The 144179-nt window shown below is 41.2% G+C and overlaps 1 protein-coding gene across 1 annotated transcript; it reads right to left on the reverse strand.

Annotated features, from left to right (window-relative positions):
- Positions 1-6999: 6999 nt before the first annotated feature.
- On the reverse strand, positions 7000-114851 carry ntsr1 (neurotensin receptor 1 (high affinity)). Its single transcript, XM_031751939.2, has 4 exons — positions 114183-114851; positions 76826-77027; positions 43016-43100; positions 7000-7933 (listed from the first exon to the last, which is right to left on the reverse strand). The coding sequence occupies exons 1-4, from the start codon at positions 114849-114851 to the stop codon at positions 7678-7680; spliced, it is 1212 nt and encodes a 403-aa protein (XP_031607799.1). The 3' UTR covers positions 7000-7677.
- Between the last annotated feature and the right edge of the window lie 29328 nt (positions 114852-144179).

Below are 144179 nucleotides of genomic sequence, written 5' to 3' on the forward strand. Positions count from 1 at the left end.
ATGATTTACAACCTGAATAGGTGATAAAGCGATAGATCTTTCAGACCAATTCTACTTTTTCTGCATAATTCATCATACAAAATGTAATCAAATGGAAACGTCTCTTTTTAAAACTTTAAACTTTAAATCTTTTAACTTTATGCATCAAGCAAAAACTTAATTATATGCAACATTCTCTGACTGGAAGAAATTTGTTTAACATTTAAACCTATTTTCTGCACATTCCAGCACATAAAATAAAATATTTTTTTGTGTTTACACTCATTCTTTCAAATAGATGCAAGTAAAACACAGCAGAAAATAAATAAAATCAAAGACTAGCGGTCCTGTTGCTCTATTTTCACCTGTAAAGCAGGACTGGGGAAGGCGGAGGTTTGCCCTGGTGCAGGTGTGCCGCAGCGGTCAGTTGAAGAATCCGCGAGTTTGTCTGTGAATTTCCCATTACGTCGTAGCGCACTCCGTGCTTGCTTGGAAGTTTAGGGGGTTTTTTCGCTGTAAAAAGAAGTTTTCTTCCCACGCACAATGGACACTAATGTTTTTGTCACTTTTCATGGAATCAAACTCAAAATAAGGTCAGTACTTCCACGCTTTAAACGCTGCATGCTCATACTCTTTCCCGCACTGTCCATTGTTGATCTGCACACAGCTGTTGTCACGAACGTCGCACTCACTTAAGTCACTGTCATGAGACATTCTCGCAAAAAATCATGGTTTTAGTAACGCAGTAACGCAGTGTGCTTACGGGAAAGTAACGGTAATCTAATTACCGTTTTTGCAATAGTAATCCCTTACATTACTTGTTACTTGAAAAAAGTATTACGCGTTACTGCCCATCTCTGGTGGTGTATAAGATAAAGGTCTAATCATCTCTTACTTTACTCAGATTGCACAGAGTGTATATTTGTTAATAATTTGAATTATTTTGGATAAGGATAAGTGTAAGATAATGGGTAATTTCAGTTTCTACTTTATAATTTTGTTTAGCGTAATATTTACAGTTAAATTGTATTTTCTTTCCTTATTTAATTTTTACATACTGTTCCTTTAATACATGGCAACTGTGCACGGAGGGAGCGTTCGCGACTGGCAGTGGGGAGTAACGGGGCTTTAACTAGCTGTGGAGTCAAACAGTTTTCTTACCGTGTTTGCAGTGTACGGGAACATTCAAACGGATTACTGTATTTCAAGACAGTGGAAATAAATGTTTGCCTGTTTGTTTTCAACTACAAGCAGACTTTGTGGATTATGTTCAACTGCACAACGACACGCGTATGGCCCGACGACCAGATAGTGCTTCCGCGGTAATATGTGGGTTATCTACATATACATATATTTTGTATATCAAAACTGTAAAATATATATAAAATATATAAAAAAAAAAATAGTGAATAAAATGAAATGAAATAATGAAAATATTTTCATCAAACTCTATAGATAAACTCTTAACAACAATAAATATAAAATTGAAGTTAGAGATAAAATTTAGAGATAAAAAAGAGATGTAGAGATAAAATAGATTTGTTCTAAGGAATCTATGAAATTTGTTAGCATATTTAACTGTTAGATAATAGAAATTTAGCTCCCTTAACTACAACTAAAAATCATACAACTAAATTAGGATTTAAATGTACAACTTCCATCTATTTCAAGAGAAATAGTTTTTTATTCTATGTGAAATCTGTGGGTCAGAAAAAAATAATGTAACTCTTCAATCTTCCTTATATTTTTATATCCTCCTGAGAACAGAGGAAGAATGAATCTTCCCGTTTAACTTTTTTTTGGTGATTTCCTTCCTCTTTGGAGCTAAAAGAGGCCACCCAAATGCATGAGGTATTAATGGAATTCCAGGAGTTATTAGGATAGCTCAAATAAGTCAAAAGAAAAAGACCAAAACACAAATGTCCATTGCAGAAGACATAAATAAACAGGATGGTTCTCAGGAGAATATTACCAGGCTGTACAGTATTTCTTCATCCGTTACTTGTAGATTTCTGCAGCAATAACGGGGTAAAATCTCACTTGTTTCTTGTCAGGCCAGCATTATCTTCATTACCCTCACATTTGCTGGAGAGGATGTGCTCTGTAGTGAGTTTTCAGAACAGCTGAACCTCTGCTAATCATGTATCATGATTAATTAGAGAAATAAAAGCTTAACTTTAAAAAAGGGTAAACGGAGTGTAGTGCTTTACTCGAATGAGGATCCAACTGTAAGACAAAGGATGAGTGTGGTCCAAAGAGCTTTAAGCTGATTAAAATGAAGAAGTCAACTAAGAAGTCAGACTAGGAAAACTGGTGAGTTTAAAAATGATACAGTTTACAAAAGTATGTATTGTAATTACAAGTTTCTTCATGGTGGAACTCTGTATCTTATTTTGTTATGGAAAATCAGTAAAGGTGTTCACTTTAGATAGTGGAGGAGCTGCAGTGTTGAGGTTCTGAAAACTGAATCAAACAGGAGGCTCAGACCAGAGGTTTCTGTAGAGTTTCATTACCTGCTTTACAGAAAAACAGGTGCTAATACCTTATGTTATCCCAGAAAATCCCAGACAGTGTGACATGAATAAGACAGAGGCAGCTGTAATCTGCATCTCTCCATTCTTTATTATTCCTTTTTATATGGAAACAAAAGCACATTCTGAGAGAAATGTTATACACATCTGCAGAACAGAATCATATAGCAAAAAAACGAAATACATTGTTAATTTTAATAGCAAGTTGAAAATGTAAGACATCAAAAAACCAAAAAACAAATAAAAACAACCACAACATATCATATGTATAAACTTAGTAATGTTTATCATTTATATTTATTTATTTAAGTACTATATGCTCACTTTTAATTTGATGGATCTACATGTTTAAAAAAAAAACGAGACTTGGGCAATAAAAGACTGAAAATTTTAACTGTTAAAAATATAAGCGGTGGCTCTCACTAGCTAAATTAGCAACGAGCCAAAACATGGGTGTGAAAAAAAATCCCCCTATTGTAAAGATGGGAAGATCTAATCTGTGACAGAAATAGTTGTAATTGTTTTTCAGTGTAAAATGACAGAGAATAGGTTTAGTCTCTCATTTGCTGTAAGTTATATAATTAAAAGATTAAGGAAATTGTGGGGCTTGGTCATAATTCCAATAATAATTCTCAAAAGTGTTTTAAGCTCTACCATGCACTCTACCAACTAATGAATAGGGAGACCATTTAGCTTTTAAATTTCTATTAGTGCACATAAGTAATTTGCATATATGTTGCATGTGGAAGAATGTCCAATTCAGTTCAGTTCATTTTCATTTATATAGAGCTAATTCATAAAAACTGCTCTCAGGGCATTTCATATTGTAAGATAACAATATTAGAAAGAAATCCCAACAACCACACAACCCCCTATGAGCAAGCACTTGACGACAGTGGGAAGGACAAACTCCCTCTGGCAGAAGAAACCTCCAGCAGAACCAAGCTCACATCTGTCCACCATGACTGGGGGGGTAAGAGGAGAGAGCAAAAAGAGATAGGACAAAAGGCAAACTTTAGGAGAGAGAGAGAAAGAGAGAGAGAGAGAGAGAGAGAGAGAGAGAGAGAGAAGGAATGGCCTTTTTTTATTCAGCAAGACAATGTCAAAATATTCTGTGCATATTTCATCAGCATGGAGCCACAGTAAATAAGTCTAGGTGCTAAACTGACCTGCCTGCTCTCCACACCTGTCACCCACTGGAAGCAGTTGGCACATCAGGAAAGGACAATACAAAAGATGCCATGTTTAGTCTTTTCTGATACATGTAGCTGGAATCAAATTCAAAATGAGCATATGTTTTTTTGTTTTAAATAAAGGAGCCACAGTTTTAACATTTGATATCATATAACAGATCTCACCTCCACTATGTCACAAGATAATTGTCTAGGGCTCTGATTGGCTTTCATTATAGCTACTTGCTAAATAGACACATTCTCATAAGCTGTGTGTTTGCCTAATCTTATTCAAATGTTCACAAAAGGCAAAAAATATTCTACAAAAACATAAGTAATTAAGGTTTATTGATATTGTGTTTTTTAAGAACAAAATTCACAAAGTGTTTTACAATACAGAATAAGATACAACAATTAAAACTGTATAAATAGATCAAACTAAATAAAAGCAAAAAGCCTGAACAGGTGAGTCTTAAGTTTCTTTTTAAGGGTATCAACAGTGTCCACAGATCTTTGGTCTAATGGAAGCGAGATCCACAACTTCCACTGGATATAAGATCTACACAGCTCAAATATCTAAGTCTCTGACACACATTGGCTGCCAATCACTTGTTGGATGGGCATTTCACACATTTCACACAGTGTCCCACTTAATTCACTGTAGCAGAGGCATTACAATTATTTCTGGACTAGAAAAAATAACAATTAGAAAACATCTATGTAAAGGCTCTTACCGTATAGTTTACAAAACAACACGTACATGTGCATTGTATTAATTTGTAAATTTTTTGTGTATTTTTGATTTAGGTTCAATTGATTTTGGGTCAGTTTCTGTTTTAGGGAATCTATTGTCTGGCTGAAGTTCCAATGAGGCACATGCAAAAGACTATACAAACACAAACACGCCATAGGAACACATTTCAAGTCATATTACAACAAAAAGCATATAACTGTCACTGATAATAAAAACAAGGGTCAGTTTTTTATAAGGAACAAACAAGACACAGAGTTTAAACCTTTTTTTAAAACACTTTTGTATGGGTGACCTTTTTCTATTTATGAAGCAACACCATGTAGTTCACAAAGTTGTTGTTATGTGGGGGAAAAAAGGATTAATAACTATGAAATTGATATCCCAGAATATTCTGTGCATATTTGGCATATTTGGGCCCCAAAGTGTAGCCTTGATTTTTTTTTTTTTTTTTTGGAGGGGCGGTAATGTGAGCTGTTTTTGTTTATTTTTTTCCCTCTGGGAAAAACTGCAATCATCTGGGGGTTATCACTTTATTTTTCAATCATAAGGTCAAGGTATTAGTTTGTTCAGTGCTTTGATTTATACCTAAATGTTTGGAAAACCAGTGACACACCCATCAGCCACAGCTGCTGTTTCTATTTAGCCAGTGCTTGCATGCTACAGGTTCCTTTGATGTATGCTGGCAAACATAAAAGCAGGTTGCAAAAGTAAAACTCAAAAGTATGACTTTGGTAGAATAAAAAGTGCAATGAGTGATTCTACTTCTGTGATCTTCACACTTTACCATTACTACACTTTTCTATTATGAATATCATTGATATCTGCAGGTAGGTTACATCAGTGCATAGAAGGATCTGTTATAAATGAATTAAAAGCATGGGCTCTCTTGGTAGCTGCTCAAAATAACATCTTGTGAATCAAATGGGTAACTGCTGCTAATTCACTGACACCACCGTATATATGAAATCACAATAGGTGGTGTTGTATAAATTAGTGCTATAAGTTGTAAATCACTTGCACTACATGCACAGCGTATTAACTAAGAGCCGGTGATTAAAGCATTTCTCTGACTCTACAACATACAACAAACAAGTTTGAAATAGCAGGGCTTTTTCCAGTATAAGCTGGCTTGACAAAACCTAAAACCCCAATTAGAGATGCATAATGCATTATTAATGCGTTATCACAACACTGGTTATCAGCTTTCTTTATTAAACTAGTCTTTGTGCTTTGGGATCTGTGCACGGTATTATACAGAGTGCTCTCTTCCATTTATTTCTTATTAGAGCTAAAACTTTAAACTTGATGTATTCAAACATTAGTGTGTTACCTCAGTACTGCCCCATGGCCCGAAATATAAAGATCAGGAAATCATATTAGGTTTTTTTTGTGTGTGTGTGTGTGTGTGGGGGGGACTGATCAAAGTGTTTTAATGTTACTGGGTTTTTTTTTTTTTTTTTTTTTTTTTTACTGTTCACCTCCTCACTGATAAGTAGCCTATAAATAGATTTTTTTCCCCCTTTTTGTGTCCCTTTTTTGTGTAGATAAAATTCTCATTCAGCAGGTTGCAAGTGTAACACTTATTACATATCAGCAATGAGTCTACATATCACCAGGAAAAGAATGAAAATCGAATCAAGACTCTGAACATAAACTACTCCCTGGTTAACACTGGTGACCAGATGATGGCTAAAGAATCACAGACAACCAGATGTTGATGTTATTCCCACACAGAAAATAGGTGTGATCAGACTGTCTCTTATAAAGTGAAAAATGTCAGTCTAATTATTGCAATGAAGGAATGATCAACATCTTTTTCTTTATTCCCCTTCTTCCTATTTAAAACAACGAGAGCTGATTTGGTTACTGTGGCTGCCACACAACATCTTTTCCAGATTAGGAGACCTGTATGATTGGAGTCTGCTTTTTAAAAAAAAAGAAAATATAAATAATACTTTGCAGGAATGGAACAGCCAGATCAACGAATGTGAAGAGTAAAACTATTTTTAACTGCAGACATGACTATGGATTGCACCAAAAGGAAAGTATGTTATTCATCTCTAAACCATGCTCTGTGAGGTTATCATTAGGCATCCTTTATCAACAGAGGCTAAGAGATTTTTTACCCCACATCCTTGTAGGGTGTTTAGTTACCTGACACAATAACCCCAAGTTAAATCACAAGGTTTGTAATTTCCAACATCATGTTGTTAATCCTTTCTAGCAGCTTGTGTGTTTTAACCATTCAGATTGTTTCTACATCGTTGTGTTGGTCCTGAAGAAAATCTTTGCTCCCCAGATCTCTGTCTGTTTCTGCAGCGCTGTATCGGTTACTACTCTTTTCTCCATGTGAGGATGTTTGCATCCATGCATCCATTGCAGTTTCCTCCAAATGGCCTCTACTGGTTCTTGAAATACTTTAAATAATCAATTACAGCCACTTCTGTTCTGGCCACAGTAATGTCAAAGTTTCTAAAAACTGCCAATAATATTAGTATATTAGTATGTAAAATTGCTAAATGAATATCAGCGTTGAAGCAATGAGGACTCTCTATTATGTGGATTCGCCTCATTTTCACCAAGAATTTAGCTGAAAAGCTTGTTTTGCAAAAGCCAAATCACACAAGAGAAGTAAATTTTAATGATGCAAGAGATTCTTCCTATACAGCTGTCAATACAACTTAGATTTTAGAGAAATACATGTTCCTTGCACTGTTTTTTCTAACATCAAAGCTAGGTTTCTCCTCAGATCAATCCATCCAAAAGGAAGGTTACATCATAGCTGTTGTTGTGGTGAAAGTATTTCTACAAGGCGTTGTTTTCGAGAAAATACTTTTAGGAGTTACACAAGCTAAATGTTTAGAAAAACTGAATCAGTGAGGTACACCACCCATTAAATTCATTTCAGTGATTGGTGTAATAAAAACATATATGTACAAACATACAGTATAAATCATTTACATCAGTATCTTTTGTAAAGTCTGGCCTTCCCCCCCCTTTCTTCCATCGTATTTTCTTTTTTGATTTAACAATCTCATGTTAAAGGTATGAAACACAATAATCCATGTGTCTGAAATTAAATCAAAGCATTTAATGAGTGAGAATTTAACCTCACATGACGATGATGGTGACTACATTCTCCAACTCAATGCCAGAATTTCCTCTGGGAAGATGGAATCAAGATGTGGCAATATATGAATATATGACAAAGTGAAAGAAAATGTGTTTATTTGCAGCTTAATCAGTATGCCGTCTCTTTAATGATGTTAGTGGAAAGGGTGTGGCTACTGGAGATGCTAATGGAGTGGCGATTGAGGGGGTATGGTTGCTTCCTGGGTGTGTGACGGCAGGGCATGCAGAAGTACCGCAACATGGAGAAGAAGATCTGACGGTAGGTGGCTGATACCAGGTTGTAGAGGACAGGGTTTATGGCCGAGCTGACGTAGAACAGGACATTGGTCAGCATGTAGAAATAGTGGTAGAAGTCATATAACTCACTGGAAGAAAACACAAGGGAGAAGTATAAGAAAATAGTTATGTATCCTATGTTTAAGGCTAAACATAAATATATTACTTTTAATGCTTTGTATAAAAAAAGATACAGAGGTGCACTGTGACTTGTACAGGAAAGTTAGTGCATGTGAACAGCCTCTGGAGCAGCGCATGGTGTCGAGACTCATCCAAAACTTAAAAGAAAAAAAGAAAAAAAAAAACTCAACTACATATGGTACTTGTACTGCTGAAAAATAATAAAATTAATTTTTTTAAAAACATGGCTGTTTCAAAATACTAACTTTAATAACTGACATTCAAAATGCAATATCGACATCGAGATAGACTAGTAATGTTGCAGTCTTTATTTTTTATTTTTTTGCCTGTCCCTTTTGGTTCTTTAGCCGTCAGAATTGATGTTTGAAGGCCAGCAAAGATACCCAACGGTATACCAAGTGGATCATCGGGGCCTTGCCGTATTGGTCAATTTGATTGACCTTTGTTGTTATTATTTTATTTTATTTTATTTTATTTTCAGTTGTTACAGATGGGACACACATGGCAAGAGGCACCCCCGCCATCTGGAACCCACCAAGGCCCATCCAGACCAGGGCCCACAGCAGCAGCACCCCCAAGCTCCACAGGAGAGGTAGAGGAAACTGTATCCACCCCATCAATAGACACCCAGGTTAAGTCCATTCTCCACCTCTCCTATGTCTCTCCCCCACCAGCATAGTGAACTCCTGCAAGGATGAAACAACCTCCCTGCCCATTGAAGAGCCCCCCGGTTTGGCTGATGCACCAGAGGCCCCCTGTACCAGGGCTGAGCTCGCGTGCACCCACCCGCCCACAACCTCGGCGACACACCAACAAGGACCAAAGCCCCGTAGGCCCAGCCAGAGCCCCAGCACGGAGGCGGAGCACCCCAAGAACCCCAAGCCCCCACCATGTCCCAGCGCTGGGGTAGGGAAACACCATCTAAGAGCACCATCTAAGAGCCTCCAGAGCCCCTAACCAGATCACGAGCACAACCTCCAGGATAAGCCCACCAGGGTAACATCCCTAGGGACTCTCCAAATGCCCTAAACCCGTCCCTACCTCCACATCAACCACAATAGCGACCAAACTATGAACCCCACCCCAGCTAGGTGATGGAGCCTATCAAAGGAGCCCAGAGGGATTGATCTAATGTGGTTGCAGAGGCTGTATCAACTAATGTGATATATTAGATGGTTTCTATATTGGTTAGAATTAAGATTATTCTTATTTTTCCAGTTCATGAGGACCATTTTCTTGGCAATGCATAGGGCCGTAAAAACCATGTGGACTGTATTTATTTCTTTAGTGACATCATCCAATTTGCCCAACAAGCACACTAAAGGGGAGGTTGGAATTTTACATTTCAGACACTTTGATAAGTCTTCACATATCCTGCGCCAAAACTTCTGAACTGGTGGACAGAACCAAAGAGCGTGGATATAATTGTCCGTGGATGTGTATTGTCTTGACAGTGTTGCAGTCTTAAATACAATCTTTAGAACCTGATAACCCACTGATTTACTGGGGATTTTAAGTTTTTGGTCTCTTACTCATAGTATCTTTAACTTGCAGACTTCAATTCATTAATTGTACTTACAGTGAAATTGTGATTTAACCATATAACATAACAGAAAATGAGTAGTTTTGCAGTAAACAGTGCTAACTACTCTTCCTGAAAATAGACGTAAATAAAAACAGCTGCAGGGTGATTAACATTTATTTTAAACATTATATTACAAAATTAATAGATAATCATGAACATTAATATTTTGTAATGAAATGCTGTATTTTAAAGTTAACTAAGCTTTTTTCAATACAAAAATTACAAAAAATGGTGACATAGTAACCCAGGTTCTTTGACTATATCTCTGTGCTACATATTTTTATATGCATGTGTGGACTGATCTCGAACAGTATAACTCACATGGATCGTGTTTAAGACACACCACCTGCGGTGGCAGTGCAGTAATACACCTTAATAGGAATGTCTTTCTAAGCGACTTGGAACTGGAATACATATTCCATATGTAAGGGGACTTGAAAACTGAGCTGAAGCAGCTGCTCTTGCAGGAGCATAGAATGGCAGTTGAATTTAAAAGACAGATATTTCAGAATCAGAATTAGAATACTTTATTAATCCCTAAGGAAATTATGTGGGTTACAGTTGCTCCAGTACAGTAACAGAAACAGACTAGACTATTTAACAATACAATATGTTACAGATTTACAGATTTAAGAAACAGCACAATATATACAAATCACTCAATAATAAATATCAAGGATTGACAGAGGTGATTATAAATAAATATCAAGAAAACTGACAACAACATTACAGAGTAAGAAAAGATTGTGTGCAAAAAGGATGTAACTATTGCAGTGTTTACAGTGTATTAGATGGAGGAGTTGTACAGGGAGATGACCACGGGCAGGAATGATTTCCTGTGTCATTCAGTGGTGCTTTTTGGTAATCTCAGTGTCTCACTGAACATGCTCCTGTGGCTAGCCAGCACATCATGGAGTGGGTGGGAGGCATTATCCTACATTGTTTTCATCTTGGACAACATCCGCCTCTCCGGGACGGGAGTCCAGCTCCATCCCCACAACATTACTGGCCTTCCAGATCAGTTTATTGAGTCTGTTGGCATCTGTGACCCTCAACCTGCTGCTCCAGCATGCAACAGCATACAGGATAGCACTGGCCACAGCAGACTCATAGAAAATCCTGAGCATTGTCCAGATGTTGAAGGACCTCAGCCGCCTCAGAAAATAGAGACGACTCTGGCCTTTCCTGTAAAGTGCAGTGGTGTTTTTAACCCAGTCCAGTTTACTGTCTATGTATACTCCAAGAAATTTATAGGTATTTATAGTTTGAGAGTTTCACACAGGCTACATTCACTACACATAACTCCAAAACAACAACTGAAGGAATCGAAGAGGTCACACACTCGTACTGCTTATATACCCATGGCAGCAATTAGTGTGTGTGTTTCTGTGTGTGTATAGACACTTTTCCCCCTTAATAAATAATAATTTAAAAGCTACATTTTGTATTTTTCTCTGTGTAACATAAAAAAGGGGCCAAATACTTTTCACAGCACTGTGTTACACTGAACCTATAATGCTGATTTTAATCCTTGTTGGTCCACTACCAGAAACCCTTCCAACGTCATTATCAGATCAACTTTTGAGGAAGTGTTTCCAAATTTGCAATCTAGGCTGCTCGCCAGTCTCCAGATTTATTAATGATGTCAAAGCCCCTGCACGAAAAAGGGAAGAAAAACAATTTCCTACAAACGCTAGAATGAGATGGGCTTTTCAAGTCCAAGTGGTACAAACCTAATCTTCAGTTGGCTGGAAAAAGCACAGTATTTCTGATTTCTGTCTGCATGGATAACAGAGAGAGTGCTACTGCAGGTGGAAATTAATCCTAAATAAAAGGAACATTTACATGAAAAGCTGAATATCACACTCCTTTCACAAATATTGCACTACTGTGGAGCAACAAAAAATACAGAAATTCAGACATAATTACATATTTCAGAAAAAAATTCTTAATTCATAAAAAAAGTTTACAAGAACATTTTTTTCTGAAAAATTTACAAGAAAGAAATGTTTTTAGTGAAGCAGCAAAATCCCTTCAATTCTGATGGAATTTTAACACATAGTGGAGACATTCCTGCGCGTCATCAGAGTAAGTAGGATCTGATGAATCGATGCGTTCTGCTTTTGCAATGGACAAGGGTTGGTGAAGTGTGCAGCAAGTCAATGATGTCTATATCTGTCTGCATACAGGCACACTATTAAAGATGAATGAGAGGAGAGCTGAGAGAGACAACAGGGACAGCATTGAACACGACCTTTTTGTTAAATATGCACTCGGGTAATTCTGTATACTGCGTTTATTTAAGGAAGGTTGACATGGACTATAAGTGAGTCTTTGCTGTGACAGAATTTTGAATCCCTCAGATTTATTTTACACTAGTTTCCTAAGTTTTTAAACAAAAGCAAACATATTTACCAGCTTACTCAAAAAATGCTTCCCTCTGCCTTCACTAACTTCTTCTTGTTGATTTACAGTCATCTACAGACAATCTGATGTTGGCTGTCTTACCTTGAATGGCTTTGATGCATGCTCTTTAATAGTGTAGCCTTTAAGCGTTTGAAAAAAATGTTTAATTTAAGTTAATATTTCAAATACCCAAAATATTTTAGGTTTACGTTTCTACAAAAACCATCCCTGTTTATCATTTTCAAGTGTCTTAACTTTTATTGAATAACGGTATACATATACTGTATATAGTATATGCTTTAAATGCAAACATTATAACAACTTTGTTCATTCTAGAGGAGTTTAACATCATTATATACAAAAGAACACTGCGGTGAAGGACTGTGTAAATATAAGGCAGAATGTTGACCTGTACTTTAAGTCCATAAAATTGTGTATAAAAGCAAATTGTATCAGATTCCATTAACAATGTTGACAAATTAAATAACACAACCCTCTGACAGACACGTTGCAACCAAAGGACAAAAGAAAATGGAAAAGTCTTAATTTCTCCCTTTCCCCTTAATTTCTCCCTTAGAAAACATTATGGAAACAAATATGATGCTCAACCAATACATAAACAATTTTCATTATCATTGTGCAAAAGGTTATTTTGCTAAAAAGCTGTATGCTTTTATGAGTGCCTGTTCAAAGAGGCCATGATGATATTCAAAGCTCGTAACCCAGCGTGTAAGACTGACATCCAGCTGTGTCTTCTGTATATTCTAGTGTTTCAAGTAAACACATTTTGACAGCAGATTGACTAGCTTTTGAAGACGAGCTTCCCCAGTGATAAGCAACTGCAAACAGTTTCTGATACTGTCAAGCTCTTAAATTTCTTTACACAGTCTCTGAAAAATTGATGTTTTGCTTCAAATCTCATTGTCCAAATATGAATGAGTGGTCCAATTTTTAGAATTCACCTAGATTAGTGGACCATGAAATGATGTTTCAGAATAAAGTTTTTTGATGGGTAGAGTTCTTTGAAGAGTCGGTCATGTTGCATAATAATGGGCTTTAAATACTATGTCATTGGTGACTGAGTATGAGAACACAATGTTTATAAAGTTCAAGAGCAACAAAATCAAGCTCCAGAGCAAATCCTCTGGTACAAGTCACCAAATATTAAAGGTATGTTTGTGTTGACATCAGATCTATCCCATGTCCTCAACACATTTTTCTTGTCCAGGTAGCCATAGTTAAAAATATATTCTATTTAAAAAGCTTTCTTTAGAGAAACATTTTTTAAGAAAATACTCAAATAATACTTTGACTTCATGACCAACTGACCAACCCCTTCCAAAATATTCTGTATGATGTTAATGCATGGAAAATTTTAATATTGTAGAACATTATGCTGGTATGTACGCTCCTTTTCTTTATGGTAAGTGAAGAAATTAATGCTGCTTTAATGCTCATCAACCAAAAGAAGCATAATGCTGATCAGTTGAGAACTGGTGATCTTAATGTCAAACATGGGTCATCTCAATTTACTGAACGGAAGATTACAAAATAAAAATTGACAAAAAAAAAATGCTCTAAATGACTCCGAAATGGCTTACGCATTCCCAGGTTGTCATCAGTAATTTGTGCAAGATTCTCATGTGCAGAAACATCAGCCACTCAAAGACTCTCTTGCACATGAAACAATGATACCGAATGAATGTTCGGGTACGGTAGGGTAGAATTCAGGCTGGAGGGAAGATTCATAAAGAAGATGCAAAGGCAGCTGAATTTACACATACCTTTTTTAGAACCTAAGAAATTTGCATGCTCAAATTTGTCATAGTGCAATAAGATTGGGAGGGCAAACTAAGGAAAAACAGTCAAACTGAAAAAAGGATGACTTTTGAAATGGCTTCAACATGGAACTCCTCATATTTGTCACACTGAGTATGTATTTGCATCAAATTTTTTCATCTTTAAAACTGAACTGGAGTTTTCACTATGAGAATATACAGTATATGAATTTGTCACTAAGTGAAATTAACTTATAGGTTCCAGTTTAACTATTTTGCCTGGTATCATACCTTTCTCTTAGACACAGTGCATCTCAGAGTACTATAGCCCACTTTTTCAAAAATATTTTTTCCATTTGCTATCAGACTTCCACTGGCTCAATGAGTTGCCATTACCTTGTGAGTAAATTCAATACTTGGTCCTAAATTTTAGATGACAAATGACCCGCAAACTCATATTCTCAATTGTATAAAGAAGTACAATATTTGGTGCACTACTTGAGAAATTATTTAACCGTATTTTACTATTATTTTTTTTATTCCAGGATATATTCCAAGAATAAATTTATATCTATCCAAGACTATCCATGTAGAAGCTTGAAATCTGCCCTTTTGAAGATATGAAAAGATATGACTTGGGGTTTTCTTTAGTGATAGTTTCCTGCTAGCCGTGCAGTTTGCCATTCAGTGTTAATGAGACAAAGCATGTTTGGTAAACATACTGCTAGAAGTAGAAATGCTGCATAATAACACAAGCTAACAATACACATACAACTAAACTTGACTATATTGCTATCAACTTATCTTTATCAGGCAGCTAACTAGCAAGTTTGACTAGATTGACCACTTTTTAAGTAGACAGAAAAATCCTCACAGTTTAACTTGTTTAGTTAGTAATAGTAGCAAATTTCAAAGTTAGGTGAATCAGCACCTCAGTGAACACCAAATCATACAACATACCATATATGTGTGTGTGCTTCTACATGCAGGACTGGTCACGTTGCTTCCATATTAATGTTACCATGTGCCACAGTGATAAATGATATCAGACAACTATTGTTACTAACTGGTAATAGTTAAATAGCTAGCATTAACGTGTATACTGGCTAGCAATGTTCCCTCTAAGCTGCGCACGTGCGCAATTGCGCACTGCTGGCACGGTCTCTGCGCACAGAAAATCTGTGTTGCGCACAAAAAAAATTAACCTGAATTGAAATTAAAATTAATACTTTAACAATTCTGTTTTGCAGTGTTAGTCAGTGAGTGACTGGCTGCTCCCATATTGTATTAGAACGATGCCACCTTATCCCATAGTCCAGCCAATAATGCAATTTACATTCGTATATACGCAGCCAATCAACGTGGTTGACAGGCTATGACAGCGTCCTTATGTGCCGACACCGGTCTTTTAGCTGGCAAAGCGGCGTAGCTGATGTGGAGTGAAGCCACGTTAATGACAACGTGTACAACCATTGGAGATGTGAGCAGGACAGACGGAACAATTGACGGAAAAAGTGTGGACTTTATACCAGTTTTTAAATTGTGTTGATAGGCCACGTAAAAACAGAGTTGTGATTAAAAAAAAATGCAATGTTTGGTTTTCTTCCTGAATACTGTCATTGTTTATCTTTACTGCAGGAAGAAACAGTAAAAACGGCGTTTTATAAGAAAAAAGGCTCGAAAGCACTCTCCGCCTGTGAGCAAAAACAAACTCCACCCCCCTGTCCCTTTCCTATTCGTCCAAAAAAGTACCATGTCGACCAATCAAAAAATGATATGGCAACGTGGCATCTAGTTGTTAAGAAACGGGGAAGTTTTAGGGAGTGACGGCGGTGCTTTGATATGTGAGAGATTTGCGACGTTTAGCGCAAATCTTGTGTAGTTAGTGTGTAGTGTAGTTTTGTTGTGTGTGTCAGAACAATGAGGCGAGTACTGAATGTTACAGGTGTTACAGGAGTGATACATCTCCTGTTGTCAGGCCTGCAGGTATCAGGCTGTTGTTCTCCTTTATCTCATAGGGGACAAAAATTATTTTTTGGAGTGGCACAAATGATTTGTGTGGCATCAGATTTGATGCAGAACACCTGATTGTTCTGTAAATAGTTTGAAATGTTTATTTAAAAATGCCTTGGCTGCATTTAAAAAAAATAGCTGCAAAAATCTTTGTTGTTTGCCAAACTGAGTTACTTTTTTGAAGAAGTAACTATATAATTAATTGCCCAGCATTGGTCATTATATACTATATTTTGCAGACAGAGAGTTACAGGACTCTCTCCCAGACCACAGACTCATACTCATAATACAAGTCAGAGCTTTTTTTTTAAAAAGAAAGAAAGTTGTGTTTTCAAAATTGGAGTTCAAGTTATTTTTACTTCCAATAGTGTTAACATACTACACAGGTCAATGACTAGATTTTTTTTACATTTTCATTGTAAGTGGGATAAAGCAGTTAATTAAAAGTAGTCTAACATAAATGTAAATGCTGTAATTTGATTATTTTAATAAACCATGTAACTTGGATGGATTAGATGCCGGCGCGACCACAGTGCACACGTCTGATGTCGCTCACAGTGGTCCAAGGGATTGCTCAGGGAGTTTGTGTGTTCACTCAGACACGTGAAAAATTAGAGGGAACATTGCTGGCTAGGTTAACATTTATAACAGTGTAATACTTAAATGTTGTTGAAACAGACGCTTTAGTTAGTTTTTTTAAAGTGCTGTTCTGTGTTTTGAATGTCAGCTACTGCTCATAGGATCAGCTGCTAGTGAGGGGAGGGCCGTGTGTGCAGCTGGATGTTGGTATCAATACTGAGTAATAAATTTTAGTATCGTTTAGTTTTGATTAGTATCTTAGTATCATTTTTTTTCTGACAAACTCACTACTTTAATCACACACAATCCCAGCAAGTCAGTCAGAGTTTCTGCATGTCTGCTGCCTCAGTGGAGTCTCTAAAAAAACTGATAGCCTTAGCATCTCAACAGGTTAGCAGAAATAAAAACAAATAAATCCTTTCCAGCTGACTGCAACCAAGCACCCCTATTTTACTTCTGCTTTTTCACCCTACAAAACAAACATCTCTTAAAAATAATACCCTTTTACATTTGATATTGAAGATGGCTGTCATTTTATACAGTAGAGAACGGGAGCATTGACTCATGCCATTTATATGACAGCCCTGCTGATGCTATACCCTGCAGTTACTGGGGTGCCTGTGGCAAAAAACCTACTGAGAGAATAATAATGATGCTTGCCTCTCAATAATACCTCCCCTGGAGGCATAGAGCAGGCACACCAAACCATCACACCACTCTAGTGTTGACACTTATTTTAACCTTCATTTTGTGTTCATTTCATGTTAAACAATTTTGTGTTCTCGGTCAAAAATGGTCATTACATTAAGACTCATGATAGAAACTATAAATATATATTATCATTAGTTGTTGTGTTAGATTTTTTTTCTTCAACCTAAAGTATTGTTCTTCTTCTACTTGTTATTTATGGCCTGTAAGTTTCATTGATCTGAGGTTATATGCCTTGAATTCGAATTCTAAAAAACATCATATCTGGATTATTTTGTCTCTAAGAAATAATCAGATGAAACATAATAAAAAGTTACCAAGAATATTTGATTTTAATCCATTTAAAAATATTTATACAGTCAAATAAAGTAACACCTGTTGTGTTCCCCGTCAAAAGTGACTGGGAATATTTTATTAATGAACAAAAGAAATTATCCCAAAATTACACTTGCGTCAGAGACAGCTCACGTTATCGTATGCTTGGCTCTTTTCAGGAACACCAGCTGCAGGTTTGTCAGTATAAACCTGCGTGTTCCAGGGATAAAAATCTGGCATCAGTGGTTGCCCATATTTTTATGTCATATCTAAACTGTTGCTTGGAATATACTATTTGAAAGGAGAGTGTTCCCTAAAAACAGCGAGATGGTCATCCACTGTGACGTTTTGACTTTGGATATATATGAGTGGCTTGCTTTCCACGCACTTGTCCCAGACTTCTCTGATCGCTGCCATTTGTCTTATTGACGGCGACCTGGTCATGTATCATGATTGTCAAAGCGAATCACCCGTAACAACATGCTAAACTTCTTGAATGACATGGTGGCCTGAAAAATTGTCTGACCATACTCTGCATCCCATAAACTGCTGGTAGAATCCATTCTGGATCTGTGCACACCACTCACAATCAAAAGACTCATGTATGCTTTCACATCTTTCTGGGTTATTTGCTTTCAAATGTCTTTGTAAGTTTGTTTTTTCCCTTCCAGGTTGGTCACGTTTACCACTATGGTTTTGATGGACTGTCATAAATAACTCAAAGCAGGATTTGTCATAAGTCCAGGATACAGCATATTTTCTAGGTCCTGAGACATTTTCAGCTGAAAGCCTAACTTGATTCTCAGGTGGGGATCAGTTCCAATTCTTTGATTTAATTGTGACAATTATCACTGAATTCCTCCTCATCAGTCGTTTCTTGGTCTATGCCGTCTTCAGTTCCTGACACTTCGTCCTCTAATCCATCCTCACTGTCAGTTTCCTGGTCTCTGTCTTCCTCATCAGTGTGGCAATCAAATATGTAATCAAGAGCCTCACTTAGGGTATATCGACATGCCACGATGCCATCACACAGTCAACTGTGAGCAAGCCATCAAAAAAGCATTAAACACTACAGCTAGAAGAAATGTTCAAAGCTACTGAAACAATGTAGCCACTAAATCGGCCAAATTTATGAATAACATAACAACTGCCTTGGGTGTTACCACAGACATACAGAGCAGAGTGATATATAGATGAGCTCTAATATAGTACACACACACAATCACACACACACACAAACACACACACGCACACACACACACACACACACACACACACACACACACACACACACACACACACACACACACACACACACACACAATGATTAGAGTTAATTTCACTTTTGTAAACATGCATTACATGACTTACCGTTTGATTTAATTTCTTACAAAAAAATATACAGTGAATTCAACATTGATATATTTTGTTTTAGATGTCATGACCACAAAGACAACTGAATATGATTGGAAACCTGGAAATGAAACAGAAAGGCAAGACATACGTTTTGACTGCATGTTGGGGGGAGGGCATGAATGTGGCCAGGGGGCTTTTCCCCACAATATTCTGAGCAGACAGACACTTCATTTCCTGCAGTCTGGTGATTATTTTATACACCAGTTAACATTCACTTCTTGTCATAGTTTTCTTTATTTATGCAAAGGAAAATACAAAATTAAGCAATAATGCAATTATCTTAAATTATTTAAGCAATAATCGTAAAGCTCTTAGGCAATATGTGTTGTTTTCAGACGTTCAGTGTCCCTTAGAGCTTCCTGCTGAATCAACACATAAGCATGATTTACTATACTCTTCTCTTTTTTTTCTTTTTGTTGCCTCACAGCATGAAGGATCTAGGTTTCCTTGTGGAACTTGTATGCGCTCCCTGTCCAGTGATTAGTGATTCAAAATTGTCTACAGATGTATGTCTATAGGCAGATGGATTCAGATGTAGTTGCTTTTTAGCTTAAAGTGGACCGTGAGTGTTAAAAAGAAAAACTGCCAATTTTCATGAAATGTGCATGTGGCAAGATTTTAAAACTTCGGATTTCAATAGTTCAAATTTATTTCAATAAGACTTCACATTTGCTTTAAAATAAAAGCTTATTATATCTGCTTTAGTCTATAACAACCTGAAAAAAAAAAATAGCTGTTGTTGGCAGCCTTCAGTTGGTCAGGTTTTGAGATGACTAAACTTGCATACTTGATAGAAAAGAAGAATCTATTTTCCTGTTCTGAAAATTAAGCCAACATAGAAGTGCTTTAAACCTGCATTTTTTTAACAGTCACCTGGGGCAACCCTCTGCCCTGACCTCTGTAAACACTCTCCTGAGACTCAATCACTCTTTTGGAGTTATACTGAATAAAACTTTTTTGTAAATTCCCAGTCCATTTTGTAAATGTTTTTTCTGAGTGTTAGAAAGAAAGATTATATCCCTCACTTGTCATACCCAGTTTTAAAATACCAAGATGATGATAGCAAAAACACTTGGGTATCATCAGTGGCTTTTATATTGTACGATTTCAGACATTAATAAAAGGAAACCCAGGTACTACCCTGCACTAGTGCTGTCACAATATCATAATTTCACTTTACCTGTGATCTATATATAATTGTGGTCAAAATTATTCACCACTGCGCAATTTGTATTTAAAATATAATTAAGCTGAAATAGGGCACCAAACTGCATGGCAGTAACACTTGTGAGTAAAGGAGCTAGGTGAAGTAGAGCAGTCTCACCAACAAAATGACAATAAAGAGTAATTAAATTAGGTATTAATTACTCATTAGTCAGCTCAACCTAACAAAGTTACAGCAGCTTACCTGCTAACTGTGCAAGTGACTCAGTCTGACTTAGCAGGTTTAATGTGAAAAGTAAGTGAAGTGATCGAAATTTCAAGAGTCTTCCTCTCCTCTATAAACTGCAATATGAGTAATGAGTATATATAACTGTGCTGTCACTAAACTGATTATGATTTTATTTTAGGGGATAAAGTAGACTGGAAGGATGTGGAACAGCATTTCGCTGAGTTAATGCCCTTCTGATCCAGCTCTTCTCGTGTAATGACCTCTCTTGTGGCACCTCATCAGCATTAATGAGACTCATCTTGGGGGAGACAGCAAACTTGTTTGCGACAGCACATATGGATCTGCCGGATGTGAAAGAGCTGTAGGGACCATCACATGCTAGTGACAAAGCCATTAGCAAAACCCAAAAATGGAGAAAAAAATCAGTTAAGAGGAAAAATCTGTGGCCACAGCCTGAGAAATATTATTCAAATTCATGTAAATAAATTGTTATTTAGCATATAATTACTCTACTGTTATGTTCAGTGCCACGTGATATCACAGTCCAGAGCAACTACTTAAACTTTATTCCTAGTGTCAAATCTTCACTGCCTGTGACACTGACTCCTCTGCAAAAGAAAGACCCAAATCAGAAGTTCTTATGTCCCTGGTATAACTGACATGCACCCTAAAGCAGATAATCTGTAAGCTGGACACGAAATGGTGTCTCACTAATTTCGAGGATCTTCATTTTGCCTGGAAAAAGACAAAAAGATGTTACTCTGTAAAAAACCCCCAATACAAAACAAAAAAGACAAAAAAGCCCTACATAAATTCATCACAGTACCGAAACAACACTGGTGAAAGTTACAAATGATCTTCTTTCTGACAGTGAACTTCTCTTCATGTTTCTCCTGCTAGACCTCAGTGCAGCTTTTGATACTGTTGACACAGTATTTACACCATTACAGAGATAAGAACATGCTGTTGATATTAAATGTACTGCATGCAGTGGTCTGAATCATAGTTGGTTAATAGACTCCAATTTGTTTACATAAATGGAGAGTACTCTTCACACACTAAGGTTAATTATGGATTATGGATGGCTAAGAAGAATTCTGTTTACATTATACATACAGTACTTCCCCTAGGCAGAATCATTAGAAGGCATAGCATATATTTTGACTGCTAGGCAGATGATACTGAGCTTTATCTGTTAATGAAGCTAGATAACATACACCAATTAGTTAAACTGCAGGAATGTCTTAAAGACATAAAGACCTGGACGACCTTTAACTTCCTGCCTCTAAATTTACATAAAACTGAGGTTGTTGTACTCAGCCCTTAAAAATCTTAGAAACTGTCAATTCAATTCTGTTTTATTTATATAGTGCTAAATCACAACAGCAGTCACCTCAAGGTGCTTTATACTGTAAGGAAGAGACCCTACAATAATTCAAACATGGTGTTTAATCAGATACTCTGGATGGCGTTAAGAGAGTAACACTTATAGTACTGCTTTCTTGTATTTGTGCAATATCTCTAAAATCAGACAGATTGGGTCTCAGAGTGATGTTGAAAAAATAATTCAAGCATTTTTTACTTTTAGTAAGTCAATAAGAGGGGAAACTCAAGTTCAGTTATATATACATTCAATTTTGTGTATACTGGGTTATTTTTAATTAGAGATACTTGTACTTATTAGAACAGTTTTGTGTCTTTGTAATATATTGTTATATATTTAATTTAATTTAGTTAATTGCTATTTTTACTGTCTTAGAGCTACTGTGACCACATCATTTTCTCTTGGATTAATAAAGTATTCCAAATGTGATAAGGTAGACTATTGTATGTCATTATTTATCAGGTCATTCTAAAAACTCCCTGAAAAGCCTTCAGTTGATCCAAAATCCAGCAGCGAGAGTACTGACAGGCACTAGAAAGAGAGCGCATATTTCTCCAATGTTAGCTTTTCTTCATTGGCTACCTGTTAAATCCATAATTGAATTTTATTCTTCTCATTACACACAAGGCCTTGAATAACCAGGCCTCATCATATCTTGAAGAGTTCATATTAGCATACCACACGAATAGAGCACTTCGCTCTCTCACTGCAGGCTTACTTGTGGCTCCTAGAGCCCCTCTTTTATGTAATCAGCTCCCAGTCTGGATTAGGGAACAAACACCATCTTGACTTTAAATATTAGTCTTAAAACTTTCCTTTTTGATAATTTAAAGTAAGGGCTTGATCAAGTGACCCTGAACCCTAACTTACTTATCATGTAAGAGGCCTAGCCTTCTGGGTGCTTCCCATGATATATGGAGCTCCGTTACTCACCTCTTTTCTCTCTCTCTGTGTTTATATGATATTTTGCATTTAATCATTAGTTATTATTAATAACTAATGATTATGATAAAGAGCCTGGGACGGTGGTATAATGCTGATCTCAATAATACCTGGCAACTTGAACAACTAAGGCAGAACATGGCTAATGACCTCAGGCGGATTAACAACACTGCACTCCCAGGGAAACTGAAGCTCTGGTGCTTCCAGTTTGAGTTGTTACCCAGACTACTGTGGCCGTTGACAAAGGTCTCACTCAGTCATGCCAATCGATTGGAGAGGCTAGTGAGCTCCTACGTTAAGAAGTGGCTTGGACTTCCCAAATGCCTCAGCAGCGTTGGGATACTGTCATTGCCTATCCCTAGCCTGGTAGAGGAGTTTAAATGTGCAAAAGTGAGGCTTGAGATGTCACTCATGGACTCCCGGGACTCACCTGTTCCAGAGAACTTTGTGCATATTTTGTTAGTTTCAATTGAAGGGTAAGACCTCTGCTGTAGAAACCTCTGCTGCATGTCAATGTTCAAGATTTTTTTTCACATTTGCATGCATTAAAGCTAATGTCTACATGGAAATGAGATGTCAGACATCAAATGAGACAGAAATCAGCTATGACATGAAGTGGCAGACTCGACTCAGAAAAATACATGAATAATATACTTTGTTTGGAAAGTCTTCTGAACAGTTCAAGTCATATTAAAGAACCCTGTAACATAGTCAGTTTTGCATCTCTAATGAATAACTAAATGTTAAACTATCTGCTTGACGTTAACTCATCATGAGTAATTGCATTTCAGAATAAATGTAACACTGACCAAAAAGAGTTTGATCACATGATTATATTCTCTATTTACATATTCATGTGGTTGTTCATTCTGACAAATATGTTTTTGTGGTATACAGTTTGACAGTTCAACATATTTAAATTCAGAGGTCCTAATTGAGCTGTATGTGATTTGCTGGTGTTTTTACTGAGGTTGAATACTACAAACTTATTTGTTAAAGTAAAGCTTTCTCACAGTTTCCCTGACAGGCTGACAGTTATACTACATGATCAAGATAGCTGCCAATACATTCTTTTAGACTTCATTCATATTTTTATCATCATAAAATATGTGTTACTGTATCCAAAGAGATTAATTAGGAGTTTCTTTCAGCTACAAGCAAATCAGGTTCACAGCTTAATATTTGGCCCGGTTGTATAAGGGCCATTCTGTCATGGTCCTGGGTCTATATCCCAGTGCTTTGTGTTTTTGAATTATTTACAGTTATTTATAGTTTCTAGTATCTTGGGTTCCGTCTCTGTGTCTCACCTGAGTTCCTTGTGTCATGTCTAGTCAACTTATGTTTTCATGTCCGTTCTTCCCCTGTTCTCATTCTGTGTCTCATGTTTCCTGTTTTATTTTGATAGTTCCTTGTCTGGTGTGTGTAGTGTGTTCAGTTTTGCTTCTCCCCAGTCTCGTTGTGTGTGATTACTCCCAGCTGTGCTCTCCTCCTGTGTCTCATTCCCCCGTTATCTCTCTGTGTATTTAAGCCCTGTGTTTTCCTCTGCCTGTTGTCATGTTGTCCCTCATGCTGCTGTGTGTCTCTCCCATGTTCCTCGTTTCCCCCAGTGGTTCCTAGTTAGCTCCTGGCTCCCAGTTTTTCTGTTTATTGTTTTCCTAGCTCCCTAGTTTAGTTTCCAGTTTAGTTTATGTTTTGTGTTTTCTATCCTCGGATGTTCACATCCATGTCCAATCCTGCCTGCCACACAACGCAACTTTGACAGAACAATGCGACCACACCATGGACCCAGCAGATTCAGCTCACCTCGAGAGGGAAAGGGATCTCACTCATATCCTAGGGTTAGTGAGTCATATCGACCACGCCTCAGACTTAAAGACACTGAATGCCATTGAAACCATATTCAATAAGAATCGTCACCTGCGCCAGCTCTCCCTGGCTTCAGAGTTTTGCCGTTCCCTGACTCAGGCTAAGAAGGCACTCCAAGCCCAGGAGCTGGCCAAACTCATCAGTTCATAAAGACTGTTTTTCCTTGAAGCTCGAAAACTTTGATTTTGTTTCCAAATCTGAAGAAGTAGAGGTTTCTGTTTCTGTTTGTGTTGAACTCAAACTAGGCCCCAAAGAAACTGAACTGTGTGTTTCCCAGCTCTCAGAAGCTGTGTTTTCTTTTCCTCGGGTCACCCATTCAAAGACTGTGTATAGTGTTTCTGTTTGTACCATTCGGTCGGTACTCTGAGACTGTCCCCACTCTGAGCTGTCCCCAACTGTTCCTTGTGTGGGGACAGCTGGTGTCCAACCATTACCTGTTCCCCAGGTGAAGGCAGCCGTAACTCAGTCTTCCTCTCCACCTGTATCTGTCCCTCGGGTAGAGACAACTTGGCCTGTTCATGAGTCTGTACTTGTTCCTAGGGTAAGGGCAGCTAGGACCCTGTGTTCCCCTATCATATATGTATGTGCTCTTAATCTGAAAGGTATAAATACGGAAGTGTGTGTGTTCAATAGATGATGGCGCAAAGGAAGGCGTGTGCCTCTGATGTAAAACTCTAACAATGTCTATGTGGTTTATTCCTCCATGAGATGTGCGAGTTACCACGGTATTTCTGCCCTAGAGAATGGAACATGCAACAGGTTATGGGCCCAGAAGGGATGTGGGAAGCCGGTGGAACCGTCTGTGCTTCGACGGAGACGAGAGAAACTACGAATTGTGGGAAACAAAGTTCCTGGGATACCTGCGGCTACTTGGGCTAAAGGCCGCCATTTTGGACGAGCCCGGCGAGTCGGAGGAAGAAGACAAGGACTTGGATGAAAAAAATGAAGTAGCTTATGCAGAGCTAATCCAAGTATTGGATGATAGAAGTCTTTCACTCGTGATGAGAGATGCCAGGGATGACGGACGGAAAGCGTTGAAAATTCTGAGAGAGCACTACGCCGGTAAGGGGAAACCACGTGTGATTAGCCTGTACACGGAGCTAACGTCGCTACAGAAAACGCCCAGTGAGAGCGTCACAGACTATATGATAAGGGCTGAGACTGCCATTACAGCTCTGAGGAATGCAGAAGAGACATTAAGTGATGGACTTCTTATTGCAATGGTGTTAAAAGGGTTGCCTGAATCTTTCAAGCCGTTTTCCATACATGTAACCCACAGTGACAAAGCAATGACATTCAGTGAATTTAAAGCTAAATTAAGAAGCTACGAGAGCACCGAAAAGGCCACATGTTCTGAAGATAATGTGATGAAGGCAAATAACTGGAAGAAAGAGAGAGACAATGCAGAAATCATATGTTACAACTGTGAAAAAAAGGGTCATATAGCACAAGAGTGTTACACAAAGGCCGAAAGGAAAGAACAAAAAGAGAAGCAGTGGTGCGGTTACTGCAAAAGCTCAACGCATAAGGACAGCGACTGTCGCCGACGAAAGAAGATTACTGCTAAACACGTAACTGATGCAGAAGATCATAGTTTCGCGTTCAAAGCTAAAGACTGTGGAAATCAAGGGCTGAAACAGAGAGGCCTAATGGTTGATACAGGGGCTACTTCTCACATTATTACGGACATTCAGAGATTCAAAAGTTTTGATGAGACATTCACACCTGGAAGACACTTCATGGAGTTAGCTGACGGGACGAGGACGAGTGGGGTCGCACTGAAGAGGGGAGATGTGGAGGTCTATCTACAAGACAGCGAGGGACGAAAGGTGAAGGCGACACTGGAGGGAGCACTTTACATTCCCTCTTACCCGCAAGATATCTTCTCGGTCCAGGCGGCGACGGGCAAAGGAGCCTCAGTAACCTTCAAGAAGGGCTGCAACCAGCTTATCCATAAGAACGGGACAAGGTTTAAGATAAGTGAATATTAACGCCTATACTATTTGAACAGTGTTACATCTGATCATTATGTTGACAACGACGAATGCAATGGCTGTCATGATGTAGAAACTTGGCATAAAATCCTCGGCCACTGTAACTATGAAGATTTGGTTAAACTAGAGAACATTACCGAGGGTATGAAAATAAAAGGTAAAGCTAAACATTACCAAGATTGTGAAGTGTGTATAAAAGGGAAATTTATCCAAACCAGGAATAGAGAGCCTGACGAAAGAGCAGAAGAAGCATTAGAGCTAGTGCACACTAACTTAGCTGGACCGATAGAACCAGAAGCTAAAGACGGGTTCAGGTACACGTTAGCATTTACTGATGATTACTCAGGCACAATGTTTGTGTACTTTTAAAGGCTAAAAGTGACACTGTAAAAGCAACTGAAAGATTTTTGGCAGACGTCGCCCCCTATGGGCAAGTAAAGAGAATCAGATCAGACAATGGAACTGAATTTACATCTAAAGAGTTTCAGACATTGTTAGATAAAAACACGAAAAAGCATGAGACATCAGCGCCGTATTCACCTCATCAGAATGGGACTGCCGAGAGACAATGGCGAACACTTTTTGAAATGGCACGGTGTATGTTGATTGAAAGTAACCTGCCAAAGAGATTATGGACTTATGCTGTTATGACTGCCGTAGTAATTCGTAATAGGTGTTACAACAGACGCACAAAGCAAACCCCTTATTACATGCTGACAGGAAAGAAGCCAGACATGTCGAGGATGGGGATTTTTGGATCAGTTTGCTACGGTTACGGACACAACAAAAAGAAGTTAGATGCGAGATGTGACGAAGGAGTTTTTGTGGGTTACGATAAAAACAGTCCGTCGTATCTAATCTACTACCCTAAAACAGGACGAGTTCTTAGACATAGGTTGGTCAAGTTCCCCACTAAAAGTGTAGTTGAGCACCAAACCCAGACTATTCAGGATGATGACGATGGAGATAATGATTTGACTCCAGGGGACATCTTGAAGTACCCCGCTAGAATGGACAAAACAGGGAATGACCAGAGATCAAATGAAAGTGTGATCCTTGAACCTGAAAGTGACATTCAAGACAATGGCACAAATGACACACAAAATTCAGACAAACAGAGTGACAGAACAGAGTCTGAACGATATCCTAAACGAAACAGGAGAAGGCCAGATTACCTGAAAGACTATGTCCAAACTGCAGAAGACGATCAAACATCGCTGACTGTAGATTACTGTTACAGGGTGATGTATAACATACCAAAGACATTTGAAGAAGCTATGCAGTCATCGAACTCTAAGTGTTGGTCAGATGCTATGGAAGATGAAATGAGATCCTTGAAAGACAATAATACGTTCACTCTAACCACGCTGCCAGAAGGTAAAAATGCAGTGGGAGGGAGATGGGTGTATGTGATAAAAGAGAACCCGAATCGGACTAAAACATTTAAAGCAAGATATGTTGCTAAAGGCTATAGCCAAATTCAAGGCATTGATTACAAAGAAACCTTTTCGCCGACTGCAGATATGACATCAGTGCGTACTCTGATGCAATTAGCAGTACAGTACAACTTTAAACTCCATCAAATGGATGTGAAGACTGCTTATTTGCACGCCCCAATCGATTGTGAGGTGTATATGCAGCAACCAGAAGGTTTTGAAGTAAAATCAGACACAGGTGAAAAACTGGTCTGCAAACTGAACAAATCACTATATGGTTTATAAGGTTACAAACAAAATCCTGTAGACCATTGTGTATATTCCAGACAGACAGCGAGTGAGACAGTGATTCTTATCATCTGGGTTGATGATGTAATCATAGCTGCCAACAGTGAAGACGCTATCAGAAACGTGAAACAAATGTTGAATGAGAAATTTAAAATGAAGGATCTTGGTGAGCTCAAACATTGGGAGTAGGAATGTTTTGCTGCTATTATTTGCTGCTATTTTTATAATCATCATTACCATTTTATGTTAATAGTGATGTTGCATTCAGATGCATTCAGATGTTCAAATATATGGGTATTATATTAGTCTTTATTACAAGTCCAAGGAGAACCACTTTAAACTGTGGAGTTGAATCTATAATTTTAAATGTTTTTAATGCTTCTATAATCTCAGTGTTTCTGTGTAGAGGGCAGAGACAGGAAACACGTCTGCAAGGCATGCTCTTGCAGAAGTGAAACTGAAAGCAGACTCTGAATGCAAGTACTGTGAGTAGGATATGAAACTTTTAGTAGAGGCTTTTGATTAAAACATTTATTCAGTAGATTACATATATAGTTCCAGTTAGGTTATTATATGTAAGGATGAGCCTCTGTTCCGGTGAAAGGTCAGAAGTGTAACGGGTGAGATGTGAGAGCATTTAAGGCTTAGACACACATACAGACACATATAGTAAGAGAGGTCACGACACGCACGCAGTACACAGCATGCAACGCCCCATGCGTGCACACACACACAGACTCATTTAGTAGGTAAGAGTTTATGACTGCAAAGTTGTGCCTGCATGAGTGACATTTTGTGCAGAACGTGGACCTGATGTTCCAGAAGATAAGCCTGGGCAGGATGGAGACAGGAAGCACCTGCCTTCGACCCGAAGAAGATGTTTGTTTTAGACTATGTTAAGAGTCATTGTGGTTTTGGAGTGACGTATGCTTTGTTTAAATCTGCCTAGCAACAGAAAAGGGGGCTGTACTATCTTAACCCTATAAAACCGTTGTCTGAATATGGTAAAGCAGTTCAATACTGATTGGGTTGTTGAACTCACACATGTGTTCATTAAAATGCCGTCTAAATTGCACCCGCCCGGATCTGTGCTTATTTTGGATTCCTCCTCAACATTTGAACCCTGACAGTATTGACTGTATACAAGAGAACCATGAGATAAGACTAAACCAGACACGGTACGTCACAAAAATCCTGGAAAAGTTCAAAATGTCTGACTGTAAGCCCCGTTCTACTCCTTGTGAACTCAAAAATGACTTTGATGCACATGGTGAATCAGTTGATTCAGGAAAATATAGAGAATTAGTGGGCAGTTTGATTTACTTAATGACATGTACAAGACCAGATTTGAGTTGGATAGTGAGCAAACTGTCACAATCTCTGTCTGAGCCAAAAGAGCATCATTGGACAGCAGCAAAACATGTATTACGTTACCTTAAGGGGACACTAAACAAAGAGCTGTGCTATAAAAGGACAGAAGGAAACCTAAATCTTATAGCATACAGCGATGCAGATTGGGCCACAGATTTGAGTGACAGGAGAAGTACAACGGGTTATTGTTTTGTACTATCCAAAAATGGGCCAGTCATCTGTTGGAAAACCAGGAAGCAAGCTACAGTAGCTTTGTCAACGTGCGAGGCAGAGTACATGGCGATGGCCGCCACAGTACAAGAAAGCTTATACCTCTCACAGCTACTTAATGGCATGGACATTAAAAGGCAATATTCACCAGTTACCATTCTTGCAGACAATCAAGGTGCAATTGCATTGTCCAAAAATCCTATAAACCGTCAAAGATGTAAACACATTGATGTCAAGTATCATTTTATTAGGTCTGCTATAACTGAGAAGGAAGTACAAGTTAAATATTGTGCAACAGAAGACATGGTAGCAGACATCATGACTAAGTCTGTAAGTAAAGTGAAAATAGATAAATTTATGCATATTTTGTTTGGAACATAAATGTTAATATGTGTATATCATGTAAATGTGTAATGTACAGTGTTAAGAGCAAGTGGGGGTGTTGCCCTATCATATATGTATGTGCTCTTAATCTGAAAGGTATAAATACGGAAGTGTGTGTGTTCAATAAATGATGGCGCAAAGGAAGGCGTGTGCCTCTGATGTAAAACTCTAACAATGTGTATGTGGTTTATTCCTCCATGAGATGTGTGAGTTACCACGGTATTTCTGCCCTAGAGAATGGAACATGCAACACCCTGCCTGTCCTTGCACCAATCCATGCTCCTTGGGGAGGGGGGAATAAATAAAAATAAATTAATAAATAAAAAATAGTTTCCAGGAAGGAAACAGGTTTTGGCTGTTGTGAGTCCAGCCCCTCACAACAACTCCAGCTGCTGCCTTTAGAGCATCCTGAGCAGGCTTTGTAATCTGCTCCAACCCAGCTTCCTCTGCCGTCAGCTGGTGGCTCAGGTGAGCCGTCTCAGTTTTCTGTATCACCAACTGGGAGCTCAGACAAGTCGACCCAGCCTTCACCTGTTCCAGCTGGGAGCTCAGGCAAGCTTATCCAGCCAACTACAGACTCCACATTGCTCTTGATGCCAGTGGAGCCATTTGAACAGACTGCGTACACTGCACAGCCCCAGCCACAGCATCCTGGGCTGGCTGTGTTTCTGCGCAGGTCCACCTCACTCTGTCTCTGCCAGAGGTTTCTACACTGTCTGGTTCTGCTCTGCCAGAGGGTTCTACACCGTCTGGTTCAGGTCCTGTTTCTGATCTGCTAGAGGTTTCCATGCCGTCTGGTCCTGTCCCTGTGTAAGGGGCTACTAGCCCCGTTATGTAGGGGTACAGAAGTGCACAAGCTGCCTTGAACGACAAGGGGGTAGTGGGATCTGGGTCTGTGACCTCCCCTAGTACAGTTGACCCAGATACTTACTACTGTAAGAATGCTTTTAGCTGTCTGCCTGTTGCTGGCACAGAAGGGGGGGGGACTCCAGGGCTCAAACCTGCAAACAACGGCTGCCCGGAGTGCACTATGCTGTCGAACATTAACTCAGCCTAGCCCCACATACCTGTACCCAACCAGTACCCGGGTGCCCCTATTCCAAGGCAACCTGGTTTGACATTCAGTAAAAAGGACTAGATGTTACAGTCCCTGATAATGCATTGCTTTAGATGGAGAGACTCTTGAGGGATGGCTGTTATGAGGAAAGGCAGCCCAGAAACTTTTCCAGCAGCACACATCGTTGTGTGCCTCAAATTTCGGTCTTTTACCCATTCTAATCTGCCATTTTCCTTCCTTGGTTAGGTTTAGGGATTAGAGATCTGATCAAGCTTATCATTTTAAAATTTGGGACACATTGACAGTAGTGGACCTTGGATTCATCAGGTGTTTCGGCCATTATCACTAGACACCCTCATCCAAGGAGGCCCTGCCAGGGTTGATCAGGCCCTGGAGTGTGTCACTGGTTTATGTTAAATTGTTATTTCTCTTCTTCTTTCTTCTGTTTAGTTTCCTACAGTTTATTTTCTATCTATTCACTGCAACTGAGAAATAATACTTACCTCTGTAGCATTTATGGAGCCTAACTTCTTCAAAGGGATAGAAAAGGTGATAGAGAGAAGTAAGACAAAGACAAAAAGGGACAAGATAGGACAGAGCAGAGAGGAGAGCCGGAAGGGGGGCACCCGATCTGGCTTCCCACACCTCCCCGCCGGATCGGGCTGTATGCTCTACCTCCCCACTGCCTCCCAGAAAAGGGAAGAAGAGCAGAGGGGAGAAGAGCAGAATATTTCTTCTCTCTCGCGATTAGCTGACTTGCTTAGCTGCCCAAGTGATGTCAGCCCTTTTTTAACCATAGCCAGTGACTGGTCCTCTCAGCAGTGTTAGCTAGTTCTCTTATAGCCTGCCGTTGCGCCTGTCCTCTGATTCTAATCTTTCTAAGCAGTTTTGCTGTTGTACTGGCTACAAAGCCTCTGCACCCCACTTCCACCGACCACACCTTGATCTTCCAGCCTCTGTCCTCAGCTGCCAAGTTGGCATACCGCAGCTTCTTACACTCAAACGCTTCCACAATTGCTTCCTCCCATGCAATGTTCCCTCTAATTTTTCACGTGTCTGAGCGAACACACAAACTCCCTGAGCGATCCCTTGGACCACTGTGAGCGACATCAGACGTGTACACTGTGGTCGCGCCGGCATCTAATCCATCCAAGTTACATGGTTTATTAAAATAATCAAATTACAGCATTTACATTTATTTTAGACTACTTTTAATTAACTGCTTTATCGCACTTACAATGAAAATGTAAAAAAAATCTAGTCATTGACCTGTGTAGTATGTTAACACTATTGGAAGTAAAAATAACTTGAACTCCAATTTTGAAAACACAACTTTCTTTCTTTTTAAAAAAAGCTCTGACTTGTATTATGAGTCTGTGGTCTGGGAGAGAGTCCTGTAACTCTCTGTCTGCAAAATATAGTATATAATGACCAATGCTGGGCAATTAATTATATAGTTACTTCTTCAAAAAAGTAACACAGTTTGGCAAACAACAAAGATTTTTGCAGCTATTTTTTTTAAATGCAGCCAAGGCATTTTTAAATAAACATTTCAAACTATTTACAGAACAATCAGGTGTTCTGCATCAAATCTGATGCCACACAAATCATTTGTGCCACTCCAAAAAATAATTTCTGTCCCCTATGAGATAAAGGAGAACAACAGTCTGATACCTGCAGGCCAGACAACAGGAGATATATCACTCCTGTAACACCTGTAACATTCAGTACTCGCCTCATTGTTCTGACACACACAACAAAACTACACTACACACTAACTACACAAGATTTGCGCTAAACGTCGCAAATCTCTCACATATCAAAGCACCGCCGTCACTCCTAAAACTTCCCCCCGTTTCTTAACAACTAGATGCCACGTTGCCATATATCATTTTTGATTGGTCGACATGGTACTTTTTTGGACGAATAGGAAAGGGAGAGGGGGGTGGAGTTGGTTTTTGCTCACAGGCGGAGAGTGCTTTCGAGCCTTTTTTCTTATAAAACGCCGTTTTTACTGTTTCTTCCCGCAGTAAATATAAACAACGACAGTATTCAGGAAGAAAACCAAACATTGCATTTTTTTTTTAATCACAACTCTGTTTTTACGTGGCCTATCAACACAATATAAAAACTGGTATAAAGTCCACACTTTTTCCGTCAATTGTTCCGTCTGTCCTGCTCACATCTCCAATGGTTGTACACGTTGTCATTAACGTGGCTTCACTCCACATCAGCTACGCCACTTTGCCAGCTAAAAGACCGGTGTCGGCACATAAGGACGCTGTCATAGCCTGTCAACCACGTTGATTGGCTGCGTATATACGAATGTAAATTGCATTATTGGCTGGACTATGGGATAAGGTGGCATCGTTCTAATACAATATGGGAGCAGCCAGTCACTCACTGACTAACACTGCAAAACAGAATTGTTAAAGTATTAATTTTAATTTCAATTCAGGTTAATTTTTTTTGTGCGCAACACAGATTTTCTGTGCGCAGAGACCGTGCCAGCAGTGCGCAGCTTAGAGGGAACATTGCTCCCATGGTACCGTCAGCTCAATGACGTACGCAAGCTTTTGGGAGTTAGACTAAAGGACGAGGTCTGGTCGCAGAGTCATTGTTATGATCTCTGTGGGAAAAATTAGCCTCTGACTGGAGACACTGGAGTCCACTTGCATCTGCCAATCCCTGGCAACCTTCAGCAGGCCCAGGTCTGGGGTTGAGGGGCTTGTCCTCGGCTTGTCTCCTTCCTGGACAAATGTTGATGAAAACTGACGCTCCTCTTGGTTCGTGAAAGGTTGGGCATTGATGGAGTTTCTTTTGCACTCAACTTTCACGGCTAGACACCTGAGAACCTGGTTGTGTCTCCATGTGTATCGGCCCTGAGTAAGGCTAGTCCTCCAACCAACCGAGATGTGCTTGAGTGTTGCTGGGACTGTACACAAGGGGCAGGATGGGTCTTTTTCAAACCACAGCTGCAGATTTATTGGGGAAGGTAGCACATCGTATGTCTCTCGGATGATGAAACTTAGTCTATTAGACTCCATGCCCCAGATTTCACTCCATGAGAGTTTCCTTTTTTCCACACTTTCCCAATTCATCCAGCGACCCTGCATGGCCAGTGCCACGGCTCTGGCATGTCTGGCTGTTTCCTCCTGTCGACGCACCTATCACCACCATTTTTCAACGTTCGGTTACAGATGCCTGTTGCCACCGAGGTGTTACTGCGGCAAGACCAAATCCTCCTCTGCCCTGTTGGACATGACCCACCATGTCACGTTGCCGAAGAGCGGATTTCGCCTGTGGCACAGATGTGGCTGGGGTCCACTTCCTCCCCGTTGCTAGGGTGGGAGCAGTGCCTCTTACTATGGGGTCCTGGGAGTCCGTGAGTGACATCTCAAGCCTCACTTTTGCACATTTAAACTCCTCAACCAGATAGGGATAGGGAATGACAGTATCCCGTCGCTGTAGAGTCCAACACTGCTGAGGCATTTGGGAAGTCCGAGCCACTTCTTAACGTAGGAGCTCACTAGCCTCTCTAGTCAATTGGTATGATCGAGTGAGACCTTTGTCAACGGCGACAGTAGTCTGGGTAATAACCCAAACTGGAAGCACCAGAGCTTCAGTTTCCCTGGGAGTGCAGTGTTGTTAATCCGCTTGAGGTCATCAGCCAAGTTCTGCCTTAGTTGTTCTAGTTGCCACGTATCATTGAGGTCTGCATTATACCACCATCCCAGGCTCTTTTTGGTTTTCTCTGAGACTGTTGGAATTGGTTCTCCACTGATATAGAATTGCTCGGCTGTCAGCTTTCCTTTTATGATGGAGATGCTGCGAGATTTACTTGGCTTAAACTCCATTCTCGCCTATTCTATGTTATCCTGGAGCTTCTGTAGCAATCGCCTAGTACATGGTTTTCTTGTTGTAATGATGCTCATGTCATCCATGTAGGCCCTAATGGGAGGAAGACGAAGGAAACTCTGGAGTCTCTCACCTCCCACTATCCACCGGGATGCCCGCATGACCAACTCCATTGCCATGATAAATGCCAGAGGGGAAATCATGCAGCCTGCCATAACTCCAATTTCCAGGTGCTGCAAGGCTGTGGTGGTGTTCTCAGCTGTCACACAAAACTGTAAATCCTGAAAGTAGGTCTTGACCAGTCCTGTGATGTGGTTTGGTACGCTGAAATAGTTGAAGGCCATCCACAAGGTCTCTTGCGGAACTGACCCAAAGGCGTTGGCCAGGTCTAAAAAGACCAAATAAAGGTCTGTTCGTTCTTTCTTGGCAGTTTGTGTCACGTCCGGTGTGGCAGACGTGTGGAGTTTGTAGAAAAGGACCCAAAATGCGGCAGCTCTGGTGCAGGTGAGTGTTTATTGACAGGAGTGGAAACAAACAGCGATGGCGGGGGAACATGAAACTGGAACCTAAACTGGGCAGAGCTAACAAAACAAACCTGAACGAAGATGCAGGGAGGTACGGGGAAATACACCGAGAGGCGGACGGAGAGACACAGGAAGAGCGAGGTGAACAACACAGACGAACCAGCAATGAGGACAGGTGAACACACACTATAAATACACACCAGAAATCAGGGGATGGGGAAAAAGGAGGGAAACACACCTGGGAAACATAACAGCTGACGGGGCAGGGGAAACGTAAACAGAACGCGCTGACATAAGACAGAGACCTTCAAAGTAAAACAGGAAACACATGCACGTAATGACACAGACTCAGAGACGCGGACCAAACATAGAGACCTACTACACTAAGGGGATGCACAAGCAGGGAAGACACCAAACAGAGGGAACACCACTAAACCCTAGGAAACCCAAAACAACAGTCATAATACAAACCAATAACACTGGGTCACTGACCCAGGACCATGACAGCACCCCCCCCCACAAGGGCTGGCACCAGACAGCCCAACACAAGAAAACCAAAAACGGCCAAAACAGAAAACAACCCGACCAGGGCGGGCGGTGGGGGTCCAGGACGGAGGGCTCGAGGCAAAACAAAACAGGAGCACTAGGAAGTCAAAAAACAAAACACGAGCCAACGCCAAAAAAAAAAAAAAAAAAACAACAAAGAAACACACCGGAGCCCAAGAAGACAGAGTCCAAAACGGAAGAGTTCAGGGGGCCGGCCGTGCGGAAGGCCACGGCGGCGATGTGCAAGCAGTTCAGGGGGCCGGCCGTGCAGAAGGCAACGGTGGCGACTCAGGCGAAGGGAGTCCGGGGGCCAGCCGTGCGGAAGGCCACGGCGGCGACTCAGGCGAAGGGAGTCCGGGGGCCGGCCGTGCAGAAGGCCACGGCGGCGACTCAGGCAAAGGGAGTTGGGGGACCGGCCGTGTGGAAGGCCACGGCGGCGACTCAGGCGAAGGGAGTCCGGGGGCCGGCCGTGCGGAAGGCCACGGCGGCGACTCAGGCGAAGGGAGTCCAGGGGCCGGCCACGGCACCTGGCCAGTGGCCAGTTAGCTGCAGACCCAGACGAGGCTGGGCCAGGCGACGCTGAAGGCGAAGACGAAGAGGCTGGGCCAGGCGACGCTGAAGGCGAAGACGAAGAGGCTGGGCCAGGCTACGCTGAAGAGGCTGGGCCAGGCGACGCTGAAGAGGCTGGGCCAGGCGACGCTGAAGAGGCTGGGCCAGGCGACGCTGAAGAGGCTGCAGCTGGCGTGGGTGATGAGGCTGCAGCTGGCGTGGAAGCCGGAGACGGAGGCGCTGCAGGCGGCGGCGTGGAAGCCGGAGACGGAGGCGCTGCAGGCGGCGGCGTGGAAGCCGGAGACGGAGGCGCTGCAGGCTGGACGGGTCCCTCGGACCCTCCAGCGAAGACTGAAGACGAAGGCCGGAGCAGTCCCTCGGACCCTCCAGCGGAGACACAGAACGAAGGCCGGAGCGGTCCCTCGGACCCTCCAGCGGAGACTAGAGACGAAGGCCGGAGCAGTCCCTCGGACCCTCCAGCGGAGACACCAAACGAAGGCCGGAGCGGTGACACAGGGGGCTCTGGAGACTGAGCTGAAAGTGACACAGGGGGCTCTGGAGACTGAGCTGAAAGTGACACAGGGGGCTCTGGAGACTGAGCTGAAAGTGACGCAGGGGGCTCTGGAGACTGAGCTGAAGGTGACACAGGGGGCTCTGGAGACTGAGCTGAAAGTGACGCAGGGGGCTCTGGAGACTGAGCTGAAAGTGACGCAGGAGGCACAGGAGACTGAGCTGAAGGTGACGCAGGGGGCTCTGGAGACTGAGCTGAAGGTGACACAGGGGGCTCTGGAGACTGAGCTGAAAGTGACGCAGGGGGCTCTGGAGACTGAGCTGAAAGTGACGCAGGAGGCACAGGAGACTGAGCTGAAGGTGACGCAGGAGGCACAGGAGACTGAACTGAAAGTGACACCGGGGGCACAGGAGACTGAGCTGAAAGTGACACCGGGGGCACAGGAGACTGAGCTGAAAGTGACACCGGGGGCACAGGAGACTGAACTGAAAGTGACACCGGGGGCACAGGAGACTGAGCTGAAAGTGACACTGGGGGCACAGGAGACTGAGCTGACAGAGAGTGAGCAGCTGACACTGGAGACTGAGCTGACAGAGAGTGAGCAGCTGACACTGGAGACTGAGCTGACAGAGAGTGAGCAGCTGACAGTGGCTGCTGGGCGACTGGCCGAGCTGACGGTGGCTGCTGGGCGGCTGGCCGAGCTGACGGTGGCTGCTGAGCGGCTGGCCGAGCTGACGGTGGCTGCTGAGCAGCTGAATAGCTGTTCACTTTAGTATCTGCCACACAAAACACAGCTCCGGAATAAACAGTCACACAGTCCGAAAACGGAAAAGAGTCCTCACTCACCACAGCCGGCGAATTAGAAGTCCGAACATCCGGCTGTGGGGTGGCGCGCCGGCGGCGTGATCAGCGTTTTCTCCCCGCAGACGGCTCCGACGGGCCGGGCGAAACCACATCCGGCGGGTCGGGCAGCGAGGTAGAAGTGGCTGAGAGAAGGTGCGGTGTGTTGTGGAGAAAGGCCTGCACGGTCGGTGGAAGCGATTCCAGAAGCCATGGCAGGCCGGAAAAGAGCCGAACGCGCTGACATAAGACAGAGACCTTCAAAGTAAAACAGGAAACACATGTAATGACACAGACTCAGAGACGCGGACCAAACATAGAGACCTACTACACTAAGGGGATGCACAAGCAGGGAAGACACCAAACAGAGGGAACACCACTAAACCCTAGGAAACCCAAAACAACAGTCATAATACAAACCAATAACACTGGGTCACTGACCCAGGACCATGACAGTTTGAATCTGGTGCCAGATGACGCTGGCATGCTCCAGACATACTGAGAAGCCCCGGATGCCGGCCTTCTGCACTGATGTATCAATATAGTTGTTTCTTTGCAGGAAAGTAGACCCAAAGACAGAAACATACTACAGTCATTTTCAGATCACGTGTAACCCTTTTATTTGTTCAACTGGCCCTCGTGAACCTAGACCGTCCACAAATGTTAACGGGGCACAAGTAACAGAAAGAAAAACCCCAAAACACTTAAAAAAAATAAAGAAATCCAATAAAACAAATAAAACAGGCTTTTATTCCTCGAAGTGGTGAGTTCTCACCCCCTCCTGAACCACTCTAGCTACGGGAAAAGGGCCCAACCATCACAATACAGCAAACCAATGAAAGGTTAACACAGAAACTCTCTTATTTAGGATGGTTAACACAGCTTCATCACATAATTCGAAATGTCCACACCAAAAAAAAATTGTTCCAGTCTTTAACGTAAAGTCTGATCCAGTGAATTGTCCTTGGTATGTGAAACCATTAAACAGTTTTAGGTGTAGCTGTCGTGAACCAGAGTTCCAGTCTGTTAGGCTGCCCAGATATTCCGCAGCTGGAGCACATTATCCAGTCCCGGGCTCACAAACAAACGAACAAAAAAGAACACAGAAACTGTACCTTTGCCTCCAGAGAAACGGATATGAAGAACATGTTAATTCACCAAACAACTAGTAATGACTTCATGAACTTCTTCACAAATAAAATTTTTATCATTAGAGAAAAAATTACCAATAATCATCCCACAGATGTAATATTATCTACAGCTACCTTTAGTACCATCGATGTTAAATTAGACTCTTTTTCTCCAATTGATCTTTCTCCAATTGATCTTTCTGAGTTAACTTCATTAATTAATTCCTCCTAACCATCAATGTGTCTTTTAGACCCCATTCCTACAAAACTGCTCAAAGAAGTCCTGCCATTAATTAATTCTTCAATCTTAAATATGATCAGGCTATGTACCACAGGCCTTCAAGCTGGCTGTAGTTAAACCTTTACTTAAAAAGCCATCCCTAGACCCAGCTGTCTTAGTTAATTATAGGCCAATCTCCAACCTTCCTTTCATATCAAAAATCCTTGAAAGAGTAGTTGTCAAACAGCTAACAGATCATCTGCAGAGGAATGGCTTATTTGAAGAGTTTCAGTCAGGTTTCAGAGCTCATCACAGCACAGAAACAGCTTTAGTGAAGGTTACAAATGATCTTCTTATGGCCTCTGACAGTGGACTCATCTCTGTGCTTGTCCTGCTAGACCTCAGTGCTGCGTTCGATACTGTTGACCATAATATCCTATTAGAGCGATTAGAACATGCTGTAGGTATTAAAGGTACTGCACTGCAGTGGTTTGTATCATATCTATCTAATAGACTCCAATTTGTACATGTAAATGGAGAGTCCTCTTCACCCACTAAGGTCAATTATGGAGTTCCACAGGGTTCAGTGTGTTGGGAAGGAAGTATTATTTTTTGTTATTTTTATTATTTCCATTTATTATTTTATTTTTATTAATTCTATTTTTATTATTTTGTTATTACTGTTATTACTGTCATTACTGTTGCATCATAATCATATAGCAAGCATATGTATACAAGAAGTATTGATACAAGAGGTATTGATATTGCATTCAAATGTTCAAACATATTGGTATCATATCAGCCTTTATTACAGGTCCAGTAAGAACCACTTTAAACTGTTGAGTTGAATCTATAATCTTAAAATGTTTATAGGCAGATTACATTGCATTATTTGAAAGGCTCACCTCTGAATATAATCTGGGCCTAAAGGTCTTGACAGGAAACGGCAGGTTCGCAGAGTATGCTTTGCAGGAAATGAAACTGAAAGCAGAGTCTCAGGAGACTCTCACTGGTTTATTCTCTATTATCTTTTATACTTTTATATCTTTTGATTAAGCTTTTAGTAGAGGTTCTTGATTAAAACATTTATTCAGTAGAGTACACATACATAGTTTCGGTTCGGTTATTACATACACGAGAGCGGCTTCTGTCTCTCTGTCTGGGGAGAGGCCAGGAGCTAGTCGGCAAGGTGAAATGGGGTGCGATTGTGGTTAGCACATAGACACACACGTAACCACACACACACACACACACTTAGTTAGAGGGTTCACTTGTAGGTGAAAGTTTAAGCATGTTTTGCTAGGGTTGCAGTTTTATGTTGGTGTACGTGACTGTTTGATGAAGAAGCAGGCACGAGGCGAGAGCTGAGCGGGCTTATGGAAACCACCGGGGAGAAGATGGAAGCCAGTGTCCTTTTAATTGTGTCACAAGTTGTCAAATAGAACATTCGTGGTTTTGAGTTGACGTATCCATGTAATTTACGCAAGAGGGGGCTTTCTAATACCCCGATGCATAAAAACTGTGTTCTGACGTTTTGGAGATGAGATTTTGATGCTTTTTGTATACAGTGTCCATCTCCCACGCTGCGTGTGCTTCATTAAAAATCATTCATTGACTCCACCTGACTGGGTCAGTGTGTTATTCCGATCTCCCACATCTCTCTCGTCCTCAAAATGAACCTTAACAAGTGCTAGGACCAATTCTATTTACATTATACATGCTTTCCTTAGGCAGTATCATTAGAAGACATAGCATAAATTTTCACTGCTATGCAGATGACACACAGCTCTATCTATCCATGAAGCCAGGTAACACACACCAATTAGTTAAACTGCAGAAATGCCTTAAAGACATAAAGACCTGGATGGCCGCTAACTTTCTGCTTCTTAATTCAGATAAAACTGAGGTTATTGTACTCGGCCCTGAAAATCTTAGAAATGTGGTATCTAACCTGATTCTTACTCTGGATGGCATTACCTTGGCCTCCAGTAACACTGTGAGGAACCTTGGAGTCATTTTTGACCAGGATATATCCTTCAACGCACATATTAAACAAATATGTAAGACTGCTTTCTTCCATTTGCGCAACATCTCTAAAATTAGAAATATCCTGTCTCAGAGTGATGCTGAAAAACTAGTTCATGCATTTATTACTTCCAGGCTGGACTACTGTAATTCATTATTATCAGGATGTCCTAAAAACTCGCTGAAAAGTCTTCAGCTGATCCAAAATGCTGCATCAAGAGTACTGACAGGGACTAGAAAGAGAGAGCAGATTTCTCCTGTTTTGGCTTCCCTTCATTGGCTTCCTGTTAAATCCAGAATTGAATTCAAAATCCTGCTCCTCACATACAAGGTCTTAAATAATCAGGCCCCATCTTATCTTAATGACCTTGTAGTACCATATCACCCCATTAGAGCACTTCGCTCTCGCTCTGCAGGCTTACTTGTTGTTCCTAGAGTATTTAAAAGTAGAATGGGAGGCAGAGCCTTCAGTTTTCAGGCCCCTCTTCTGTGGAACCAGCGTCCAGTTTGGATTCGGGAGACAGACACTATCTCTACTTTCAAGATTAGGCTTAAAACTTTCCTTTTTGCTAAAGCATATAGTTAGGGCTGGATCAGGTGACCCTGAATCCTCCCTTAGTTATGCTGCAATAGACGTAGGCTGCCGGGATTCCCATGATGCATTGAGTTTTTCCTTTCCAGTCACCTTTCTCACTCACTATGTGTTAATAGACCTCTCTGCATCGAATCATATCTGTTATTAATCTCTGTCTCTCTTCCACAGCATGTCTTTATCCTGTTTTCCTTCTCTCACCCCAACCGGTCGCAGCAGATGGCCCCGCCCCTCCCTGAGCCTGGTTCTGCCGGAGGTTTCTTCCTGTTAAAAGGGAGTTTTTCCTTCCCACTGTCGTCAAAGTGCTTGCTCATAGGGGGTCATATGATTGTTGGGTTTTTCTCTGTATGTATTATTGTACGATCTACTGTACAATATAAAGCGCCTTGAGGCGACTTCTGTTGTGATTTGGTGCTATATAAATAAAATTGAATTGAATTGAATTGAACATATATTAGAAACTATTTTGATAATTATTCATTATTCATAATTATTATGCACATCATCTAAAGTGTTTTTTTTTTTTTTTGCAACAAGCAAACATGCTCTGCAACTTGTGTTGCTCTAATGGGGCGCCAGCCCCAGAAGCCATGTGGTTACTGTGTTTGATTGAATAGGAAGTGTGTTTAATTACTCAGGATGTATGATTTTTCAGCTGCCACATTTACAAGCTGCTTATCCATTATTCATATGGAACAGAAGAAAGAGACTTTTCGAGTAGGACCATTCAGCTGCTGAAATGGTGTTTGTTTGATTTGATTAATGAAACAATGCAAAGGTTAATCGTGGGGGGCTCAAGAACAAGAGGTTGAGATTTTTAAATGAAGACAGTCTAATTACGATGATACATATATATTGTTCCTTTTTGTCAGGCATTGCTAATACCTGGTCGTATAATGACTTTAGTCAATATTAGTATGTGTATACATAGTAGGATTGGCCCGCATGTGTGTGAAAGTGTGTATAAAGAATCGTGTGTGTGTGTGTGTGTGTGTGTGTGTGTGTGTGTGTGTGTGTATGCAGCATCTGTATGTTTCTGCATGGATTAAGTGACTAAACCAACTAGTGAATGTTCCCTTGCATGACAGACTGAGAAGAATCGTTACTCACTCTGACCACTCAGTCACGTAGCAAAACATAAGACGGCGAGTGTGATAGGGCAGCCAGCAGACCACAAAGGCTATGACCACAGCTCCTGAACACAAGGAAGAAGGGTACCATTAGAAGCCAGTAACTAGGCAAACAGACACAGAAAAACAGAAAATTGATTCGTAAATGGAAAATACTCATTTGTACACTGTGCAGGATGTTGACACAATTATCTTGAAAGTAATTAGGAATCCTGCTTAAACAAATGCTTTGATTGTTGACTTATATCAAGGACATCAGAACAAAGAAACCAGTGACTTTGTTTGATTTAAAAGATCAGCAGAACAGTCTTGTGATAGTGTGTATAAATTTCCTGCACACATCACATGATTTTTCAGTTGAATTTTTGAGTGTGAAATCAAAAACCACATGGATTGAATCCAGTATCTCCTGCCATTTATTTATCATGTCCATGATGACCCACTATGTCAACCAGCTGGCAAATATTTCAGTTAGACTTAGAGACTTAGAGCTTTTTATTGTCATTGTGCAGTTTCTTGCACAGCGAAATTGTGTAGCTGGACCACAAAGGTGCTAAAGTAAGAAAAAGAGAAACCAATATACATCGAAGGTGGAAAAATAAATAAATAAATAAATAAATAGAATAAAATAAAAAGCAGTGTATATATATACATGTGTGAGTGGAACTACATACATGGTGTATGTGTAGGAAACATTGAAACAGACTGGGACCAAAATAATTGCACTTGAGCCAAAAATATTGCACAGAACATGGAAAGACTGTGATATTGCACATAGATGATCAACAGCAGTGTCAGGGTGGATGTGTTGGGGAAGTCTTTACACACTCTTAGTTTCCATTAATAGTTCTGACAGCCCACGGGAAGAAGCTGTTCTTTAGTCTGTTGGTTTTGCACCTGATGGATCTGAGCCTTTTTCCAGAGGGCAGGATGTTGAAGAGGTGGTGGTTAGGATGGAGGTGGTCCTTTATAATTGCCCTGGCTCTGGAGAGACATCTTGAGCTGGCAATTAAGTCCAGGAGGGAGTGGACAGCCGATCACCTTCTCTGCAGTTCTGATGACCCTCTGTAGTCTCTTCTTGTCAGCTGTTGTGCAACCAGCGTACCACACAGGGATGGCGTGCACCAGCACACTCTCGATAGTGGCACGGTAGAAGGACACTAGGAGTTCAGTCTGCAGCCTGTTCCATCTCAGAACCCTCAAGAAATGGAGGCGCTGCTGGGCTTTCTTTACTAGGGCTGATGTGTTTGTGGACCAGGATAGGTCCTCGGATATGTGGGTGCCGAGGAACTTAAGGAGGACACCCTCTCCACATAGTCACCTTTATGGAGAGGGGGAGGATCAGTCCTTGTTTTTATGGAAGTCCATGACCACTTCCTTGGTTTTCTTGGAGTTTAGGGTGAGGTTATTGTAGTTACACCATTCTGACAGCCGCTGGACCTCATCCCTGTAGGCGGTGTCATCATCGTTGGTGATGAGCCCCATCAGAGTGGTGTCGTCTGCAAATTTGATGATGATGTTGCAGGGGTGCGAGGGGTGCAGTCACTGGTGTAGATGGTGTATAATAGTGGACTCAGCACACATCCCTGTGGTGAGCCAGTGCTGAGCGACAGGGTGGATGATTGCTGGTTGCCAACCTTGACTGATTGTGAACGGTCTGTGAGGAAGTTTTTGATCCATGCACATGTGGAGGGGGGGGAAGTCCAAGTTTACCTGCTTGTCTATAAGAATGTCTGGGATGATAGTATTGAAGGCCGAGCTGTAATCAACAAAGAGCATCCTTACTGATGTCCCAGGATTCTCCAGGTGATGCAGAGCAGAGTGGAGAGCAGTGGAAATTGCATCCTCTGTGGACCTATTTGCCCTGTAGGCAAACTGGTGGGGGTCGAAGCTGGGTGGGAGGCAGTCCTTTATGTGTTTTAGGACCAGCTTCTCAAAGCACTTTGCAACCACTGGAGTCAGTGCGATGGGTCTGTAGTCACTGAGGCTACTGATGGTGGTGGACTTTGGGACTGGGACTATTGTTGATGATTTCAGGCAGTGAGGGACAGTGGCATGTGTCAGGGAGAGGTTGAATAGTCTGGTGAACACAGGTGCCAGCTGGTCGGCACAGGCTTTGAGCACTCTACCAGGTATTCCGTCGGGGCCAGCAGCTTTCCTCTGATTCACTGCTCTGAACACATTGCGGACCTGATGTTGTTGGAGGCTAAATGTGTGGGGACTGTGCTCAGAGGACGCTGTGGGCAGGGTGGTGTGCATGGTGGGGGTGACTGCAGTTTTCTCGAAGCGGGCAAAAAAGTGGTTAAGTTCCTCCGCTAACGAGATGTCCATGTTATCTATATTTGTCCCATTGGCTTTGTAATTGGTGATGTGTTTCAGGCCCTCCCATACCTTCCTGGAGTTGTTATCAGAGAGGTGATCTGATAGCTTGTTTGAGTAGTCCAGTTTTGCTGCTCTGATGCCTTTTTTAAGGTCTGCTCTTGCTCTGCTGTACATGTCCTGGTCCCCAGATTTGTATGCAGAGTTGCGTGCCTTTAACAGTGCCTGAACCTTGCTTGTCATCCAGGGTTTACGGTTGGGGTAGACCCGGACCCGCTTTTCTGTGGTGACAGTGTCCATGCAGTGTTTGATGTAACCCAGCACTGCGGTTGTGTGAGTCTCTAGGTCATCCTGTTCAAAGACACTCCACTCTGTGAGAGCAAAACAGTCCTGCAATTGAGCGAGAGCTTCCTCAGAAATGGTGTTAATGGTTCTGATGGTGTGCTTTGTCCTTTTCCTGAGTGGTGTGTATGCCGGGACAAGGAGTAGAGAGAGGTGGTCGGACATGCTCAGGTGGGGGAGGGGAACAGATCTGTAGGCTTGCTTAATATTTGAGTAAACATGATCCAAGGTGTTATTTCCTCTCGTAGGGCATTTCACATGTTGTACAAATTTAGGCAGCACAGTTCTTAAGCATGCTCTGTTGAAATCCCCTGCAATGATGTGTACTCCCTCTGGGTATGTCCGTTGCTGTTCGGAGATAATGTCGTACAGGTATGCAAGGGCTGAGCAAGCATTAGCGTCTGGTGGTATGTAGACTGCTGTTATGAGCACTGCAGGCAGTTCTCTGGGCAAGTAGAAAGGTCTGCACATGACAGACATTGCCTCTATGTCCGGGGAGCAGACTGTGGTGATGATCTTAGTGGTTGTGCACCAGTTGTTATGTGTGTAAATGCACAAACCTCCTCCTCTGCTTTTCCCCGCTGTAGCCTTTCTGTCGCTGCGGTGCATTGTGCGGCCCGCTAGCCGCACGGAGGCGTCGGGAATTCCCTCTCGTAGCCATGTCTCCGTGACGACCAGGACACAGCAGTCGCGGACGATTGGCTGTGCGGCGAGAAGTAGGTTCAGTTCGTCTATTTTGTTGACGACCGACCGTGCGTTGGTCAGAAAGATGCTCGGGAGCGGTGGTTTGAAAGGCTGCCTCTTTAGCCTGGCTAGCAGGCCCGACCGGCATCCCCGCTTTTGTTTGCGTTCCTTCCGCCGCCTGCGTTTCTTGGCAGAGCTGATAACAATCCACGGAGCACCCGGTGTTCTCGCTATCTCCGGGGGGATGTTGTGCACCCTCTGATAATCACTGGTAATGGGAATCTGGCTGTTATATCCGATCTTGCATAATTCCAGATGGTTGTAGGAAAATTTGGCTTCACAATAAGGAAAACATAAGAAGAAGAAAAAGAGGAGAAACGAAAAAGAAAGGCACCTAAGTGGAGAGCATAGAGCCGCTGCGTCTGTGCGCGCCGCCATCTAAACGTGGAGTGCCTACTCTGAGATTTAAGTTTCACTTAAATCTCAGAGTAGGAGTCTTTCTGATCCAAAAGGGACTCACACACTGTCAAAAATATTTTGGTAGAATATTCATTTTTAATAACTGGACAGGATCATAAATGTTCTGCTCAAACCCACACAGAGAGACTGAGACAATAAACACTATTATCAGTTCTATGTTCTTAATTTATTTGATTAATTTACCCCTTTTCCCTGGAGATCTTTGCACCTCGACCAGTCTGTATCTGTTTTTAAGGATAAAAAATTGCTATAGTAATTACTATACTACTGAAGTATAGTATTTGAGTGGCCCTTAGCCCATGCAAATGTTTACCTTATGTGCACCTTGTGGTTAAAATACTTGAAAAATGTATTTAAGTCAAACAGACAGAACAAACGAACCAGTAATATCAGTTGCATTATATATGACTGAATCCTTGTAAGAAAATGGATGAAATAAACTCAGTAAAGAGCCTTCAGAGACTGAGAGAATGATTCAAAAGTTTATTGATAAAAAGTTGAGCAAGGGAATTTACATATAGAAAAAAAGTGCAATGAACCCCAAGTTTACTACTTTGCTGGATTCCATCCAACAGAGTACATAAATACTATCAGAACTCATCACCACACAAGGGTATTTGATTTGGAGTAACACAGGAGGAAAGAAAGACTCCTAGTTCAGTATTCTTTGGTCACTGAGTACAACATACTAGGGACCACTGTATTTGACCATATGGAAAAACTGCTTTGACGACCTCTTAAATCTTGCAAAATGTTGTAAGTGGGTCACAGAAACCCCTTTCTTCCAAAACAGTAGAATACCTAGCTGTGGCTGACAATAAAAGTTGAAAGAATAAATGTGAAACTTGCATTGGATCTCAGCTATAGCAAGGCATTATCCCCAAAGAGCAGATTACTCTATACTTGACATGTAAGTTCACATCTCAGACGACCTCACCTGGACCACCAACACCACCTCCATCACCAAAAAGGCCCAGCAGCGCCTCCACTTCCTGAGACGCCTGAAGCAGGCCAACCTCCCTCCTCCCACCCTCACTACGTTCTACAGGGGGCCCATAGAGAGCGTTCTGACCAGCTGCATCTCCGTGTGGTTTGGAAACTGCAATGTTGATGATCTCAGCAAACTACAACGTATTGTTTAAGCAGCTACCAAAATCATTGGAACATCTCTCCCTCTGCTACAGGACATCTTCCAAAACCACTGCATCAGTAAGGCCTCAGGCATCGTGCTCGACCCGTCACACCGCTCACATGGACTCTTTTCTCTCCTCCCATCGGGCAGACGCTACCGCAGCATCGGGGCCAGATCCTCCAGACTGCGGAATAGCTTTTTCCCACAAGCCATCAGACTCCTGAACTCACTACCAGCCCTCCCCCCCCCACCACACATACCCACACAATCTATTAACTTACTTTTTTTGCACTTTACACAACACTACCTCTGTAAGACACGCTGCCCTATGGACAATCTTCTTCACTCTGGGTTTACAAGCTGCTACACTGGTCACTTTAAACCACACCAACTGTAAATTCTAAATTGTGAACTGTAAATTTTAATTGTAACTCTCACGTGTATATTTATTTATTTTCTTCTCATTTTTATATCTATTTATTAGCTTGCTTTGCACTGATGAAACCAGAGCATCGTCGTCTAATCTCTCTGTATGCTGTACTGGATATAGCAGAGATGACAATAAAGTTTACTTTGACTTTGACTCAATGAAAGAATGATTGTTTTTACTTTTACTGAAAAGACCAGTGAAACTGTAAGTTTCTTGAAAAGTATAGACATGTGTGTACTTAGTGATGAAACATTAGTGTAACATTAAACGTGTGAAGATTGTTATTTTGGTCTTTGGGTCAGGCCATTTTGAAATTGTAGAGCTTGTTACCGTTCTGTTATGGTAAGCTGTAGACAGGTTTTGGACCCATTATGCAGGACTCAGGAAATGGGCAAACTGAAAACACCTGGGGAGCACAGCTGAACAGCTATTCCACAGTCACCTGCTCCACAGGTGAGGGCAGCCATGGCCCAGTCCTCCTCTGCACTGGAATCTGTTCTGTTCCTGCGCCTGTCCCTGTTCCCAGGGTGCGGGCAGTTGACACTCAGCCTGTCCTTGCACCCATTGGGAGGCGGTGGCTGGTGTTCGGCCAACACCTGCACTCTACCCATTCCCATGAGGAAAATGGTCAGCCGTCCACAGTAGCCTTAGCTGTGGCATCATGTGCAGGGGGTGTGCTCTGCACAGCTTTAGCCAACTCCGCCTCCACCTGTCTCAGCTGGGAGCTCAGCCGAGCAGTCTCAGTGTTCTGTCTCTGATGAGAGCTTGAGTGAGCCGACCCAGCAACCTGCGTCGTCTGCTGGGAACTCAGGCAAGCTCATCCAGCCAGCTATGATCTCCACATCTCCACATCACCATCTGGTTCTGCTCCAACAGAGGTCTCCGCACCGTCTGGTTCTCATCCTATTCCACCAGAGGTTTCCGTGCCGTCTGGTCCAGCCACGTTTCCACCAGAGGTCGTTGCGCTGTCTGGTCTGCACGCCTGCCAGATCACATCCTGCGCGGCTTGCATGTCCACATCCTGCTTGGCCACAGCCTGCATGTCCTCCTTGTCCTCCTCTGCCATCAACCAACCACACCATCACAGGCCACCTGAAGTTTTATTTGGCGCCGCCTAGACCTGCCCTGCAGTTGCCGCCGCTTCCCATGTGGTCGGCCTCCCAAATCGTCTCATCGCTGCTGCTTCTCACCCAGATGGCCTCAGTCAGTCAGGTCTCCATGAATGTTTCGCCATGACCATTCTCCATTTCCCAGGTTATTTCAGAGTCTGTTCCTAGTTTCTTAGGTTCCTAGTCTCCTAGTTTTCAGTTTCTAAGGTCTTTCTTTCTAGTTTCTAGTTTTAGGTTATGTTTTTTTATTTATAGTGTTTGGATGTTCACAGTTGAAAAAAAAGCTGCCTCTTTGAGTTTATCCTGTTGCAAGTCCTACGTTGGGCCAAATCCTGCCTGCCACACAGTCAGGGTCAGCTGACTACAGGCTACAGTGCTACCTTGGGTAGCGTAGCCACTATTACCTCTTCCCAAGCAGATTTTCCTGTGCAGCCAGGAAAGCAGGCTGCCTGGCTGACAGTGATAAAAAAGTGCAGTCCTACTATCCTGTTAATGTCTTTAATCTTTTTTTCCCACTCTGCAACACCGCCAAGAAGAATACTCTGGTTATTGGCAATCTATTTTGAAACGTGTGATGCTACACCAACAACCATAGTGAATTCTCTTCCTGGGGGCAGAGCAGGCGACACTGAAGGAACCCTGAAACCGTTGGATAAAGATAAACCTAAATTCCGTACAATTATAATTCACGTTGGCGGTAATGACACATGGTTACGCCAATAAAATATAATAGTATAAAATATTGAACCTGTTTCTAACTTTGCCATTATTGGACTTTGTAGTCGTCTCTGGTTCCATGCCTAATGAGACCAGGAGTGACATGTTTAGCCTCATGTTCTCTCCAAATTGTTGGCTGTCTGAGTGATGTGGGCTTTATAGATAATTATGAACTTACTCTGGAAAACCTGGTCTTGTTAGGAAAGATGGTCTATGGTCTATGGTCTATCTATCCTATGTTAGATGGAGCTGTTGCCATTTCTAGAAATTTGGCTAAATTTATTAAATCCCCAGAAACGTGGGGCTCCAGATTTGGAACCAGAAAGCAGAGTTGCATTCTCTCCTCCTGTTACCCCCCCAAAACCCCATCCCATAAACCCTGTGTCTACCCCCAGATCACTATAAAAAACACAAAACAAAAAAACCCCCCACAAAGACAGAACAATGTAGTATTCACAACTGCACCAAAGAGTAAAAACTGTGAAATATGGATTATTAAACATAATTTTTCTCTTTTAAGTCCATGTTAAAAAATGATTTAATAATTGACCAACATACTCTGCCTTACAGAAACCTGGTTACAGCAGGATAATTATGTTAGTTTAAATGAATCAACACCCCCGAGTCATAGTAACTCTCAGAATCCTCAAAGCACAGGCCCATGATGGGGAGTCGTACAGTCTTCCACTCTGGGTTTACAATTAACCATAGAGTCAGACAGAGTTTTGATTCATTTGAATTCCCTTGTCCACCCTAACAAGAAAACTCACAAACCAGTTTTCCTTAATGTTATCTATCTTTCACCTGGCCCTACAAGTTAAATTTTTCGCTGTAGAAAGAAGTTTTCTTCCAACGCAGCGGCCTTAATGGTTTTGTCCCTTTTATTGAATCAAACTCAAAGTAATGTCAGTACTTTCAAGCTTTAACTGCTGCATGGTCGTACTCTCTGCAGCACTCCATTTTATCCATTGTTGATCTACACACATCTGCTGTTACCATGGATGTCGCACGCTTGTACGTAATTGTCATGAGTCATGAGTAACACAGTAACACAGCATGCTTACGAGAAAGTAACCGTAATCTAATCACTTTTTTGCAATAGTAATCCCTTACTGTACTCGTTAGTAATCGAAATACAGTAACGCGTTAGTAACGTGGCAGTAACACGTTACTGCCCATCTCTGGTCACAATATCATATCACCCCAATAGAGCACTTCACTCTAATCTGTTATTAGACTCAATTGGCTTCTCTCAAAATGTAAAAGAACCCACCCACCACTTTAATCACACTCTAGATCTTGTTTTAACATATGGCATAGAAGCTGAACATTTAACAGTGTTTCCTGAAAACCCTCTGCTGTCTGATCATTTCCTGATAACATTTACATTTACAATAATTGATTACACAGCAATGGAGAGTAGACTTTATCAAAGTAGATGTCTTTCTGAAAGTGCTGTAACTAAGTTTAAGAATATAATCCACCCACTGTTATCTTCTTCAATCCCCTGTACCAACATAGAGCAGAGCAGCTATCTGAATGCTACTCCAACAGAGGTTGATTATCTTGTTAATAATTTTACCTTCTCACTACGTACGACTCTGGATACTGTAGCTCCTGTGAAAACTAAGGCCTCAAATCCAAAGTCCCTGACTCCGTGGTATAATTCTCAAACACGTAGCCTAAAGCAGATAACCCGTAAGCTGGAGAGGAAATGGCGTGTCACAAATTTAGAGGATCATCATTTAGCCTGGAGAAATAGTTTGCTGCTTTATAAGAAAGCCCTCCGCAAAGCCAGAACATCTTACTATTCGTCACTGATTGAAGAAAATAAGAACAACCCCAGGTTTCTCTTCAGCACTGTAGCCAGGCTGACAAAAAGTCAGAGCTCTACTGAGCCAACAATCCCTTTAACATTAACTAGTAATGACTTCATGAACTTCTTCACAAATAAAATTTTTATCATTAGAGAAAAAATTACCAATAATCATCCCACAGATGTAATATTATCTACAGCTACTTTTAGTACCATCGATGTTAAGTTAGACTCTTTTTCTCCAATTGATCTTTCTGAGTTAACTTCAATAATTAATTCCTCCAAACCATCAACGTGTCTTTTAGACCCCATTCCTACAAAACTGCTCAAAGAAGTCCTGCCATTAATTAATTCTTCGATCTTAAGTATGATCAACCTATCTCTAATAATCGGCTATGTACCACAGGCCTTCAAGGTGGCTGTAGTTAAACCTTTACTCAAAAAGCCATCTCTTGACCCAGCAGTCTTAGCTAATTATAGGCCAATCTCCAACCTTCCTTTCATATCAAACATCCTTGAAAGAGTAGTTGTCAAACAGCTAACAGACCATCTGCAGAGGAATGGCTTATTTGAAGAGTTTCAGTCAGGTTTCAGAGCTCATCACAGAACAGAAACAGCTTTAGTGAAGGTTACAAATGATCTTCTTATGGCCTCTGACAGTGGACTCATCTCTGTGCTTGTCCTGCTAGACCTCAGTGCTGCATTTAATACTGTTGATCATAATATCCTATTAGAGCGATTAGAACATGCTGTAGGTATTACAGGTACTGCGCTGCAGTGGTTTGTATCATATCTATCTAATAGACTCCAATTTGTTCAAGTAAATGGAGAGTCCTCTTCACACACTAAGGTCAATTATGGTGTTCCACAGGGTTCAGTGCTAGGACCAATTCTAGTTACATTATACATGCTTCCCCTAGGCAGCATCATTAGAAGACATAGCATAAATTTTCACTGCTATGCAGATGACACGCAGCTCTATCTATCCATGAAGCCAGGTAACACACACCAATTAGTTAAACTGCAGGAATGTCTAAAAGACATAAAGACCTGGATGGCCGCTAACTTTCTGCTTCTTAATTCAGATAAAACTGAGGTTATTGTACTCGGCCCTGAAAATCTTAGAAATATGGTATCTAACCAGATTCTTACTCTGGATGGCATTACCTTGGCCTCCAGTAACACTGTGAGGAACCTTGGAGTCATTTTTGACCAGGATATGTCCTTCAATGCACATATTAAACAAATATGTAAGACTGCTTTCTTCCATTTGCGCAACATCTCTAAAATTAGAAATATCCTGTCTCAGAGTGATGCTGAAAAACTAGTTCATGCATTCATTACTTCCAGGCTGGACTACTGTAATTCTTTATTATCAGGATGTCCTAAAAACTCGCTGAAAAGTCTTCAGCTGATCCAAAATGCTGCAGCAAGAGTACTGACAGGGACTAGGAAGAGAGAACATATTTCTCCTGTTTTGGCTTCCCTTCATTGGCTTCCTGTTAAATCCAGAATTGAATTCAAAATCCTGCTCCTCACATACAAGGTCTTAAATAATCAGGCCCCATCTTATCTTAATGACCTTGTGGTACCATATCACCCTATTAGAGCACTTCACTCTCGCTCTGCAGGCCTACTTGTTGTTCCTAGAGTATTTAAAAGTAGAATGGGAGGCAGAGCCTTCAGTTTTCAGGCCCCTCTTCTGTAGAACCAGCGTCCAGTTTGGATTCGGGAGACAGACACTATCTCTACTTTCAAGATTAGGCTTAAAACTTTCCTTTTTGCTAAAGCATATAGTTAGGGCTGGACCAGGTGACCCTGAATCCTCCCTTAGTTATGCTGCAATAGACGAGGCTGCCGGGATTCCCATGATGCATTGAGTTTTTCCTTTCCAGCCACTCACTATGTGTTAATAGACCTCTCTGCATCGAATCATATCTGTTATTAATTTCTGTCTCTCTTCCACAGCATGTCTTTCATCCTGTTTTCCTTCTTCACCCCTGTAACAGGGCAGCCCTTAGCGGCTGGAAACACAGTGAGACGGACTAAGGCAAGTGCAGTGGAACAAAGCATTTATTTGCCATACAGCTCTCCTTACAACAATTCACTTCGAGCTTCTTCACAGCACAAAATCCTCCTCTAATGACAACCAGCAGCCTTAAATATGTTCAGCTGTCACAGACCAAACCATTATTCCACTCTTAGGTAAATTCTTAAATCCCAACCTTCCACCACAGTATACAATATATCAATTAGAATAAATAAATACATAAATACATTTCACATTTTCATATTAATAAATATTTCACACTTTAATTTTACACCAAACCCAATATTATAAAACCCAGAAACCCAAGCACAAAAGATTCACCACACTCTCTTAACCAATGGTCTCTCCGGAACCTTTAAATGGTGTCTGGACCCCGGGAAACATTTGCCCAAACACCTTGAAGAGGACACAGGCAAGAAAGGTGAGTAATCATTATCTTACAAACACCTATTTGCACCACTTTCTTCCTAGATTTCACACACACATTTGCATTAGTTTTCCTTACTGGTAAACCTTAATCATAATCTCAATCACCATTCTTCTCTCCTGACAGACAACCACCACATTCCTTGATGAGGAGCAGCTGTGCAGGATCTGAATCAAGGCTACCAACTGATTTTAAAATTCCCAATAAATAATCAATAAATATTTAAACTTCTTGTGTGCAAATGTTTTACTGTGCAAATCCCTGCCTAAAGTGCAATGCTAAATAAAGTGCTTGATAAGGTGCTTTTAATAAAGTGAAAGGTGTGCTCTAAAGTGCTATACAGATAATATAATACAAATAAATGTAGTAAGGAGTCCTCTTCCTTACATTTCCTCCTCCCTCTCCTAAGCGCGAAGTGCTTCAGTCCTCTGACATCCTAGATAAACAGTCAGCAACCACATTTGACTTCCCTGGCCTATACTGGACCGTAAAGTCATAAGGCTGCAGAGACAGATACCATCCTGCAATGCGGGCATTCGCATCCCTCATGCGGTTCAACCACTGGAGGGCACGATGATCCGTCTCTAGAGTGAAGTGACGTCCCAGAAGATAATACCTCAAGGCCTCGATAGCCCATTTCATGGCCAAGCACTCTTTCTCCACCGTCGAATACCTCGTCTCCCTGTCGAGTAGTTTCCGACTCAGAAACACCACAGGCCTTCTTTCACCATCCACCTCTTGCTGAAGGACAGCCCCAAGGCCAACTCCTGAAGCATCAGTTTGCAAGATGAATGGCTTGTTGAAGTCTGGGCTGTGTAGAACTGGATGTGTGCAAACTGCTTCCTTGAGGTCTCTGAATGCTTGGTCACATTCTTCTGTCCAACGCACTTTGTTGGGGGCTGAGCCTTTTGTGAGATCATTCAGTGCAGTGGATCGCTCTGCAAAAGAAGGTATGAATTTCCTGTACCAGCCTACTAGACCCAGAAAACCTCTCACCTTCCTTTTTGTTGTCGGAACTGGGAAGGACTGAATTGCTTCAATCTTTCCAACCTGCGGCTTTATCTTCCCAGAGCCAACCACGAAGCCCAAGTACTCCACTTCTCTCTTGGCTATGGAGCACTTCTTGGGGTTAATAGTCAGTCCAGCCATTCTGATGGAGTGTAGCACCTTCTGTAGGTGAGTAACATGCTCGTCCCAGGACTGGCTGTACACCACCACGTCATCCAGATATGCTGCAGAGAATGCTGACACATCTCTCAGTACATGGTCCATTAATCGTTGGAATGTCGCTGGTGCACCTTGAAGCCCAAATGGCATGACTTTAAATTGGTACATACCAAAAGGAGTTTTGAAGGCTGTCAGCTCTTTTCGCTTCTGGTGCCAAAGCCACTTGCCAGTATCCTTTACACAGATCGAGTGTCGTAATGTACCTTGCTGATCCAACTCTCTCCAGCAGGTCATCCACCCTGGGCATTGGGTAGGGATCAAACTTGGATACTGCATTCAAATATCTGAAATCAATACAGAATCTCAGGGTGTCATCTTTCTTTGGTACCAAAACAATCGGGCTGCACCACTCACTACTTGACACCTCAATGATTCCCAGATCCAACATGAGTTTTATTTCTTTCTGAAGCACCGCACCAACCGTTCTGGAATTCTGTAGCTCTTTTGTCGAACGGGTGCATCCTCCTTCACCCGTATCTTGTGCTGAACCAGTGATGTGAAGCCTGGTGTTTCTCGAAGAGCTGTGGGTCCACGAGTGGTTTAATATCAGCCTGCTCAGTATGAGACAAATGAGAAAGGTCAACTGAAGCACAAACTTGAATGTTAGTTGGAAAGAACTTCTCAGTCACCTCCTCATCCTTAACTGAACGCACCAGTAACTGATGGACCGGCTCTTGTCGGCTGTGGAATTCCTTCAACAAGTTCACGTGAAATGTCTGATAGTTTTAACTCTTTCTGGCATATTCAGTTCATAAGTGACTTTACTCACTTGTCTGACGATCTCATATGGTCCATGCCATTTTGTCAGCAGCTTGTTATCGCTGGTGGGAAGCAATAACAGTACTTTCTGACCTGGAAGGAAGACCCTATCCCTGGCCTTCTGATCATACCATGTCTTTTGATGTTTTTGTGCAGCTTTCATGTTGTCTTGCACCAGTGATGCCATTTTCTCCAACCTCTCTCTCATGGTGATGACGAGGCTGCGATGTTTTCGCCCTCTGCTTTGGGGTCCTCCCAGCAGTCCTTAAGCAGATCCAGGGGCCTCTCACTTGGCGGCCGTACAAAAGTTCAAAAGGCGAGAAACCAGTGGAAACCTGCGGGACCTCCCGGTAGGCGAACAGAAGGTATGGCAGCCATTGATCCCAGTCAGCACCTGTGTCAGAGACAAACTTGCGCAGCATACTTTTGAGAGTCTGGTTGTATCTCTCCACTAGCCCGTCCGTTTGAGGGTGATAAGGGGTGGTCTTAAGTCCCTTTATCCCTAACAGCGTATAAACCTGCTGCAACAACTTGGATAGAAAGTTCGTTCCACAATCCGTCAGAATTTCTCTTGGTATGCCTACCCTAGAGAAAAGCTGCAGCAGACAATTAGCAATGTGACGGGCTTTAATTGATCTGAGTGGGAAGGCCTCAGGAAACCGTGTTGCATAATCACATATGACTAATATGTAGCGATGACCTGTGGAGCTCCTCTCTAAAGGGCCCACAATATCCATGCCTAGCCTTTCAAACGGTGTTTCAATAATTGGCAGTGGTTGCAACTGGGCTCGTGCTACTCCTTTGCCTGAGGTCAACTGACATTTTCACAGGAACGGCAAAACTCAGAAACCTGGACATACATCCCTGGCCAAACAAAACGGCTGCTGATCCTATTCAACGTTTTGTGAAAAGCCATATGACCTGCCCATGGAATTGAATGACCCAAATCCATAACTTTGTTTCTGAACTGTTGTGGGAGTGCTACAGCTTCGCACTTCCCCTTTCTCTGGTACAGGATGCCTCCTTTAATCAAGTAAACAGTGTCTGCAAGACAGCTTACCTGACCTTGACTAGCCCCCTCTACCTCTGTTACCTTCTCAAACCAGGGTTTTAGAGTAGGGTCGCTTCTTTGGAGTGCACCTAAATCTGAGGGAACATCAAACTCAAGCTGGTTATTCGGCTTAGGAAACAATGCTGTACTTTTTTTCCCTGAGCCTTTGAACTTTTCTCTTCTTTTCTGAGCCCTAGACTTCCTAATCTTCCCTGGCTCTGTTTCGAGAGACTCCTCAAAAAAGGGTAGCTCTTGCATCATTTCCTTTGCACTTTGTGCTCTTGTGACTACATGACAGGGTTTAAATGGTTCAACTGTCATATCTAGAGGAAGTGAGCCTCCAGATTCATCACCTAAGCCTTGAATGTCTTTCTCAGCACTCACTTGAGGGTCATAATCTGACTGATGTATTAGATCAAACAGAGTGGGGATGTCATTACCAAGTATCACTGAATATGGCAAATTGGGAACCACAGCTACCACTAACAAGTAGGTTTGACCTCCCACTGTCAGGTAAACCTCAGCAGTGGGGTACCTGTGTTCATCTCCATGCACACAACTTATTGTAGCCCCCACCCACTTAGCTTTTCTCCTGAAATTATGCTAGAATGTACAAGAGTTTGGAAACACCCAGAGTCGAGCAAAGCTTCTTCTTTGCGCCCATTAATTAAAACAGGGACAGTACAAGCTTTCTTTCCTACTGGCTCTGTGGCTGGTCTTGGAACTGCACACAAAAGAGATGGTTTTGACTTAAGGGCAGGGCAAAATTGTTGTGTATGGCCAAAGTTATGACAGTGATAACATTTAATATCCTGAACTGAAGACTTAAAGGATTTCTTCACATTGTGAGGTCTATGGGAAGGAACTGTCTAGAACTAGAAAGATTTCTAGCCTGAACTTGACCAGAACCCTGTTCACCCCAATGGACTTACTTGGTTGGGCGTAGTGGGTATCCCGGCTGAAGTAGGTGCTCTTGCTTCCTTTTCTGGCTGAAGTGAAAACCTCTGCGAGGCTAGCTGCTTCCTTTGCCGTCTTCGGGTCATGCTCACGTATCCAGATTTCCAGCTCTGGGTTAACCATTCTTAAAAACTGCTCCAGAATTATCTGCTCAGATATTTCTTCTACAGTTGATTTTTCAGGTTTAATCCATCTTGAAAACAGGTCTTTCAATCTTACATAAAGTTCACGTGGCGTCTCACCTGGTTCAACTTTCATAGATCTGAAGCGGCGTCTGTAGGTGTCAGCAGTGATCTCATATTTTGCCAGAATTGCCTCTTTCACTTTATCATAGATCTCAGAGTCTGTTACATCCATAAGAATGTAGGCTGTGCGGGCTTTACCTGTCAACAGGGGAACCAGACGAATAGCCCACTCATCTCTGGGCCATCGACACACATTTGCCATTCTTTCAAATGTAGTCAGAAAGTTTTCAATGTCATCTTCTGGTGACAGAGGAAAAGTTTTGGTTCAATTAAAGACCTGGACCCACTGGCCACTGGAATGTCTTCAACATTGAATCCATGTTCTTGTTCTTCAGATGTTGTAGGGGCGCTGGCGCCTCTGGTGAATCAGGCTTATCAATTACAGCATTAACTTGTAGCTGGATTTGCTGAAATTGATGCTGCATGCCTTTCCACCTTTGCTCCTGACGTGACAAATCCTTCTCCCACTTTTGGTCTCTGGCTGCTTGAGACCGCATAAGAGATTTCACCAACCCTGTCAACTCCTCCAATTTGTCCTCAGGGCTTGTTGCTGCCATGGCCTCTAGCTCAGATGAAGCTCCAACTCCTTCATCAGGCTGCTCCTCTTGGCCTGGCTTTCTTCCACCTCTTGTCATCATCTTCTCACTGTGGCATGAGTGACACACTTCTGACACCACTTGTAACAGGGCAGCCCTTAGCGGCTGGAAACACAGTGAGACGGACTAAGGCAAGTGCAGTGGAACAAAGCATTTATTTGCCATACAGCTCTCCTTACAACAATTCACTTGAGCTTCTTCACAGCACAAAATCCTCCTCTAATGACAACCAGCAGCCTTAAATATGTTCAGCTGTCACAGACCAAACCATTATTCCACTCTTAGGTAAATTCTTAAATCCCAACCTTCCACCACAGTATACAATATATCAATTAGAATAAATAAATACATAAATACATTTCACATTTTCATATTAATAAATATTTCACACTTTAATTTTACACCAAACCCAATATTATAAAACCCAGAAACCCAAGCACAAAAGATTCACCACACTCTCTTAACCAATGGTCTCTCCGGAACCTTTAAATGGTGTCTGGACCCCCGGGAAACATTTGCCCAAACACCTTGAAGAGGACACAGGCAAGAAAGGTGAGTAATCATTATCTTACAAACACCTATTTGCACCACTTTCTTCCTAGATTTCACACACACATTTGCATTAGTTTTCCTTACTGGTAAACCTTAATCATAATCTCAATCACCATTCTTCTCTCCTGACAGACAACCACCACATTCCTTGATGAGGAGCAGCTGTGCAGGATCTGAATCAAGGCTACCAACTGATTTTAAAATTCCCAATAAATAATCAATAAATATTTAAACTTCTTGTGTGCAAATGTTTTACTGTGCAAATCCCTGCCTAAAGTGCAATGCTAAATAAAGTGCTTGATAAGGTGCTTTTAATAAAGTGAAAGGTGTGCTCTAAAGTGCTATACAGATAATATAATACAAATAAATGTAGTAAGGGAGTCCTCTTCCTTACAACCCCAACCGGTCACAGCAGATGGCCGCCCCTCCCTGAGCCTGGTTCTGCCGGAGGTTTCTTCCTGTTAAAAGGGAGTTTTTCCTTCCCACTGTCGCCAAAGTGCTTGCTCATAGGGGGTCATATGATATGATTGTTGGGGTTTTCTCTGTATTTATTATTGTGCGATCTATTGTACAATATAAAGCGCCTTGAGGCGACTTTTGTTGTGATTTGGCGCTATATAAATAAAATTGAATTGAAATTGAATTGAATTGAAGTCACTGTCTGACTGCTGGTTTACTTGTGGCTTCTAGGGAATTTACAGTAAAAGTAGAATGGGAGGCAGAGCCTTCTGCTTTTAGCCCCCTTTTGTGTGGAACCCGCTCAGAGTTTGGGTTCAGGAGCCAAACACAATTTCTACTCTCGATATTAAGCTTAAAATTTTCCTTTTTGACAAAGCATGTATTTGGGGCTGGATCAGGTGACCTGTGTGGTTCCTTGTGTGGTTAAAAAACAGACAACTACATTCTTGGATAATTCTAGGCTGACTATGGCTTACAGCTTTAACACCCTGAATATACCAGCTCATCAGGTCTTAGAAGCTAAGCAGGGTCAGGCTAGCTTAGTACTTGGATGGGAGACCGCTTGGGAATTACAGGTGCTGTAACATAGGTATTGTAGCTACTGTAGCTATCCAGTCTTTAAGTGATGACGTGATGCTTCCGGGCCCAAATTACCCTGTGTTTAATAAGGGTTTTGTATTTTTAACATGTTTTAATGCTTTGTATCTTATTCTGTTTAATCTCAACAAGCCCCTAAAAACAGTCTGTGATCACTGTCGGCCTCTCTCGGTTTTTATTACCACTAATCATTTTAAAGTTCAGTTTTTAAAACCTTAAGATGTAACTACAGCCCAGCCCGTGCAGCAGTATATTAATGACTAACCTCGTTTTGTGGATGGATTATCTCAGTTGTTCTCCTGGCTGAAGTTTCATCCGTTTACAGCATCCTGCCATGCGATTCCATTTGTCCCTAACCATCGGGAACCCTCACGTTAACTTTTATCGAGTGGAAAAAAGTTAGCGTTCATCCTCCAGCTTCACTGTTTATATTATGCTAACATAGCTATGTCGCTAGCGATCATGTAGCACATCATTATATACCAGCTAGCCAAACTTCAGTAACCCTACAAACGTCACTGCTGTTTAGTTTTCTGTCTTCATTTATGTCGGAAGTGATAGCAGAGCTGTACGTTTGAATTTGTTTCAGAAATCCCTGAGTCTGAACATGGCATATTATATTTAGATGGAAACTAGCGAGCTAACTCCCTGCTAACTTTCAACTCCATTAAATTTAATAAAATCCGTTTTCATGGATGCCTGGATGTTAAACTTAATTGTTACAGCTGGTAGAGCAGCCACACTGATCATTTTATTACAGATGAAAGAATTTAGACAGTTTTTCAACTCTCAGTGATGCCGCAGTGATTGTTTTACTTAGGGACCTGCAGCAGAGTTTGGGCCCACACACAGCTAATGATGTCAGACTTAAAGACCGGATAGTTATAACTTGGTATTTTAAAGATTGGTGGTTCAATTCCTGGCTCCTCCAGTCTGCATGCCAAGCATGCCATGCAAGACACTGAACCCCAAGTTACTTTCTGATACAGTACTTTCATCAGAGTGTGACTGTTAGAAGGAAGGCACTTACGTATAGAAAAAGTGCTTGTGTGAATAAAGCACTTGACATCAGACTGAACTCATTGATTTCACCACAAACTTTTTTTACTCAGATTTCATTGTTTTGGAGGGACCTGTAAGAATGAATACATAGTGACACAGCACAGTTTTTGTATATATATCTCCCTAGGTTAATTATCTATTACCTCAAAGTCCTGGTGTGGCCAAATAAATGGTGGCACTTGCTGCTGATAATGGCTAGTGTTGTCATTTGTGTCTGCTGGTTTCCTAGCAGCTTCTTAAAGATTCCTGCTGTCATATCCAGAATGCAAAGTAACACATGTAGTTACAGAAACCTCTCTAAACCTTGTTTATACTCTGTTATTTCTTATCACTGCATGATAGGCAGGCAACAGAACAGAGACCCCAAAGATATTCAAGTGCTGATTTTTATGCCTGTGAGGAGAGATTATTACTGGGTCAAACATACATTTACTCTTTTATATCTCTGGGTATGAGATTCTGTCTACAGCAGGTGATTGATAGTCCTTTGTTTTCCATCTTTTTGTGTCCTGTCAAGAAATATTTGTCTCACAATATCCCACAATACTGGCAACACTTAACTTTGATATTTTTATTTTTATTTGTTTTGATTACTCAGTGGGTGTAATAACATCTACTGTTTGTTGAGACAAGCCTCAACAGGGTAATTTCCTGTCTTTCCATAACCTTAAGTACATAAACAAACTGAAGAAGTAAAAACAGTGTGCATTTGTGTGTGCGTGAGTTGGGGTAAGGTATTGCTCATGTTGTGGGGACAACATTAGTTATGGTTATGTTCTAAATTAGTCTCCAGAAAATGACTTTAAATTAATGTAATGTCCTGCTATCATAGATAAACAAACATGTTTATTTATGTGTGTTTGCATTACACCCATATAGTCAATCAGTAAGTCAGAGGCAGATCTCTTTTCTCAATAGTCTCCAGCATAATGACAATGTTGTCCTCAGCATCTGCTCATTCCCATTTGTCACTGTCAATACGTCTGTTCAGCAGTTCTGAAACCATGGTACTTTCCTCGGTCATAGCTTTTTTATGCATATTGCTTAGTAGAACTTAACCATAGCACTATGGTGAAGAGTAAGCTCAAATATTTGGAACCGTACTTGTCTAATAAGGTCCTTTGCAACCTTACACCCCTCACCCCCACCCCCAACTCTGGCTCACCAATCCCTGGGGCCACATGTGCAGATTCCTAACTACCACTGTGCAAATACACAAACAAAAGAAAACTGTACTCACTCTTTTGGACAGATTTATCTGAGGGTTGATAAAGTTTAGTATAGTGTTATGATTTAATGTTGTCAGTGTTTTGTTTTATGTTATGTTTAAGGATTTGTTCTCGTTTCCTGTTTTATTGTGAAGGTCTGCGTCTCATGTGAGTGTGTTCAGTTTTACCTCTGTCTCGTCTTGTTGATTATTCCCAGCTGTGTTCCCCACCTGTGTGCAATCTCCCTGTGTTTCCCTGTGTGTATTTAAGTCGCGTCCTCTGTCTTTGTAGTTTTTTTGGGCTGGTCCGTCTGTGTATCCACCGTGTCTCATCCGTGTGTTTCCCTGCTGCCCAACTGTCATCTCTTTTCTGCTGGCTGTTATTCGTGTTCAGGTTTGTGTTTCTGTTCAGGGTCAGTAGTTTAGTTTTCCCAGTATAGTTTAGTTCTCAGTTTACCATTTTGTCCATCTCTTTTGTTGTGTTTGCCTTAGTGGCACCAGCCATTTTTTAGCCAACCTGGTTGTCCAGTTTAAGATAAAGCCTCTTCTCATCCCACAATCCGGTATCCATCTTCTTTTATGTTGCGGCTTTGAGCCGGGTCATAACAGAAATGGGGGCTCGTCCGGGATCCATCTGTTTTCGCTGGAGGGTCCGAGGGACCGCTTCAGCATTCCGTCGTCGCTGGAGGGTCCAAGGGACCGCTTCAGCATTCCGTCGTCGCTGGAGGGTCCAAGGGACCGCTTCAGCATTCCGTCGTCGCTGGAGGGTCCAAGGGACCGCTTCAGCATTCCGTCGTCGCTGGAGGGTCCAAGGGACCGCTTCAGCATTCCGTCGTCGCTGGAGGGTCCAAGGGACCGCTTCAGCATTTGTCTGTCTTCGCTGGAGGGTCCAAGGGACCGCTTCAGCATTCGTCTGTCTTCGCTGGAGGGTCCAAGGGACCGCTTCAGCATTCGTCTGTCTTCGCTGGAGGGTCCAAGGGACCGCTTCAGCATTCATTCGTCGTCGCTGGAGGGTCCAAGGGACCGCTTCAGCATTCGTCTGTCTTCGCTGGAGGGTCCAAGGGACCGCTTCAGCATTCATTTGTCTTCGCTGGAGGGTCCAAGGGACCGCTTCAGGATTCATTTGTCTCCGCTGGAGGGTCCGAGGGACCGCTTCAGCATTCATTCGTCTCCGCTGGAGGGTCCGAGGGACCGCTTCAGCATTCATTCGTCTCCGCTGGAGGGTCCGAGGGACCGCTTCAGCATTCATTCGTCTCCGCTGGAGGGTCCGAGGGGCCTGTCCAGCCAACATTCGTCTTCGCTGGAGGGGTCCAAGGGGCCTGTCCAGCCAACATTCGTCTTCGCTGGAGGGGTCCAAGGGGCCTGTCCAGCCAACATTCGTCTTCGCTGGAGGGTCCGAGGGACCGCTTCAGCCTTCGTCCGTCTCCGCTGGAGGGTCCGAGGGACCGCTTCAGCTTCGTCCGTCTCCGCTGGAGGGTCGAGGAGGACCGCTTCAGCCTTCGTCCGTCTCCGCTGGAGGGTCCGAGGACCGCTTCAGCCTTCGTCCGTCTCCGCTGGAGGGTCCGAGGGACCGCTTCAGCATTCGTCCGTCTTCGCTGGAGGGTCCGAGGGACCGCTTCAGCCTTCCGTTTCCGCTGGAGGAGTCCAAGGGGCCTGTCCAGCCAACATTCATCTTCGCTGGAGGGTCCGAGGGGCCTGTTCAGCCTTCGTCTGTCTTCGCTGGAGGGTCCGAGGGACCGCTTCAGCCTTCCGTTTCCGCTGGAGGGTCCGAGGGACCGCTTCAGCCTTCCGTTTCCGCTGGAGGATCCGAGGGACCGCTTCAGCCTTCCGTTTCCGCTGGAGGAGTCCAAGGGGCCTGTCCAGCCAACATTCGTCTTCGCTGGAGGGTCCGAGGGACCGCTTCAGCCTTCCGTTTCCGCTGGAGGAGTCCAAGGGGCCTGTCCAGCCAACATTCGTCTTCGCTGGAGGGTCCGAGGGGCCTGTTCAGCCTTCGTCTGTCTTCGCTGGAGGGTCCGAGGGACCGCTTCAGCCTTCCGTCTCCGCTGGAGGGTCCAAGGGGCCTGTCCAGCCATCATTCGTCTTCGCTGGAGGGTCCGGAGGACCGCTTCAGCATTCTGTTTCAGCTGGAGGGTCCGAGGGGCCTGTCCAGCCTTCATTCGTCTCCGCTGGAGGGGTCCGAGGGGCCTGTCCAGCCTTCGTCCGTCTCCGCTGGAGGGTCCGAGGGGCCTGTCCAGCCTTCGTCCGTCTCCGCTGGAGGGTCCGAGGGGCCTGTCCAGCCTTCGTCCGTCTCCGCTGGAGGGTCCGAGGGGCCTGTCCAGCCTTCGTCCGTCTCCGCTGGAGGGTCCGAGGGGCCTGTCCAGCCTTCGTCCGTCTTCGCTGGAGGGTCCGAGGGACCGCTTCAGCATTCCGTCTGCCTGCAGAATAGTGGCCAGTGCCTTGTGCGCTGGTCCTCCAGGACTACAGCATTCATGGCTCTCTAGGTCATGAATCAAACATTTTCATTTAGGGTTAAATGTTTGATTTTTGGGTGGGGGGAAATGTTATGATTTAATGTTGTCAGTGTTTTGTTTTATGTTATGTTTAAGGATTTGTTCTCGTTTCCTGTTTTATTGTGAAGGTCTGCGTCTCATGTGAGTGTGTTCAGTTTTACCTCTGTCTCGTCTTGTTGATTATTCCCAGCTGTGTTCCCCACCTGTGTGCAATCTCCCTGTGTTTCCCTGTGTGTATTTAAGTCGCGTCCTCTGTCTTTGTAGTTTTTTTGGGCTGGTCCGTCTGTGTATCCACCGTGTCTCATCCGTGTGTTTCCCTGCTGCCCAACCGTCATCTCTTTTCTGCTGGCTGTTATTCGTGTTCAGGTTTGTGTTTCTGTTCAGTGTCAGTAGTTTAGTTTTCCCAGTATAGTTTAGTTCTCAGTTTACCATTTTGTCCATCTCTTTTGTTGTGTTTGCCTTAGTGGCACCAGCCATTTTTTAGCCAACCTGGTTGTCCAGTTTAAGATAAAGCCTCTTCTCATCCCACAATCCGGTATCCATCTTCTTTTATGTTGCGGCTTTGAGCCGGGTCGTAACAATAGAGATGGCATGATACCACTTTTTTATGTCCGATACCGATATCATAAATCTGGATATGTGCCGATACCGATATGAATCCGATATAGTGTGTTTTTTAATCAATAAAACTGTTTTTTTTAATATCTTGCTGCATTTTGTAGAAGTTCATACTCAAGTTTAAATAAACAACAACACTAAAGCTATTCTGTTATACCTGTATGTAAAAAATACACTGCACCCAAAATATTTCATAGTTCAGCAACACTGATCAATCTAATGAACTTAAATCTGCACCATCCTCCCTATTGTGGTATTTTAAAGAGTACTTAGCAGAAATATTAAGCAACCTAACTAATAGGGTTGCAAACTCCCAGCAAAAGAAAATGGGGAACCACCCCCCACCCTCCACCTCATGATGCTTAATCGATGTAATCAACTTTAATTTGATGCAGGGTGAAAAAAAATGCACAGAAATAAATTATTTTTCAAGAATAATTAAAAAGATTCAACATCTTTCTTCAACAGAATTGCAGACTGCACAGATGGTACTTTCCCAAAGGAAAAAGTAGTAGTAGTAGCTTACTAGGGTATATAAGACTTAATAGTTACTATATACAGTAATGGACTTCTATACATTTTACATCAGATTAAAACTTTGGGTGTAAGATTCAGATAATTATTTATTACAAGCTAGACATTTTAAATGAGAATAAGAAAGAAAAGTATGTCTTTGTGCCGCCCTTTTCCCTGTTCATGCCCTATCGGCCCCCCTGGCTAAACTTTGCTAGATCCGCCCCTGCACAGCTACCAGCCGTCAGCTACGTAGAAAAGGATCCTGTTGTAGAAAGTAATATTAAATAAATTCTAACAACAGTTTATCAAGCTTAAACGTGCTGCTGTTGTTCCGCCGCTGGTTTCCTCTTTCTGGTGCAAAGTGGGCCAAAAACAAAGAAGAGAGACGGACTCGCGACAGAAAAGCCGATCAGCTGATCATCAGTTTCACATTGAAGTAGCAACAGGAGAGGGAGAGAGAAGAGGCAGTCGCTCCATATATCGGTTGTTAAGCTTAACATGGGAACGCTTTACAAACATTCAGAGATGAACTTACACACTTGCTTTACTTCTCTCTGGGATAACTTCCTCGGAGATGAAATGCCGGATTGCTAGCAGGCTACAAATACACACAGCTGCTCTATCACCCGACATGCTACGGTTATGAGCCGAGTTACGCCGTGTTGCAAGTTTTTTGAGGTGCTTTTTTGATATTTAATGGATCGGATTACATTTTTTATTTCCCTCCGATATCCGATCCAGTAATTTAGGTCAGTATCGGACACTGATATGTAATATCGGATCGGTCCATCTCTAGTTTAGTACACACTAAATTTTCTGGAGAGGCATATGTGAATACTAAATTGTACATTATAAATAGAGGTAGGCATGTTGGTAAACATAAAATTAATTTATGATGATAAAAAACACAAGTTGTGAAATAGTTTTGGTGTGTGTGAAAGTCTGTCTCATCTTATCCCCACTTTATTGGACTTCACTCGAAAGCATGTTTCCCATATAAATAAAAAAATATGTTGCCTATATAAGTATATAAGGTTAACTTATGTACCCAAAAGTTGATTATTCTGTTCATCTGAACAGAATCAACTTTTGTGATCGTCATCGGTATGCTACGCTTTCGGCCACCCAATACATCTGTGTTACACGTTTGGAAACATCCGGAAACATGAGAACCATTTGGAATGAATCTACAAATACATTTTGTTTTACTTTTTCATCATTAATTGCTTTGGAAAACACTATCTAATACGATTAAGACTGTGGTTAAGGTTAGGATTAGGGTTAGGGTTAGGGCTGGAATACACGGCTGGAACATGTGGTACCGCCAGGAGCATCATTCTATTGGATTCCATCCACAATCCGGTGCATATCATAGGGACGAGGAAGGTTACCTTTTGCGTTCCTATGGGACGCCTCGGGAAGGGACAAATCGTCAGTATGTTACGGGTCAGTAATGAGAACAGTCTGGGTCTTATTTAATTTAATTATATTTTTATTTTATTCTTCGTTTACATTATGTGAATAGGTCTCTATTTTATTCCATCTATGCCTTTAAAATGAAGTGAGAGCTACAGCCTTCCTCATAGTGCTCTGGCCCAGCCTATTAGATTTGCAGATGTTTAGATTTGGTCCTTGTTTTCTGACAAATTATTAATTTCTGGGAAACCTCGATTGTAGGCTGGTGAATTGTTATTAACTTGAGTGAGCCATGTTTTGTTCTGCTACTGTGCTAAGTACACACACACACCCACACACTTATATACAGTGGCTTGCAAAAGTATTCGGCCCCCTTGAACTTTTCCACATTTTGTCACATTACAGCCACAAACATGAATCAATTGTATTGGAATTCCATGTGAAAGACCAATACAAAGTGGTGTACACGTGAGAAGTGGAACGAAAATCATACATGATTCCAAACATTTTTTACAAATAAATAACTGCAAAGTGGGGTGTGCGTAATTATTCAGCCCCCTTTGGTCTGAGTGCAGCCAGTTGCCCATAGACATTGCCTGATGAGTGCTAATGACTAAATAGAGTGCACCTGTGTGTAATCTAATGTCAGTACAAATACAGCTGCTCTGTGACCGCCTCAGAGGTTGTCTAAGAGAGTATTGGGAGCAACAACACCATGAAGTCCAAAGAACACACCAGACAGGTCAGGGATAAAGTTATTGAGAAATTTAAAGCAGGCTTAGGCTACAAAAAGATTTCCCAAGCCTTGAACATCCCACGGAGCACTGTTCAAGCCATCATTCAGAAATGGAAGGAGTATGGCACAACTGTAAACCTACCAAGACAAGGCCGTCCACCTAAACTCACAGGCCGAACAAGGAGAGCGCTGATCTGAGAAATGCAGCCAAGACGCCCATGGTGACTCTGGACGAGCTGCAGAGATCTACAGCTCAGGTGGGGGAATCTGTCCATAGGACAACTATTAGTCGTGCACTGCACAAAGTTGGCCTTTATGGAAGAGTGGCAAGAAGAAAGCCATTGTTAACAGAAAACCATAAGAAGTCCCGTTTACAGTTTGCCACAAGCCATGTGGGGGACACAGCAAACATGTGGAAGAAGGTGCTCTGGTCAGATGAAACCAAAATGGAACTTTTTGGCCAAAAAGCAAAACGCTATGTGTGGCGGAAAACTAACACTGCACATCACTCTGAACACAACATCCCCACTGTCACATATGGTGGTGGCAGCATCATGCTCTGGGGTGCTTCTCTTCAGCAGGGACAGGAAGCTGGTCAGAGTTGATGGGAAGATGGATGGAGCCAAATACAGGGCAATCTTGAAGAAAACCTTTTGGAGTCTGCAAAAGACTTGAGACTGGGGCGGAGGTTCACCTTCCAGCAGGACAACGACCCTAAACATAAAGCCAGGGCAACAATGGAATGGTTTAAAACAAAACATATCCATGTGTTAGAATGGCCCAGTCAAAGTCCAGATCTAAATCCAATCGAGAATCTGTGGCAAGATCTGAAAACTGCTGTTCACAAACGCTGTCCATCTAATCTGACTGAGCTGGAGCTGTTTTGCAAAGAAGAATGGGCAAGGATTTCAGTCTGTAGATGTGCAAAGCTGGTAGAGACATACCCTAAAAGACTGGCAGCTGTAATTGCAGCAAAAGGTGGTTCTACAAAGTATTGACTCAGGGGGCTGAATAATTACGCACACCCCACTTTTCAGTTATTTATTTGTAAAAAATGTTTGGAACCATGTATGATTTTCGTTCCACTTCTCATGTGTACACCACTTTGTATTGGTCTTTCACCTGGAATTCCAATAAAATTGATTCATCTTTGTGGCTGTAATGTGACAAGATGTGGGAAAGTTCAAGGGGGCTGAATACTTTTGCAATGCTTTTTTCTTAAAGCATTGTAAATTGTAGGTTATTAGATACATAAATGTGAGCATTAAAAAATTAATTACAGATAAACCAACAAACCAAACTTATTTGAAGAAAAATAAGATCAAAAATTGAAATGCAAGTACCTACCAAGTCTCTGACCACCAATATTGAAAATGACCAAATTCAAAGTTCTACGAAAAGCAAGCACAGATAATGTACTGGCAATGCTGGGAAGGCAACTGAAATCTTCTGGTTGTAGGGGTGATAAAGGCAGAAAAATCAGCCACAAAACCCTTTGGGCAGATTTCATGAATGTCAGCTAGATTTGTCATTTTTGTAATGAAAGCTATTTATGAATTGTCAATGATGAAACAAAGAGAGGCTATGTTTTGACTGGGCTCAGAATTGGGACCTATTCAACTGTAATTATCGCGCACACATATGAAGAATAGTTCTAATTAAGTAAAGGACATGGAGTAGGAGTAAAGGGAAGGGAGGGACTGGTCCTGTTCTCATAACCCAAGACCACATTATATGTGAGGCATATTACAACTAGGTTTGCCTGTCTGTGTATGATAATGATAGCACTCTGTCAGAACAGTACGAGAAATCATTACAAAATGTATTTTTTCTGTATTTAATTTGCCTGACATTATCCACCTAATTGGATTGTCACTAAAGTGCGACATTACTTTGAGTACAGCAGGACAGACCACAGCAACTACTGCTGTAATTGGGAATATTAGAAAAAATGGAACCCATCTGGATACAACGTTCCCCCTTGATCCAGTTAAGCTTGAAAGTCAGTCTGTGATATGACAAAGTGGGTCCGAAGAATGGAAATTGAATTATTATAGAAAGACATTATATGTTTTATTACACAGTAAATTTTTCATGAAATGCCAGAGATCACGTATCGTGTGTCGTTTCATCAAGCAGGGGATGAAAGATATTTTCAATAACTCTCAAATAAATGGAAATGTATATTCCAGGGTTTTTTGCCAGTGCCATATGAGCCAGGTATTAAGTGAACCAGGCCCAGTCAGTTAAACCACAGCACCCTTCCCGAGCTACAGGTAGAGGAGGTCATCTGCCAATTGCAAAGTTGGTTGTTTGATCCCTAGCTACTCCAGTCTGCATGCCAGATACTAACCCCAAGTTGCTCTCTGGTGCATTCATCAGAGTATAAATATGGGTGAATGATAGAAAGTAATGACATAGAAAAAAGCATAGAAAAAAGTGCTTGTATGAGTGAGGCAAGTTGTGTAAAGCGCTCTGATTGCTAAGACAGAGTAGAAAACTGCCATGTAAGAACCAGTTCTTTTAGAAAATGTGTGTATGAAGTAGCTGGCTGTGCTGGTTGAATATGACTCCTATCAGGAAAAATGCTTCTGGAAATTCTGCTGTTTCTTTTAATGGTTGAAATCAAAATGTCCTTTTTTCTTTTGTTTTTTTTTTACGATTTCTCTGAGCAGTGTATGGTCTGACCACCCCAGTGTATGGGGTGAATTTCTTGGGACTTCCACTCCTGGGAAGATTAGCAACTTCCATTTGTGAATAATCTTTCTCATTGTAGAATGAGAGACTTTAAATTATTTGGAAAGAACCTTCTAACCATTCCCAGATTGATGGGTGGGAAAGACCTGAATGCTTCAGAACAGTGTTAAGGGTTCAATGTTGAGAGAAGAATCCATAAAAAACCACAGATCCAGGCGTGTGCAATTTAGACGGCATTTTAATGAACACATGTGTGAGTTCAACAACCCAATCAGTGTTGAACTGTCTTTCTCATATTCAGACAACTGTTTTATGGGGTTAAGATAGTACAGCCCCCTTTTCTGTTACTAGGCAGAAATACGTCACACCAAAACCACAATGACTTTTAACATAGAACATCATCTTCGTGTCGACGGCTGATGCTTCCTGTCTCCATCCTCGCTGTCGCTTATCTCCTAGGACATCAGGTCCTGGAACAGACTAACACGTACACCTCGACTTTGCAGCCATAGCAAAACGTATTTCAACTCTTGCCTACTAAATGAGTCTCTCTAATTTGTGTGTGCGTGCACGTGCAGGGGCGCGTGCATGCTGTGTACTGCGTACGTGTCTGGATGTGTATGTCTCGCCCTTAAATGCTCTCTTTGCTTTCAGTTTCACTTCTGCACCAGCCTGCAACTTCAAAGACATCTAACTTCCTGTCCCTGCAGTCTACACAGAAACACTGAGATCATAGCAGCATTAGAAAAGCATTTAAAATTATATATTATATATTCAACTCAACATTTCGACGTGGTTATAACTGGACTTGTAATAAAGACTGATATAATACCAATATATTTGAACATCTGAATGCATCTGTGAAAGCAACATCACTATTAACATGAAATGGTAATGATGATTATAAAAATAGCAGCAAATAATAGCAGTAAAATATTTCTATTCCTCTCAACAGCAAACTGCAAAAACTTCTGCTTCATATTTACTGATGATCAGTTAATCAAGTGCACCTGATTAGCAGTACCCAGTTGCTAGTTGCCCTTGTAATTTCTATGGAAGCAATAAAGTATACTTAGTTTTTCACACAGTGCTTCTTTGCTTCGGCTTGTAAGTTTTTTCATACAGCTGCAATTTATTGACCACAACTATTGAAAACATGATAAATAATTGTCAGAAGAACAATTGTTACCACACAGAAATTACATTTTGGACTACAGCTGTAAAGGCTGGATTATCTCAAAATATTACAGATAGGCCACTTCAGAATCTGGACTCTACTAAAGTTTTTAACAGTTTTTCATTTTGCCTCTGTCTATTTTAAGTAGGCCAGGAGAAGACAGCAACATTTCTGGAAGATACTTTTTTAACAGAGCTTAAACCTGCATTTGTGGATGGCACAGAGAGCTGTGTTCATAAACCGTGTTTTCTAGAAGTGTTTCTGACCCCATGTAATGATTTACATGCCAGAATCGTGCTGCATTAGTGCCCAACTATAAGAGGCATCCAGTATTTATTTTCAGACTTGTCCCTTGCACGTAGAAATGTGACATTCATAGTCTTCTTGAGGAACATTATTCTGAAACGGATTCACAATCTGTAGGTGCAGTTTTGTTGTAGATTGGTGAACGCCTGCCCTATTTTGGAGAAACTCTGAATCCAGCTGTATCTTTTTTAGTAACTTTCACTTTTGCTTTTTTCAAGCTCAAAATATGCCAACAGTTTTTTATGATTTTTAAAAGATGTTTCTTGTTTTAGAAAGAAAGAAAGAAAGAAAGAAAGAAAGAAAGAAAGAAAGAAAGAAAGAAAGAAAGAAAGATTTGATTTTTAACAACACATTTATTACCAATAAATAAACATCAAGACATCACAAGTTTTGTTACAAAGGGAAAAAAAGTCCGAAGACACATTGAAAGTGTACTGTTGACAAAATTCTTTGATTTCAGTTTTGCCCCGGTCCCACCACTGCTGTAAACACATAAAATCATCTTTCCTAGATTGAAACACTCTCCAGAAAAAACTAAACGCTGTCTTGAAATTTGCATCCAGTAACAAAGCAGTGTTAAAATGCCAGTACGCAGACTTATGCTTAAGATTTGCAATAAAAGCATCACAAGAAACCAGAGCATGATCAGAGAAAGAAACAGGATGAATGTTGCACTCTTGAAAAATTCCAAAATGATGTCTAAAACAGTATATCCTGTCCAATCTAGCTGCAGAGAGAAAGTTCCCTCCACACCTAGCCCACGTAAATTGTCTTTTTTCACTGTGCATTTCCCTCCAAACATCAACTACAGACTGTGCTTCTGTCAAACGCTTTAGAACTGTCTGTGAGGGCACATGGGGTTCTAAATGATTTCTGTCCAACCGATCATTTTCTGTACAGTTAAAATCCCCAGCCAAAAAAAGAAACTCTTCTGGATCACACATGCACAAGACAGCCTCAAGCTTGCGTAAAAAAAACTCTCTCTGGCCCCAAATTTGGAGCATACACATTCACAAACACAATCGTGAAACATTCATACTTGGCCTTCACCACCATTAGCCTGCCCTTTACCACCTCCTGAAAATCATAAGACTCCGGTAGAAAGTCTTTCGAAAAAAGGAGCCCCACTCCACCACTGGCTCTAGTTAAATGACTCAAAATCACTTCTCCCTCCCAATTCCTATTCCAGTCTGTCGCATTTAAACAATCACTGTGTGTTTCTTGGACCATTAATACATTTATGTGCTTCAATTTCATTAACTCATACACACTGACCCTCTTCCTCATATCTCTGGCTCCATTCAGGTTTAACGTAGAAACTCTGAAGTTACTCATCACCAAAGATACAAGGATAAATAAAGATAGAAAACACAAAACCTTAGATGCCATCATACTCCTCGTCATTGTTTAATTCCTGCTTAAGTTTTGCAACTATCTTTCTCAGTCTATAGACTTCTTTGTCCGTATAATCACCCTTTCCTTTATTGCTCAACTGTGATCTCACATACAACAAAAACAACTTCTTGTCTGGAAAGAAATCCTCTATTTTCACATTTTTCATATTCTTTGTGACCCTGAGAAAGTGTTTAACATTTTGCACCCCGTAACCTTTCTTCTGCTGTTTAACAGAGGCTCTATAGGTTGAACTTGCCAGACTATCTTCAGTCCAGCCTTCCTCTTCGCCTTCATCCTCTTCTTCCATATCACTATCAGAGTCTACCCGATTCTGTCCTGAGCTTCCCAACTCCATCTTGCCTATAACATCATTCCCAATTTGAGAGCTAGCTACCTTAGGATCATTTGCAGTTGTTCTCCCTTGAGTCTCCCCTAAGCTCTCCTGCACTACACCTGTGTTATTTTCTTGATTATCCTGTGAATCTATCACTGTTTGACTTTGAGCGTGGACAATTTGCTCTACATCTTCTTCTTCTGTAGTCGGCTTTTCCTGCACTGCAGCTGCTTTCTGACCAGGTGTCACATATAAGTTATAGTCAAAATCATCCACCCGCACATTAAACACTAAATTTAGGTCTTCATCCTTTTTATTTAGGATCATAAGAACCTGGCACCTGTGTGAGACAACGTGCTTTAACAGCGGCGATTTGCAACCCGATGACAGTTTTCTGATCGGAGAAATTACTTTTCCGTGCCGAGACAACTCTCTCACCAGTAATTCATCACTGATGAATGGAGGAATATTTGCAATCGTGACTTTTTTTGCTGGGGCGCTAAGAGGAGAAACCGACAAAAAAATGTCATTCACGACAATACCCTTCTCAATCACTTTATTTGCCTTCTCCACACTGTCAACAAAAATCACCACTGCGCCGTTCATCCGAGCAGCAGATTTAATGCTGCTATGACCCACAATTTCACCAACCGCCAGACCACACTCCTCTACAGAGCAAGGACAAGTAGGTATGATCTTAAAACCATGTTGTCTCGAAAGGTTAGTGAGGTCCATTTTCACGATACGCACGCCAACCGGCAAAAAGCCGGTTTTATGCACGCAGCAAAACCAGTAACGCTTACTTCAGCACCACGCACAATATAAAAATCTAAACTATAATATCAGAAAAAGGACATAACAGACAGAAAAGTAAAGTTGGAAACAAGTCCCCAATCGCTCAGTCAGACTCACCACACACTCCACCACCAAACTCCCAGCATGCAATGCAGAAAGAAAGAAAGAAAGAAGGAAAGAAAGAAAGAAGAAAGATTATTTTTTGTGTGTTGTTTCTTTGGGTCTCTGATGATGACCATTTGCAGCTCATAATTTATCCACATTTGATAAAAAGGATACGTCTAAGAATAAGCCTCCTTTGAATCATTTACAGGGCTGGAGTGATGGGTGTGTGGATCACTGACAGACTGATGAAGCTGCTGAGTTAATGCAGGTGGATATCGATAAAGTGAACATGCTTGCGTGCATGGAAGCTTAGTGAGTTTTATGCCTCTCATAGTGGGTGATGGAGTGTACCCAAGCACAAAAGGTTGAGGACAGCTTAACAGGCTATTAATATCCTCCTTCAAAGCTTGAAGTCTGTTAACACCAGCATCTAAAATCCAAAGCTTTATCATAAAATTTTGTGAATATTTCTCATTTATTTAAAAAATGTTGGTCTTCATAGTGATAACCTTATCATATAAGTAAATCTGTATCATTAAATTTTCAAGCTGAACACTGTCTATGAAAAAAGAACACCACTGCACTAAAACCTTTTGCAAATGGTGTCAAATAAATCCTGGTAATTTGCAATTCAACTTTTTTTTTTTTTATCAGGGAGTGAACCATGATTGTCTCTATACAGTGAACATTGTACAAATTTGGTATAATTATAAGATATCACTATTTTTACTCTCACATTTACATGCTATGCTATGAATAGAGCTATGTTCAGTTGCATGTACAATGACAGCAGAAAATGTCTTGATACCACAAGTCAAAGGAGAATAACCAAACTGCTTTGAGTCGTTAGCAAAGCAACAGAAAACTAATAACCATCTGCTACAATTCAGGTATGCAGAAGAATGCACAACATGCTAACCCTGGAACAGAAGCAGAAGACCACACCAGATCCTATTCCTGTCAGAAAAGTGTTGGAGTGTTTACTTACGGAGAACAAGAACTCCGTGGCGTAGCGACTGAGCACGGTTGGACTCCACAGTGCAATTCAGCATGGTGGGATTTGCGCCAATCATGCAGACACGGTTGTCTTGCTCAGCCTCACGAAACATCCGCAACAGCTGATTTGCAATGACCCCATTCAGAACAGATATGGCCACCATCGGTATGACAAAGGACAGGAATGCATTTACCTGTTCAAAAAGAGAGAAGGCTGTAAACACTGGAGATTAGTGCTGACAGAAAAACTATGTATCTGGTGCACTAAGATAAAATGTATATATGTTATTTAAAAAGCAAACAGAGGCTGATGATTGGCCCTTCCACCTTAATAGGTTGCAGATTAAAGATGGCTCCCGTGTTTCTTCTGTTTGCATCTTGCTGAATGTGTAAGTATACCTTCGGCCCATCTACATATATGTATACACATATACACACACATATACACACACATACACACATACACACACACACACACACACACACACACACACATATATATATATAGTAGCTTGCAAAAGTATTCGGCCCCCTTGAACTTTTCCACATTTTGTCACATTACAGCCACAAACGTGAATCAATTTTATTGGAATTCCACGTGAAAGACCGATACAAAGTGGTGTAACCGTGAGAAGTGGAACGAAAATCATACATGATTCCAAACATTTTTTACAAATAAATAACTGAAAAGTGGAGTGTAGAGAGCCACTCTATCTATCTATCTATCTATCTATCTATCTATCTATCTATCTATCTATATAGATACACACACATATATATGTAAAAAAAAAAAAACAAAACACCCATCTCGCCCCTGCGGGCGGTTTATCCTTCAAGCTCGGGTCCTCTACCAGAGGCCTGGGAGCTTGAGGGTCCTGCGCAGTATCTTAGCTGTTCCCAGGACTGCGCTCTTCTGGACAGAGATCTCCGATGTTGTTCCCGGGATCTGCTGGAGCCACTCGCCTAGCTTGGGAGTCACCGCACCTAGTGCTCCGATTACCACGGGGACCACCGTTACCTTCACCCTCCACATCCTCTCGAGCTCTTCTCTGAGCCCTTGGTATTTCTCCAGCTTCTCGTGTTCCTTCTTCCTGATATTGCTGTCATTCGGAACCGCTACATCGATCACTACAGCCGTCTTCTTCTGTTTGTCTACCACCACTATGTCCGGTTGGTTAGCCACCACCATTTTGTCCGTCTGTATTCTTGCCAATCCCTTTCTGTGCCCCGCTCATGTATTGACCCATGTGCCTGTTCATCTTAGCCGATATGATGCCTGACAGGAGCTTCCATGTAGTACTGAGGCAGGTTATTGGTCGGTAGTTGGATGGGACCGGTCCCTTCTTGGGGTCCTTGGGGACCAGGACCGTCCGACCTTCGGGTAGCCATTCCAGGTGTCTCTCATTAACTAGCAGCTGGTTCAGTTGTGCTGCCAGACGCTCGTGGAGTGCAGTCAGCTTCTTCAGCCAGTAGGCGTGGACCATGTCGGGCCCTGGTGCTGTCCAACTCTTCATACTGGAGACCCTTTCTTGGATATCTGCCACCGTGATGGTTACTGGACCCTGTTCAGGGAGGTCGCTATGGTCTGCCCTCAGATCCACTAGCCACTGAGCATTGCCGTTATGGGTTGCGGGTGTATATATATACACACATATATATACATATATGTATATATGCATATATCTATATATATATATCTATATCTATATCTATATCTATATCTCTATATCTATATCTATCTATCTATCTACATATATATATATACATATATATATATATATATATATATATATAGGTTTTAGGGCTTGAAAATTCAAACACAAGAAAGTCTACAGTTTCACATTTTTGATACAGCACAATACCCTGAAAGGTGCCACTGTATATAGCAATAATAATAACAATAAAATTAATATATTTTAATAATAATAATGTAATAATATTTGTTATACTTTATGATGGTGGGTTGGCAGTATTTATCGACTTCTGTCAATCATATGTGCATCATTAATAAATGAAAGGGAATCGTACCAGGGGCTAAAAATGACACAATGGTTTGTAAACTAGTGTCAGGATTTGTGAGAGCTAAATGCTATACAAAGGGCTTGTGAGTGTGAATGCGCTGCCACAAACAAGCAACATGCAACTCTAATAAAAACAGACACATGGAATATGCAAATTGCTGCACAGGCTTGAGGGCTTTAAAGGCAAAATGTTTTTCTGCCACTGGACAAAAATCCATGATAACCTTTCGGCATGTTGTAATTGAAGCGATCTGAGGGAGAACGGAACTCTTATTCCTCCTGGGCTCTGTTTTTCAGGCTTTAGACAGGAGGTCATTCTCAGTTTTTTCTTTCTTTTTTTTGAGAGCACACCAGTTAATAGCATAAAAACCATATTAGAAGTAAATTCCGCTGGTTCGATGGATTCCATGGATTTAGAATGGACCACGATGAGGTATCTTTCATAGAATAGAATAGCTCTTTATTATCATTGTTACAAAAAGAATGAAAGGCAGTTTGGCATCTCTCCATGTGTGGAGTTACACAATAACACAGACAAATTTACATTTACACATGAAAGATATGTACAATTTATATATACACCTGAATACATACGGATACACCCATGCATACATACATGCACATACATACATATATATATATATATATATATATATATATATATATATATATATATATATATATATATATATATACATATATGCATACATACATACTTACACACACATATTTCCACATACATGCCATCTGAGGAGCAGCTGCATTGTGATCAGTGATACTGCACACTGAGTGTGTGTGTGGGGGGTCATATTGTACATTGAGTGGGTGGGTGGGGGTTGGGGGGTGAGGGTTGAGGGTGTTGCAACTATAATAAATAGTGTTATAATAAATACAGTTTAAAGAGGTAGGAATGCATTTAATGCATGTTGGTTGCATTAAAGTATACATAGAAATATGGTTGATAAATAAGGTGTAATGTCCATGAGTGTTGGCAGTGCAGTTATCCTCCAATCAGGGTGGAGGTAGGGCATGTTTGACAGCCTGTGGGTAAAAACTTCTATTGAGTCTGTTTTGTCTTCGTCCTGATGGACCTGTAGCGTTTACCAGAGGGAAGGGGGGAAAATGTGAGTGTCCAGGGTGCGAGGGGTCTTTGATGATGATGCTGGCTTTCTGCTGAAGTCTGCCAGTACAAATGTCTCTGAGGGGGTTAGTGAGGTGCCAATTGCCCACTCTGCTGTCCTCACCACCTGCTGCAGTTTCCTCTTGTCCTCCGCGGTGCAACAGTTGAACCACAGTGTGCAGCAGTAGGTCTGAAGGCTCTTGATGGTGGAGCGGTAGAGGTTTACTAGCAGTCTTTGGGGTAATTGGGCCTGACACAGTTTCCTGAGAAAGTACAGCCTTTGTTGTGCTTTCCCTACCTGGTGGGAAATGTTTGTGGACCAGTAAGGTCGGCCGAGATGTGGACTCCAGGGAACTTAAAGCTTTCTACCCTTTCTACCTCCTCCCCATCAATGTAGAGGGTAGAGTGCTCAGATCGCGTTGTTCTCTATAGTATATTATACATATATTACACCTGTGTCACATCACTTGTAGTTATTTATTTATTCATTAATATTTCAGTTTTCTTGCTCTATACCACTTCAACATGTGAAATGGTGGAGCCAGTCCTTAGCTTTGGTAGACTACATTTGAAGATGAACAGGTGCTATGAAAAAAAGCTTGGATTAGATATTTGAGACGCATTATTCATATTGTGACACAGAGTGGGCCCTATATACCCTGATGGCTGACAACTGAAGTGAAGTTGCTGGAAATTTTGCACAAATCAAGCCGAACAGGCTTTCCTTAAAACAAACTTTTATCAGATTCATTTTCAACTGGCCTTAAGCAGATTTCAGTGGTGTGATTTCATTACAGATAAAAACCCTCACTTCACAGATGAGAAAATCTTTAGGGGTGAGGAGAAAGATTCAGAATGACAGAAAGCTGATCATTTCTATCACATTAAGTTATGTATTTTCTGCTGCAAGCACTAGTATATGCAAAATGGACTGAACTGGAAACTACAATACAGATTATATGTGAATCACTGGATAAGACTGAGTGTAATACATCCCTGTGGCCTGACAAAATGACAAAAGGATTATAATGCCTGTGTGTTTTACAGTCTAGCACAAAGACAGTTTTGGCCTCAGTGACTTTCTACCTTGAAAACTGTTTATTGCTTTTTGAAACTCATCTACTGGAGTTAGCTGAGTTACTCAGTGAGTCAGCTGTAGCCAGCAGGTAACTGCTATTCTTCATCCAGTAACTGGAGTTACTGAACTTGGTCTTTTGACTGTGTTGTGCTTTTTTGTGGGTTTTGGAACATTTTTATTGCACTAGCAAAGTACATGACCCACTGTTGTGCCACACAGAAATTCAGTGCTTGAGCTAGAGTTAATAACGTTATATTATAGCATTAGTATGTTACCTTGAGGCCTTGAGGCGACTGTTGTTGTGATTTGGCACTATATAAATAAAACTGAATTGAATTGAATTACCTACTGCTTTGTTACTAGCAGGTATGTGTAGGGCATACTTTGGTCTTCACTTACGGTGTTACCCTAGACTATTTGTACATAAATTAAATTCAGTAACCTTGCAGTGTCTCTTAGAATGTTTTTTTTTTACTTGTTTTTATTATTGATTCTATTTTGTTGATGACTGAATTCTTTCTTCTCTCTTTCAATTTTCATCTTTCTTTCATGATAACATTTGTAAATTCTTTGTTTTTGCTCATTCTTTGTTAATTCTTTTAGTGCACATTATCTTGTAATTATAGACCAGGTCTCTCCTTACAAAACCACTTATCACTATTTTGTTTCTAGCTCACTCTGACGCTCCCGTCAAAAAGCATTATGGACGACCACTGGTTTGATTGTCCATAGAGAATATTTTAAAGAATTTTTCCATTCTCATAATGAGGCAGTGAAAGAAGCCAGATCTTCTTATTTCACTAATCTCATAAATTGTAACAGGAAAAACCCAAGGGTATTATTTGAGCCTATTAACAGCATTGTTTTGTCCCCACCTGAGCAGACTGTCATACTCTGTGATGATGGCTGTAATACATTCCTTAATCAGTTTGTTAATAAGGAGATGGACTTGAGATCTAAAAGTTCCTCCCCTTATGAAGAGGGCCCTCAGCATCCTGAGTCAATTACCTTATTAGCTCCAATTGCACTAAATGACTTGGCTACAATAATGGGTAAAATGAAGCCTTCATCTTTCTCATTAGAGAACAATTTGGAAGTCTTATGGTACAAGCATTTGGCCTTCATTGCTAACCATTATTAACAGCTCATTGAGACGAGGCTGTGTTCTTTTCGTACTGTACGCATGCTGAGGTAACTCCTATACTTAAAATAAAATCTTCATGCCATCTTTTTTGGTAATTATTGGTCTTTAAATTAAATTGCCATTTATCAGCAAATTATTAGAAAAAGTTGTAGAAAGATCCTTATTATGTTGATTACAGATCTCTGAATTTATTTCTGCTGCAGAGGCAAACTGCACAGAAAGAGTCTGTTTGACGATATCTGTTAAGCTGTTTGCAAAAAATGCATCTACTTGTTTATGACACCTGCGTCAAATTTGACACATTCACCATTGGAAAGGGATGTAAAAAAGGTTTGGGTGGTCCATGGGATGTTTTCAATACTGATCAAATATCTTTTTGCCATTAGCTGGAATAAACCGCAGCACATGTTTTAATCTGTTGATTTAAGGTTTAAATACGGATTTGCTGAAAGTGTGTGTTTTCTGTTTGCATTGTTTTTCATAGACCATGACAATTAAACGTCTGACATTTTCAAGTTTAAAAAAACTAAATAAATAACTCAATAAATGAAATCTGTTTCTTGCTTGTTGATCCCAACAATTTTACATTTTAGGAAGTTAATTTTGGACTTGGTTTTTACATGCTACATCACAGTAGACATGAGGTCCCAAATTAAATGATATTACATGACCTCCTCCTTAGCAGTTGCCAGACACTTATCATGACTGCTGCAGACAATAGTACAAATACTTCCACAGTGTAACAGGGTCTGCCATCAGGCTTGTGGTTACAATAGGACCAGCTGAGTGCCACAGAGTTGGCAATAGACAGAAACAAAAAAAAATGTATCAGATATTTTTGTTAATTTTTTAACAAAACAGGGAAAATTGTTTATTGCTACTAAACACACACTATATGCTAGTCTTGTGTTTGACAATAGAACTGAAACAAAGAGATGAAAAATTGAAATACATTCTGATTCAAAAGTATTTCAGTATCTTTTGTGATTTGCCATTCAATTAAACTTTAAATAAAGTTTAATTGATGTATGTTTTCACTCTCACTTGAACTTTTTCTGTCTTATTTGAACATTTTGATGAAGTCAGTGAAAATATATATTGCCATCTCAATGCAAACACATATTTCTATGGAAATATCTCGGATTATTCCTCTAAAGCAACCACTGTGTTGACTGGTGGAAAAGCAATAAGATTGGAAGCCTAGGTAATGTGAGAGATAGCGAAGAAACAAAGTATCTAAAAAGAATGCCGAAAACACAAGGTATTAAAAGCACGTTCAGAGAAAAATTAGAGAGATGGAGCACAACAAAAGTGAGTGGGTGAGATTTGGTGCTGTTGAAAACCTTTTTGCAACAAATGCGATGTTGTGCATCTTTTATTTATTTAATTTGGCAAATGCACGAAGCAGTAGTTTGTAGTTCTTGTTTGCTGTTACCGAGGAATGATGAAAACATCAACAGTTCCACTGAGAAATAATTTAAAATCCTCAATAAAATTACATTTTAGTGCCAACTTTGATTTTTGGCCAAATAATTTTCATCCAACTGTGCTACCTTTGCTGTATACAAAATGGAGAATAAAGTGAGCATTAAAAAATAATGAGGGAAAATAATGAAAGGGTAAAAAAGAAGAAAGGGAGAGGAGGTGCTGTTTGACATCTTGCTGTAGCTGCTGTGGAGCTGCCTGTATGGTGAAAATGTGCGCTGATGTCTGACTTGTTAATTTGTGTGGATATTCGCTTAATCAATGTATGTGTAACAGCTTTGGCATCACTTCTTCCCAAAGGCATTCACTCTCCATCCACCACATACTCGCACAGAGGCACACAGCGATGCAGTGCTGTTGTTTTTCAAAGGGATAATCATGAATGAAAAATGTTAATGGTTTTAATGAACAGGCTGGCTGACTTCTGAGGTTCCCCCTGCCTCCTAGACAAGAATGAGTGATTAAAGCTGATAAGGAGAACAGCAGAAGCGGTGCAGCAAATCAAACCCTTAGCTTTAGAGTGAGACCAAACTCCAGCATTAGTGCGAAATTCTGGAAAGCCAAAAAATGTGGGCGAGCTAATGTGGATAATTGGGAGTAAAGTGCAAGAAAACTGAAATATTAGGCATTTAATTGTGGTGAAACCTTGTTCTGACATTTGACGCATGCAGAAGAAATATCAAACCTATCTGTCTACATAGATAGACTTTTTTTTCAATTGTATTTCTTTCTCTTGACTATGCTTTTGTCTTCCTGTTTCAGTGCTGTTCACCGCGCCAAACCTAGTCTTACAAGATGAACTTTTACACATGTTCCATTTTGGTGTACATGAAATAAAATAAAATCTATGACAAGGAGGGGCAGGTTGTAATCCAAGTCAAACTATGGAAGTCACTATGGTCATGCTTCACTAAATTATAAAGAGGACCAATCAGCATCTGCCGAAAGCATACACATATAAATAAGTTTTGCATAAATTTCTAAAAAAGATTACAAAAGCGGGCTCAAAGAATGAAGGCTAAAGAGAGGCAAATGAAACTCTGTAAATCAGTTCCACATTTGGAACCTTGTGGTCAAATTTGGATAAGTGGTTCTGCTTTCTGTTAGATGACATAACTCTGTCTCGATTGTCATGAGTAGCTCTCTTTATGGCCATGGAATGATTATTTTAGTGTCAAATGCTACATTAGGAGCAGATGTCCATGCTCCTATATTTCTTCAGGGTTTCTTTAGCAAATTGTCATTATATCTTCTATTGCCTTTACAAATTATTCCGTTCATGATATTTAATTTATTTCCTGGTGTTCATCGCGCTTCCTTCTCTTTAACCCAGTAACGCCAAGTGTATCATATTTGATGAGCTTTTGTGATTTTTTTATATCCTGAAAAACCTGAATAAATTATACAATAAATATTTAAGCAATTAACTGCACAAAAATGTTGGATGTAGCAAAAATGAACTATTTGATTTCTTCTTCTTTTTTTGACTTGTCAGAGGGTTCAATAAAAACTCCAGTTTAAAAAAAAAAACAGAACTGAAATTTGTGGCAATTATTTCATGTTTACGGTTAAAAAAATAGGTTTTTGTCTTGAATCAGTTTTACACATACCAAGAAAATAACCATTTGTTTACAGTTTTGTATTTCTGCAATTTCATCGTCCCAGAAACCCATCTCAAACACTAGCTAAGGCTCCTTGCTTACCAGAGAATTCACATCACAAAAACCAGTCTGCAACACCAGTGGTGAACATGTTCAGGTTTCTGCATTCACCTGCTATCCAGCTCACGTAACAGTCAATCCTAGTGCATATGTCTATATGTGGTGGGTCAACAAAGCAGGAGTTGCATTTAATTTGTTGGACTATGGCTGGTGGTTAAGGCTCATAAGATGCTCAATGCAGTGCTTCACTCACAGGTCTGGCTTCATGTCTGGACTATGGTTTTCCTTTCCAGTCAAGGTAGTGACCTCCTACTGAACCATTTCACAAAGCTTTTTTCAAAACATGGATTTTTACTATAGTAAATTGTAGCAAAAACTCAGTCAGCTGAGGCTCAATCAAGACTATAAGAAGTTCTCTCCTTAAATAGTCAGTATTTTCAAGACATCTTGCTGTTACTCAAAGGGACAAAGTGAAGTGTCAAAATACATCAGATCTGGCATTTTTTCCTTCTGCTTGATAAGTGAGCTGGTCTGCTTCCTCTAATAGCTTTCAGCAGTTTTCTCTGTTCATTAGCCACCTTATGTGACAATAAATTACATCCATGGTACAGATTATTTTGGCTTTGAGGTTTTAAGTTTCAAAAGTGTCAGTGTTCAAAAAGTTTAATGATGCAAAATGATGCTTTTTCTCTTACAAATTCATCCCTATGAACAAATCCATTCCAATTAAGATATTGCTGTGAATTTTAAATGCTGGTGCGACTGAGCACACAGAATAATGTGTTATCACCAGAGCAGCAGATATACTGTAGTGAGCTCAGCTCAGATTTAAATGTGTGGGTGTAAACCCATAGTGTCTGCAAATGGAAACGTGATCTGACTGCTGAACGAGTGTGAAGGGGTTCCAGCTCGCGACAAACAAGAGGACTAATGCTTTTTTAATTCACATGTAGAGCAGCCAATGTTGTATGCCCCACAGAGAAAAATTTCACCTGGAATACCCATTAATATTCCATTAAAGCAGGAAATTGAAAATCAAAGGAACCTCTGCTAGATTTCTCATAAGAACTGCAAAGTGAGCCAGAAATTGAAACAATGGAAGCACCAGCTATTATTCTCATTTTTTTTGTCTCTCGACGCCATCACCTTAGTCACAAGACCCTTTACACCACTAGGCAAATGTACTGACAGGCATGTATGTTGCTGAGAGCTGCATGGCTGTAAAGCTCTGGGAATTTTGCCTTAATAATGAATGATGGCCAGTGGGACAGAGAACACTCAGTCTCATTAGTTCTTAGTTCTGTTCTTAGACATGGGCTAACAGTGAAGACCTGACTTTAGCATTTTGACTATCACCATTTACCATTTCACTAGCTGGACCCATGTCCTCATTTTAGGTTTGACAGCGTTTTAGTAGGTAAAGGTGAATGGCTTGGACATGAATTGAGCTGCGGTTTGTGGAAGGCCTCGAAGGGGACTGGCGACGGCTCCCGGGCCTGACAGATCCCCGTGTACTAAATAGAAGTGAAGAAGTTAAAGAATTGAGAACAAGGAGGGAGGGTTGGGCGCGTAAACGAGAATGAACAGCTTGCAGAACTGGGGGAACCTATATAGATGACAACCGGAAGGAGCGTGTTCGGAGACGTGGTCCCGCTCCTGAAATTCCGATACATAATCTCCAATAATGGATTTACCCAACAAACTGAGGACACTAGTCATGAACTTTAATCTTACTTAATCATACAGGCATGGATTTTAAATGCTTAACATTATTTACCCGCAGGGTTAGGGTTTGTTTCCCTTCTGTCTCTTTGTATTAGATTTCAACCTATTTGGCTAACCTAGATGAGAATCTCATACTCATTTTGGCCTGTCAGATTTTTTTTTATGCATGTGACTAAAATAGAAAATGTAACCTAACTCAACTATTAAGTGGGCTGTTATTTATAAAGTGAATATTGTACTGTAATTAAGGAGACCTTTGGTGCTCATGGCTGAGATCACAAATAAGGAAAATGCTCTCTGAGGTTCTAGATCATATTCATGGGAAGAAATTCTGTTTCTCATGCAGTCACCAACTGCAAACCATTAGAAAGAAGAAAAAGTTGATGTACTGCCACAGTGGCTTCAGATTTCTTGGGGAAAATGAGAATCAGAGTGAGCAACAACATTTAGCAAAGTTTGAAGTTAAGTTCAAATATGTCCAGAAGATGAAAAATTACTGTCGTTTGTTGTCTGGACTTTTGTAGGCTTTCTTCTTCCTGAGTCTAACTCACTCGTGGTGATGATGATCCAGTTTGTGCAATCTTAGTTGCCATAATTTCCCACAAAATTGAAAATTTTTAGAAACTAAGTATAATCTTTGAAAACTGTCACATGTATTTTAGCTTTTACCTTGTCTGCAGCATATTTCTGTTTCTTGTCATCATCTGGTCCTTTTGCACATTGCCACAGATCAGCACCTTATTCTACAGCAGTTTAGCGCCTTAATACTATTATACAAATATATTCAGGTTTATACATTATATTCTGTTGAATTTAGATTGTATTTAGATGTTTATTTAACAGTTTTATATTATTGAGTTATGTTTAATGTTTTGGTTTCTTTAACAGAGAAATTTCTCAAGTTTTTGGCATAAATGACCTTATCTTATTAAAATAAACACAGACACCTTGGCACAAACATCATGCAGCCAAAGCCACACAGCTGCCCCTTGGTACAGCTGAGTTTTGATCACTGTTCTTAACAGCCTCTTTAGATGTTGGCCCTGTGCAGCTCAGCTTTCAGCTTGGATCAGCTAGACAAAGCTCATGAGAGATGGCAGATGCTTGATTGGTGTTAACAGACTTGCTTTCATGTCTGTGAGCTGCCCCTACGGATAAAGCTGCGTTAATATTTATCTCTCTGGTGAGGTTTCACATTAGTGCTACAGCTTGATTTATCCAGCACAAATATGGTGGTCACTAAAGTCATATACCAAAAACTAATTGATATCTATTATCACAGCACCATTTTAAAAAAGCTTTTAGCATTCTTTCTGGAACATGTCATTTACTACATGGTCATAACAAGTTTATGCAGAATGCAGTCATGGTATGATTAGTGCTTAAAAAACAGACTGAACAAAATGTCCAGTCTATCCCAGGTAGTAGGTAAATAAGCTGGTAATTTCTTCAATCATTTTATAAATAATTACAACTTAAAAGACAGTTTTATCAGTACGTTAGTAGCCTGATGTTGTGTTTAGGCATAGGCTAAGAAACTGAGAAAAAAACTCTGAACAGAAAGCCATCTGAGAATGAACAACATATATAACCCTGAAGCAGATGGGCTGCAACAGGACAAATTCCTGTGGGGTTCCACTGCTGTCAACTAAGTACAGAAATCGAAGCTGCAGTAGGCACAGGCTCAACAAAAACTGGTTTAGGAATCTGCATTTCTGCTGTGGCTGCAGATGGTTGACTTCAGCACCAGTAGCACAAATCACGAGCACAGCCTACTTTAAGTGACTTTATTAATAATGAAATATTTATAGGTTGCAGTAGATCCAGAACTTCCCTAATATGGAATGGCTTTAGCAAAGTTACACTGAAGTGCCAGACAACCGTATAAACCAAACACACTGTAGAAAAGATGGAAAGCGCAACCATAATGTCACCCATTGCTTTCTGGTACCTGTTTGAAGAGCACATAACTAACCTGTTACTGCGCAAATGTACATTTTGTTAGAAAATAATAAAACAATTAGAGAAAAGGGATTTACAGACCAGTTCCAGAAACATAATAAAGTAATGACAATAGAGGTGACAGTTTCATTGTCCTCAGTTATAATCAGATACTCGCTGTGTTTCCAACTGAACTGATAAACAAGGGATGCACTGCCAGCTAGGACTGAGGAAAAAGTTGCCAATACATTTTAATGCTCCCACAAACTGTTATTGTCAACGACTGTTATATTTTGTAAAATGGTAGAAATAGCATTTTTTTTCTCTACCTCTCAGGGTCTCACATGATGAATGCTGTTTACCAGAACCAAATGCTGTATGCTGTGTCCTCAGTAAACACGCACTTTATCATTCTGGTTTCTGGACCCAGTGCATTCACACAGTAATATACTAGAAGTGATAGCAGTCATTTGGCCAAAAGGACACAGTGTGTGGTCAGTAATCGTTTATAACACACAATGGTAAATATACAATATCTCAATCTCAACCTTTTTTCTTTTGTTTTTATCTTTAGTTGGAATGGGCACGCTGCATCATGGAACCAGCTGTATGTCTTACCTTTCTATCACACAAAGTTAGTTTAGTTGAGTAACAGCATGATTTAAAACCGTTGTTGCTTTCTCAATGGAAGCATGTACAGCGCTGCAGTCCTGTTGAAGAACAGAAGTTAATAGAACATTAATGTCTTCAGAACTACTGCATCCATTGTGTTACGCATCTGTTGTTTTCTAAGGAAACACAATGCATATTTTAAAGTGTTATCAGTCACACTATGCTAGGTTTTTACACTGAGAGAATAAAGTAATCATAGAGACAATAATTATCTCTGAGTTTTTCAGTCTCTCACCCTCACAAAGACTGTTTATTGTTTACCAAAGAGTCTCTAAACGTACAAATAGAATATTTTTCAGTAGTCAGTTAGTGGGCAGTGAGATATGGCAAGAACACATAATGCATGGCAGTTTTGTTTGGTTCAACAACATCAAGGATGCGAGAATTTATTTACTTAAGCTAAGAGCATACTCGGACTCTTATTATAGACAAAAGCAAGACACAGAAGTGTCACAGAGAAGATGGTCAGTTTTCAAAATAAAACACCCCAAGCAGATTAAATGCCCTGAAATATTCCCAGTGTGATTCAAAGCTACAACCAGTCCATTTCCAGGGAAACTAGGTCAGATGTTTCTATAGTCAATCACATACCCTGATACTGGGAACATGCAGACATATAATATTAATATCTTTAATAGGATAACCATTCATTTTGTTGTGTTTTATGTACATGTAAACTTCCCTAGCAATAGGAAGTAGCAAGTAACCATTAGCAACTGGTGTAAGCTAGTTAGCAACTTAGCAACTGGTTGACTTAAAAGCCAAATAGTAGGATTTTTAATAATATTTTTAAAATGCTTTTTCCTTTTTTTTCAGGAAGATAAGATGAAGACGAATTTCTAGTCAGTAAATCTTTGATGAGTCAAAGCAGAGAGTTAATCAAGCTAATACTCAACATAGAGGCCATTAAACCTACAAATGAAGTATGACAATCTCAAAGCCATATTTAAAAAATAAAATATAAACAGCTGGATTGAGATACATTTACAAAAATTAAATTTGCATTAAAGAAAGCCTGTTTTGAGAGTCTTGAGTTTTGAAAGCTGAAGTTTTTATTGAGGAAAATTAAAGATCAGCCTGACTTAGATTAGGTCAGGGGTGTCCAACTCCAGGCCTCAGGGGCCAGTGTCCTGCTGGTTGAAGATGTGTCCTTGATCCAACACAGCTGATTTACAGACTAAATGACCTCCTCAACATGTCTTGAAGTTCTCCAGAGGCCTGGTAATGAACTAATCATTTGATTCAGGTGCGTTGACCTAGGGTGATATCTAGAACCTGCAGAACACCAGCCCTCGAGGCCTAGAGTTGGACACCCCTGGATTAGGTGCTAAAAACATCTTTGACACGACTGCTTCACTTTTGAATCTATAATGTACACTCGCCTTAAAAGAACTGATCTGAAGATGATGATTACTTTGAGAATTTCTCATTTCACAAAATGTTTTGGGTTTTTTACCCCGTTGGTAAGCCCTTCTTTACATCTGTCTCCTTCTCCTTTCTCATATCTAAAACTGGGAGCAATTGGAGTAAAGAATATGAGAGGAATGATGAATGAAGAGGGAAACAACATGTGACAAGAAGAAAACACAAGTAATGCAAAATCTGTTAACTACAGCTGTTTCTCTGACTTTTGCCTTACTATTTCCCACTGAGAAGCCAAAAGGACACAAAGAAAACGTCATCATTGGAGGCCAGCTCATGCTCTGCTTTGCACATATATTGTAAATTTTTATGAAATTTACAAAATTAAGTTTTAAAGTTTAAATTTAAGAAACTGTATGTATCACTTGACTGGGCCATCTGTTCTGTACCAATTTTATATCTGCAACTCTCTCATGGTTGATCTGAGTTATGACCTTCTTCAATTCTTTTGAGTTTCCTTAATCCCATTCTAATGGCATTCTAACTTGCAGTTTGTATATTCTTCCACCCCCAGCAAAAACTCTGCTCTACCATGCTGGGGGAGTCTGAGGACATTGAGTCCAAAGGGACCATACTGCTCAGGCTGCTCCAAGGAGCTGTGACTGCAAGATGGTTGGTGCCTGTTGTGATGGTAATTCCCAAAATCAGATACTAATAATAATGGATTGCATTTATATAGCGCTTTTCAAGACCCTCAAAGTGCTTTACAATTCCACTATTCATTCACTCTCACATTCACACACTGGTGGAGGCAAGCTACAGTTGTAGCCACAGCTGCCCTGGGGCAGACTGACAGAAGCGAGGCTGCCATATCGTGCCATCGGCCCCTCTGGCCATTACCAGTAGGCGGTAGGTGAAGTGTCTTGCCCAAGGACACAACGACCAAGACAGACAGAGCTGGGGATCAAACCGGCAACCTTCCCGGTTAAAAGATGAGCTTCCCAACCCCCTGAACCATGGTCGCCCCGACAGATGATGGACACCAGAGGTGAACGAGCCATCAAGCTGAAGAAGGAGTCCTATCGGGCTAGGAAGCAGCTGATGAGTACATTTTACATTTTTTTTGTAAGCCTTTTTTTCTCAAAAGTTCTGTTAATGGTATGGTATCCAAGTTCAACAAGCCAGTACTATTTCTTATATGAATTCCTTCAGTATTTACCAGCTTCAGCACCTAACATGCATTTCTTCTTTGGCACAGATTTTCCAGATTTGTTTAATTGCTGAGGCCATGGTCCTCACCCGGAAAAAGCTGGAGTGCCCACTCCGGGTCAGGGACGAGTTCCTGCCCCAAGTGGAGGAGTTTAAGTATCTTGGGGTCTTGTTCACAAGTGATGGGAGAAGGGAGCGGGAGATTGACAGAAAGATTGGTGCTGCGGCTGCAATGATGTAGATGCTGTATTGGTCTGTCATGGTGAAGAGAGAGCTGAGTGTAAAAGCAAAGCTCTCTATTTACTGGTCGATCTACGTTCCTACCCTCACCTATCGTCACGAGCTGTGGGTAGTGACCTAAAGAAGAAGATCGCGGATAAAAAATGAGCTTCCTCCGAAGGGTGGCTGGCCTCTCCCTTAGAGATAGGGTGAGAGGTTCAGCCATCTGGGAGGGGCTCAGAGTAGAGCCGCTGCTCCTGGGCGACTCCTGGGTGAGGTGTTCCGGGCATGTCCCACCGGGAGGAGGCCCTGGGGCAGACCCAGGACACGCTGGAGAGATTATATCTCTCGGCTGGCCTGGGAACACCTTGGTGTTCCCCCGGACAAACTGGAGGAGGTGGCTGGGGAGAGGGAGGTCTGGGCCTCTCTGCTTAGGCTGCTGCCCCCGCAACCCAGCCCCAGAAATGCAGAAGAAGATCGATGGATGGATGTTTAATTGCTTTGGTTAATTCAGGACTATAACTTTCCAGGCATGTTACTGAATTTTCAGCCACTTTTTTCTAAGTGGTGTGGCAATCAACTTTTTGTTTCATCTCTGTCATGGTACTGTCCATGGTTGTGACAGCATTGCAATTCCTAACTAAGTGGTCATCGATACTGTCAAGTTTAGATCAAAGCTCTAAATGAAGTGTTTTTAGTTCCATTAGCACCGCTTTCAGATCTGCCATGTTACTCAGAGCTTCCTTGTAATGTTCTGGCAGAGAAGTGTTGGTTTTTAAATTTTAGGAGTTGCATTTTCAGATGAAAATATCATAGTTTTTGATTACATGGCTTGTAGTCCAAAGCCCTTTGATTGGTCAACAACACTAGAAGAGCATTACAAAAATATGAGCACATTGTAGCTCAGCTGGCAGTAGCTTAAAATGAGGTAGAAGTGAAGCCTTTTTTAAAAATCAGAAGAAAGAAAACCTTGTCATATTTTTGTTAGATATAGAATAGGACATTTTCCAGGGGAAAGATTAGCCAACCATGGATATCTGGATCTGGTGTTGAGACAACAAGTTTTTGATAGAGCATAACAGTGTTGTCTACTATAGCAGTGAGGCTTTAAACCAGTACAATCACTATCCATTACCTATCTAACTCATGTGACAAAACGTCACACTCTGCTGCACTGTTTGTATATTTCTCTTGACAATTTGTGAAATAATAATAGGGCTAGGATGTCTGATACAACCAGCTTTAATCAAATATCTTATATAACTGTGATAGAGTTCAAACTATGGTTGCTTATAATCAAGTAAGTATTGAGGTTCAATAGCAGGTCCACTATTTTTCACTTTGTATATAAATTATGCTTTACTGTTGTACAGATCTTTCTGAGCAGGGCTTGATAATATCCAGACTGCAAAGGCTGCAATGAAACTGAATGTTCATTGTTCATTAAATGTTCATTAATAGAAAACCTAAATTCTGATCTTTGAATACTATTATCAGTTTGCTCACATAATGGTATTCAAACTTTTGGATGGTTTTCCTTCTTTTAGAAGGTAGAAGGGCTTTTATTGGCAAAAAAAAACAGTAGAACAGGGATATCACTTACATCTATGTTGCCTCCTCTTTGGTTCACTGTCTAGAAACTGTGTCATAGCTTTTTCTTTTTATATTAAATGCACAACCTCACTTCCAAAAAAAATCTATCAAAATCTCATTCACCCATATTTTATTCACAATAAAAGAGAGTGCATGTTAAATGTTTAAATTTAGACATTTTGCTATTTTTGATGCATTCTCAATCATCCAGGAAAGTAAATCTCCAAAAGTTGAATCTGTTCATCTGGACGTAGCGTTTTGTGGGAGAAACGTTTCGTCACTCATCCAAGTGACTTCTTCAGTCTCAGCTGACTGCAGGTTTCCCCAAACCTTATAAACAGTACATTTGCATAATGACTGAAACCAGCCCAGTGAAGGAACAATGGGCTGTGAGGTCAGTTCCTTAATCATAATTAAGGAACTGACCTCAGCGGTTGAGAAGGACAACCGCTGCCCAGGCGAAAACCTGTAGTGATCCCATATGTGTCAGGAGTATCGGAACAGTTGAGACGCATTTTTTCTAAACACCGGGTCTCTGTGGCTTTTAAACCCCAAAACACGCTGCGCCAAAAACTGGTCCACCCCAAGGATCAGGTCCCCCGACACAAACAGAGTAACATAGTGTACGCTGTTAAGTGCCAGGAGGATTGCCAAGATTTATACATCGGGGAAACCAAACAACCTCTAGCGAAGCGGATGGCACAACACAGAAGAGCCACCTCGTCAGGCCAGGACTCTGCAGTCTATTTACACCTACAGGCCAGTGGACACTCTTTCAATGATGAGGATGTACACATCCTGGACAGGGAGGAACGCTGGTTTGAGCGCGGAGTCAAGGAGGCCATTTACGTGAAGAGGGAAAGACCATCTCTGAATCGAGGAGGGGGCCTAAGGGTACATCTTTCGCCATCTTACAATGCTGTGATTGCAGCCATTCCCCAACACTCTGTGAATGGTACTCATGGCCATTGATCAGTGTTCTTTGATCAGTGGGTTTTGGTCAGTGATTGTTGATCAATGGTCATGGGAATTTGCATAATTATGATTAAGGAACTGACCTCACAGCCCATTGTTCCTTCACTGGGCTGGTTTCAGTCATTATGCAAATGTACTGTTTATAAGGTTTGGGGAAACCTGCAGTCAGCTGAGACTGAAGAAGTCACTTGGATGAGTGACGAAACGTTTCTCCCACAAAATGCTACGTCCAGATGAACAGATTCAACTTTTGGAGATTTTGCTATTTTATGAAAAAATATTGGCACCGTTTGAATTTGATGGCACCAACATGTCTCGGAAAAGTTGGGAAGAGGACAAAAAAAGTCTAGAAAAGTAAGTGATACTAAAAAAGCACTTATATAAAAAGCTTGCATCTCTGGTGGTATGTGGGTGTATCAGTGCCTATGGAATTGTCATTTTACAGATCTGGAAGGGCACCATCATTGCCAAACGTTATAACGGTTGCCTGGATGGGAGGAACATATGTTTTACCACCATCATATGCTGTATGTTGGTACAGCCATCCGTGGTTTTGATCCGTGGTTATGAAATAACACTGGCTATGAAGACCACACAAAGGTTTAAAGATTTCTCAATCCCTAACATGCACCTGGAGCTATAATTGAGGATGCAATTTTGTCCTTTGTGGGAGTCTTTTTACTCCTTCTAAATCCAGTATTCAAGTATTGTTACTATGTTTTAGTTATTTAAGACTTTCAATATAACTGGCCTTCACATATGAATATATACTATATTGCCAAAAGTATTTGCTCATCTGCTTTTACATGCATATGAACTTGAGTGAGATCCCATTCTTAATCCATAGTGTTTAATAAGATGTCGGCCAACCCTTTCCCAGCTATAAGAGCTTTCCACAGGTTTTTTTGTCCAAAATTTCTTGGTATGGTGAAGCATTAAGAGACCTTTTAATGGAACTGAGGGCCAAGCTCAAACCCTGAAAAAAAACCACTCACTATATACCCCCTCCATCAAACTTTACACTTGGCACAATGCAGTCAGACATCTTCAGAAAGTTGGTGACAGCTGTACATTATGTGCCTCAGCATCCACTGACCCCGCTCTGTGATTTTACTTGGCCTACCACTTTGTGGCTGAGTTGTTGTCATTCCCAATAGCTCCCACTTATGTTATAATACTATATTATAATATAATATAAGCTAACTGTGGAATATTTAGTAGTGAGGAAATTCACGTCTGGACGTGTTGCACAGGTGGCATCCAATCACATTACCATCCTGAGAGCGACCCCTTCTTTCACAAATGTGTATAAAAGCAGTCTGCATGCATAGGTTATTGATTTTATACACCTGTGACCATGGAAGTGATTGGAATACCTGAATTCAATGATTTGAATGTGTGAGTGGATACTTTTGTCAATGCAGTGTGTTAAAATTTGTATTTATTTTATCTATTTTGTGAATTTCATGAAGAGAAGCAGTAAACACAATAGATCAGAATCTAGTAGACCACAAGAAAAAATGGGCAGACGATGCAGCTTCATCACACATTTAAATGTCGTGGCTTTTGTAGTTCAGAAAGAGTAAAAAGGCAAATAATAGAAGGATTTTTTTATTCTGAAGAAGCCAAACACCTTTTACTGTAGTCGGTGGTGGCATGCTGTTTACAACCAATTGAGAGGCCATTTATCTGTTCTATGAGCACAGTGTTCCCATAATGGCCAGTTTGTGGCCATTATGGGAACACTGTGCTCGTAAAAATAGGAGCTTGTAATAGTTCTCTCTCACCTCTCAGCAGGGAATAATCCAAATATTTGTATCAATGTTGACATAGTTTAAACAAAACACTCTGCAGAGGCTACATGCCACATGTCATGTGCTGTTTTATAATTGTATGCAGACCCAATCCCTGACGTAAATGAATCTGTTTTTTGTCTGGTGTTATGTCTAACGTCCTTAAAGCAGAGCCCAGAGAAATACAAATATGCTTTTACACTATTTCAAATATTATAAAATTTACAACGCAAATGGAGAGATTTGCTCTCTTTTTTCACAATAAATGTTCAGTACCAAATAGCTTGCCATAATTTTTAATTCTGATGGGGAGGTATCTGGAAAAAAAAAAGAAAGAAAGAAGCCCTGAGCTCCCTTAAAAGAATATATTTTTAAGTCACTACACAATATGAGAAACTAAGGCAGACTTTTTAAACTGTAGACCAAGTCAAACTACCTGATCTTCAGACCTTGGTGGCACACAAATGTATATAATGTATATAATTCAATGTCACCGAAACATTTTTCTGTGAAGCGGTCTTTGGAGTACTTTCTGTCAGCTCTGTGGTTAAAGTCATAGTCAGTCACACTATAATAGTTTAGTAAATTCTCAGCTGTTGATTCATCCCAAGACTTGTTTCAAGTTAAGAGAGCTTATGTTTAGAATTTGTAAGTGGTTCAAAATTACAAATTTTAAACTTAACTATATATTATTGAACTCCTCCAAAATAAAACCAGTATCAGTTTTTCATATATGCAAGAAGACACATGAAGAAATCAGTCGTCAACATTTTCACCTAAAAAAGTTTAATCAATAAAAATTCCCACATCAATGTGACCTAGCTAACTTTGAAGTTGGCAATGGGAAACAAAGTTTATCTGCCTTAATAACATATTATTATATCTTTTTTGATGACATAGGTGTGTCTATGTCTCTATGCAATGATTTTACTTCAAGACTCTGCTGCAGTTCTTCATTCTCCATCATGCACATGGCATGGAGCAGATACATGCAGAGAAATGGAGAGGTGATGTAATATGAAGAGCACAACTGTTCCCTCTAAATTATTTTTTGTTAAGGAGAGAAAAGAAGAAAGGCAGGTGGTGGTGGATTTTTACGATGATGGAGGATGGAAATGGCTGTCGTGAACATGTAATTTAAGAAAAGGGAGAAACAGAGTAACAAAACAGAGGAAGGTGCACACAGGTGGACTTCATCTTATGCAGAAGGCAAAATCTGAAAGAGACAGAAGAAAGTGCACAAGAGAATTGATGGTGGAATGAGGAAGTACAAGAAAGCACTCAAAGAAAGAGGTTAGCAAAGAAAAAGTGGGATAGTCAGGGAGATGAAAAAGGAAGAGAAGATTACTGGGAGGCTAGGTGTATGGCAAAGACAGAGGTGGCAAAGACAGAGGATACGCAGCAGATTAGTACGCATGCTGTTCCAGGATTTTCCAGTTCATTGCAGACTTGAACCTTGATGTTTACTATTTTGCTCCTCAACAACCTAACCAATGTCCTCTCATTTGAGGGTGATCTTAGGTTATCTTCCGGACGTTGACAAAGTTGTGACAGATTTTAAAAACTTGTTCTTATGCAGATGTCTAGAAATGACCCATTAGGCCTCTGGAATGACCTTCCGAAAGCCCTGATATCAACCTTACTGAAATTTTGTGGACTATACTACCAGGAAATTAACTAATTTAATTCTACCACTTATGTCCAAGAAAAGGATTCAAAATTCAGCCAGAGTTATGTCAGAAGCTTGTTTATGTTCATACCAAAATTGCCTAATTGAGTTGCAAATTGCTAAAGGACATTTAACCAAATATTAGTGGGAGTGTTTGTGTACTATGACCCTGTGTGGATTCCAACTTGTGCACCCAAATCTTGTTTTTTTTTTCCAAGTCATTAAATATGTATGCTGTGCAATTCATCAATCATTAAAAGCGTAAAATAACATAACATTCATGCCTATGATGAGTGTGTGCAAACCTCTGACCACTACTGCATATCTTCTGTAGTGACTTAATGCTAGCCATAAATAGGATTTGAAGTGACTTTGATTATGTGAACATTTTACGAATAGAAATCAGTTAAATATTCCTCACATACAGCACAGACAATGCAAGACATTAGTGATGAATCTCTATCTGATCCTGAAAATACCTATTGTGAGAGGAAGGAACTACCAGGAAAATAATCTTCAACTCTACACAGTTTGCTTCTTCCAAGCCAAAAATAACTATAACAAGTGAGAGGCAACAAGATATTACACACACTAGTAAAACAGATCTAAAAGATTTGTCGAGAGTTGTCATAAAGTAGCCCTCGTATGGAGCTGCAAATCAAATATCAAATACCAGCAGGGGCTTCAAAGCAGCACAGCACTTGAGTGAATACACTCTGTTGCTTTCAATGAGGCTGGTAGAGAGGCCAAATTTTATTATGTCATTTAGATTTCAACTACCGCTGCTGTGAGAATGTAAACATAACCAAGGCTCTGTTTTTCTTGCAGTCCATTAAGGTCTTGACCAATTCCTATGAAGAGGAAGACCAGGCATGGGAGGCTGGATATACTGTAGTCAGAGAAGAGATGTTTAAAAAAAGAGTTCTTACTTCATGAAGACACACAGGACAATAGTGAGATTGTAGTTGCACCAAGTCGATGCTTTATTCAGACTTCATTCTGCACAAAGGCCATTCGATCAACCAGCTGACTCTTAGATGTTCAGCTGATCAACTATACTGTTGGTCACAAAGCAGATGCTATGTAACTTTGTAAAATCATTTTTTGAGACTATGCTGTAGCCTTGCAATTATTGTAAGTAACATTTGCTTCTTTTTCAAATTAAATGTGCAAAATGTGGCAGCAGATGGGACTTTCTGGAAAATATGGCTCATGTCAGCAAAGACAGATTGGTTTTGACACAAACCATAATGAATGCGATACTCCTCCACTTAAATTTCAGCTGAAGGTTCTAGAATTTTAGTCATGGGTAGGTGGGAAAAACAAATTCTCTACAGCATACATAATAGGAGATGGGAGCAAGAAATACAGGGGAAGTGCTGACTTTACTGGACAAGTGATACATTTTCTGAAATTTATCTCAGTCTAAAATTCCCCAGGACCTCACTGTTACCAGGAAAGACAGGTTTTATTCTACTTTCATCTCATTTCAGTTCAATTCAATTTCGGTTATATAGCACCAAATCACAACCTTATGGCGCTTTCTATTGCAAAGTAAAGATGCTACAATCATAGAAAGAAAGCCACAACAATCAGACTTTGAGAAGGAAAAACTCCCTTTTGATAGGAAGAAACCTCTGGCACAACCAGGCTCAGGAATGACAGCCATCTGCTGTGACTGGTTGGCAGTGAGGGGAGCGAGACAGAGCAAAAGAAACATGTTGGAAGAAAGCCAGAAATTAATAATAACTAATGATTAAATGCATAGTGGTGTATAAACACATAAGCGAATGAAGACAAAACACTCAGTGCATCTTGTGAAGGCCCAGCAGCCTAGGACTATTGCAGCATAACTAAGGGAGGGTTCAGGGTCACCTGATCCAAGCCAAACTATAAACTTTATCAAAAAGGAAAGTTTTAAGCCTAATCTTAAAAGAAGAGAGGGTTTCTGTCTCTCAAATCCAAAATGGGAGCTGGTCAAAAGCAATTTGGATTTGTAAAGATAAAGTGATTAGTGACAAAATGAATGTGGATATTGTTCTAAGCAGAATATGTAGAATAGTCTACATGAAAATATTATACATGTAGTCCAGAGAAGTTCAATCGAAAAGTGGAGTCTAAAAATGTATCACAAGGGATCATACTAAAGGTTTTTCACATAGGCACTTCAGTTCTAAACTTTTCTAGACATTGCTCATTGTACCTAAGAATGCAAAGTGTAAAAAGGACAGATCAGATATTAATTGCCATTGTGGAATGGTTTTTTCAACCATACCAACTCAATCATCCGAATTTTCCTTAATAGGTAAAGTGGAAGCATACATCACTTCCCATTTGATTTTTACATCAAACTGTTCATCTGTAACCTGACAGGGACAAAAAGCAGGTGAACACACAGACATGGATATGACGTATCAAATTATTTAGACCTGGTTAAGATGTACACAATTTTCAGTGGAAATAATGTTGCAGTTAGGATATTAAATTTTCAAACCTATCAAATTGTTACAGCATTTAATGATTGCATTTCAAAGTGTGAACATATTTCATCATAGAATGCAGGATCAGATTCTGCAACCTGCTTTTTAAACTACATAAAGTGACTGAAAGTCATTTCAGTCATATCTTCAAGATTCCAGCTGTGACAGGCATTTTTCCATCAGTGTGACTGATTACACAGCAACAAATGATTCATGGCTGATTAGTGTGCTGTGTATTTGAACTATATACAGATTAATTTTATTTAAGCAGCAACACACAGTCAATGGTTCAGCAACAGAGGAACTTGTCCACAAGTCACAAAGTTTTAGAAATGTAGATAGCCTATTTGATTTTTAGCTGAAAATAAATCAGGATTGTCCAGTTACCACCATCTATGTCCTCACATTCATGACTGTTTAATTATAAATACTCTCATATGAAATATAACACCAAACAAATACCTAACTGTGACTTTGTGTAAGAGGAAAACTGGAGTTTTTTAGGCGTGACATAGTCGTTTTTTCATCTTTTTCTAAATCTGCTTTCCGGAATAGGGCCCTGTAACGTATAGATTTAAATGTTCTTTTTGTAACTAAAAAGAATAAAACCTTCAATTTGAAAGATCATGAAGTGTCAAACATTTTTTCTTGTTTTTTTGCATTTTTTTATGAATATGAAAGTGTTATTTCCCATACACTCAAGATCTATTTAAAGAAACAGCATGTGTAATGAACTTGGAAAGCCCATAAAAAATGGGTACCGTGGCCAGTCATTACTATTATTTATAGTTACTGGAAAGGAAAAATAAAACTACACCCCGATTAACAATGCAGAAAAAACACACAGTGAAAGGAACATTTCAGTCAAGCAGAAAAAAAATGTAAACATCCTTCTCCCTCCATGAATTGGTCAGGTTAAATTCAGTCTCCTGCACTAACAATGACACCTTGAGTAACCCACTCCCTCACAGCTTGAGACCACTCAGTGCAACAGCAGTAAACATGCTCACAGGTATACCAGCCCAGGAGCAGTTCACACAGCAGCACTGCACTACAATACTGCATATAGATGAATCCCTGCTACACTGGAATGTCTTCTTTACTTTCAGGCTCCTCCCGCTCTGCAACAATTAAGAAATTAAAAAAAAACAAATTGACATCCTTGCACATTTAGATTTCTCTCCCCATCTTTACCTTGCACATTTTACACACATACACACACATATAACAGTTTTTTTCCCCTCTATGATGGAAGAAAACCAACTAAACATCAAGAACATTCTGGAAATCATTTGTGTTTTCTTCCATTTACTTATATTAATGGTAAATGTCCAAACATTGTGGCTCTTTTTTAAACCCACTTTGTTCAGGTACAGGAAGTCAAATTATACATGCTGCTCCGGTGCTTTTTCACATATGAAATCTGCCAGTTCTACAGGGGGCCAATAATTCTCTTGTCATCTGTATGTAACTTTAATTTAGCGGAGTACTATTAGTTTACCCAGCTAATATTTTTTCCTCGGGTAGGTTTTTCAAGTAATTGATAAAAGGTCAAATTGACTGATTGATAAAATATAACTACTCTATTGGATTCTAGCCTTGTTGTTTTTTTTAGTTGGCAGTCAAGGAAGAGTTGTTCAAAATCCTCCAGCTCAGCATTATCCTGCCCCTCTCACTTCTCTGTCAAGTTATCTTTCTACACTTATCATCCAACAACAACGTTGGACTTCCCTTTTAATAACATTAACTGTCAGCAAGAAATCCATATTACTCAATAGAAAAGAGAAAACAAAATTACCACCAAACTAGTTCAATCTGTCAGGAGACCACACAAACCTCAGAGCTCATATCAGCTTTTAAGGGTCAACATGATTTTAATCCTTTCATACTAGGGCCCTGTACTACAAAGAAAATTCAGTATAGCCAGGATATATTTCCATTATCTGGCTTTATTTATTCTTACACTGTCAATCAGCCAAAGGGGTCACATGAAGGAGGATAGATAGATCAATCTAGAGTTTATCAATTTAGCTTCAAGCATGTTTACACAAAAGGGATGGCAGCATTTAACCATTCTTAGACATGGACATGTAGGACTGGTAGCAGAATGGCTGTTTATAAAAATCTAATATTAGAATAATTTAAAGAGGTTACATACATTCATACATACAGTCTGAAATGAACAGGTGCTGCAGAGGAAGCAAAGGTACAAATGTCTATAACAGGAAACACACTGTAGAATAGTTTAGTATTAAAAAAAACTCTGAATATATATTTATGTATGTATTAATGAATATACTTTAAGCACTTTGTTCAGTAACTGGAAAAGACCTGATACATTAATAAAACCAAGCCTATTTGAAGACAATAAGGAGAGATGGCAAAATTTGCAAAAATAGCTTTGTATGCTAACAATCAATACTCTGATGGATAATAATGATGATTAAACTCTGATTATCTCTGATATAAAGCTCCAAAAGTACAAATAGGAATCCCGTTTAGGACCATACATAAGGCATTTAAACAAAACAAATGTTGTAAACAAATTTTAAAAAGAAAAAGAATAAAGTTAATAATAAAGGAAATACAAAGACTTTAGATGCTTGAAAAACTTTGGATCCTCTCACTGTCCATGCACAGAGATCCGAGATCCGAGATGAATTGGTCAGTTTAAATTTAATCTCCTGCACTAACAATGAGACCTTGAGTAACCCACTCCCTCACAGCTTGAGACCACTCAGTGCAATAGCAGTAAACATGCTCACAGGTATACCGGGCCAGGAGCAGTTAGCACAGCAGCACTGCCCTACAAAACTGCATATAGATGAATCCCTGATAAACTGGAGTGTCATACTTTACTTTCAGGCTCCTCACACGCTGCAGCAATTAAGAATTAAAAAAAAAACAAATTCACATCCTTGCACATTTAGATTTCGCTCCCTATCTTACATTTACCTTGCATATTTTACACACATACACTCACATTTAACAGTTTTTTTTTCTATGTTGGAAAAAGACCAACTAAACATCAAGAACATTCTGGAGATCATTTGTGTTTTCTTCCATTTACTTATATTAATGGTAAATGTCCAAACAGTCTGGCTTCTTACTTTTTTAAACCCACTTTGCTCAGGTACAGGAAGTCAAATTATACAAGCTGTCAGTTCTACCCGGGGCCAATAATTCTCTTGTCATCTGTATGTAACTTTGATTTAGTGGAGTACTATTAGTTTACCCAGCTAATATTTGTTCCTCGCGTTGATTGATAAAATATAACTACTCTATTGGATTCTAGCCTTGCACACCTGTTGCTTTTTTTAGTTGGCAGTCAAGGTACAGGGTAGGGGGCCTTTCATACTAGGGCCCTGTACTACAAAGAAAGTTCAGTATAGCCAAAACTTTAGATCCTCCCACTGTCTGTGCACAGAGATCCGAGATTCTTCCAAGAATGGTGACTTTGTTTTCTGATTGGTCAGTATGCACTGATATTGTACCAGTTCATGTCTTATCTGCTCTGGAACAGGTCAATTCCTTCAGCATAAGTTAGACCTGAACTGCCTTTGTAATACTAAAAAGTCAGGGTTAACACCAAACGTAGCTAGATAAGCCAAAATCCCATTTTGAAGTGAATGCCTCAGGTGTCCTTTGCTTTAGTTCATCTCCACAACACCTTACATACCCAAACTACAGCCTGACTAGGTCATGATTGGTACTTCCACCAGTGCATCCCCTTTTTTATTTTTATTTTCTTAATTTTTAAATTTTAGAAATGATACAGAGCTTCTGTTGTTTTAAATACTTTCACAACCCAAAGTTCTTTTAAAATTAAATGTTGCTACATGGGAGAAATTGCTGTGTTTATTTTGACATGACAAGATCAAGGCTGAGATGCCAGAGACAATAAATTATTTTAAACAGTCACCAGAACAGAATAGAATAGAATCTTCAGCCATTTCTGTTATAAAAAAGACAAAAAAAAAAAAAAAAAAAGCATTTTAAAGTTTGGTGATTATGCCCTAATCAAGATGTCTTTTAGTACTGGTGCCTTGATCCTTAGCACTGAGAGGAAGTCCTCATGTTCGAGATGTGAAAAGGCCACATAAGGACGTAGCAATGGTGGCTGTGGAATAAAGTACAGGTTTATCCTGGTCTCCTTCTTACGGAGCCCCGCAGGGGACATGGGAGAAAAAAAAATTAAGACGGACTTTTGCGAGATCTCGCAAAAAGTAACTCAGAGATCTCGCAAAACTATTGCGGGATCTCATAAAACAAACTCGGGATCTCGCAAAACTATTGCGAGATCCCCATAAAATAAACTCGGGATCTCGCAAAACTTTTGCGAGATCTCATAATAGTATATTTCGGTATCTCGCAAAACTTTTGCGAGATCCGCAAAAGTTGAATTCAACAATGGCGGCAGCTACTTAGTCGTAATATTACTCTTTCTGGGTCACAAAATAAACTTTTAAGATATTTTGAGGCGTGAATGTAGCTGTGTAAATGTCAAATATCTGCGCGGTTTACAAGACATCACATATTTGCAAAAGTGCTCCGGCGTTTTTCGGAGATCTGACACCCACCATCTCGAAGCTAACGGGAGGTCGAGACCTACTACAGCGGGAGAAACACGCTCTCCCGGCACGTCGTGCCTCGACCTCCCGGTCGGCCTCGACCTAGCGGCCTCCGAATGCGGCTAAAACTTTTGCGAGATCTCGCAAAAGCGTTTGCGAGATCCCGAAGTTACTTTTGCGAGATCTCGCAAAACTTTTGCGAGATCGAGTTTCTTTTGCGAGATCTCGCAAAAGTCCGTCTTAATTTTTTTTTTTCTCCCATGTCCCCTGCGGGGCTCCGTACCCTTCTCATGTGTTTTGCACTTGGTTTTACTGTCTTTTTCACTCTCACTTGCTGCTTAGGTTTAGAAACTAAGAACTACTTGGTGAGGAAGTTCAGTAAAAATATATACACCTTCACAGCAGCTACCCTTTGCACTGAAAAATGAGGAGTTGGAAGAGAGCACTTTCTCTCTAATGCACTGCTGCTAAAGGACACCCGGTGTAGGGATGGGTATCGAAAACCGGTTCTTGTTGAGAACCGGTTCCCACTGTTTCAATTCCTTGGAATTGTTTCCCATTTTTGCAAACGATTCCCTTATCGATTCCAGTCGCCCCGAATGACATCACCACGTTGCGGAGCGTCATTTACCTGGCAGGGCGCCTAAGCGGCTCAAACGCTAAAAAGTTTGGTTATACTTTACGAGAACGAATGACAACAGGGCAACTTGCAATACTTGCAAAGTAGATATTTCATTTAAGGGAGGAAACACTACGAATATGCAAAAGCATTTGCTCACAAAACACGCGATAACCTTAAATGAATGTCGTGTTTTTAATTCCGCTCCGGACTCGTGAATCTCAACCCAGCAGCAGCGGTAACGTTTGCACGTCCTCTCCCGTTAATCCAGCAGGTAAATAATCAACTAACAGTGCATATTATGTTAGCGCGATCTGCCTTATTACAAAACCTGCCATTACTGTGCATTTAGGTGACCATGATGAGACAGACAGAGTCTGGCTGGCGCTCGCTGGCAGTTGTCGCTGCAGTCTACCGGTAGCGTCTCCTTTCAGGCCAGGATAGACGAATGTCACCGAGCAGTGACTAAGTTTGTGGTCAAAGGCTTGCACCCATTTGCCACAGCAGATGCCCCCGATTTTCGGTAAGTGAATGTGTTTAATTGTAGGCAGGGACATTACTGGATATTCTTGTGTAACTGCTACAGAATAATTTATGTTATACTTTGTTATTGCTACAGAAGAATATTTATTTTATTATTTTACATTTACAATTTTTTTCCCCGGGGACCCTGTGACACCCCATTGAAGAGCCGTAGGCTGTGGATCTCTTAAGGATCTCTTAAGATCTCACTGTTGGGTTTGTAAGGCCATGTTACTCCTAAATTTCTATCTTGTTCAAAGAGAAGATATCAAACAAAGTTCTAAGCTAATCGACCTTAGTGTTCTCCATTTTTAAAAAAAAGAATCGATAACAGAATCGATAAAGCATCGAATCGTTAAACAGAATCGAAAATGGAATCGGAATCATAAAAATCTTATTAATACCCATCCCTAACCCGGTGTGTCTAGAACATACCAGCATTTACTAAATGATATGTTTTTAATGCTTTGTTGAAATTGATCCTTTAACAGTGTAAGCCATGTGGGAAAGCTGTGAAGGAAAATCATTTTCCCAGTCCTGATCCAACTTGATTGGTCAGTTGAAATGGCATTAATTATGATGTTGTAGGAACAACACCATATCCGACACATTTTCAAGTGTTACCTTAAATTAAAGCTGTTGTTAGCTCTAGTGAGAGAAAAATACCAACTAGGAGTAACATCTTAGTTAAATATTAGTAGAAGTATAGAAAATATTTAACATTTTTGAAACCCTTGAGAGATTTCGTTTGACAGTTTTAAGAAACACATCCAGGAGTCCTGCATTATTTATATTTGCCATTTAAAGTACAGTTTAACTCACTGTGCTGCAGTTTTAAGAGGACTGAACTTCTAACCCAAGCAGAGTTAGAGCCATGCTCCTCTTATTAATCACCCTTCTGGCTTCCTCCTCACTCTCTGACCACTTCATCAATCTCCTACTCTTCAATTTTCTCATGCAAGTGTGTACACACACACATAAAGGAATCAAATACTTAGAACATATACTAGAAGGAACAGAATTTATTTCATTTGACAGACTAGTTACACAATATGGGATCAACAAGAAAAGATTTTTAGAATATCAACAAATTAAATCCATAATAAAAAAGAGATTTAAACCGGGTCAAGTTGAACTACAAACGCCACCAAGTGTGGTTCAATTTCTTACTCTTAAAACCCCCAAATTACTATCCAAAATATACAGAATGCTTTCTAAAACAGATGAATCAATATCACTTCCTATTGCAAAATGGGAAGCGGATTTATCAGTTAACTTTGACCAAAACTTCTGGTCTCAGATTTGCTTAAAAACCTTTCATCTAATTAGAAATCCCAGTCTTCAATTAATTCAATACAAAATACTACATAGAGTGCACTATACAGGCCATCGGATGTTCAAGATGGGCTTTACATCTACCAACAACTGCTCACACTGCCAAACCAATTCACGGACAATTATATCCACGCTCTTTGGTTCTGTCCACCAGTTCAGAAGTTTTGGCGTGAGATATGTGAAGACTTATCAAAGTGTCTGAAATGTAACATTCCAACTTCCCCTTTAGTATGTTTGTTGGGCAGCTTAGATAATGTCACTCCGGAAAAGAATATAGCCCATATGGTTTTCACTGCCCTATGCATAGCCAAGAAAACAGTCCTCATGAACTGGAAAAATAAAAATAATCTTAATTCTAACCAATATAGAAATTATCTATTAGATTACATTAGTCTTGATACAGCCTCTGCCACCACATCAGATCAATTGCTCTGGGCTCCTTTGATCAGCTCCATCACCTAGTGGGGGTGGGGGTCTTAGTTTGGTCCCACCTTCACTGTTGTGATTGGTGTGGGGGTAGGGACAGGCTTAGGGCATCAGGGGTTCCCGGGAGCATCTTCCTTGGGGGCTCAACCCGGGATAACGGTCATGGCCAATTAGGGGCTCTGTTGGCTCTTAGGTGACGGTTTCCTCGTGGCTGCGTGCAGCAGGGCTAGGGGGGGTCTGTGCTGACGGACGTGGGTTACTGACCTGGTAGCCTGGCTGCCCCTGGGTGGGTCCGGGATGGGCGTGAGGTTCTGGGGCACTCCGTCTCTGGGCTGGGGCCCTGGCCAAGCCTCAGGGGCTTGGGTCCTGGTTGGTGTGTTGCCGGGGTTGTGGGCGGGTGGGTGTATGGGGCCCAGTCCTGGCGCAGGGTGCCGCCTGTGCATCGAACCACCTGGGGGCTCTTCAACTGGTGGGGAGGTTGTCAAATCCTGCAGGAGATTTCCTCTCTTCAGGAACTCTCTCTGCAGGAGGGGAGATACAGGAGAGGTGGAGGAAGATCTCAGCCTGGGCGTCTATTGTCTTGTGTAGTCTGGAAGATGAGTGGATGATGGGGTGGGTGCAGTTTTCTCTGTGGTGGGGTCGGGTGGACTGTCCCGGGCTCTGTGGGGCTGGGCGGCGTTGCTGCACTGGGCCCCGGTCCGGATGGGCCTGGGCCCCCTTTCCTGGCGGGTTGCAGAGTATGGGGGTGCCTACTGGGGTCAGCGGGGAGCTGGCCCCAGGAGGGGTCACTTGCCCTCCCTTCCTTCCCTCCCATCTCCAGCTGCCTCCCTCTTCCCGCTCCACCACAATCACCCACACATGCAGGGCCTTGGGGTAGGGGTGTGTCACCAGGGTGCAGAGGAGACATCCCCCCTCTGTCCCCTTCTGGCTGCCTCTGCCTCAATTTTATCCCACAACTTAGACATTCACATTACTCACACTCTCATTACACATACATATAGGATCTTGGGGTGGGCACGCTACACGGATTCCAAATTACCATCAGGGTGTACACCTCACCCCTGGCGTCGTTGCCCACCTCTCAATTTTAAATACACGTAGACATTGAGGGCTAGCAGGAGGGCTATACGCTTACCTGCTGCTCTGGCAGGTAGCTCCATGCCCTCCTGGGTTTTAAATGCACCTTAGAACACACATACATCAACACTACATAAGAGCGGGTGGAGGGAGGTTTGAGTCTTCCTACACCCCGTTCTCTGCGGCCTGCTGGAGCGGGGGGCTAGGAGGAGGAGTTGGCCGTCCGACTGGGGTCTGGAATGTGGGGCCTCCCTGCTGCTGCGGAGTCGGGGCAGTCTGCTTCTCCCCACCGCAGGGAAAAGGGTAACATCACCTGGGTCTGGGCGCAGTTTCCCCTCCAGGGGCAAGGGTACCTAGACCCGGGGCTTAGAGTACGCTTGGGGAGTGTGATTGTGTGTACAGCGTCTCTTTATGTCCGTCTCCACGTTGGGTGAGTGTTGAGTAATTGTATATGAGAGCATGAGGGTGGGAATAGATGTTTGTATCTGTGTGTGCCTGTTTGTCTGTGTCTTTATGTCAGGTTGGGTATCAGGCGCCACCTCTCTGGGGACATCTCAGGCCCTCCAAGGTTTGAGGCCCATCTCCCCCACCACTTCCCCTGCCGGTGGCAGACGCCTCAGACATCGGTGCGTTGGTGGTTCTTTGTGTCCGGGGTGGGCGCCCAGGTACCCACCGGCTCACTCCTTGGCGGCTGCTTATCGGGGCCTGGAGCCTGGGGCTCGCTCGGGCCACTGGGATGGGGTGCCCTCGGCCTCTCAGCCCGGGGCTCGGTCACTCAGGCACAGCTGGCTGCCGGCGGAGCTCACGGGCACGTCACTGCAACCCCCGGCTTCTGCTCGCGGCTGCTGAGTGACCCCTCATCTGGGACTCTCCTCAGCTCTTTCTGGGATAGTGGCGCGGCTGCCCTCTGTTGGTCTTCCTTGGTCTCTTGTGTTCTGGGGGCCTCTGGATGTCTGGAGTTTTGATCTCCTCCATACCTGCTTCATGCCCTGGAGGACGGGCAGTGGCCCCCACACCCTCTAGCAGATCATTACATGAAGGAACCTTTTAAAAACAAGCGCGTTCATGCTCACAGGTGCACACACGGGTGATCACACACACAAACTACACCTTTTTGGCTCCTACCTCAAAGCACACTGTGCGCTGTCGATCCCACGTGCTGCACAATAATGTTTAATATTTAGTATTTACTGTCATATTCCCATATATCATTGTGATGTTGTTTATTACTCTCGTTTTCTTCTGCTTGCTTTCTTTTTTTCTTTCTCAACAGGTGATCCAGGTGATCGATATATGTATTTTTTTGTCTGCTTATTCTGTTGGTTTTGGTTTTTGCCCTTCTCCCCGTCCCTCTTCTCAGCTGTTTTTCTTTCCTCTTTCTTTCTCCCTTTCTTTCCACCAGTCAAGTCTGTCCCGTATTCAGCAAGTCAAAATAAAATAAACAATAAAGGTGAATCAAATGGACCATTACGGCAAGGCTGGGATGGTCCATTTGGTAAAAGTAAATCCGTTGGGCATCTTTCTTCGCCTTTAGACAATAATTCTGATGGCAAAAGAACCAAACGGGACAGGTTTAAAAAAAAAAAAAAAAAAAAAAAAAAAGTGTGTACACACACACACACACACACACACACACACACACACACACACACACTTTTTTCCCCTCAGAGTATTTCACTGTTGTCCAAACAGACCGAGCGTATGGTGACCGTCTACTGCAACAGGGTGCCTCCTAAACTGCTTACATCAAATCTATCATAGATGGACAATAGAGAATATGTACACAAACACTCAAAATGTTATTGTAGCAATTCGATTGTGTGATACCATCTGCTGCCAGACCCCAACACCCCAACTTATATTTCTACAGCAACACGTTGTCTACAGAGAACCGTGTGGAAAATGTGGACTTTTTAATGCAGCCTGGCTCACTTATGGCCTGAATGAAAGCAATGCAAGATAACAATTGCTATCCTTGGCACAGCTTTAGTTAGTCATGCAGGAGTGATGAAAACAGAAAAAAAAAAAATGAGACATTGAAGGACATCAAAAGAGCAGAAAAACAGATATGGAAAAATAGATTCAGTATGATGCAGAGAAGCAGGGGGCACTAATCATGATGATCATTAACGATTACACTGGAACCAAAATCGCTTTTCTCCACAACCTCAACAAGTTTTCAGTCAATGTGAAGTATGTCGCCTGTCAAGCGAAGGGAGACTGGCCTAATCAATTACACAGCCTCTAAGCTTGTTGCTCTGTGGGAAGGCCTGGAGACAGTTTTGAGAAATATCTTTTCATTAGATGTGGGTGCCGCACTCTCAGTAAAAACTCAGTGTCTTGACTTCTATCAGTCACCTACACATCCAGAGCTCAAAGGCAAACTGCCATAAGGCACTTGTAGATTATTCTTAGGGTATCTACCGTCAGACACAGATCAGCCTACAATGCACATAGTCCAGGGACTGAGGCACTTCAGGCATTTTCTCTTCTCTGGCATTTCAGACAGTTGCTCGAGAAAACAGAAGACCATGATATTTAGCTCTAATTTGTGCCCCTGTCCATTTCAACTAATTTCACAGAGTTTAAAGCTGTGATTCTCAAATTTTTGGTGGTTGAGAGCCAATTTAATGGGCACGCATTTGATTGAGGGCTGCATGGGTTAAATGCGACATAGTGGTGGTAATGTCATGGTTTGAGGCCAGACGGCTGGCCATCATTGATAAGTTTCACATTAAGCATGTGAAATTTGACATTGTGACATTTCACATGTAATAAGGGTCAAAAGCATCAATTCAGCGCTATGATTGAATTGAATTATTGAGACTGACATATAGAGCTGCAGAGGGACTTGCAAACATGCTTACACATCATATGTAGAGTTAGAGTCTGGCTGGTATTTTTCTGGGCCAAGGGAGTCCGAACAGAATGCCCCGTACTTAAATAATAAGTAGAACCAATAGGCTGAGAATTGTTAGATAATATTAATGCAGCAAGGTTAGGTTAGGGAGGTGTTTTTCTTTCTCTATGTTTTTCCAGAAAAGGAGCAGATGGTAGATGAGGTCAGACGTGGACGGAGTGGAGGAGAAGATCCGTGGGGGAGAAGACAGAACCGACCACGTCGTTTCCCAGAAGAAGATAGTCGTAATAATACTTGTTTTTATTGTGGCATAAAACTGTAATACAGGGTCATCCTTTTTGTCGAGCAGACCACTTGTTCACATCAAGGTTCAGCATGCTGTAACTTATAATTTCAACTGCTGTTCTTCCTTAAAGAAAGAAAAACAAACACCAACACCCTTTTTGAATTATATTTGTAACTGGTCTGTTCAGGGGGTTGTGTATAGGACTGTGCTTTATGCTGTTTTATGCTGTCATTTTGCTCTATTTTATAGTTCTCTGGCAATTTAGAAAGTGGCTGTTTTTTTTCTTATTCCTTGGCAGTACCTATACTTCCTGGTGTTAAGATATTTAGTCTGCTGTGATGATGAGATGAATTTCAAAAAGAATACTCCTTTAGTGTCCTCCTTTTATATCATATCGTATAACATGGACTGTACGAATGAAGGTAAAGTGACACATTCTTTCTTTTCTTGTCACCATCACGGAGTGCATAATGTAAGATGGCTAGTTCCCTACATGAAAGCATCAAACCTACAGCAGTTCTGTGGGTGCTTCCACCCTCAAAATATTCAGTTTGCCACACAAAAGACAATGTCATGGTCTGATATTATCTTTTACAAGAAGCATTTCAAGAAATAGAATATCTTTGGAACCTGATCATTTTCACAGCTTGCATAAATTTATATTATATTTTTGACACTTCTGTATTTAACATTACTTTGACATGAGTTCAACCAACTCTCCCATTTAGGTTTCATGTGTAAAATAGCGCAAGCATTGGATTTTACTTTCCTAACCTTTCAAAGAGACCAAAAGCAACACATTCTCACATCTGAGGAGCTATAATGGTCAGATCTCTGGTGCTCTGTATGAAAAAAATATAGCTATAATCTAACTTTTTAGTGTGTTTATGAATGAATCTCTAATCATTCGAACTCTACCAGCTTAAAAACAAAGAAGAAAGTAAGCCAACACAACACAATTTGCTCACCAAATGTTTATTTTCAACAGATATATATATATATATATATATATATATATATATATATATATATATATATATATATATATACAATTTATAAATATAACTGAAGACACGATAGTTTAAATAATTCGACTAAAAGCAATATTTGCTTTTTTTCCGACTAAAAGCTATATTTGCTGATTTGCAGATCATTTGCTTGCAGCAGGAAAACACTGTTTTTGACAGACTTCGTTGACCCTACACGGTTTAATAACTAAAATGTTTTCATGAGCAGGCCACCATGTAGTTTCTTTTTTCTCGACGAAACAACAACAACAACATTTATCGGTGCGCACAGACGATAATGGTAAAGGCGAAGTTGCGCGTAAAACTACAGCACACACTCCTAGATGTTTAGAACGATCTCACCATCTCAGCCATCTCACCTACTACTTGTGGCTCAAGTACTACTCATACTGTAGATTTTTACTCTCTCTCGATGCCTAAAGAAACCACAGTGGGGAGACGCGCGTTTGCGATAATAAAAGCTTTCCACGACACCCACCTGCAGCACGGTCTTCACCGTGACCGGAGACACCACAGTGGTGCATATCTTCTCGCCGTTACGCATCCCTTGGCCCATGATGAAGGGCATCGGCGTCGCGAGGGCGAAGGAAGCGAGCCACATGGCGCTGATGAGTTTCTTGGTGCGGCTGCGGGACATGATGCTCTTGGCTTTGAACGGGTGGCAGATGGCCATGTAGCGCTCCACGCTCAGGCTGGAGATGTTAAGCGCGGTGGCATAAGAGCAACTGTCCCGGAGGAAGTAGTAACCCCTGCACACGGCATCCCCAAACACCCATGGGTAATGGAACCAGATAAAGTTGTAGAGCTCAATGGGCATGGAGAGGATCAGGATGAGCAGGTCGGACACGGCGAGACTGGCCAGGTGATAGTGTACGGTGCTCTGGAGGTTCTGCAGCGTCTTTCTGGTAATCAGGGTATAAATGGTGATGGAGTTGCCCAGGGAGCCTATGGCGAACAGAGCCAAGTAAATGATAGTGACTATGACCTTTGCGTACACATTCGTATTAACTTCCAGGTCCTCCTCATTACTTTTGGGACCGACGGTGCTGTTATCAAATGGAGGCAGTGAGTTATTCTCAAAAAGTTTCTGCGCCAACGAGCCAAAGCCGATCAAGTCGCTCCCCGAGAGCGTGAAGTTTAAATCCATTCTGCTTTTTTTCATGAAGGTATGAAACGAAAAGGTACAACGGAGCAAGCCGAGCGGATATGTGCCGACGCGTTACCACTTGAAGTAAAACGGACTCGCTCTGGTTTAAGTCAGAGGAGACCACCCTTTATAATTTGGCACGACAGGAGGCGTGCTCGCTTATTGGTGCTGCTGCGATGACGCACGACCATTCACTTTGCCCGTTTGTTCCATCTTGTCCGTTTATGGTTCACCTTGGAAACAAACAGTGCGATGCAACAACGGATGCAACAATTCCTTCAAGAATTAAAGGAATTTAATTTCAAGTATGGTTTCTAATATAAGTTTTTTTCTTTGCTGTTTTTCTCTGTTTTTTTTAAAAAAAAAAAAAAAAAAAAAAAAACCTTTAACTTTCTCTCCAAAAAGCATTTGTCCTCTTTCTTCTCTCAGTCAGCCTTACAGAAAGAGATGATGTTATGTGTAAGCTGGAGACTCCACAACAGGGTACCAGACTTTACTCTGGGCCCCAGATAATGATTATGCTCATGATCTACTCCTAGTGTGAACTCCTTTGGACAAGAAGGAGAAAATTATTCTAATGGTTATTTCACAGCAGTTGGCACTGAATGCAGTGTAGCAAACCAGGCTCACCTCTTTTTGACATTTTTCCCACATTGTTTATCACACAGTTGTACATCTAAAGATTTTAATATATGCATATCATTTCAGTTTTTCCTCACGCCTGGGTGCTCACTATCATTCATATGTTGCTCATACATTATATAAGGCTTTAAAGCATTGTTTATGTGTTGCAAGATAATTTCTGTTGTGGGACTCTGCCGAGCATCAACAACCTGTCCATGACACCCTCCAAACTCTGATGAAACAGAACATCTCTTTCTGATTGCTGCCCTGGGGCAAAAGTCCCCTAAAAATCAATACAAATGTATAGAATAGAAATAAAACCAGTGGATTATTTAACAGTGGCTATTGTTTTAGTTATATAGTTAAGATTTGTGGGATTCATAAAATAATATTTCTCTAAAAAGATAATTTGATAGTCATTTGTCTAAAAAAAGGGAGAGGAAAAATCCCAACATGCAACATTCAGCATGGTGCAAAAGTCTGAGCCACTTATGATTTCTGTATATTTTGATAGGAAAACAATTATATATTTTTACAGTTGCAACAGGCTTGAAAGTCAACATTTTGTATGATCACCTTTATGCTTCAACACTCTCTTAGGCAGCTTTCCTGTAATTTTTTTTTAAGGACGCTTCAGGAATAGTTCTTCAGGCTCATGGAAATGTTGTCTGCCTTTTGCTCTGCCATCCTCTCAGGATGATCCCACACTGCTTCAATAATGTTATGTTGGTCTAGGATCTGGGAGACCAGCTCTTGATTGATGTATGCTTTTGTATCCAGACCTGCTTTTCCTGCATTGGCAATTTGTTTCAGTACCATTGTACTGACAATTGAAACTGTTGCCAATCAGATGCTTTCCAGATTAAATTGCATAGTCAATCAAAATCTGATGTTACTTTTCTGCATTCTCTCTAGGCTTGTGTTTATGCTATAGAAACGCACTGTGATACCGTTCTCCTCACCTCATCCTTAATGATAATTTGAACAAAAAATTTCAAATTTGGATTAATCACTTCATAAGACATGTTGCTACTGACTTCAGTCCAGTGGTTGTGTAATTTGGCATACTTTAGCCTTTTCTTCCTGTTTCTCTTCCTTGACAATGGCTTCTTAACAGCCATGTTTTACTGAGACCATTTTTGATAAGGCTTCAGCAAACAGTAGGTGGATCAAATGAAGGGCTAGGGTTGTCTCTAGTGCTGTGTCAGGTCTTTTGCGGCTTATTTCATACTGCTTAATAACACAACTTTCAGATACTGTTCAACGCTTCTCCTTTTACCGCCACTTGTCCAGTTTCCTCAAATTTATATGGACATACTGCACAGCATGCTGAGGTATGGCAAATTTTCAGGTATTAGCTCTTTGGGAATCACCTTGCTGATGCTAAGGTGCCTAATGATGCAATTTAAAGTGTACAAGAAAAACTACATGTATAAAGGGTAATTTACACCATGGAGGAGAGCAAAATATAGACATGAGGGGTGGTTCAAGACTTTTTCACATTTCTGTATGTGGTTTTTTTTCCAATTCACCCAGTTAAAGAACAATATTAATTGTTATTAACTGTTAAATATTAAATATATTTTTGTTCTTCTCCTATTTTTGTAAAAAACATTTTTCTGGTGTGATATAAGATAACAATCCAATAGTTATAACAGGCAAAAATACTAATAGTGCTAACTCCTTTTTAAAATGTTTAGTAACAGAGTTAACTTAAACAGATCTGAATCATGTACAATTTCCAGGCAGTCACTTACCCTAGGTTTGTTTTTAAGGAAAACCAGTGTGTCCACATTAAATTGTAAGGAGAAGCTTCTTAGTTTTAATAATGAAAAGACAATTTAAGCACTTATTCAACCTTCATGACTGAATTAGTTGTTATTAAAAATGTGAGGAATTTAAAAAGTCATTTATAAGCACTACCTGCTTTTAGGTATAGCATAAAATGTTTAGAAAGTCTTTATAATTAAAATATAAGATCTAAAATATAAGCTTTAAAAGAAATGTCATGTCTCTGACTGTCCACTGTTAACCCTTTTAGCAGAGCTCCTGTGACTTATATTGTAAGTATCTTATGTTGCTCTCTCTCAGTAAAATTTGGGCACAATAAAACTGGTGTGAAAGCCACCCCAATTTTTTGTCAGACATATGTATATTTTATCCACAGGTACAGTTAAAAAAATGATGCTAATATGTTCTGCTAGAGAGTATTGCAGGGAAACGTTTTAAAATCAGACAGTCTTCCATGTCATCCCTACTCTCAGTTCACAGGCAGAAAGGAATGAAAAAGAAAATAGAACCTTAGAGAAAATGAAAGTGAAGGTGCCATAATGGTAGCGATGTGTCGTTTGTGAATGAGCCGGTTCTCAGAGTCGATTCTTTCTAGCGAATGACAAGAGCTGACTCTAGCCAGGGAGAGCCACATCTTTAGCCTACCCTACTGAGAACTCATGCATGTAGGGATGGGATATTATTTTGATTGACATGCCATATGGCCAATCACATGCAAAGACAGACCATTATGTGAAAGAAGGAAGGTTGGCAGCTATTTCAAACAGAGCATGTCGGAAAAATAATATTTTAAAACTTTACTTTCACTAAAAAGTGATGAAATGAGTGAAACATGAAAAGAAGCATCTGACTGCATTTCAATGGTATTGGAACTGCAAAGATAAAATTATATTTATTTTTTCAACCATTTGCCATTGTGGAGGACAATAGATTTAAAACTTTTTTTCCAGGCCTTAAATTCCATGTATTTTCTACCAAGCAGTTGCATAAAATTTAAGTGTTTATGAAAACACTGAATCAAAAATTGGTTCACAAAAGACAAACAATTCATAATTGTGAAATTAGGTTAAATAGAAGGCTCTGAAGTGGGAAACAAGCCAAAAGAGCAGAATCTTCGAAAAGAGCCAGATCTCCCATCACTACATCATAGATACAGCATATATTTACAAAAGCTACAGAAAGCTGCAAGCAAACCTAAATTTGTACATGATCTTTCAGGAGCTCCCTTTAGGGGTCACTACAGCAGAACATCTGCCTCCACCTCACTGTATCCATACCGTCTTATTCTGTCAAACCAACCAACGAACCAACCCTCTTTATCTTTATGTCTGGCAGCTCCATATTCAACATCCTTTGCCCATTATATCCACTCTCTGTCTTCTTCAGCCTTCTCAGCTTTGGCTCTTTAACTTTGTCTTATCCTCTGTTACCTTTAGTTGTGCCTCTTGTCTTTTTGTCAGTTTCCAAAACATACATCATGGTAGGTCTCACTACTATCTTGCTGCTAATCCTGTGTCATAAATCACCCCTGGCACTCTCAACCTGCTGGATCATTTCTGCATCTTCATTAGGCGATTTGGTAAGAATTTAGCTATTCCGATTCCATTATAGATCTCTTATTGATTGTGATTGGGTTCTTACTGGCTCTGTTTTGAGAGTAACTGCCATTGCTAAGCAGCAATAAAGAAATTACATTGGATCAAATGTTTCTGCATGTTTGTTGAGGTATTTCCCCTCTTTGTTGTGATCAGTGTTGGAGTCATTATTAAAAAAGTAATTATTACACATATTATGCAGAACATGTTTCTTAAAAGTAATGCAGTACCTTAATTAACTACTCCCAGAAAAAAGTAATTTATTATACTACTCATTACATTACTTTCATGTTACTCTGTAAAATAGCTGAAACACACTGTCTCATAATCACCATTCAACAAACATAAATCTGAGGCTACAACCCCGCAAACCAACACAAATCCCTAGTAAGGACAAACATCTTTAAGATCTTTCTCTTAGTAGAATACAAAGCTGACCGCACAAAGCAAAGATGAAAACCAGCACAAAAAAAGATTGCCACATAGATTCTGATTTAGAAACATGAACAGGTAGAAAGGGAGGCTTCAGCCTGAATGCTCATCTCTTTGTTACTTATTGAAGTAAAGGGTCCAGCTGCTGGGGTTGGCATTCACCCAGCTTTCACCCTGGGTTTTTGGCTAGCTTAGTACTAGCATCCTGTCTGTAGAGATGCAGAAGCATAATGTGGTTGTTTCTTTGCTAGACTGCCATGTAGCTTGTCTTTTTGTGCAATAAATATAAATGTCCATATTCACACTCTAGACTGCGTGGCTATTTTCCTCCTCTGACTGTGAACTGAAATCAGCTGATTGTAGCACGCAGGCAGACTAACAATTCTAAGGAATGGGCTACTGGGAACCGATTTTCTACAAGAACATGTTCTCAATTTCCATACCTAATCTAAATTTTCTTCCTGCATCAGGAACTCAAGCCTTATTTATTAAGGACAAACCTGCTGCTGAACCATGCAGCACCTCTGTATGGCTGCACTATAACATCATGATATCAACATACTGGACATCAGACCTGGTTTTGTTCAAACCTAAAGATATACCCAACACCTTTTGGCAGTTTCCCTCACTACTACAGCTGTACTTACCTAGTTATCTGGTAACTTCCATGCCACCTAGAGCCAGTCTTCCTAAACTCTGCAGAACATCCTTTCTTCTTCTACTTCCACCGTTTAATCCTCTATTGTCACTTGTTTCCTTGTCTTCATGTCAAAAGTCATCCTATAGACTACCATTCAATGTGTGCTACATTATCTCCTACCACCATCTTGCCTTCTCTTACCTTTTTCAGATTAAACGTTTTGCATAAGATGCTGTACATGTTATGTCCCTCTCTCTTCCTGAAATATCTCTTCACAACAGCCATTTACATCCTTTTTTGTTTAAATCCACTACCATCTGGCCTTCTGCATTTCTCTCCTCAATTGGAAAATGACATCATGACTAGTTGCTTTCTTAGTCCCCCACTGTTCTTGGAGTTCTATTGCCCACTGAAGATAACATCATATAAATATTTGTAGTATCTCGGTGACTATTCTGGGGTAGTCTCCAGAACAGTGAAAAGGGCTCCTAAAGAGGTCAGTGGCTTCCTAACTTAGCTGCTAGCATAAACCAAACATTTAGCTATCACAGAAAATTTAGTAGTTACTTAATGTTAAAGTTGTTATGGCTTCAGCTGGACTGGGGATATCAATAGTCGTCTTGGAAAACCAAAATCAAACTTGGCTTATTTTAGAAAAGTGCTGGATCAAAACTACAGGCTGTAAAACCATGTTACGCCGAACATACAAGATAGATGCAGGGTGAATTTTAGTGGAGCTTAATCCAAAGACAAATATTGCAGGTAGATCCAGATGCTGCAAAAGTATTCTACCTTGACAATACCATTAAGAACTACAGGGTGGGCCATTTATATGGATACATCGTAATAAAATGGGAATGGTTGGTGATATTAAAGTCCTGTTTGTGGCACATTAGTATATGTGAGGGGGCAAACTCCTCAAGATGGGTGGTGACCATGGTGGCCATTTAGAAGCCGGCCATCTTGGATACGACTTTTGTTTTTTCAATAGGAAGAGGGCCATGTGACACATTAAACTTATTGGTAATGTCACAAGAAAAACAATGGTGTGCTTGGTTTTAACGTAACTTTATTCTTTCATGAGTTATTTACAAGTTTCTCTTTGTTCACAGCCATTGACATGTCGAAGAGGTTAACACGTGAGGAGCGGATCGAAATTGTGTTGATATCTGGTGAACGCAGTAACCAGGTCATTGCAGCAGATTTCAATGCAAGACACCCTACGAGACCACCCATCTCCCATGCTACAGTTAGCAAACTGCTTGCTAAGTTTTGTGAAACTGGTTCAGTGTTGGATTTGCCAAAATGTGGACGCAAGAAAACTGTCACTAATGAAGAAACATCAGTGGCTGTCCTAGCTTCATTCAGCAAGAGTCCACAGCGTAGCACTCGCCGCATGTCACTGGAGAGTAGCATTAGTCGAACATCCCTTCGGCGGATATTAGCTACTCACAAATGGCACCCTTACAAACTCCAGCTACTGCAGCATCTCAACGAGGATGACCCAGATTGGTGCACAGAATTTGCAGAATGGGCAAAACAAAAATTGGAACAGGACCCACAGTTCACGCAGAAGATTTTGTTCAGTGATGAGGCAAACTTTTATGTGAATGGTGAAGTTAACAAACAAAACCACCGCTATTGGTCTGACACTAACCCAAATTGGATGGATCCCTCAAAGACTGTTGGAACAACAAAAGTGATGGTTTGGTGTGGTATATGGGGTACAACGATAGTGGGTCCATTCTTTATCAATGGAAACCTCGAGGCCACGGGATATTTGAAATTGCTACATGATGATGTGTTTCCCTCTTTATGCACTGAAGCTGGCACGTTCCCTGAGTTTTTCCAGCAAGATGGTGCACCACCACATTATGGGTCCCAGGTCCGAGCATTCCTAGATGAACAGTTTCCTGGAAAGTGGATTGGTCATCGTGGGCCAGTTGAATGGCCCCCAAGGTCTCCCGATCTGACCCCCTTAAACTTTTATCTTTGGGGTCATCTGAAGGCAATTGTCTATGGCAGTGGTTCCGAAACTTTTTTTGCCAGGCCCCCCTTTTTTACAAGAAAAAATGTTCGCCCCCGCACAAAACACATCCTCCAAAACACACACCCATATTTTGTTTACAAACTCCATTGTGGTTTATTTCACACCTCAAACATTTGGTAAACAATTAAGCAAATACAAGTAAACGGTAATAAATTACAGGTAATAATAAAATAAACTACTAACTCTTTTACGCTGCGTCCACACCTACACGGGTATTTTTGAAAACGCAGCTGTTTCTATGCGTTTGGGCCTTTCGTCCACACGTAAACGGCGTTGCGATTCACGAAAACGGAGATTATTTAAAACTCCTTTTTGCGTTTACGTGTGGACGAGGATTACAGAGTTCGTCATCGCATAACGACAAAGGTATGTGCCTCTTTTCACGTCACGCTGTGCGCCACGTTATTGTTTACATGAGATGAATTGCAGAATGGCAGATAGAGACAAAATACTGTTACTGTTAATCTGACTATCTGCAGGTTTTACACGCTTACATACATATACACACGCAGTTACTGTCCCTGCATTTAGAAAGGCAGAGGCGTCACGGTGTAATTATTTTACGTGTAGTTGGTTTTTTTCCTGTGTAATAATATTCAACATTGCTGTCAATACATTTTTCAAAAAATGCCTCTCTGTGCAAAATGGGTTTAAACACATAAACAGCTGTGGGATACTGTTTGTCCGTGATTTGAACAGGGGGAACAAATTACGGCAGGATCAGCCTGATATTATTTGTATCCCACTGTAACTGGATACTGTTTGGCCGTGATTTGGAGAGCCCAGCGCTGCTCCCGACACAGGGAAACTAATTTTGCAGGGGAGACCTACCTTGGCACTTATGCAGGTGAAGCCAAAAGGGAAGACATCCTTCACCATATTTTCTAGTCTTTGGCTTGGAAGGAAGTTGGTTTGGAAACATATTTGGCGATGCTTCATCTTCTGCTTTGTGTTTATGTGGGAGCCCCGTCAAAAACCTGTCCACCGTGTCCAAGCGCTCTTTTTTTTTTTTTTTCATACCGCGCCCCCCTGCAATGGCTCTGCGCCCCCCCTATGGGGCGGGCCCCACACTTTGGGAACCTCTGGTCTATGGTGTGAAGATACGAGATGTGCAGCACCTGAAACTACGGATACTGGATGCCTGTGCTGGCATTTCTCCTGCAGTGTTGCTATCAGTGTGTGAAGAGTGGGAGAAGAGGGTTGCATTGACAATCCAACACAATGGGTAGCACATTGAACACATTTTATAAGTGGTCACAAACTTGTAAATAACTCACGAAAGAATAAAGTTACGTTGAAACCGAGCACACCATTGTTTTTCTTGTGACATTACCAATAAGTTTGATGTGTCACATGGCCCTCTTGCTATTTAAAAAACAAAAGTTGTATCCAAGATGGCCGACTTCTAAATGGCCACCATGGTCAGCACCCATGTTGAGGAGTTTGCCCCCTCACATATACTAATGTGCCACAAACAGGACTTTAATATCACCAACCATTCCCATTTTATTACGATGTATCCATATAAATGGCCCACCCTGTAGCAACTTGGCTATGACATAGAGGCTGTTTTACACAGAATAAAATAGAACAGAACAAAATAGCCCTTAATTGTGGCTGCTCCACACCAACTGTGTATGGTAAAAAAATATACAGGTGTGTCTTAAAATATTTACTTTCACCTCTGTGTGTCTTGGACACAAAATGCTTGAAAACTACTGCTTGTTAGCCTCATTCCTAATGAGTTAGGAATGGTCTTAGCCTGAAACAAAGTGTGTTATTGTTAAATACCAAGTATACATGTGTAACCCATGTGAAATACAGGGCTGCAAAATCCCTTTTTGTTATTTAAGGCTATAGCCTGTTATTGTCACAAGGGGGTGCTGTGATGCAGTCTTGTGTTCTGACGACCTTGCGTCTAGTGCGCAGGAAGTATTACCTGTCTCTTCCTGTGAGATCTTCCCTCTGATGGCGGTCAAGTGCGTGTCGGAGCGCACGGAAAATAATATTTTGATATGCAATGCTGCAACTCGGTTAATGAGACCAGATTGTTTTATGTATAAATGCTAATAAGCTACTGTTTTATTAGGCCCCGAACTCTGACCACAAAGGGAATAACATCTGTCAAGTTATTTGTGTTGGAAAATCCCGGTGAGTCACGTGCTTTTGTTAGCTACCTGTTAAGTTAGATAATGTATTTCACTAGCCGATTCAGCTCAGAAACCTTTGAACAAAAACCAATCGGGAGCTATGAGAATCTGGTGTGTTGTTTTGCTTCTCTTGTTGTTCTTTACAGTGTGTTTATAAGTGTTGAATGCTTTGAGTTAACGATGTTTTACTGGCGATGCTAGCTGCTAATAGCTGTTAGCCACCCCACCATGAAGCCATATTCGATCGGGAGGTATTCAGATAGAAGCACTAGCTCTGTATATATTAGAATGGTTATGTCTTAATAGATATGAGCATATTACAAGTTTAATAGTATTTGCATTGTGAATTAAGTCACATTTGCTTGTAAGCCTTAAGGATCAATGTCACTTTCATTGCTATGTCTGTTTATGTTACTGTTTAAGCTGCTGATGTTCTTTATTGTGATATAATTTTGATAAAATAGTTGATACTGGTACAAACAAGTTACTGTAACCCTTGTAACTTGGTAAAGCTAAAGAGAATGCCATTTGTTATTAATACATTTGGAAAAGAAGTTAATGAGCTCATGTTTAAAAACACAAGATGGGAAAAGAAATTCATTGTTCTGCATTGTTTGTGTAGATTGGTTTTTTTGAACTACCAGAAAGGATTCTGGAGAACCACTGACGGCGAGAACAGCCCAAATGAGATCCTGGATGATCGTGAAATGGTGTGGCCAGCCATGCGATCGGATTGTGGAACTTGCCTGAGAAACTGATTCAAGCAACCCTGGATTTCAGATAAGCCCTATGCACTACTTTTCCTACCCGGATAATAGGGTCTGCACACTGACAATTCCCCTACAGTACACCTGTTTGGGTTTCAACGACTTTAAAGGACAATTCAGACTGGACAATTCAAACTTCACAAGAGGAACACTTTAATCTGTTTCATTCATTCAAAAGAGCTCTGATACAATTCAGTATAAGTCTTCCATTTAAGTGTCTTTATTTTATTTTGTTCTGTTTTACATCTATTCACCTTCAAAATGCACTATTAGTGTGCAATTTGGTTTATTGTGTTGTACATGTTATGAATGGTACTGAGGCAATAAAGGTCCCAGTTATTCACTTCCAAGCCAACTCCTTTTGTGAGTCTCCAAAACAAAACCTCCTTCTGAACCTAGAAAGATGTCTAGGGTCTCTATTTGAGGTGAAAGTGTACTGGTCCTGAGTAGAGGCGCTACACATGCTTCACTTAATTTTGTCAATATATGAATAAGTGTCATGGTATCATCTACATATAGCCATGCAAAGATTATCTGTCACACCGTTGTCAAGAGGACCAGTAAAACTCTGTGTCACTCAAATTGATCCATACAGAGCCTTCATTCTGCGTTTGCCATTAATAGATACAACCACAGAGCAATAATGTGACTTTTTCGAAAAAATGACTTTTTGTGAAACAGGGATATCTTCTTCACCAGTTTCTGGGCAAACTATTCCTCACCTTATTAAAATTTACTGACGGTAAATGGCCTGTATTTGTATAGCGCTTTCTAGTCCCTAAGGACCCCAAAGCGCTTTACACAACCTGTCATCCACCCATTCACACACTGGTGATGGCAAGCTACATTGTAGCCACAGCCACCCTGGGCCGCACTGACAGAGGCGAGGCTGCTGGACACTGGCGCCACCGGGCCCTCTGACCACCACCAGTAGGCAACGGGTGAAGTGTCTTGCCCAAGAACACAACAACCGAGACTGTCCAAGCCGGGGCTCGAACCGGCAACCTTCCAATTACAAGGCGAACTCCCAACTCTTGAGCCACAATCGCCCCTTACTACTTACTAGATTGTATTACTGTGACTTTGGGACCTGAAGCCAAGTTTGGACCCGGAAACAGCTAATGACATCAGACTTACACTTTTATTATCAAAATAGGTTACTTTTAATTTTATTAATTTGCACAAACAAAACTGGAAGTCAAAGCAGCCCACATAACTTAGTAGTAGTAATAGTATACTTAATAGTATTTCTGTTTTAATGTAGACTTCCCTCACTTATTGGTAACAAAATTAAGTAAATAATAAACAAAGAATTTGATTCATTTTCATTCTAGAATTCAATGAAAGCAACAAAAAGATAGTACTAATGTAATGAAAATGCAAAGTTAACACATTAAATCATGAATATCCCACTGTGGAGTCATGTGGTAAAAGATTATGGCTTGCAATGGGGCATAACGCAAGAATTGCTTAAAAATGTTGTTGTTGTTTGATAGTAAAAGTTGCTGTCCCCTGCCCTAGTTGAATGATTATGATTTATTTGCCCGATTTGCTCCGCTGCATAGCTGCCTTTGGGCAAAAAGACTGATGAATGACAAGAAGAAGCTGCTCAAAGTAAACTATTTATGGTGGTGTCCAGTCTTGTGGTGAGCTTAGCAAATGAAATCAGCAACAAGTTTCTCCAGAATTTAAAAAATAGCTTTTAAAGTTGAGCTGTAATTATTCTAAATCTTTCCTTCCATTGAGGGTTTTTTTTTTTTTTACAAGGAGGAATGGACTGTGGCATTTGGAAAGGATGGCAGTGCTGCAGCTAATCTGTAGCTAATGAGCTTTTCTTTGAACGTCAGTCAATGGTGTGGGTTGGACATAAAAGAATAATAAAAAACAGTTTCTCACTTGAAATACAGATATATTATTGCATACCTTAATGTGGAGGCAGTGTGCTCTGTATGCATGCAATGTGCTGGCAGAAAAAAACCCCATTTGATTTAATGTAGGATAAAAAAAACTCCAAAAAAATTTTGTCATCAAAACTGAGAGACTCCACTTTCACACAAGCTGACAAATACACCTGACTCCTTAAAAGGTTGTCAAACTTTTCCTCTAAACCATAAGATAAATTCACTCATTAACAGTTAAGAGTTATTTAATCAAGTCCAAGGATCTTACTCAAGTGCAACATTTAGTGCAGGAGAGCCAGAATCTTGACAAAAATGAATTTCATTAAAGTATCATCGTTCAATTTGCTACTGTTTGCATACAAACATCGAGCTATTTTATCATTGGAGATTATATCTGTTATTATTCATTATATATGCAACAGATGCACAAAATGAGCAGGTTAGAAACTGGGAAGAACCTCAAACTGCCTGGCTGGTGACCTCCAGATCTCACAGAAATGCCAGAAAGATGATATGTGTAATATGTGTAATAATAACCTTTTCATTGCAGTGTTACTGTCCATAGAGATGATGTGAGACTACCGCTGCCATTATGCCAATGGTCTGCCAGCGAGTATTAATTACCAGGTAGGGGTGAAGGGTAAATACAATGTATAGAAGATTAGAGGGAAACTACAACAACATCACACCAAAGTGATTATGATCATTACTATCATAGCTATTTTTAATATGGAAACAAAAGTGTAAAAGAGACATATGGGAAATACAAATGGTTTCTCTTAAAAACAAAAATACTCCTGATAGAATGAATTATTTAAAGCACTCTTTAAATTCCACTCTTTTCCCAAATATAGACTGACAAGATGGCGACGCGTGTAGACGCAGCGACCTCACGCTCTCCTGAAAATGCGGTGTTTTGTTCGTCAAGTAAGTGTCTTTCTGCAAGTGTTTTTCGTCAGTCCACGTCGGAATATGTGTACAGTCGTCAGGCTCTCTTACGCATTCGGAGAAGCAAGATTTGCCAAGTTTTGAACACGAACGTTGAGATGCTAAGGAGATAGGACTTCTGCGACAGCCTGCTAGCTGGCCTAGCAACTCACGGACTCGCCTGCTACCCCTCCCCCGGGCAAGGAGGCGCCAAGGCGGTGCGCTAGGACAAGGAAGCGGGGCAAGCGCGGAGGTGTCCGAGTCAGGCTCGAGGCTAAGCCAACTCGCCCAGCCATACCATCGATCCTCTTGGCCAACGTACGATCTCTGGACAATAAAATGGATAACATTCGACTTCTGAGATCAGCGAATCGCAGAGTAAGTGACTGTTGTGTGCTAGTTTTCACTGAGACATGGCTTAATGACAACATTCGGACTCGGCCATACAACTGGAGCAGCTAGCATGCTACAGAGCCGACAGGGCTCTCGTGAAGCGGAGGCAAGACCCGAGGTGGCGGGGTCTGTGTTTACATCCGTGACGAATGGTGTCGTGATGCCACTGTAGTACACAAACACTGCTCATCATTGGCGGAGTTCATGATCGTGAAGTGTCGCCCTTTCTACTTGCCCAGGGAGATAAGTTCGATCCTGTTGGTCGCTACTTATATACCTCCATCTAGCAACAACAGCGATAGAAATGCGGCGCTGAACGAACTGTATCAGGCCATCAGTGAGCAACAAACAACACACCCAGACGGTTTCATCATCCTCGCAGGAGACTTTAATCATGCTGACCTTAAAACTGTTCTCCCAAAGTTTCATCAGCATGTACATTTTCCAACAAGGGGAGACAACACATTGGACCTGGTCTACACACAGGAAAAAGGAGCATACAAAGCCATCCCCCAGACAGAGAGTGAAAGTCACCAAACCTGTTATGAAAGAGGTAAGAGTGTGGCCACAGGAGGCCACCTCTGCTCTTCAAGACTGCTTTGGGTCAACTGATTGGGATATATTCAAGGAAGCAGCCACCTACAATAACATCATAGACATTGAGGAGTACACAGACACGGTGAGCTCATACATCACCAAATGCATTGATGATGTTACACAAATGAAAAGTATCACAACTCGAGCCAACCGGAAGCCATGGCTAACAGGAGATGTCCACAGGCTGCTGAAGGCCAGAGACAAGGCCTTCAGAGCTGGGGATGAAATAGGCCTGAGAACAGCGAGAGCCAACCTGTCCCGTGGCATCAGGAAAGCGAAACAGGACTACACACACAAGATAACCTCCTACTTCAATGATAGCAAGGGACGCACGAAGCCTATGGCAAGGCATCCAGGCTATTACAGACTACAAGCCTGCAGCGCGTAGCTGTGAGAGCGACACCACTCTGCTCAACAACCTGAACAGCTTCTTTGCACGATTTGAAGCACAGAACAACACACGCCCACAGAAAACACCACCACCTCCACACGACCAGCCTCTGTGCCTGTCTGCTGCCAGCGTGAAGAGGACACTCATCACCATCAACGCCCGGAAAGCAGCGGGTCCAGATAACATCCCTGGTAGTGTGCTGAAAGACTGCGCAGAGGAGCTGAAGGATGTCTTCACAGACATCTTTAACATCTCCCTGAGGCAAGCCACTGTCCCACCATGCTTCAAGACTGCCACCATCATACCTGTGCCAAAGAAACCATCCCCAGCCTGTTTCAACGACTACCGCCCGTGGCACTGACACCCATTATCATGAAGTGCTTTGAACGACTAGTCATGTCACACATCAAATCCACCCTGCCTCCCACCCTGGACCCATACCAGTTTGCATACAGAGCGAAACGATCCACAGAAGATGCAATCTGCTCTGCCCTCCACCCAGCCCTAACTCACCTGGACAAGAAAGACTCATATGTGAGAATGCTATTTATAGACTTCAGCTCAGCATTCAACACCATAATACCACAACAACTCATCTGTAAACTGGACAGACTGGGCCTCAGCACCTCCCTCTGCAACTGGCTGCTGGATTTCCTCAGCCAGAGGCCTCAAGCGTGCGTGTGGGCAACAAGGTCTCAAACAGCATCACCCTGAGCACGGGGCTCCACAAGGCTGTGTGCTCAGTCCTCTGCTCTTCACCCTGCTGACACATGACTGCACACCAACCTACAGCTCCAACCACCTTGTGAAGTTTATGCGGACGACACTAGCGCTGGTGGGGCTCATCACCAAGGGCGATGAGACCCACTACAGGAAAGAGGTTGAGCTCCTGACCACGTGGTGCAGAGACAACAACCTCCTGCTAAATGTTAGCAAGACCAAGGAGGTTATTGTCAACTTCCAGAGAGACCACACCTGTCACCCCCATTGACCATCGACGGCGCGCTGCGGTGGAGAGGGTGAGCAGCACCAAGTTCCTGGGGTGCACATCAGTGAGGACCTCTCCTGGACCACCAACACAGCATCACTGGCCAAGAAAGCACAACAGCGCCTCTACTTCCTGCGCAAACTCAAGCGGGCAAGTGCTCCACCACCCATCCTGACCACATTCTACAGAGGAACCATTGAAAGCATCCTTTCCAGCTGCATCACTGTGTGGGGCGGTAGCTGCACTGACTATAACAGAAAAGCTCTACAGCGCATTGTGAGAACAGCTGAGAGGATAGTTGGTGTACCACTCCCTCCCTGCAAGACATCTACACCACCCGCCTTACCCGCAAAGCCATCACAATTGTCAACGATGCAACCCACCCAGCAAGCACTGTCTGTTCAGCCTCCTGCCCTCCGGAAAAGATACAGAAGTCTCCGCTCCCGCACTACCAGGCTCACCAACAGCTTCATCCACCAGGCTGTGAGACTGCTGAACTCTCTCCCTCCCGGCTCCCAGCCAGCAGAACCACCAGACTGGCAGGAGTATAGGAAGACCGACTGGACCCCCCCCCCCCACACACACACACACACACACACACACTCCACAACAAGGAAACACTCTCCACATTCCTGACTGGAAACGACTACCTCTGCATTACAATTGCACACACCTGCTGCTATATATATTTTAGTATTTTCTTTAGCACTATTTACATTATTTATATTACTATTACTGCTGCTACAGTCTTATGCTGCATTAAAACAAAAACACTTACCAACCACAACCTGGGACTACGTCAAGTAGACAAGTACACTACTTTCCAGGGCGCACTGTGGAACACTTTATTATATGTTATGTGTAGGTCCTGTCTTGTTACATCCTGTATGTACCTAAATGTTGTGCATCTGCACTTTATTGTTGTCTATGTCTACGCATGGGACAGTGTGAAACGTAATTTCAATTCCTTTGTATGGCAAGTACATCTGAAGAAATTGACAAATAAAACTGACTTTGACTTTGACTTTGACTAGACTGTTTTGTGTATTTCATATTTAGCATGTCCAATAGAGCTGGAAGATGGTTAGTTGGTTAGTGGGTGAATAAAAGCAAGCCTCCCTTTTAAGAGGCTGGTAATGTCATGAAGTCAAAGAAATTGAGGTGGGGCATCCATTTGGAGCATCACTTGTGCATATCACCGGAAACTGCAAGGACTATGGATGGAAATTAGCAGCTAGATCTAATACAATGCATTGAATCTCTTACTAACATTAATGTTTTTCTACATTGTCACTGACAAATAAATACAACTTCAAATCTAAAAAAGTTGGGAGGCCGTGTAAACTGCAGTTAACAGAAAGCAATGATTTGCAAATCCCACAAACAAATATTTTACTTACAGTAGAATGTAGCAACCATATCAAATTTTTTGACTGAGAAATAAAATTATAAAATTACTAGCCCAACAAGTGCATCCCAACCAGTAAAGTAAAAATCTGAACTGTTTTATCCTGATAACACAATGGGAAAAATTGTACTGACAAACTTGTGAGTATTACTGCACACAAGGATCATTTAGAGTTGCCAAATCTACACAATCTCATTTTTAATTCTAATACCAAGGTTAAATGGAAACCTGGCGAGACCAAACAAGCTGCTAAACCAGGGGTCCCCAATCCCAGTCCACGAGGGCCGGTGTCCCTGCAGGTTTTAGATGTGTCCTTGATCCATCACAGCTGATTTAAATGGATAAATTACCTTCTCAACATATCTTGAGGTTCTCCAGAGGCCTAGTAGTGAACTAATCATGTGATTCAGGTGTGTTGACCCAGGGTGAGATCTAAAACCTGCAGGGACACCGGCCCTCGTGGACTGGGATTGGGGACCCCTGTGCTAAACTCTTAATAGACCACTGTGTACTTCATAGTTCACTGTCTATGATAAAGTTAACTTTGAAATGTCTTTTAGAATAAAATTCCTGTAGGAATCATATTCATTATCTATGTGGTAAAAGCTCCCAGTCCTAGAGGAGTGGGGCATCTGCTAGTTATTCTGCAGGTGTGGTAGAGCTAGTGGAGATGTGATTTAGTTTCTAACTGCTCAGTTGATTTGTATTTTGTTTTTGCAAACACTTATAAAGTTTGCAGTCAAAGAAACTAGATGGAGTTTGTATCTACAGCTACAGATTTTACACAATAAATCAACTTTGTTATCAGAGACTGAGGAGATTTTATACTTTGAGTTATTTTTGAAAATGCATAAAAAGACATCCATCCATCCATCCATCCATCCTCATCCGCTTTATCCGAGATCGGGTCGCGGGGGCAGCAGCCTAAGCAGAGAAGCCCAGACCTCCCTCTCCCCAGCCACCTCCTCCAGCTCATCCGGGGGAACACCAAGGCGTTCCCAGGCCAGCCGAGAGATATAATCTCTCCAGCGCGTCCTGGGTCTGCCCCAGGGCCTCCTCCCGGTGGGACATGCCCGGAACACCTCACCCAGGAGGCGCCCAGGAGGCATCCTTGTCAGATGCCCGAACCACCTCAACTGGCTCCTTTCGATGTGGAGGAGCAGCGGCTCTACTCTGAGCCCCTCCCGGATGGCCGAACTTCTCACCCTATCTCTAAGGGAGAGGCCAGCCACCCTTCGGAGGAAGCTCATTTCTGCCGCTTGTATCCGCGATCTCGTTCTTTCGGTCACTACCCACAGCTCGTGGCCATAGGTGAGGGTCGGGACGTAGATCGACCGGTAAATTGAGAGCTTCGCTTTTACACTCAGCTCCCTCTTCACCACGACGGACCGGTGCAGCGTCCGCATCACTGCAGCCGCAGCACCAATCCGTCTGTCGATCTCCGGCTCCCTTCTCCCATCACTCGCGAACAAGACCCCGAGATACTTAAACTCCTCCACTTGGGGCAGGAACTCATCCCCGACCCGGAGTGGGCACTCCACCCTTTTCCGGCTGAGAACCATGGCCTCAGATTTGGAGGTGCTGATCCTCATTCCCGCTGCTTCACACTCGGCTGCGAACCGTTCCACTGGAACGGTTCGCATAAAAAGACATTAAGTAGTAATTGTTTTGGGCTTTTTGAGAAGCAAATGGGCCATTGTAACATCAAAAACTATCACTATGGATATAGTATATACCAAAGTTGTTACAGTTTGTCTTGATCTGTCGTATAGCATTGCATAATAAGATGCACTCTGTTTACATGCTGTTAGTCCATATCTGAGTTGTTCGCTTATGCCTGAAGTTTGCAAGTGCTAAAAGATGGATATTTGAGACCACAGTATTTTTCCCCAGAGTTATAGCAATAACAATATAGCAATAATTAATAACAGGGCTGGGAGATGAATTTAATTGTGAAGTCACAATTCTGTCTATTAACACTTAATTAAACAAGGTGGGATAAAATTTCAATTCATTGATTCATCATCTTACATTCCTTTAGCTTTGATGCTTTACTGTAACCCAGACAGTCTCTGTCAGTCGAGACACTGGAACAGACCTGATGGCGAGATCAATGGGATTTTGATCTGTGCCACTGGTGAGGAGCAGTCATCCGTTGGATTCAGTGAATGCAATTGTGCACATATCATCACATATCGTCTCATTGTGGATGTATCCAAGAACTACGTTAGTGTCACACAAAAAAACTTCACAGCATCAGGTTTAAGGGCAAGCTCCTCGAGGATTAGTTCTGCCATTTCGACAGCCAGCGCTGCCCCACAGAGTTCAATGCGAAGGATAATTGGCTCCGGTTTAGGAGCTAGCTTTGCTCTTCTGAGTACAAAACCATCTCGACGCTGTCATCTGTAGTGATGACTTTCAGATAAGCTACTGCTCCTATGGCCCACTTTGAGGTGTAAGAAAATACACAGAGCTCAGTATATGTAACCGTGGACAAGGGCTGCTGTATGTTCTCTGGGAGAGGGGATTCCTTTTGCGCTTTCATTTCAGGATTTTTGCCCAGTACGCAATACAAGGAGTAGAGATGAGAGAGAGCTTGAGCATGGTTGTTTGGTAGGCATGGTCTGGGTGATCTGAATGGTAGGGGAGCAACCCAGCTCTTTTGCTCATTCTGGCAGAACTCCTGCACGACGTTCAGAAAGCGCTTGTCTTCAAATGACAAAACAGGCTTTTTATCCTTTGTGTGTCTAGTAAGTACACTTATCCCAAGTTCTTTTTCAACAGGCACATTAATGGACCCATAGCTGTATGGGCAGGGGTAGATACCAGATCTGTGCTCCCTGCCATAGCCCAACTTATCTTTCACATGGCAGCATTAAAGATGGGTGTCCATTCTGCAGGATGTTAGTCCTGTAGACAGCCACAGTGGGTTTATGAGTACTGTCAATGCAAACGTCCCCAACTATGACCCATCCCAAATCTAAACGCTGAGCAAAAGACCATTGTGGGGTCCGTTAATTTGTTGCTTTACTTTGTGAACACGTATGAGAACTCTTCCAAATAAGATCAAAATCTGTGCTTTAGAGTCTATCTCAGGAATATAAGGTGCCATGGTACAAAGTGGGCATGTGAAAGCGCAACCTCTGGTGAGGGGATTTTTGACCTGTTGCTCAATATCTCATTGCATTCAATAAGTGGAGGTAGGTCTATGCACACTTCACCATTTAAAGCCTCCGTTTGGAATCCAACTGCTTTCCTCCCTGTCATCTCATTGTTACCAGCACATGTCTTTAGCAAATAAGGTGAAAAGTCACTAAAGATGCCAAAGAGCTGGGAAAACGCTGACTTGGCCAGTAAGCGATTGCTCTGGTCGTCAAGGATAATGTTGTCAAGGATAATGTACACCTTGATTGAGCCTTCTCGCCGTCCCTTTGAAAAAAACTTGCATTGAGCTTATCTTACCAGATGATGAAACCACCTCCACAGACTTCTCGGGTGTAGAGTTGTTTTGCTGGCCTGTATCTGGCCCTGATGTGGGATGCAACACTTCTGGCGATATTGTCTCTAATGAAGAGCAGAGCAATTCTTTTTAATATTAATATTTAATATTTTAATATTTATGTATAGCGCTTTGTGATTGTCTATCTGTGAAAAGCGCTTAATAAATAAAGTTTACTTACTTACTTCTTCTTCACTTCTGCACTCGTTGGATTGTAGGTGCACCTGAGAGTTTCTGGCAATATGAGTTACTGAGCAACATCTAAAGCACTGTATGTGGTCTTTTAATAGCTTCTTGCGTTCTGTGAAGCAGGTAGGAAGGAGGATGGGATCAACAGTGAAGTGGACAGTATTTAGCAGGATCACTAGCACCTTTCCTACCTGCTTCTTCTCTACATCCAAAGATTGAATCAGCTACTGTAGACACATTTGCCTTTACAGCTTTGGCTGTTCTCCCACCATCATGCTTTATCATTAGTTTTTTATTCCGAACATAAAAACGACTGCTATTCTTCAAAACAAAACTTGGATCTTTCTGGCCTTGGCCTCACTGTTGACAAAGTTAACAAAAAAACAAATGGGGAAAGCATACCCTGTACTGCTCTTTGTACCGTGAACCAGCAGAGAGTCATTTCTCTTGTAGGTTTACCGGCAGTGTTACAACAATAAGATTAATGCTCCGCTGAGTATCCAAATAACTAAGACCTGGTAAATACCCTTGGCTGCCAACAACTCCATTAATAGTTGATTCAATTCCCTTAGTTTTATGTTTTCCTTAAAAGTAAGGTGAGGGAAGCAGTCCAAGTCACTTAAAGAGAGCGCACTCTATCACTTCTGGGGCTGCATAACATTCCTGAAGATAACTGAAGTGGTGCTTTAGGGTTAATGATATAAGCAGCATGAATCCGTTTTACATGTTCTGATGATTCCTTACCAATCCATTATACAAGTAGATCTAACTCTTCACTAGCTGTCAGCTCCAAGTCCTTAATGCCATTAAGGAAGGATGACTGCCAAGCTCGGAAGCCCTCAGGTTGATCACTGAATTTGTAGTTAGATCACACCTGTAGTTACTAATTCCCTGCACGCTTGAGAAGTCTAACATGGCTGGAGATGGAGTCTGAGAATTTTGCTATATATTGATCCTTTGAGCAGTATCTGAATACTTCATGGACTCCCCGTGAAGCCTTAAAAGTATGGTGAGCATGTGATGTGGTGTACTGGGGAAAGAATGGGTGTTGTCCTGTAGCTGGTTGATACTCAAATAGCAGTGAGTACCCTGGTTTTGTGGGTGAAGCATGATATTCTGTGCTAGTTTCTGGTAGTTCTGTTGACAGTGATGGCTTCCTAACACCGATTGGACTCGAGGTGCCTGGAGAATCTATGATGTGTTTGAAACTGACATGCACGTGATTATCAAGGTATGCTTCAGTTTGCTGTTTGATGATCGATGGTGAGATACTACTCCTGATGCTCCATATATCGTCACCTTCTATAGCTGCTGCTGCCTCCAAAACCTCTGCAGCTGCTTTTTCATGTTCCACTGCTTCCAGATCTGCCTCATGTCTGGCCTTTTACAAATTCAACTTGGCCTTTTTTTTTTCCCTTTTTTGTTACATCAAGCTCCCTTTGTGCAAATGTAGTTCTTGTACGCACAGCTTCAGCTACAGCTCTGGCTTTAGCAGCAACACTGGCTACTGAATGTTTTGAGGAAGAGGTAAGCTTAAAGCTGGAGATGGTCGATATTTGTCATTCTTGTCTGCAGTTTTGACATACATAACTACAGTGGAGAATCCCTCCGATGATATGGCTTTTCACTGTAATGTTCTAGCTATATGTTGAACTCCCTGATTGTGAACATTGATCAGCCAGCCAAACTCCCTTTCAAGAGCCAGGAAAGAGAGTGTGCTTGCTCCTTTGATGACTTGATACACAGGAATCACAGTGAAGTGACATCAATGAACTGGAGTAAAACTAGAAAGAGACATAAAACAACTCTTAATAGACTACCATATAATCTGGCACTAACACAGTAGAGTACAAACTACTACATTTGTAAAGAGGGGGAAAAATGTCACAAAACACACTATTTTTAATTTCTAGATAAACATAGAATTAATAGAACTTACGGCCATTACTTTCTGCAGGACTCATTTGTAGGTTTTAGATTTTACATTAAACTGCCTCAAAAGTGCAGGGATGCTTTTCCCACTGTTCTCTACACTTCCTGTTTCCGATAAATCCAAATTTCAAATGCTTCAAGATGTAAGCCTGTTTTTCTGAGCTTATTAAGAGCTGATTGTTTAGATATACTTACAGGACATTGAGTACAAGCATTTTTTATTTTAGAAAGTGATGCACACAGAATCAGCTGGTCCAGTTTAAATTTGTCTTGTTAAAATTTCTGGAGATGATTTCTCTAATCAAGCAAGAATTATTTTTTCCACATGGAGATCTGCTGAATTCTTGTAATGGTTCTTATTTGGAAGAGGCAGGACTAAACAGATTTTTGGCTCAAAGGAAGCAAACAATGATCATTTATTAGTGGGTATACTGCATATTTTATATGTATAAAGAAATACTTCTAAGTAAATCAAAGTATAAATATAAATGAAGCACATCTCTAGAATCTATTCAACATCAAGAAATTGTTTTTCTCTTTCAAGAATAGCCTGAATTCACATGAATCCATAAAATCACTATACTGCCTTTACATAGTGGTGCTTTTATTGGGTTTGCATTTCCAACATGCCAAACGAGAGAAGGCAACCAGCTGCTCCTTCATTGTGTCAGTTACCAGGGTGATACCAAGGTTGCCCAAGATAGTGGGGATGACACCATCGTTAGTAAGACCTCCTACTCAACTGGTCTTACAGAAAATAATGCACTTACTTCTGGCAGAGCTTTGTGTTATTGTAGATATATGTGTGGTTAATTTGTAGGAGAATGGTGTTGTTCTCAGGTGATCTGCTTATGTGGATTTTTATTTTTTCGAGGTCAGAAGTTGTTACTTCAATTTCAAGTGTTATTGCTGCAAATGCTTTTTTCAGTACTGCAAAACAAATGTGATTTTGTTTTGTAGTACTGTGTTTTCCATCGAAATACCGCACTTTAATTTGCCTCATTCTAACAGAACTTGAACAAGTTTCATTTCCAATAAGCAACTCTAGTGTCTTCAGTAAATCCTCTTTTATCTTCATGCTGAAACTACATGGTCCTCTACATTTAACAGTGATGGGTATGACTCCCTCCCAGCTCAGCCTAATAAACCTCATACTTTGTGGAATAAATAACCTAGCTATAGTAGAACCTAACCTCTACTACAGCTTTTCCTTCTAATAATATAGCACTCTAATTTCTGCATTGCTTTGTTACACTAGAACTATCTGATTGATACCTTTATTTTTCGTTTAGTGAAAATGTTCCGCAGCCTATTAACACACAAAAAAGGATGTTAGGGAATATGCTGCTCAAACCTCAGGAAGTTGCAATCTAATTGTTAATTTCTCCCTCATAAATGAAGTCATCATGAAAGAATTGTATTGGTATATGTGCTCATATTTCTGTCATTCTGCTGATCTACTAGTGTGCTGGTATGTTTAAATGTTGTAAATATTCAAGAACTGTATGTATTAAATTTTTCCCCCTGTTTTTCTGCAACATGGTGTGACTGTTTCCAATCTGGAAAAGCCTAAATGTCACAAAAACAAGTACTATATGACCTGTTCATCCCTATTGCAAACAAGAAGCGTTTCAGAGATGATCCCTGGTGTAACCTACTGTGCTACCCTAACTCTAAACTGATCTGTCACTCCTATCACACACCTCATCAAAGTCTTGCTGTCCTCATACATGTTCTGCACTACTCTCAGATAATTCTCTTCCACTCTTGATGTCCTCATTCAGTACGACAGTTTCTCTTTTGGCACCAAAAAGATCTAAAGTTCTTTGGACAAATGAATGCAAATAAAGCTCTTGGACCTTCTCAATACTCTCAAAGTAAACGTCACATCTGTCGTGCTGTTTCTCAGCATAAGCTATACTGCTGCTCACTGATTGTCATCTCTTTCCTTAACATAACTTCAACAACTCCTTCCCATCGCTTCACAGAATTGCTGTTTAACTTTATCCCTCTGTAGTTACTGCAGCTCTGCACGTCACACTTTTTTTCCCATTCCTCAGACATCCTCTCACTCTTCAAGATTGTGTTACACAATCTGGTCCACTGCCCTCTCTTTTATGGGTATGTCATCTGGACGAACCGTCTTTCCACTCTTCATCTTCTTTATTGCTGCCCTCACTTCCTCCCTCCTAATCCTCTGCACTTCCTGACTCACTATGGGTCCTCCATCTGTCCTCCTCACTGTCTCATTTTCATCATTCATCAGCTCCTCAAAGTACTGTAAAAACGTTAGCAGTGCTTATGTCTTATGTATTTTGTAATTGCCCCCCTAAATCAAATAACTCTTTCTCAGCACACTCTTCTAATTTTTTTTGTACATTTCCATCTCTATCCTTAATAACCCTAACCTGTTGCACATTGGGTCATCACCTGTACTTGCCCACTCGTCCATCTCAACTCGTTTCTGAACTCTGTGCAACAGTCATCCTTCTTCAACTTCCACTATTTAATCTGTAGCTTTTTCCGAGCTACTGTTCATTCTTCAGCCTCCCTCAGACCTCAGGCAGGGGGGTGAAGGTTTAGCCACAGTGTTCAACACCCATTTTCATTGCCTTCAAACACAGCAGCAATATTCATTCTCCAGCTTTGAACTCCAGATGTTTGAGCTACACCTGATCAGTCCTGCGCCTTTGCTGTGTGCCCTCATATATTGTCCTCCCAAGTTTAACAAGGACTTTATCCAAGGGTTTTCAGATTTTATGGCAGGAATTGTTCTTAAGTTTGACAGACTTTTAATCCTCGGTGATTTTAATATTCATGTCTGCTGTTAGTCTAAACCTCTGGTCAAGGACTTTCTAAATCTTATTGACTCTTTTAACCTGACACAGTGGGCTACCGTTCCTACTCATGAAAAAAGACACATACTGGACCTTGTGCTATCCCAGGGTTTGGATGTGTGCATCACAGAAACATCCAGCTTGCGCGTCTCTGATCATTTTCCTGCGCTGTTCACTTTAACATTGCTGTTCACTTTAGCTTATGCCGTGCGCTACAGCACGCAAAAGACGAGCACTTAATGCTTTAATAGCGCCTAAATTTTCTGTTGCATTTCTAGATTCTGGAACAATGAATTTGAGCTATGAAAACGTCAAGGACCTTTCTGACACTTTTAATTTAACCTGCACTGATATCTTGGACTCAGTCGCTCCACTCAGGGCTGTGCACACTAAGCCATTATCAGAGCCATGGTTGAATGAACATACGTGCACCCTTAGATGCGATTACAGACGTGCTGAGAGGAGATGAAAAAAAGATAGGCTGTGTTTCTTTACAGATTCTTAGGAACTCTCTTTCTGCTTACCAAGAGGCTGTAAAGACTGCAAAGTTTCAAACCTAGTCCACAAATAGCCACAAGCCTCAGGTACTTTTTAATGTCTTGATGCATGGTCAATCATCCAGGTAAGTAAATCCCAAAAGGTTGATTCTGTTCATCTGGACATAGAGAAACGTTTCATCACTCATCCAAGTGACTTCTTCAGTCTCAGCTGACTGCAGGTTTTCCCCATTATGCCACTCGACTTTGGACTATCATATTTCTTCTTTGTCTTCATCTATTTCACTGGTGGTTGGCAACCCACTTAACTGGAATTGCAAGAAGTTGTACTGTCCTTTAGTGGAAGAGAATGTAATTGTCCTGTCAATATACACCGCTCGCTTAGAGCACCAATAAGGTAAAACTGGATCTTCCATGCCACATCTGATCATTTCTCATAGCACACTTATGTGCTGTGGCACTGTGGTTGGGAAACACTGCCTTAAACAAAGGTATAGACTGCCAGATGAAAACTGAACTGTGCCATGAACACTGGCTAAGTAATGATCTGTGATTAAGTGTTGAGGTGATTCATTTTACAAAATTTACAGTGTGATACTTCTAGTCCTTTCACTAAACCTGAACTTGAAAGTGGTAATGGGGGCAAAAAACTGCCTCTGAACAGCAAACCTTTATGCATTTATTTTTGCCTTTGTGGGGAAACCTCCATGATTTCTGGTGTTTATTGGGATGATAATTATACCTAACAAAATGCCTGATACTACCCGACTCACTGGACCCTCTACAGTTCGCATACCGCCACAACAGGTCCACTGATGATGCCATAGCCCTGACACTCCATGCTGCCCTGTCACACCTGGAGAAAAGAGACACGTATGTGAGAATGCTGTTTGTAGATTACAGCTCAGCATTCAACACTATCGTTCCCTCGAAGCTGGACAGGAAACTGCAGCATCTAGGACTGAGCAGCTTCCTCTGCAGCTGGATCCTTAACTTCCTGTCTGACAGACGCCAAGTGGTCAGACTGGGCAGCACCACCTCATCCCCATCACACTGAACACTGGTGCTCCACAGGGGGTGTGTACTGAGCCCTCTCCTGTACTCACTCTACACACCACGACTGCACGGCCACTAGAAACTCCAACATCATTGTGAAGTTTGCGGATGACACTACAGTGGTGGGTCTTATCACCAACGGTGATGAGACGGCCTACAGGGAGGAGGTCAGCGCCCTGACCCACTGGTGTCAAGACAACCATCTCACCCTCAACGTCGCAAAGACAAAGGAGTTGATAGTGGACTTCCGGAGGTGCAGAGAAGTACACACCCCAATCACCATCAACGGCGCCGCTGTGGAGAGAGTGAGCAGCTTCCGCTTCCTTGGTGTACATCTGGCTGAGGATCTCACATGGTCAGTACACATAAACAAAACAGTGAAGAAGGCACAGCAGCGCCTCTTCTTTCTCAGAAGACTGAAAAGATTCGGCATGAGCCCCCGCATCCTCAGGACCTTCTATCGCTGTGCCATTGAGAGCATCCTCACTGGATGCATCACCACCTGGTATGGCAACAGCACCGCTTACAACCGCAAAGCTCTCCAGAGAGTAGTGCGGTGTGCTGAACGGATAATTGGAGGTGAACTTCCCTCCCTCCAAGACATCTACAGGAAGCGGTGCCTGAGGAAAGTGGGGAAGATCATCAAGGACTCCAGTCACCCCAGCCACAAACTGTTCAGACTACTTCCATCAGGAAGGAGGTTCTGCAGCATCCGGTCCCGTACCAGCAGACTGAGAGACAGCTTTTTCCACCAGGCCATCAGACTGCTGAACACGTCATAGACACCTCACCTTGACTACTGGAACTTCAACATTATGCACTCCAAACTGTACATTAATGCCACTGTTTTGCACATGTCCGACTACCAACCTCTGTATATTTTATATATCTTATTTTACTGTCTACTCTATTTCATTTGTAAAATATGTATATACACACTCACACACACTCACTCACTCACTCACTCACTCACACACACACACACACACACACACACACACACACACGTAGAAAAACATATTTGGTATACACATCCAGTAATGCATATACTCTTATATATTGTACATATATTTATTACTTTCAGATTTAGCCATTCTTATATTTTTGCTTGTTTTACGTTATTGTATTTTTGCACAACTCTGTTGCTTGAGAAGCTCGCACACAAGAATTTCACTCGCATGTACTGTACCAGTGTACCTGCACATGTGACGTGACAATAAAAGTGATTTGATTTGATTTGATTTGATAATGAGTTGTTATCTCCAGTCTGAATGTTGAAAATATTATAATTAAAGCAGAAAATTCTATATAAAAGGGCAAAAGTGAACCTAACCATAATCCTACCTCTAACCCTCATGTAATCATACACCAGCAAGTGTACAGTCCTGAGCCTTACAGTATTTAAACTGACTGATCCTTTTTGTATTTAAATTCTTGGTCACAGGAAGAAAAAGTGCTTCAAATAATGAAAAGCTTTATATAATCTAAACCTGAAATGAGATAAGACTAATGCAGATCCAAATGCATGATGCAGTAGCCAATAAAAACAATTAGCAAACCTCTAAAAGGGTGCTTCAATGATATCATTTTACTTTCATTAGCTCAAAAGGTCTTTGCATTTCAAAAATATTGTGGTACTCGTAGTACTAAGAGTCAGTACAATTTGAATATTTTTTCCTCACATTTGATTTTGAACATGTGTTCAAACATATTCAGATTCTAAACGAAAACTGGCGAGTATAATCAGGAACAGTCTGTGCAGGGTTATTATGCATTTACATTTACTGTGGTAAAGAAATCCAGATGTCACATCTGTCATCTTCTGCTTTTTATCACTCTACACAAAAATTAAATGTTTTGCATTCATGCAGCATCACACATTATAACACATTACACAAGTGTTATAAATGTTCCAAACAAAGCTGAGAGTGACTGTAGCAGTCAATCATACTGACGAATACAGATGGTAAACAAAGAGATCTTTGCATATTAGTTTCTGTATTTCCACACAGATGTGCCTAAAACTCAGTAAGATGAGAAAAAAAAACAGTTTCCTCTATTTTCTAGTTATTGTTTAAATTTTTGAGGTATTAAGATTTTGATTCATTGTTATGCTGGGGTTTGCTATCTGTCAAGCCACCTCTGATTTAATGCTTTTGATGGTGGCATTTGCTTGGTTGCTGGTGGCATGAGCGACCACTTATCAATACTAGCTGTCCTAGTTGTTTACCACCAGATCCCCATTAAAGGGTGGAAGTTTACCTTGCTTAGTTGCAGCTTTCTGGCATATATTGTTTTCTCAAACACAACATCATTCCTCATTCAAAGAAAAAGTATTCCGTCATTAAATTATTTTTTATTATTTTACTGGAATTTATTTATTACTTTATTGTAATTATTGTTTGTTACTTTAAAAAAAGCTATCACGGTGAAAATTTGCTTTTTCAACTACTAATGGATAGATTATCTCATCCACAATTTCGTCGTACATGTACAATGACAATAAAGGGCTATTCTGCTCTATTCTAGTTCCATTTGATGGCATGATAAATTTTGATAATATAGACAAAGTTGAGGCTGATTAGAGGGTATTTAATCATAAACCACAGCAAAAGACAGATTGAATATATCGATCCAATTCCCTCCAAGCTCAACACCACTTTA

This window comes from Oreochromis aureus, linkage group 20 (assembly GCF_013358895.1).
Source record: "Oreochromis aureus strain Israel breed Guangdong linkage group 20, ZZ_aureus, whole genome shotgun sequence".
Taxonomy (NCBI): domain Eukaryota; kingdom Metazoa; phylum Chordata; class Actinopteri; order Cichliformes; family Cichlidae; genus Oreochromis; species Oreochromis aureus.

What these genes read in the sequence shown, in the direction of transcription:
- ntsr1 (XM_031751939.2), bottom strand. Translation starts at nt 114,851, where the DNA reads ATGGATTTAAACTTCACGCTCTCGGGGAGCGACTTGATCGGCTTTGGC. An exon ending in CCACGGAGTTCTTGTTCTCC is followed by an intron (nt 43,101 to 76,825) that starts GTAAGTAAACAC and finishes CCTTGTGTTCAG; the next exon opens with GAGCTGTGGTCATAGCCTTT. An exon ending in TACGTGACTGAGTGGTCAGA is followed by an intron (nt 7,934 to 43,015) that starts GTGAGTAACGAT and finishes GTTTTCTTCCAG; the next exon opens with TGAGTTATATGACTTCTACC.